Raw genomic sequence first — 114,736 nt, 5'->3', positions numbered from 1 at the left:
TATTTGTAATAGCAAAACAAAATGTAATAACAGAATATTTAAAAAGAATTTTTTTTTGGTGGGGGGGGGAGTAGTTTGTTAGAGGGTTGCACCCCCTTTTATATTATTCTGCGGGCGCCCTTGTTGGGCGATATTCTCGTATTTTGTAGGGGAGAAGGACACTAATTATTTCTTTTTTCTCATTTATAAATCATCGCATTAAAAATTAAATAAATAAACTATGAAAACCGTAGCAGTAACTACAGAAAAAAAGATTGACGGCAAAATCATGCAAATCGAACTCTTCGAAAAAGGTTTACGAAATGCATGCTTCTATTTCGAGACCCAGCTGTAGTAATAAATAGTATCATGTAAGAAATATAGGATTTTCAAAGGTATGTGGAAATTAAAAGTAATAACTGCAAAAAAAAAAAAATGGAACAAAACTTTCTGTAGAAGAGAAAACCAAATTTTTTTTTACTTTATTATTCTTTATTTTATTTTTCATCATTCTCAAATGATAATAGAAAAACCACAAGCATTTTATTTTTCCCCACTCAGATGCACGAGAAAGGCATCTTTTGAATATAGTTTTGGTGAAAAGAAAAAAAATTTCAAAAATTTCTTCTCAAAAAGAAAACTAAAATTTTTTAATTCTCAAAGAAAAATCTTTCTGCAGTAGCATCGTTCTGCGACAGTGTTGTCGTGTCGCCACTATTCTGCCACAGAGTTCATCTCTGAAGTGTGACTACCACTGCGAAATTACAATTCCTATTCACTAGTATAAGGGATGAGATTAACCGCTTTTTTCACGTTTGTCTCTCGAATTTCAGCCTTTTTATCCAAAAACTCCGATTCTCTAAAATTTTTGGGTTTTTTTTTTAATAAAAAATGCCGCTTTTTCTGAAAATTCAGTTTTTGAAATAAAATAATTATTTATTTCTGATTTTCAAATATAAACAGAAAATTCAAACTACGTAGCTGCCAACCCTTCGACATTTTTACTTATTTTAGCGGTTTTCTCCGCTTTTACGCGCGGACAACAAGATTTTCTGCTTTTTTTTTTTACCCTTCCGCTTGATAGCTCGTATTTTCTTAATCCAGACGTCGCTGCATTTTAATATCAAACATCGATTTCCGTATTAAGCTGATTTAAAAGTTGCGGGTTGTGATTCTTATTCACGCGATTTCAATATCGTACATAGCAATTCTTATTTACGAGATTTAAAAATCCATTATCGTGATTTGTATTTACGCTTTTTTTAAAATCTATGTAGCTATTCGTATTCACGCGAGTTTAAAATACAATGTCGTGATTCGTTTTTGCGGTTGTTACATCAAACATCGATTTTCGTATTTACACGTGGTTTAAAAATTTGGATTCGTATTCACGCGATTCAGAAATTATGCATCGTGATTCGTATTTACGCGATTTTAAAATCCAAGATCGCTATTTGTATTCTCTTGATTTTAAAATCCTTCATTGCGATTCTTGTAAGAAGTAAGTTTTTTTCTTGAATTAGTTACTATAAAGCAGTTTTTCTATCAACGATTATTGGTATATATATATATGTAATAACAGGGCTACAACCCTGTTATCAGTGTTGTCTTTAGCTTGAAATAATTGCAGTCATAAGCCATCAGACGTTCTAAACAGGTTTATTTAAATGTAGGCTGGTATTGCTAACAGTTCACGTCCCCACTCCTGCAAAGGAGGGGGAGTGGACAAGACTCCGGACAATTCCGGAACAGCTTATTTGGATCACATCATGATGAAAAGGACACGTAAAACTATGCGTTCTTACGTTTTATACCAACACAGATTTAAGGTAAAAAGGCACACTGTCGTACATTCCTTGTAACCTTACGCATTAAGGAAAATCATTTCTGCTTCCTTATATGGAATTGAAAAAGGGAACGATTCTAAAAATAACTCTTCCCTTGAAATATAAATCTATTTATATTTCAATGGTATGTTTTCAGCCTTGAATTCCCAAAATAGAATCTCTCTACGCTTATTCTTTAACAAAGACATTTTATGAAAACGAAAGAGATTTAATTCTTTTATTAATACAAAAGTATTTACTTTTTGTATTACATCTCCCCCCCCCCAAAAAAAAAAAATTTTGGTAAGCCAAAATAAATAAATTTAGAATACTTTAAATTTAAAATTTTTAGGTTGGTACGACTGTTCCTTTTTCCCTACTACAAACAAAATTTTTATTCAATTATGTGAAGAAGAAAAAAAAACAATTATTTACAAACCTGTTTAGAACGTATGATGGCTTTAAGACTGCAATTATTTCAAGCTAAATACAACACTGATAACAGGGTTGTAGCCCTGTTATTACATATATATATAAGCATTACTACATCAGCGAAACTGGATGAGAATATGTTACTGATATTTTTGCTATAAATCACGTAAGATTTACTCGCTTTAAAATTCAGCTTTTTTGCCCTTTGGTTCCCTGGTTGCCCTTTGGTTTTTCATCCCTGTAGTATATAAGACATGTTAACTCGATTCTATGATGGGGTACCTTTTCATAGATGAAGGTTGACATAGTTGAAAGCAACACACGCCACATTGGTGACCTTCGAACATGCCAACCTGGACTAAACCTCCCACTTCAATGTGAACATGCCTATCTTGGCAGTAACGCCCACTTCGATCTGAACACGCTTGCTTCGATGGATGGTCCACATTGAACAGTTGATTTGTGACTGCGACATTTTCTATCTCCTCGCGCTGTAGCTACTCAGTCTCGATCACGCGCAACGTATTCTCTCGACTGCTAAAGGCAGCACAGGAGTGACCTTAATACAGCTTTCACGATCAGCATTCGAAAGTTCAGTGATCTTAATACAGCTCTCCTGGTTTCTCACAAAACAGCAATGAATCAACTAGTGATCAACCGTTCATCGAATTCTATCACAGATATAATTCTGGTGGAGGTGTACTGTAGTGTATCTACCAGTACAAGAATACAATTCCGATTCACTAGTAGTAATATTTTTAGCGGATTCAAACTTCTCACCTCCTAAATATAGGGTGCAGTCGCAATCTAGAAATATGTTGCCAGTAGTTCCGTCAGGAGAGAGCTCCAAAGTTTGGACCCTCAATGCTAATTTTACTTTTTGCGTATTTCGCCGTATCTCGAAAAATTTGCAAGCGAATTAAAAAGCTTATGCGTACAGTTATAAAATTTATTTTGTCGCAGATACTTCTATGTAAAAGCAACTTTTAGTGATTATTTACTAATTCTTATTAATTTTATTACTTTATTTAAATATAATCGAAAAGTTTGAACCGAAAGGTATAAAGTATTTCACATAATTTTAACGAATGTAATTTTATACGGCAAACTACAAAGTTTAAACGAAATTCCTCGAATAGTTCCTGAGAAATTCAATTTTAAAATTACGACTTTTTCCAAATTGAATTTCTCAGAAACGGTTTGATCGATTTCGCTCATATTTTGTTATTTAAGATGATGTAAAAAATTTTATACTTTGTAATTCAAACTTCTTTTGACTATTATTAAATAAAATTGTAAAAAAAAAATCATAAATATATGCATATTTTTGCATGGAATCATCTTTAAATGAATGAATTTTATACGTGTGTGCAAATGTTTTTTTTTAATTTGCTTAAAAATTTCGTGATATATGGCGAAATTTATAAAAAGTAAAATTAACATTAGGGGAACCAAACTTTGGACCGCTCTCCTGACCGAACTAGTATTAGGACCGTTTTTCCCAGATTGCCGCTACCTCTATACTTCGGGGCTCAGAAATACGAATCCATATAAAAAAGGGTCAGTGTGCGGGTGTTTGACCACTTGGATCAGTATGCGTATTTTATTTAATAATTGTCGAAAAAATTCAGAGTTGTAAGTTATACAAATTTTTGCACCATTCTAAAGAACATAAATTTACAAGGCAAAATACAAAATTTGAGCAAAATCGGTCGAATAGTTCCTGGGAAATCGAATTTTTAAAATCTGAATTTTTTGAAATTCTATTTCTCAAGAACTATTTGACCGATTTCGCTCAAAATGTTGTATGTTGCCATTTAAAATTGCAATCTTTAAAATGATGCAAAAATTGCAAACCTTACAATTCAAGTCCTGCAGTGGACTGGTCGTTAAGACACGGTTCCCAGCCGATCACCGAAGTCAAACATCACTGACTGCGGTCAGTGCGCAAGTGGGTGGCCACTTGGATTGGTCTGAGTAGGGAGCGAGGGTGTGCGGTATTGGTCCTCGTTAAACTTTTCTACCATAAAGTGCTCGACTTCGCGTGCAGGTCGTCGGGCTACCGAAGCGGGGGTACCATCCCCTCTGCGGAGGATCAAAATTGTGATGGCATGTCTCAGATGGCATCATCCTCAGAGATGTTTCCCAGACTGTCGCCAATAGCCCATTGTGCAGCTCTAATGCGACGTAAATGAACAACAACAACCATGTAAAAGAGGTATGTTTATTCAGAGAAAGTAGGTTAGGGTCTGATTTCGTACCTTAAAATAACGTCTGCACTAATAAATTAGCATACTCGCCCTTACATGCCCATCGAACCATTAAGATTGAGTGAAGATTCGATCAAAAGTTATTTAGGGTAGTTCGCTTTTTATTTTGCTCACTGTACATATTAGTATAGAAAAAAAATAGCATTGTTACCAATTTTTCTGGTAGTTGCCTAATTGCGATTAAAGTAAAGCATTGCTTTGTTAAAATATTTATTTGGCTATATATTTATGGTACATTTTATTTTATAACCGTCATTGAACAGCTGACCCAATTTTTGGGTTAACGACTACTAATGTTCAACTACGTATCCTTGCAATTTTGAACCCGATCCAGAAGACAAGGGAACTGCGGGATCAAATGTTGAGAGAAATCTGCCTTCGTGGTGGGCTTTTGTGATGGAACTAGCCCGCATTTGAGTTACATGGAGAGGAAGACCACGGGAGCCTCCCATGGTAAGGGGACTCTAAGCCATGATCCGCCTATCACTGAGGATGTCTCACGTCAGCTCTGTGGTAGGTGCAAGCCGTATGCGGAATTTCTATCGACCAGCCATCACTGAGATTCGAACCCGGTTCACCTCATTGGAAGACGAACGCTCTTTCCTCTGAGCCGTCGCGACTCTTATGATTGTGCTCCGGAAAAATTCAGTATTTTTTGCTAACTGCGATCCGGAAATCCATGGTCCAGAAGTGTCAAGAACACATCTATCACATTTATGTGTAAAAATTCTTGTATGTTTTATTTAAAAAATATTAGAACTAGAATTTATCCATGACATCTCTTTCATTTCTAAATGTTTTTTTCTGGTAGAATAATAATTGTGATTAGAGATAAAAAGTGAAACTATACATAATTTATTTAGAATTTCACGTTTTGAAAATATCAATGATTTAAATTTATAAAGAAACAAAAAATTTTTTTTAAATCCCATCATTAATGATTTTACTCAAGAAATTTTCAGAATTTTTGACTCATAATTACTCCTGCTCTTGTGAAGGCACGATAGAATCATCTCATGTTACAACACAAGAGTTACAATGTCGAGCATCGACTGTATAATTTTTTTACCACCCTTAAATATTGACATTCGTCATTTGGATATCCGAAGGACAGTTGTGTTGACCACTCTTTCAGGGTCACTCTATTAAGTGGGCTTACGTTACTCCCCTAATAAAAAGAACTAGTGGGCTGCGCCCCCTGCTCGCTAACGCTCGCCAACCCCCGAAAATTGACTACGCAATCTTATATGGTTTGCTTCGCAAATGCACAAAATTCTAAGAATTCAAATCCATATAACAACTATGTTTTTTTAAAAAAAAATTACATCTTTTTAGTAAATACTAAGTCATTAAAATAAATTTGAATTCAAATAAATGACATGTAATTCGTTAAGCCTATTAGAAATGTGCTATAGTATAAAAAATTTCTAAAACTGATATCTCTTTAAAAAGGTTAAAATTTTGGCTATAATTAAGTCTATTAAAAATTGAAATAAGTGAATCGCAATGGAAAAACCTGCATAGAAAAATAAATTCTAGTAAAACAAATAAATTCGTGATATAAATCAAAAATCGTCAAATAAATTCGTATTATATAAATTCGTGAAAAAAAGCGCTTTCGACAAAATACTAAAATAGAGATCTATCGACAAAGACTACTCACTTCTGCCTAGCTTATGCTCTCTCCGGTTATTTCAGTTTCCGTTTTTAAAAGCGCTATATGTTGAGCCACCTCAGTAGATTTGGCATGTGACATTTTTAGCGGCAATCATGGGTCGATTTTCTAGCGTTGTCATTCGGGGAGTTGTAATGAGGCTTTTTTTTTGTCGCCGTGAGAGAAAAATATATGTATAGATATCCATGCCTCTGCCAGAGATTCAAACCCAGGACTTTTCTGACATGACCACCAACCCTACTGGGCAGTTGGCAAATGTATAAACTTGTTTTGAAACTAATTTTTTCAAAGCGAACTCAAAATTCTACAATAAATAGGCATTTCAATTTCATTATAAATATCACCATTAACACCTTTATTAGACTCACATGATATTCAAACACTTTGCATGCTATAAAATTAGATAATTTGTTTCAAGTTCCAGACATCGAGGAGAACTTTTTTTACTTCCATGTATTTAGACTGCAACATAGCTTCACGTCGAGAGTGTGCTCTGTTCAAACATTCATCCAAGGCTTTCAGTGAATACTGCACCTGAAAATAATCATCAAGAACTTTAGGGGTGTTTCATAATCACTGCCCTTAATATAAAGCCTTAAAATCCTTATGAAAACAACGTTTGCAATTATTTAAATTCGAAAAAAAAATATATCTAAAAATGCAGGATCAATGAAGGCATTAAATTAATTCAAAAGCCAATTTATTTTTCTAGTCATGCTTGAATTCGTTTGCCTTTTGTTCGAAACCAAGGCCATTTTTCGGGGGGGGGGGATATGGTAGGAGGCAAGGACAGTTTCAGACATGCAAAGTAGGGGAAAAACATTGTAACAAATATTGTTTATTCTGTTGTTTGCAAAAGTTAAACTAGTAATTAAAAAATATTACATAATAATTATTTTTCAATTAATATTACATAATAATTATAATCAATTTGTAAACAAAGTTTACAAAGACATGCGACGGGGATTTGAAGAAAATGTTTCGATTGCTTTTTTAGGACAAACCGGAATATCCTGAAATATGCTTCATAAAGTTAGCCTTTCTTCTTTAGTAGCATTTCTTGTTGCTGTTTTTACGCGTTTAAGAGTAGAAAAAGTTCTTTCTGCAGTTGCTGTGGTGATTGGCAACGTAGCCAATATTGATAACAAGCAATAAATGTTTGGGAAAAATATACTGTCACATTCTTCCATTGCTGAAAGTGCCGTATCTGGTCTACTAAGGCAGTGGTCGGCAAAGTGGCTCTTTGGCTCCTGAAGTGCGGCTTTGGCACAAATATCCACGGAAGGGGCAATAATATTTTCATTTAAAAAAAAAAAACTTGGTAAGAAAAAAATCACACCTTATTTTGATAAATTAAAATTCTTCTATAAATCGAGAACATGTATAATTTTTTGTTTAAGTTAAAAGATCGATAGGTAATTAAAATTTTATATTGTTGTAAAAATAAGTAACGGACATCGAGTTTAATTTTATTAGTTTTCGTAAACGTAAACACAAATCATGTACCAACTACCGGCTGAAATTTTTCGTATGTTTTCGGTGTACTCCGGTGTGATTCAAAGGTACCACAAGCATGCGCGCGCATATTTTTTCTAAAGTTAAAGTAGTGGGGGTACATATTGGCATCACAGACAAGCAGTTGCAGTGTGAACAGTTTTGTCTTATCTACCGTTGTCCTGTCTTATTAAAAAGTTTTTGATTTTGAAAGGCAAACATTGTTTCACTTTCCAAGCCTGCTGCGGCATCGCCAAGAAAATAATTCCTCTATTGATAAACACCATTTTAAAACAATGATTTTAAATATGAGGGAAGCATTTCTCAGCAGGTTTCAGGAATTTAAAAACAGCAGAGTAACTTTAGCATTTGTCAAAAATCCTCTTAATGCTGCGATAACCGAGTTGAAATTTTCTCCTTTTGAAATTGACATTGGTAGCTCTGAAATACAATTGCTGGATTTAAAAAACAAGGAGATAGGGCCCTCTAAATTCGAACGTCTTTGCGTTGAATTGGAAATATTGGAGAAGAAAAAATTTGATCTTAGTTCACAACACAAGTGGTCTGCTTTGAATGACCTGGAGAAGGAAGACATGATCATTTTCAACGCTTGGAATAGTATTCCTGACTCTTACGATCAGGTGAAAAAGCTCGCGTTTGCTCTTCTTTCCCTTTTTGATTCTACATAGGTATATATGCGAACAATCTTTTTCAAGCATGAACATTATCAAGAGTGAACTAAGAAGTCGTCTTATTGATGAGAACTTGGAATCATGCCTAAAATAAAAACAAAAACATGCAAACCTGACTTACTCAAACTTTCCAAGGAGATGCAAGCGCATTGCTCGCATTAATAAATGTTTATTAAGTATGAAATTTAGTTTTATTTAGTGCAATGAAAGTTTACTAAACAAGCAAATTTGGCTCCCAATTTTTTTTAAAATTGTTGTAATGTTCATATTTGGCTCTTTGTCTAATAAGTTTGCCGACCACTGCACTAAGGGATTCACGCAGGTTCCACTTTGATGCCCATACTTCCATTTCTCCCATGAGGTTTTCTATGTCAATGAAATCTGCGTAGATTCGGAAATTGCATAAATTAATGTGCTGAAAAACGATTGATTTCGGGGGAGGAGTCTAACCGAAGGAAAGATGAGCCACAAGGTTAAGTGAAGATGATGCAATAGCGAAGGTGGTGCTCTGGGAAAAGGTTTGATTGCACAGTTTTTGATTTTCTTTTTACTAAGAGGCTCAAAGAAAGACTAAAATGTTTGAATCCCAGAATTTGGGGGGGGGGTCGTCCCGAGGGTCCCCACCCCTGGCTACGGGCCTGTTCGAAACCACCTGATGCAAACTTCCACCAATGCGCTACAGCCTGTTGCAAGCATAAGCCGTCTCGTGTAGTTTCCACCATCTGGTTCTACCCATAGTAGGATTTCCTTATGGCTGGTTTTTAAGTCTCTTTTTCGCAACACCTAATTAGTAGTTTCTCAGCTCGAATTGATTGACTTTTCCGCAGAGAGTCGCATCAAAATGAATGTCCATGCTATGTCAGATTATTTGTATCTCACAGTTAAATTGTGATCTTTATTCAATCTAAGTAATATTTTTTCTCAACGATCAGCATTTTGATTCAGCCATATAGCAAAATAATTAGTGTTTTATAGGCATTCATTTTTGTCCAAATGGGAATAGGGTATACTTTGTGTGAAAAGAACAAAAGCAACGTGATGCAGTGCGCAAAGTAAAAAACTAGATCTTGATATTATTTTTGCGCAAAATAATAAAATTCGCTTATCCACACAAAAAATAATCTTTAGTAAATATTAATTATTTTTTATTTTATTTAATAATTGCAGAAAAAAATGTAGAGTTGTAAGCTACAAAAATTTGTGCACCATTGAACATAAATTTACAAGGCAAAATACAAAATTTGAGCAAAATCGGTCGAATAGTTCCTGGGAAATCGAATTTTTAAAATCTGAATTTTTTGAAATTCTATTTCTCAAGAACTATTTGACCTATTTCGCTCAAAATGTTGTATGTTGCCATTTAAAATTGCAATCTTTAAAATGATGCAAAAATTGCAAACCTTACAATTCAAGTCCTGCAGTGGACTGGTTGTTAAGACACGGTTCCCAGCCGATCACTGAAATCAAACATCACTGACTGCGGTCAGTGCGCAAGTGGGTGGCCACTTGGATTAGTCTGAGTAGGGACCGAGGGTGTGCGGTATTGGTCCTCGTTAAACTGTTCTACCATAAAGTGCTCGATTTCGCGTGCAGGTCGTCGGGTTACCGAAGCGGTGGTGCCATCCCCTCTACAGAAGATCAAAATCGTGATAGCATGTCTTCGGATCATCCATAGGCTTGTTTCTCAGACCGTCGCCAATAGCCCATTGCGCAACTCTAGTGCGACGTAAATTAACTACAACAACAACAATTCAGAAATTTTTGACCATTATTTAATAAGCTGATAATAAATAATTACTAAAAGTTTTTTTTTCCTTGCATGGAATTATTTTTCGATAAACGATTTTTATAATTGTGTGCAAAATAGATATAGCAAGATTTATAGCAAAATACATCGAGATAAGCAAAATATGCAAAATGAACAAATTAAAGGGGTCCAAACTTTGGCGCGCTCTCCTGACTAACCCATTGGGACCCTATTTCCCAGATTACGGCTACCCCCCTATATTTTGGGGGGTCAGAAATCGGAATCCGTCGAAAAGAGGAATGTTTATTCAGAGAAAGTACGTTTTTGTGTCTGATTTCGTAACTTAAAGTATCGTCTTCACTTATTATTTAATTAGCATACAGTAGGTCACCCTCTTGAGCCATTAAGATCCACGAACGTGAAGATCCGATCTTTAAATCAAAAGTTATTCATAATGGTTCTTTTTTTTCTTTTGCGCACTGTACATTAATGGAGATACTATAATTTCGGCTATATAAATAAGAACCTTTCTTAGAAAAGAAAGGAAAGTTCTCGTTTCTAGAGCCGAAACTATTTTTGCCTTTTATATTTTTGTAATTAGTTGCCCAGGCCAAATTTACTTCCGTTTAGCGGTACCTTCACAAATTAAACTTTAGGAAAAACGGTAGTTTCACAAAATACTTTTTCTTAAAATTTTATTTTTGTATCACGTAGAAAACGATAAATCCATATTTTTGTGTGAATTTTTTAATGTAATTTTCACGAATTATGTCTAATTTTTCGCAAAATAGGTACCTCTCAGAAAAACCTAGACAGATCCCTGAGAGTAGATACATTTAAACTTCAAAGTCATGGTGTGTAGCATTTTTAAAAAGTGCTTAAAGGTGCTTATTTTCGTTTTTTAAAAACCCTTAAAGGTGCTTTTTTCATTGGGTGGTTTTGAAAAGTGCTTAATTTTCCCTTTTCAAAACCGAGATTTTTTTTTCTTTACCATGTCGATTTTCGCCATCTATTCTACTGTTTGTTCTATTCAACCTTTTTCACAACATATTCAACAATCTACACTCTATAACAAAAAAATCGACGCACCAAGAAGCACTCACGCCTGCACACTGCCGAGCCAGATTACAGTGGTGCATGGCTCGATCAGGATGGAATGATGCCGACTGGGGACGTATAGTCTTTAGTGACGAATTCCGCTTCCAACTGTGTCCTGACGATCATCGAAGACGTGTTTGGAGACGCACAGGGCAGAGGGGGGATCCTGCCTTCACTATTGCACGCCACACCGGCCCTCAACAAGGCATTATGGTCTTTCCTTTGACAGCCGGACCCTTTTGGTCGTCATTAGAGGTACACTTACTGCACTGAGGTACGTCGACGACATCCTAAGACCTGTTTTGCTACCGTTCCTTTTGCAGCGCCCTGGGCTGGTTTTCCAGCAGGACAATGCCAGACCACATACGCACGTGTTGCTATGAACTGTCTGCAAGCTTGTCAAACTCTTCCTTGGCCTGCCAGATCACCAGATCTCTCTCCCATCGAGCATGTCTGGGATATGATGGGAAGTCGCTTGCATCTGGCGCGGAATGTTGAGGACCTCGTTCGATAATTGGATCAAATTTGGCAGGAAATACCACAAGAGACCATCCGGGAGCTTTATCGGTCTATTCCACGCCGTGTGGCAGCTTGTATCCAGGCTAGAGGCGAGTCAACACCTTATTGAACTTGCTACTGTAAATCCGCAATAAATTATTCAATTGTTCTGAAATTGTAATCATTTACTATTCTGTAAATTGTCTTCCTATCCACCAATTTTCGTTTCAATCGGGCAACTCCTTCTTGGTGCGTCGATTTTTTGTTATAAAGTGCATTTCGGAGTACCGTCGTTCAGCAGAGTATGAAAGCGCCAATCATGTTACATGTTTGATAAAACACTTGCAAGTCCGCATGCAGCAGGGTTCGGTGAGATTCTCGCACTCTCTTGTGCAACTCTGCCGCATTTTGCAAAATATTCTCAATTTCCGGCTTCATTTTCCACCCTCTGAAATTGAACCGAAAAATCTATCGATCTTTTAAGGGCGGCTAATATAATCGAGACGCCCGGTGGATGAGCTCTCCCGTGCCACAGGTCCTGGGTTTGATCCTAGGGCCGGGCAAGGTCGACTCAGCCTTTAATCCCTTCAGTAAGTCGATAAATGAGTATTAAGCATGCTTGGGAACTAAACACTGGGTGTTCTGTTTTCGGCTGATCACCTGACCGAAACATCTGCTCCTGCACCCCAGGGTCAAGAAACTGAGATGGACACAGTAGACCCTGGCCCTCTATGGGCTGTCGCGCGCAACTGAGTTTAGCAATACAATCAAGAAATGAGTTCTTTATTAGAAACTAATTATTTTATCATGATCATGTAAAGTTTTTAAAAATTATTTTGCAGTTTGTTAATGTATATAGTGTTTAAAAATATTTTTGAGTGCTTAAAAAGTACTTAAAATGTGCTTACTTTTTGTTGAAAGATTTGGCTACGCACCCTGAAAGTGATTTTAGATGTTTACTTTGCTCTTTCCTACCTCAAAATTGATTGTTCTAAGTTTAAAAAGCATCTTTCTTATTTAAATATTAGCTTATGTGACACTTGGTGTCTTCAATTTTATTTTTTTTAAAACAAATTATAAAAATGGACACTATATATGGATGGTGTTTTCTACACTAGGGAAAGCTGCAAACTCGGTACCGCCTAAATTTACGGGTTACTATTTCCATTGTGTTTTAAAGCCATTTAGCATCATTGTGTTTTGAGATTCTTCCAAACAATGTATTTGATTACTTATTACTTGTGTTTACAATGCTAACAATACTGGTGTTTACAATGCTAAAAGTGTTAACACTAACGTAAGATGGTGCACAGCTTGCAACAAGAACAAACAGTAATAAACTTATGGAAAGAGGCCATATCAAGACTGCCAAAAAAGCGAGTTATTCAAAATCTAGCAACCATGTCACCTTTTTAACAATATCTCTCTAAAAAACTAAAACAAATTTTCACTCCAAACCCCCCAGAATTACATAATAACATTAATATCTTATGAAGTACGGCAGATTTGAGCTCAGAAATTATCTAATTTATTTCTTTTATTGAAAACAAAATTATCCGTTTGAAAACATCGCCTATCAGAATAACATGAAGTAAGCAGCTGCAATTTTTTTAACCGGAACTAGAGTAGGTGCCGAGCTCGAGATTGTTATTGTTTACATTTCTATTGAAAACACCATCCATAAAGGTATGACACATCTTTTTTAAATGAAATTGAAAATCTGAACCTGTTGTTGAACACTCGCTGAGAATTCTGCGAAGAGTGTTTCATCGTTAGCTCTTTTATTGTTCAAATCAGAGACGTTCTTTTCGATCCTGGCTTCTATCATTTGCTTCTGTTGACCTGCTCTCTCCAGGAAATCATCGATTCTTGCCTTTGTATCTCTAAAAGAAGACATTTTGTTTATTAAGCAGAATCAGGATTTATGTATGCTAAAAATATCTAATTTTCAATACATAATAGAACAAAAAAATAAATCTGTAATCACTAATACATTTTTCGCAAAGATTCCAAAAGTGGAGAGCGTCTACTTCTGGTTGCTAACGGCAACCTAACCTCAACGATCGTTCCTAAATCAAAGAATATATAAGTGAGTACACACAAGTGATCTCACATTATATATTCTTTGCCTAAATTACGGTGCGAACTAAGAGAAACTGAAGTCACATGACTAGTTCACTTCAGTATCACCAGTTCAACCAGTGAGAATATTGGAACGCGACCCAAGACGATGTGTGATTTTCTAGGATTTTTGTTATTGTTTAAATTATTAGAGTATCGTTAAGAGTTAGTGGATTGAAATATTTAAAAAAAAAAATAGTGCGTGGAGTCCCTCCGCGCGGAAGAAGTTAAACTTCGTAACCTGCGACGTTAATTGTAGAAGAATCAGCAGTCGTAGAAGGATCACTAGTTCTATTCAACGACCCGTTTTCCTGCTCCGCTCGCTTCCGTGCTCTGTAATAACGGTAATATTGTGCATTTTCTCCTCGTGGTGAACCAGTGGAAGTGCTTGTGGTTGCCTCATCGTCTCGCCATGGAAAATGTATTTGTATTAATAATGTATGTGAATGCGTCATAATATAATTTCAAAAAAGAAAACCTAACAATCAATTGATATTCACAAGAGATGTACCTTGACATGACCTTAAATCCGTCGTATTGTCCGTGGGATTGTTTCCACTCATTTTTTACAATTGTTATCCATTAAATTTGAAAATAAAAAATACTACCCTATTAAATTATATGTGTATCAAATCAAACTAAAATATTTATAGAAAAACAATACTTTTATTATTTTTATGATAGTGAGAACCAAAAATGAGGGAAAACTGGATCCTACCACGTGATTTCCCGGTCAATAAAAATGTAGCGTTAAACGTTTAACGCAACCTTGTTGGAAGTCGCATAAGAAGTATAACTTCAAAAAAAAAAAAAAAAAAAAACGTGTGGTTTGAAAAGAGTTTAAATGATAGCAGGTATGAATACCAATAAATTTTTTTTTACCCAAATTCTATGGAAGTGATAGTGTGTCTTGTCGGTCGGGAAAAGTAGCATTGCTATAAACCAGGGGTTTCCAACTTACATGAGGCCGAGGGCCACAATTCAAAACACAAATCAAATGGTGGGCCGCAACTTTATCAACATTTCATATAGGACTCTTTTATGTTTAAAGGAACATAAAATATTACTGTCAGATTTTTATCAAGTTGTACAAAGAAAAAGTATTGAATTACAAATTAAAATAAGAAGTAGATTTTTAAAATTATTTAATTGTTATAATTTTTTTTAAAAAATATTAAATAAATAATAAAAATTCGGGCTACAATAACTTTCATGTGCACCTATGTATTAAACAATTAATGTGCAACAGATATCTAATTGTTAAGATATAAAACTTTAAAAAGGTTGTTATTAAACTAAGTAGCACACAAAATGTTCAATGAGAAAATTGAGGTTTGTCTGCTGCAACCACCAGAGAATAGATATTTACGTTTTAAATTTACAAATGTGTGTGAAATTATTTTCGTTCAAAAAGAGTGATTTCAAAAAGTAAAATAGAAGAATTTCTTCGAGAAAATTTCTGATACGCACATCCTAAATTATATTCACAAAATACAAAAAGAGCAACAAACACGATTATTTTTGCATTTGAATAAATATTTCCTTGGATGCAGTACATGAGATATAAATTTTTTTGCACCGTTGGTATGTTAAACTTCACAGAAACGAAGAGATTAGGTTTTCATTAACGAGAAAAGTCTTTTAAACCCACATAGATTTTTTACGAAAATTGTCTGCAAAAAAATGACAACTAATATATTCTAGTTCGCGGGCCACAAAAAAAGGCTTCGCTGGCCGGATGCGGCCCCCGGGCCGCCAGTTGGAAACCCCTGTTATAAACAGATTTGCTAAAATTTATTTTCGATTTTAGAATTTTGGAGCACAGGAAGAATAGGAAAATCCTGGAAAATACAGTGAATTTAAAAATCATCTAAAATAACAGGGAATTTTGAGTTTTTCTTACTAACTAGGAAAATACAGGAGATTTCATTTCTTATTTTCATAGATCAGAAAATGGTAATTACTTAGAGGGGATATTTAAGGATGATATTTCAGCTATACTAAGCTATTTCATTTACTTTAGCATTATTTGTTTTAAGTATGTTAAGCTGTTCCTTATTTTTCAGCAATTAAAACTAGTATGGCTAGACTAACATAGGCCACTTAAGAGCACTGTGTTGTGTTTCCTCTCAATACATTGTGTATAATCCCAAACCAAAATTTTTGATGGTTTTCCATGGATGGACAAACATAGTCTTGATGGTAACCATCAGTAATTCCATTGTGAATCATTATATTTTTGATGGTAACCAACATAAGTAACCATCACCCTAAAGTAGGAATTCGGACTGATTTATGATGGTCAATTGTTTTGATGGTTTGTTCATGTTGAACCATTAGAAATTTCGATAATTTCAGAAGTTTCTTAGAAATGAAATGTTGGAACGATCACGAACAAACATCATCCGAATAAAGGAATTCGGATTTTGATACGCCAACATAAGAAAAAAAAATTGTTTTGGTGAAAACCAACAAGAACTCCCATTAAACCATCATGGAAATGTATAGTTGGAACCATCACGGATCCTCATGGATTGTTGTTCCATGAGAATCAAACTTCTCTTGATGGTTAATCATCATAGTATTAAAGTAGCTTTTTCCATCACGGAATGATGCAAGTTTGTTGGTTTATCGAAAACCATGAACACGTAATGGAAAATGTTTGATGATGGCGACCATCAAATGATGTTGGACCATCATAAGAAACCAACATAACCATCAAGAATTCCAGATTTGAATAACAGGGAAATAAGAAAGGGAATAATTACTCGCTTTCTTCCCACTGCTTCATCTCCTGTAGTTCATCCTGTAAATGTTCAATTCTAGTGAGAACTGACGCTATCTCATTCAGTTTTCCGTCCAGTTCCTTAGCGTATCTGGCATGCATGATTTTCATGGAAGCCTTCACGCTGTTTATTCCTCTCTTTGCCTGCAACATTCAATTCATGGTTAAAAGACGGACCTCTATGTCGCTAAATCCTGACCCAGATAGCAAAATAAGATTTTTATTTTCACTCAGAAAAAAACCTTTTAATGTAAACCTGAAAAAGTTTGTTATGCAGTTTACGTGTAAACCTTCTAACCTTAAAACGAGATCTGTGACAATATTCTACGCACATTACCCTAATCAAAAACCTCGGAAAACAACCTTAAATCAAGTTTGACTTAGGGTTTTCAAACGTTAAAAAATTCTTTCATAAAGCCAGTCTCCAGGTGTAAAATAATCTTAAATCTAGGTAAGGTTTCTTTTCGCAAAGTCTTACTACATGCTCAGCCGAAATCCACCTTGTCATGAAATGGGCAATGGGTCCTATCGCTATAGTGTGACCAGTGGCGTACGCAGAATTTTTTCAAGGGGGGTGTTCATAATTTTCTGAAGCAACTAAAAGAAATTCGAGTATGTAATAAAGCACTATTATTTCCCTAATATAGACATCTAGACAGTTTTGTCTTTTTATATAGACAACATTGTTTAGTTAAATTTTGATTTGATTTTTTAAGTTTAAGAACATAATGTAATATCTTCTCGCATGTAATATCTTCTGAAAAAAGTCCAATGTTATATGGGTGGGAAGTAACACTTTGAGGGCCACTTTCACATTCATCAGATTTCGTTATGCTAGAAACGTTTTCTTCAACGGAAGTATCACATTTCTGTACAACAGAAAAACTTACATTGTACTCCGTTCCCCCTTTTATATAATTTTTCACCACATCTCCAAAATTCTCGAATTGTCTCAAAGGCGACAGAACGTCTAAGATTCCAGAATCATCGCGTAAAGACCTCGCGAATGACAGCCAGTCTCGAAAACTATCGCGACTGGCAGAACAGAAAGGAACCAGTCCATAACAGTGGTTTCAAAAGTACAACCCTATTATAGTGATTGTTTTTTTTCTTCAGTATTCTGAGAAATAACGTGAGATGAAAAGGAAGGCATAAGGCAAATAAAAATATATAATCCTAAAAAATAATACCCGCATAATTTCTACTAAAATGTTTATTTTTGCCATTTTGTCTGAGCTCAAGGGGGGTGTTCAAACCCCTAAACCCCTCCCTTGCGTACGCCACTGAGTGTGACGTCATCTAAAACGTGGACGACAATACTTTTTGAAAAAGAATTTTTAATCCTCTTAAGGATGAAAGGTTTGAAACTTTATTGAAAAAGGCTTTTAGTACAAACATTTTCGTGTGAGGAAAATTCCGACGCAATTAGGTTGCCGTATGCTTTCTGGGTGATGTGGAAAATCACCTTTTGAACAACGCGAAACAGGTTTTAAATTCACTAGACATAATTAAGATACACCTTTATCTTGTAAACTACTATTTATTTTAAACATAAAAGATATCTGCATGGAAAGCAATAGAGTAAAACATTATACTGCGTTACACTATCATGCTACATACATTTTCAAATAAAAGCTAAATTTATGAATAAAATTATAGCTGCATTTATTGCAAAAGTACATATTGTTACATGCGTTCTTAAGTTTAACTACTACTGGTAAAATCCGTTCATTTTGTCTTGAGTGTTTCGTTTGAAATGCAAACGAAAAGGACTTTACTGCTGTCTCTAAAAGGCTTCAAAAATCAATTCAAAGTCATTTCTCCCATGAAATGCGTTAACAAGTTTGAAATGTTCAGAAATATTTTGGAAAGTAGGGAAAGTGGATCTTAAAGGAAAGTTCGTTAAATAGAAAATTCACTTCACTATTTGGAAGTTATTTTATGAAGAAATATCCATGGTTCATCGAAAAAAAATCGCAAAAGAGAGAAATTAACAAAATAGAAGTTCGTTAAAAAGAAGTCAGACTGTAACTAAGATCTTAATTAATTGAAAATGAATTTAAATATTTTTGTCGTTTTTATAAACTTTTTACAAATTAAAATTCGATCCCATTTCCAATCTAAAGGACAACATTTAGATTTAAAAAAAAAAGTTTTCGCCTGTAATATATTTTTTCACCCCAAGCATTTCGAAAAACAAAAGAAATTCATCCATTTATAGTGGAAATCGCAAAAGGTCTCAAGGTCACTCTGCTGAACCTTGCACACAGTCATGCTTTTGAGCCAATTTTATGTCAAAAAAGTAAAAAGACATTAAATTAAGAGGACAAATATTACAGATATATTTACACAAATAACTGATGTTTTTATAACACAAATAACTGATAATAAAATAACTGATGGTGGTAATAAATCCCATATTCTCCAAAAGTCATGTTACCCATTTGTTAATTCAAGTTTTGTTATTATTATTGTTTTTAGCCATGTGAGAAATACAGGGTGGGACATTTAAAAGAAACGCGATTAATTTATCAAAATAGGTGAGTCATTTTTCAAAAAAGAAAAAAATAAGTAATAATAAAGCTTAACTTTTTTTAGTGACTAAATGCACTGTTGTGATTTGACTGCGATTCTAGGACTAGCACAAGTGTAAATTGATTTTTCATTTTGAACCGAACTTATAAAAGAAAAACATTCTGAATGAATGATAAAAAAATACATGAGTGTTAAAAAAATGCCTTGTATAGCCAGCTATGGATGGGTGATCGTGTAAAGCTAAGGGTGGTGGCGCTAGTGGTAAAATTGCTCTTTCAAGACTTCCGGGTTACTGCTTCCGATATATTTTTACGCCGCATATTGAAAAAATGCGCCACCATATTATTGCATCATATCTTTTGCAGTATTTCACATGTACCGAGTTCTTTCTTTCAGCCTTTAAACTTCAGCATTAACATATTAATATTACAATCATTAGAATATTTTCTAATTAGTCTAACTTAAAAAGATATTTTCAAAGATATTTTTGGCGACATTTTATTCAAATGTAGCCAAATCAGGGATAAAATACAAAAGATGGCAAACCTTAAGAGATATTCCCAATGAGATATTAACTTTCCAAAATTTTTTTTGGCCTTACGACCTCTGAGAATCAATACATTTCTGAAAGCTCTTATGAATAGTACAATTATGTTTAGATTTGAGCCCAAATTACAATAACAAAACTGCATAGAATATTTGGCTTGTTCACACATCGCCTCGTAGTCATAACATAAGCGGAGGGATACACCGGAAATTTTCTAAATTTCTTCCGGTTTAAGGCCTTCGCCTTATTACGATCACCACACAAACTGTCTCCATTGGTGTTTGTCGTCGGATTGATTTTCTTATCCTGCCTATGTAACGTGTTTCAAGACGTCACAAAATACTTTTCCTTCTTGAGTATTCATATTTATATTGAAATCACCGTCTAGCCAGTAATTATAAGTTAATAATAAAAAGAAAATACTTTAAATTATTATTATGTAAATACATTAAAAATACCTGCTAGTGAAAATAAAAAGCAGCGGTCGCCATAGCAACACATGAAATGACGACGCATGCGCACTGTTTACTATTACTCTTGAACGCTATCAAATCCAAACCTAGACCCATTTTGCCAATGGGTAAAAATTTTGGTGTGTAAGAAAACTAACCGATTAATAAATAAGTCCAAAGGACTCTTTAAATAAAAAATAAACCGGTTAAAAATTGTTCACCTGCATTGTAAGAGTTTCTTTCATTTCTTTGAGTTGCAGCCTCTCCTTTCTTGAAATTAAGTTCATATTTTCCATGTTTTTTCCAGCAGCGTATAAAAATTCATTCTGAATTTTTTTAAACGGAATATCATCCATTCTGGCGCGTGCCTCACAAAGAGAACTAAACAAACAAACATCATTATAACTTTACAAAACTTTTTATTTTGGAATTAAAGAGCAGTACCCTATAGAAATAATTACAATTTGATTTAAACTGAATCATTTATTTTCTGCACATTTATTTAATGTAATCTTCGCTTTCAATACATTACATACATTATTATATATTTACATTTCACACGATTTTTATTAAAAAATTTGAAGAATAATTTAGATATAAATATAATGCATTATATTGTGTAGAACAAGCAAGAAATTCAAAAACAATATTGGATTTTTACAAAAACATTGTGAGCTAATAAAAAATGGCTATTAAATTTATTTTTGGCCAAAATTACGATCTGTGGATGAATGAATGGGCTCGCCCTATAAACAGGTGTGACTTATGGATGTGGCAGAAGTCGAATTTTTGGCCATAGATGGCACCACTGGAAAACAAGAACAATAGTACCCCATCTTCTTTAATGGCCGACGACAGCAACAACAGAAGAAGATAACCTTTAACCCCCTCGAACATACATTGAAACTTCGCCACTGCTTGTTCGTTATGAATATTTCATTCTTCTCGTTAACAAACTTGATTAAAGTGGATTTCTTTAAAGTTTCCGCTTTTTTCCGTCTTGATATTGCATAAAATTTCAGTCCTGCTGAAGATATATGCATAAAGTACATACCCTAGTCTTTTTCCTTTTGTTTGTTTTCTCTTTCATTATTGTATCAAACACAGTTTATAGCATCGTTTAATTTCTTACCAGGCATACAAGGTAACCTATCTGATTCATGTGTTGTAATTCTTGTTAATTTAAAAAATGCTTTGTATCATATTAAGATGAATGAATATAAACATTTTTCGATATGTAAATATAACTTGATATTGCAAATAAGTATAAATCGCATTGGATGTTGAACTTAACATAAAAACTTAGGTAACTAAATCAATAGATAGCTAATGATAGATATTTTATTTTATAACCGTCGTTGAACAGCCGACCCAATTTCCGGATTTACGACTACTTATATTCAACTACGTAGCCTTGTTATTTTTATACCCAATCCAGAAGACAAGGAAACTCCTGGATCAAGTATTGGGAGAAATTTGCCTTCGTGGTGAACTTTTTGAAGGAGCTAATCTGCATTTGCGAAGTATGGAGAGGAAGACCACGAGAACCTCCCACTGTTAGCCTGACGGCAAGGGGACCCTAACCCATGATTCGTCTACCACTGAGGATACTTCAAGTCAGCATTGTGGTCGGTGCAAACCAGATGCGGAATTCGTATCGACCAACCATCCCCGAGATTCGAACTCGATTCACCTTATTGGAAGGCGAACGTTCTATCCCCTGAGCCATTGCGGCTCAAATAAGAGATATCAAGAAAAAAAAATTTGACTGTAAGAAAAGTATGACTGCCATTGGCCCCCATCCCCCCCAAGCTCTTGGGCGCATTCATCCCCCCCCCAAAAAAAAATTTGCTAACTTCCCCCTTCCATGTTAGCTTGTTCGAAATAGTGCTACTTTGCTTGCTCATAATATGACAATGCCTCTTTTATTTATGTACTTAAAAAAAAAAGAAAATTCTCCTGTCTAAGTTTCCGTCCCAAACTATTCGTTTTATTTAGTGTAAAAATTCCCCCTCAAACCTTAAGTGGGCGCATCGTGCGCCAACCTTCCCCCGTGATGGGGTCCCTGATGACTGCTAATATCAACTTTAACCCTTCCCCAGGTTCACACGTTCCGAAGATAAAGGTACTAAAGAGTACCGAATTGATATCATGAATTGATATTGAATCTTGGGCCGCTAGAGTCAGAAAGACCCGTGTCATTTATGATACCGTGAACAGAGAATCTCACGTACTTCATGAACCTGAAGCTGTTAAACAAAGAAAAGATTAACAATTATGCCACTGAGGAACGATGTTATATTTTCTATAAACGGTTGAATCTTGAATTAGAGATAAATCAGATTATTATTGGGAGAACAAATAAGTTTCCGTCGGCTTTTGTTTGTACGAAAAAACGGTACATTATCTTTTATTCAAAGTATTTTCCATTACTTGTCACTATTTTTTCTTATCTTTATGGGGCATTCGGATGCACATTATCTTTTATTCAAAGTATTTTCCATTTACTTGTCACTATTTTTTCCTATCTTTATGGGGGCATTCGGATGCACATTATCTTTTATTCAAAGTATTTTCCATTACTTGTCACTATTTTTTCCTATCTTTATGGGGACATTCGGATGTCAGCTCGGAAGAATTCTTCCTCTTTCGAGAATATCCATGAATCGACCCATTTCTTGGTTTCTTCAAATGACGCAAGTTTCTGCTCAGACAGACCATGGTGCCATCGACCGTAATAGGTGATAATCTAAAGGAACAAGGTCCGGCGAATACGGCGGATGGGGGAGGATTTCTCATTGAAGTGATTTCACATAGCAAAATCAATCGACGTTCAATGTCTCTTGGTTTCAGTTCTTATGGAACCCACCTATCTTGTTTGTTCCCAACGGTTTTAAACTATGTGAAATTGCTTGTTGAGTCACTTGTAATTTAAAAGGAGGTTCTTTTTGCGTTTGGGGCAAATCTATTTCCAATAATTCTTCAAACTCCACGCGTTCGTACAATTTCTGCCTTCCACTGCGTTCTTTGTCTTCCACGTCAAAATCACCTTTTTTAAATCTCTCATGACAACTTCTCTCACTTATCATACTCTTCTCCAAGCAATCGATGCACCTCAGCTGCAGATTTCTTCTAATTAAAGAAGTCAAAATATTCCCGCAAATGACGCTTATTTGGCACAAAACTTGACATTTCTGCACGAAAACAATTACGTAATGCATGCTAATACGGAATCACTAATGGATGGGTGATCGTGTAAAGCTAAGGGTGGTGGCGCTGGTAGTAAAATTGCTCTTTCAAGACTACCGGGTTACAGCTTCCGATATATTTTTACGCCGCAGATTGAAAAAACGCGCAACCATATTATTGCATCATATCTTTTGCAGTATTTCACATGTACCGGGTTCTTCCTTTCAGCCTTTAAACTTCAGCATTAACATATTAATATTATAATCATTAGAATATTTTCTAATTAGTCTAACTTAAAAAGATATTTTTGGCGACATTTTATTCAAATGTAGCCAAATCAGGGATAAAATACAAAACATGGCAAACCTTAAGAGATATTCCCAATGAGATATTAACTTTCCAAAATTTTTTTTGGCCTTACGACCTCTGAGAATCAATAAATTTCTGAAAGCTCTTATGAATGGTACAATTATGTTTAGATTTGAGCCCAAATTACAATAACAAAACTGCATAGAATATTTGGCTTATTAACACATCGCCTCGTAGTCATAACATAAGCGGAGGGATACACCGGAAATTTTGTAAATTTCTTCCGGTTTAAGGACGCTTGTTATTGTTTACATTAGACCACCCATCCATACTTTAAGGCAGTGTTTCCCAAAGTGTGGTACGCGTACTCCCAGGGGTACGGGAACAGTTTAGTGGGGGTACGCGTTCTTATGCGAAATATCTTGCAACAAACGAAAATTTCGAAGAATTTTATTTTTAAAAAAAAAGCTAGCCATAAAAAATTACGATTACGTATTTTTCTATGGGGTATTTTTTGCAGAGTTAACAGTTAATAATGAGTAGTGTCAACAACCAGTTGTGATTTTCAACTTTTGTGCAATTTTTTTTTACAGTAAAAGTTTGTTATAAATTCTACTTATTTTGATTATTTTCATAAAATATAATTTTTATCCTTGAAAAATAAACATGAGGAGTGTACTTCAACATCATTCTGGCTGCAAATGCAAAATATGTTACCAGTTTCAGCAGAAAAAGTCGTGAATTATATTTTGCCTTTTCCAACTTCATATTTATGTGAGTCGCTTTTTCAACATTCGTGGACATTAATTCGAAAAAAAGAAATAGTTTATTGGACGAGGAAGCGCATGTCAGACTAAAATTGACCACAAGAAAACCGAATTATGACGAACTGTTATCACAGCAAAAACAATATCATCCTTCTCACTGATGCCAATAAACTTATTAGCAAAACTTTATACTAAAAAATAAAAATAACCATATTCTTTAAAAAAAAATGCATTAATTTTTCTATTAGTGGTACACAGCGTTACGAAAAATTTAGAAGGGGTACACAAAAGTCATAAGTAGAGCCCGGATTTTGATGACCTAAAAAGTCTCAACTAATGCCCTTAAAAAGTGCAAAAAATGCCCTTAAAAATCCAAAAATTGCGCAAAAAATGCATTAAATAAAGTAAACATATTGAATTGAAAAGATGTTTTGCTCTTCAAAATTATTATGAGTCATTTAAAAAATATAAAGCAATGCACTACTTGTTCTACGTTCATTAAAGTTTGAAAAATTTGTTTTATATCCAAAAATAACAAAAAAAGGAAAATATATTGACACCAAAATATTTTTATTTTGTATAGAAACTTTAATTGAAGAATTTAATTAGAAACTTTTCAACTTCCATCTCATAATATTACTAAATATCAGAATTACATTGGATTATTAAATGTTTTTTTGATAATTTGAAATGTAAACGAGCGTCTCTTGTCTGAAAGTAAATTTTCATTCCTGCAGAAGCTTCTTTCAACGTCTACTGATGTTTTAAAAAGACGGTCTCACTTACTGACAATTTTTCGTCAATTTGAAAAGATTTTGCTTCACCTGTTAATATTCTATAGATTTTCTTCATTGTTTGGAAGCCAGTGTAATAATGAATATCGAAGAAAAATAATAAAAATTGGAAAAAATTAACAAAAAACTTTAAAAAATGCATTAAAATGCAAAATACGCCCCAAAATTTAAAGAAAAATGCCCTATAAATCTAAAAAAATGCTCTAAAAGACAAAAAATGTCCAAAAATGCAAAAATATGCAAATGTCATCAAAATCCGGGCCTTAGTCATAAGTTTGGGAAACACTGCTTTAAGGTTATGTTGTTACCAAATAAACAAACTTACAATGAGATGTTTAACACCATTCAATTTCTACACATCCTTCTTGTGACGAATGGAGGGAACTTATTTGCACACCCAATAAATATTATAAATGAAAATAATTTAAAAATATTATTAATGAAAGTACAAAAAAAAGTAGGCTCACCCTGTCTGTTCTTCATCCTCACTCTCCTCGTCTTCTACAATGGGTTGGAGCGATTTTAAATCATTGGAACCTAAGGTTAAATTTTTAAAAGAAAGCAATGATGTGATTTTATAGAAGTAATTTATAAACAACTGACAAAAGAAGAGCTGAATATTGTGATCAAGGGAATAATATAAAAGGAGGGTGTAACCCTCTAACAAACTACCCCCCTCCCCCCCAAAAAATATTAAAATATTCTGTTATTACATTTTGTTTTGTTATTACACATACTTTCACCTGTTATTTTTTTTTTCAACATACATTTCTTCATTGTTATCAAGATATTTAAGAAAAAAGTACGAAATTCTTGTATTTGCAAATTTTGCCACGAGAAACTATATTGATGGCGCTGGCATAGCTACTGACTTTGAAACACAAATAACTATTAACAGTAGTTTCGTTGCACGCTTAACATTGTTATTTATTGTGTTTGTTGATGAAGTTTTACGGTTGCGAGAAGTCAGTTTGCGTTATACACCTTTGTTAAACTGAATAGCTAATAGAAAATATAATATTATTTATATTTTATTATTTAAAAATATAGCTCAGATATCTGTCAAGTTTGTGCATGCTCAGTGTGCATAAGAAGAGAATCAAAGATGACTCAGAATTCATTGAAAAAGTTATAAACAGATTTGGCAGCAAACAGGACGATTACAAATCTTGTTCGATTAACAATTTTTTAATTGTTACTTATCAATAATTACACAATTTTTTATTCTTGACTAAAAATATTTTTAACAAAATTGTTTTTCTGTATCCCTTTAATTGTTTAAAAAATAAAAAAAAAACAGGGGGATGCAAGTGCACCCCGCTGCCGACGCCCTTGATTGTGATCATTAACCTATGCGGAGAAGGTCTTTAATTTGTACTTATCTTGTCTCAAAAAATCCTTAAAATAGAAATTGATTCAAAATCATTAAAGTTTAATTTATCCCACATTTTATTCAGAAAAATAAGAGGTCTATTAAGTTTGAAAATATTAAGTGGGAAGATGAGTTTTGCAACACATGGTTGGAAAATATTCCCTAAGAAAGTAGCAACTTAATTAATTTTTTTTTTCTCAGGGAGATTTTTTAAGCGATAGTAGTTAAAATTTTAATAGTGAAGTCAGTTTTGCATACCTTATGAAATTGAATGTAATTCTGTAAACTTTATAGTAAAACGTACTACAGTGTGTTAACCTGATTAAAAGTCCAGACGTATTAATTTGCCTGAATTTAAATACAAGGGATTTCTCAACAAAAATCCAGGAGGGTAAAAAAACTTAAGTGTTAACAAACAATCTAAAAAATCAAAACAATCTAAAAATTTAATTCAGATAAAATGCCATGAAATCTCCCCTCCCCCCCCAAAATCTAGAACAAATATATTGTTTTTGCACGAATTCTCAGCAGTAGTAGTACTTCATTTACGTTGCACTAACAGCTGGGACGGTCTGGGAAACATTCTTGAAGATACGAAAAATATGCCATCACAATTTTGATTCCCTGCGAAGGGCGTGACTTTCTGCTTCGGTTACTTTAACAAACGAAAAATTTTACGCAATTCCTATAAGCAATTCAGTTTTTCTATTCTATGCTGCATGATTAATAAATTAATATTTTTCAATTCATTAGCAAATTGAATGTTAACTAATTTTAAATAAATATATACATTTTAATAGTCTACATTCTAATGAGTTTTTCTTATTTATGTAATTCTAAAATATAATAGAAAAAATATGCATATATAATAGTAACTATATTACAAATATATTAATGTAGGTATTAACACTTCTTTGGTGTTACGAACACGGGTCAATGAACTTGTTAAAAAAAAAGAAAGGATTTATTAATAAATATAAAATATTTACTTTTTCCAGCCATTATCTTTGAATATTACTAAACTTAGTAAAATTTATAATAAGAAGCTCAGGATATTTTTGAAACTTGATATCAAACACTATAGCTCTAATTTAACTAATCAAACGATATATAATTGGAATTGAGTTTTCATTAAAAAGAAATTTGCAAACGATTTCACTTTTTTGATCCAAGAGATAGTTTTTGTATAAAATTATTTATTATTATTATATTTGAATTCTAAATTATATTACTATTAGAGTTCTAAAACTTTATACTTTGCTTCTTTAAAGTATTTATAAATTTTAACCGAATATAAAAATTTATAAACCCGATAACTGATATGATATTTTTTATGTTTGTTAATTCGACTCTGAGAAATTATAAAACTTTTGAAGCAGACGAGAATATTTATGCAACCGCTTTTGTCATTAACTTTTCGGCGTGCTACGCAGATTACGTTTAATTAATTTTGGTGATATTGGCACTATGGTAATTTGTCCAATTTCAATAAGAGTTCTACAACGGATTTTCCGTAGTTTCAAAAAAATATGTTTGCAGTGGTAGCAAAGATAGTGTGTTAATATTTTAGAATTAAAAGAACGTTTTCCATCACAAATTATTTACTACGTTTTTAAACTGTAAATATAGGTGAGATGAATCGTTATGCCCCAAAGTTCTTATCAAAATCTTTAAATAATTTTATTTATTTTAAAATTTCGGCTTACGTTTGCTGCCACTGCGAAATATATTTCGAAGAAAACTCAAATGTTGAAGATTTATGCAATAATCACCAAATGTACTAATATAAAGTATTATATCGATATACCGATTATTAAAACTGCACCAATACTAAGCAGTTTTAATACCGATACTGTGTCTTACGCTCGCTCTTGAAAGGAATATGAACCGGAGAAAATTACATGATGCGATAAATTTTGAGTTGGCCGCGAGCGATATCATCACACCAAGGGATGCTGAATGCAATTAATCTCCAGTCGAATGGGATAAACTACAAAAGTCGTGTTTTGTTATTATTTTGTTGTATTTGTAATTTACATTTATGTTGCTCAGTAAAATATTTATCTATTTTTCACTTTTATTAAAGATCTTCAATTTATTTTAAAATGAACTTTTGGTTATGTGATGTGATAAAAAACCCACCACTTTTTAATTATCTTTATATTTTTTTCGACAAAAAGGAAATATTTAGTTTTTTTTGTTGAAAAGTATCAGTTGGGTATTCTTCAGCTTTAAATTAATTTAAACCTTTTTTTATTTCAATGTGGTAAATTGATAAGTGCATACAATGTTCCGGTTTAGTATTTTTCTAAATTCCACCTTTCCATCGCAATTATGAATTAAAATTAAATATGAATATCCGAATGTAGCATCATTTTTTTGTTTCATATTATAATTTTACTATTCTTCAGTTTTAAATTTGTGCGTTACTAATTCCGCACCCGGCTTTCTCCGACCACCGCGGTAGACGGAACATGGGTCATAGTCCCCTTGCTCTCAGGCTAACCGTGGGAGGTTTTTCTCTTCATGTAACGCAAATGCGGGTTAGTTCCATCTAAAAGTTTCCCACAAAAGCAGTATCCCAATATTTGATGCAAAAGTTCCCTCGTCTTTTGGATTGGGCTCAAAATTACAAGGCTAAGGAGTTGAACATTAGTAGTCGTAAACCCAAAAATTGGGTCAGCTGTTTAACGACAGTTATCAAAAAAAATCTTTTTTCACTTTATTTCGTGTTATGCAGGTTTTATTTCCTGCGGGTAGGTGCTTTGTTTACGTCGTACTAGAGCTGCACAATGGGCTATTGGCAACGGTCTGAGAATCATCCCTGGATGATCCGAAGACTTGGCCATCGCAGTTTTGATCCTCTGCAGAGGCGATGGCTCTCCTGCTTTGGTTGCCCGACGACCAGCAAGCGAAGTCGAGCACTTTACTGTAGAACAGTTTAACGAAGACCGATACCGCGCACCCTCAGTCCCTACGCAGGCTGATTGAAGTGGTCACCTAGCTGCTAACTGACCACAGTCAGTTAGGCTTGACTTTGGTATTTTACTGGGAACCGTGTCTTTAACGATTAGTCCACTGCGGAACTTATTTCCTGCACATAGCTTGTTATATTTAATTTGAGACCTTTTTTTCGCCCTGGAATATCTTGTTTAACCACCTTTTATATAATCTTCATATGTTTTTGGACTCTTATACTTCGTATTTGATGTTTAATTAGCCTATATTTTCATGTAATTTAAAAATAACTAGGAGGCTCCACCCCCTGCTCGCTTACGCTCGCCAACCCCCGAGAATTGCTACGCAATCCTATGTTGTTCACGCCGTGAACCATGGCTCGCTGCGCTCGCTCGCCAATGAACACAATGTTCTAGCACAAAGACATAATATATTATCATCAAAGACATAGTATTTTATCATCGAAGACATAGTATTGTACTTATGTAGAAGAATTCTACCAATGTTCTTATTGGCTTTTAAAAAAGTATATTAGCTATTTAGATTGTACATGGTGAAAAAATCAAAACATTAGCTAAATAAGAAACATATTAGCAAAATAAATGATCAAATATTGCTTCCCTAATATTCTGCATTTTAAAGCGTGAAAATTCAATGCATAAATAAACGCGAAATATAAAAAAATTCAATGCATTCAATACAAACACTTAAACGTTTTTTAGACGTTTAGGTAGCTCCCAGTAGAAAAATATCAATTCAACAGCGGCCTTTTAAAGCATTCTCACTTCAATTAATTAATTAATTCCTAATTGAGTTTAAATTAAATATTGTCATGTTTTTAGTGCATGAATCTGAATTGAACAACCTGATAATGCTCACTCTGGTTATTGTTATCTGGTTGCTCACTACGTGCTCTTGCGCGCCGAATCCAATCAATTAAAAATGAAAACTGTTGCCAGCGCGAGAAAAGAAATATCATCGGTTTTATTGATGCATACATACATACGTACGTATTAGCGTTTTATATAATATAGATGTACAACAATTTTAAAAAAAAATTACTTAGTTTTATGTGATTTAATAGGTTTTAGTGAGTTGGACATTTAAAGCTTCTCCAAAAAATATTTTTTTTCTATTAACTAGAGACACATTTTCCTTATGTAACAATTTCCTTACTGTGCTTCTTGGCGTTATTTGCACATCTATCTTTGAAAATTATGCAGTTTTCATTCTGTAAAATTTTGACTTAGCATATTTATTTAACGTTTTGTCTACTCTATTTTTTTTCCTTATTTCTGATCTAGGTGAACGGGTAGAAGTTGTTGGTATATTTAATTTTTTTATGGTTTGTACTTGCTATGGTTTTTATGGTAAGTATTTGCTAGTTTTTTTTCTTTATATCTTCTTTCTATAGTATCTTTGGTAATTTTCTTTTGAGTTGCATCTTTTTGCTTTAAGTTCCCGCTTACTAAACTCGGAACCTGAATTTACCTGGCCTTTTTAAATATTTTAGATGCTCTCTGACTTGAATTTCTATCCTTGTTATATGATTACTTTTTAGTTTTTCTCTTTTATAATATTTGTCTTTCTTCAACTTTTTTTTTACATAACTACAAAAAAAGTAAAAATAAAATATTGTAGGGTGACCTGGGGTAATTCCTGATCAAAAAATGCAAACATCTATTTTGTAAGAAAACTATTCAAGATAGAAATATAATATTCACTGGAAGTTTGAGGCTATATGAGATGAGTCCTAGGCTACCCTGTTTTGTTTGAAAATCTAATTAGAATTTAAAATATTTTAAATTTTTAGTGATCAGAAATTGCCCCTTCTCTTGATCCTTTAGGGGTAATTCCTGATCACTTCTGGGGTAATTACTGATCACCAGATTTAATCATAAAGGGGCTGTTTAAAAATAATTTTACAGTGGTAATTAATAAATAAGACATCAAGATCAAACAAATAAACTAAAAATATATGTTTGAGCAGCTAATAAAACGATTTATTTAAGAAGCAAAAATAAAGGTTAACACTTGAAATTTTCCAAAAATCTTTGTATCGTGCCATACATTTTAAGCAAGCAGCCAACTCATTCTCATGTTCTGCTGGAATATAAAAAAGAGTTCCCACATAAGTTACTTTTGCTGGATTTTGTAACTTCATTAAGAGAGAGTGTAAAGTTAAGTAAGGTATGTCAACAGCTCTCACACTGAAATTTTCATTTTAAATCATTAAAAGAAATTTACTAATTATGAAATTTTAATAACTAGAACTTATTTTGCTTTCTAGAAGTTTAGTATCCTTTTCAGGCTTATAATTTCTCACCATATTTATATTAGGCTAATTTATAAACTTAAAAATTATTCTAACAATGTACACACATAAAATTAAGATAGAAGTAAGGTAAGACAAATCGAACACATTTGTCTAGCATACGGTTAAAAACAAATTTTGTGATTAAATTGAGTTAAAATGTATTTTATAGTTGTTCCACTTGATAAATATGAACTGTTACTTAAGAAAAGACAATTAGCTATTTATTAGCTCATTTTAATACTATTTATGAAAAGAAATGACAATGATCAGGAATTACCCCAGTGATCAATAATTACCCCATCTGTAGGGGGCAACATTTGATATAGTTTCCTATAATCAATTATAATGTTTACAGTAAATGTGACACAATTAAACAAGAGCTTACACTATTTTCATATCAAAGAAAAAGAAAGTAACTCAAAATATTTATTATTAAGAGAAGGAGGGGGATCTTTGCAGAAATGTGCGCATTATGAAACCCCATCTTTGAAATGGAAAATACAGAAAGCAGTTTAAAAGGTAGTACTTATTTTGTTAGATTAAACAAAAAACTATTATTAAGTAAATGTAGTTACACCTTAGTAAAGTGTACAAGCATTCTTGTTCATGTCTCAAATTTAGAAAAAAATTATTTAAAATAAAACTTAGGTGATCATTATTTACCCCAGAAACAGAGTGATCGTGAATTACCCCGGGTCACCCTAATATTAAAACTATATTATAATAATATTTAGAACAATATTTTAACTTATTAAAATAATTTTTCATCATAATACATAGCTTTGAATGCATAGCAACCATTTTGAAACAAATGCATGATTGAAATTTAAGGACTAGTTCAAATAGAAAATTTAAAGAATACTTTTTTATGGGTTTGTCTAGGTTTTTCTGAGAGATAACTATTTTGTGAAAATGTAGACATAATTTTTGAAAATTAAAAATTTGGACTTATCGTTTCTTACGAGACACAAAAATAAAATTTTAAGAAAAAAGCATTTTGTGGAATTGTTCTACCTTTTTTCCTAAAGTTAAATTTGTGTAGGTACCGGTAAACGGTAGTAAATTTCACTTGGACAGACCCCTGTACTTTAACCATTAGAACAAAGTTTCAATTAGCAAACCATAATTTTAATTTAAAATTTCTTTCTTCTCCGCTTGATTTTTAAAATGACAAAATAAATGTAACAGAATTGAGTTTATAAATGTAGTCATTCATCAAAAAATAAATATTTAATCTATATATTTTTATATTAAAATATTCACTTTTAATTCTATATCAAAATAGATAAGTTAAGCTAAAAATATTTTTTTTTTAAATCTATGAACTCATAGGAATTTTTTTTCACAAAATTTCTTTATAGAAAATCAGATGTCAAAGATACTGTAAACATATTATGAGAAAAAATACCAGTTAATAACCCTATTGTTTCCAATAGACTTTGAAAGAGTTTGAAAGGGAAGAATGACACTATATCAGGGGATCTGAATTTGAATCTGAATTTATTGGCCTTTTTTTTTCTTTCTATTTTTGGCAAATTTGGTATTTTCTTTTCAATATGCTTTCAAAAAAGCTTCAGAAATATACATTTTCCACCAATAAAATATAATGTAGATTTTAGTTCCATGCTTTTTCTTTCAAAGGGTAGACTTTTAATTAACAATATTTACATTATTTTTTGAAATAATTCATGTTTAATAATTACTTTCTACAGCTATGCAAGTCTATATTAAGACAGCATTAAATGTTTACTTTTATTTGTGCTTTCAATCTCAAGAATCAAAAGATTTTTAAAAATGTAATTTTCAATGTGTTGGAATTTAACACACACCAAGAAAGAAAGTAATTCAAAATATATAAAATATATTAATATATAAAAAAAATTAGTTGATTTAAATCAATGATTTTTTTAAAATAATCATTTGATTTAAATCATGATTTAAATCATGATTTAAATCAACAAACCCTGTATGTAATGCTCATATAATAAGGGGCCCTATAAAATAGCCCATATAATATGTGGCTGTGTATTATAGTTTATCTAATATGTAGCCCTTTATTATAGCCCATACAATATGTGGCCCTTTATAATTAACATTTTCCCCCAATCTGCAAGCATTATAAAATGTAAAATTGAAACTTACTTGTTAAATCCATTAATTTCAATCTTCTCAATTTTTTAAATGGATAATCTTAAAAAACTTGAAGTAATAAACGCAGATTGAACATTTTTTTTACTAGCATTTCTAGAAGTGAATACGATTTACTCCACTGGGGGAGAGAGAATACTTCTTATCTATTTTAAAAAATATATTTCAATTCAGTTTTGATTTTCCAGGGTTGCTATAATCTTAACAATGCAATTTCACATTTGCAATGTTCCAATCTAAAGTCGCCAAATTATAATCCCCGATAAATAAAACTGGAATTTATTATTACTTACAATTTTTACATTTTGGTTTTCCTAAAGAATATTAAAATGTGTTGAAAATGCTTTGTTATTTTAAAAACTGTTGACAAAGATCACACATAGAAACGAAGCATTTTATTTCTAATTTCAATTTTATGGTCGAAAACATAATAATGTCTCTCATGGGCTGATAAAGCGTCACAACTCAAAAAATCATGTTTTGAGATAAGTGGATTTATAGTTTTGTAGCTAACATAAGAAATGCTTTAGTTTGCTTAACCAAAGATTATCTTCAAGTTGAATAATAAGTTGTGCTAGTATTGCTGCTGAAAAGAATGTGTATTTTCATATTTACACCTGTTCTTAGTCAAAACTAATATTTTTTGAGTTGTGCCACTATTATAGTCCATGAGATATGTATTTTATTTAAACAAAAGATTTTGTATAGGTTTACGATTTTCGAAATCGCTCTTTTTTATCTCGAATTTTTAAACTGTTGTTTCGAATAAAACAATACCTATCTAAATTTCTTTTCAAATCTATATAAATTTCTTTTTGATCTAAAATTCTAAATTTTGTTGAAGTTTTTTTTTTACAAAATCAAATTTTTACTACCTATTAGTTAACTAGTTTCCGTGCCTGTGAGGATGGAAAGTCGTCAACTTTCCGATTGACTAGAGCGCTTAAATTTAATTTCGAGCACCTTACTTCATCCTAGTTTGATTCGTTTCCGGTCTACATTGTCGTTACCGGACTAAAATGAGTTTATTGTCAATAAAATTTCTTTTAACTAATCAAAAACTTTTCTAAGAACTTTTTAAGCGAATCGAACCTTTTTTAAATACAATACTAAAATTATTTTAACCAAATATAGTTAAAAACAACAAATAATTTTTCACACGTATTTCTTATTAATTACTATTTTATTTAAAAATAGTAAAAATAAACTTTGAATTGTAAAGTTTACAAATAGCAAAATACAAAAATTGAACAAAATCGGTCGAAAAGTTTTCAATCTGCGACACTCAAATAGAGTTTCGCAGACCCCTATGGGTACCGTGGAAAGATCACAGGAGTTTGGACATTTGTACATACATTTTAGTTAATATGCAAGCAATAAAACTGACAGATAAACTATTAAGAAAACAGCGCTTTTTTTTATAAAAAAAAATTCTAGTTTTTATAGATTAATAATTCCTTTCTCAAAACATTTCTGTAGTAATTTTTTCAAAATAAAAATCTTAGTAAGGAAAAGGTGAGGAATGAAAATTTAATCTTACTTAAAAAAATGAAGTTATTTTCAAAGTCATTGTAGGTATTTACTCTTAAAAGATTTGCAACAAACATATTTAAGGATTTTTCAAAAGTAACAATATTCAAGTTAAATAGTTTTGTCAAATCAAAATAAATATAATCCGCGTAATCCTGGATAAGAAAAAATGTTAAATTACTATAGAAGAAAAATAAAATCCACCGATAAGGGGCTAGATAGTGAAATTTATCGGGTGACCATTGACCACTAGAGGTAGATTTATTGGTGGCCACTTTTTCCTTCCCACCTTTTTTTGCGTTATAAGCATATTGATAATGATATTTCTTCTAAATTTTTATAAAAATATTATTCTTAGTTTAAAAAGGATGTTATTTAAATTTTAAGATAATATTATTTTAAAAAATATATTATATTTATCATTATAACGTCATGTTTTAAGAAAAAACAATTTCAAAAAAAAAAAAAAAAAAAAAAAAGGAAATATAATAGGTTTGATTTTGGAATGGTTTTTCTTATAATCAATTTTAAACTTCTTTAATAGAATTAATTATATACAAAAACATTTTGGAAAATTGAGTCTCCTAGTTAAACATAAAATATTAAGGTTAGGATACCCAGAATAAAATTCGATCAGGAGTCTACAAAAATAGGCGAACAATATTTTATTTAAAACTTGCATTTGAACCGGTTACCACTCAATAAAAAAACACCGTCGTATTAATTACTTAATAGCCAAATTCAACTTCACGTACTAGGGATTATAAATTTCGTTTTTAAATCACCAAATTCATTTTACCGTGAAACCTTTGTATCATTAAATTAAAAGGAATTATTCTTGTATTTGTTTCCATAATTTTTATTATTTGCTTTGCATTTTTTAAAATTTTTATTCCTAAGTTATAAAAAAAAAGATAAAACGGTATTTTATGAAGAAAATTTCATTCAATTATACTTATATTATTGCATATAATTGCACGAAGTTACTTGATCAGTGATTAATTAAATCTTTGGATGTTTCAAATGATTTTAAATTGTTCCAAAATAATAACTTTTGTTCAGGAATCAAATTTCCAAGGTTTTTTATTGAGTGTCTTTTTTATCATCTGTGTAAGGAGTGTCTCGTGTAGAAAGTTTAATTTTTTCTTTGCAACAGACGATTTTAAGAACATCTGTCTAGTTGTCATCTTTGAAAGAATTCTTCAATTATCAATTCAAAAATTTTAATCCTTCTTTGGAATATCATCTTCACCATCTTATTCAAGTATGATAAAATGTGGTTAAAATGAATAATCTATCAGAATTTATCACATTTGCTAGCTGTTATTATTAACCCCTTCCTTCTCGCTCCCGTGAAAATGACGGGGTGAGATTTCACCTGCTATTTCTCGCTCCCGTGATATTGACGGGCTGGAGTGTTCAGTAGTAACGCGCCAATAAGAATAAAACTAATTCATTTCTTTTGCCTGGAAAACATTTCATTTCTCATTTTACACACCTGATGGCAGTACCAGGATATTTTTAAGGTAATTGTAGATAGTTTATTTTAAACTAGTTGCAGCACTAATCAAATACGTAATACAATTACAAAAAGCCAAACAAATAGGTACTTTTATGACCGTTTTCTTGAAAATTAACCGATCGTTAAGGGGTTAATACAAATCTGAATACCGCGTTCTCTTATGGTTCTCAGAGGATGACGTCACAAATCTACTGAGAGATCTTGACTCTCGGTGGCTATGAATTAACTTGCTCTTCTCTTTAGCCTTGGTTGCGCATTTAAAAGTAAATTGTTTCTTTCCATTAAATACATATTCTAATGATTCTTCAGTACTTAACATAGTTAATGTTCATATTTTTCGTCAGGTTTCAGAACATAATGATATCAAAACAAAAAGTCTTTGCAAATAGAATAGTATTTTCAAAGAAAAGTTTGCAATGTTAGACATTTTAACATGATCTGGGATATTCCACCTGCCAGAAAAAAAAAATTAATTTTTAACTTAAGAAAACTCAAAAATAACAGTAAAATAATAGACAAAACCTTTTTGATTTGGTTCTAGAAATAATTTATTTTTACAATTCTAGGAGAGAAAGATTAAAAAAGAAGGCAGCATGAGAGTGGGTTTCAAAACAAAGCTCCTTCCAAATATTTACCAAACTTTTTCAATATCTCCGGGGGAAAGAAAATAATATTTGTTCGTTAAAAAATACAGATACTTAATGCATGGGCAGTCAACTGCACGCATAAATTAGCTCCAAGAAAGTGGAAAATGTTATGAAAAAATACACAGAGGGCGAAATAAAAAGTGAACATCGTGAATACTTTTGATCTAATGACTGGATTTTCACGTACTAAGAGTCACTTAATACGATTCTAAGGTGTAATCTTAAATATGATAACTGTATGTGTAACCTTAAGGTGTAATCTTAAACACGATAACTTACTTTTTCTAAAAATAAATGCATTTTTTTCTATGTATTCGAACTCGCGATCCTCAAAATATGGGTTTTAGCAGTAATCTATAAAATATGTTCACAATAGTTTCTCTTAAATCTACAGGGAGACATAATGTTTCGGCTGGTGAGGGGTCGAAAGTTTAGACCCCTTAATTTAATAACATCCTTTTCATGAGGGTTTTTCTTGTTTGCATTATTTAATATTTGAATATATATTTTTACTTTTTCTCAAAGCACATGAAAAAGACATTTTGACTTTTAAGGATTAAAACGTCCATATTAAGATTTTCCATTGTTTCACTATACATGTTCCTTCTAATCAATACGCATCAAAATATGTTACGATCCACGAGAGATTTTTTTCTTTAATTATTGCCAGTAAGTTCCAGAGCTATTTCTTAAATACTTAAGATTATTCTTAAATGTTAAGCATTAACATTTTTTTTCAGCGTACCTCTTGCTAAAAAAAAATATCGATAGATAGCATAAAATACATGGCATACATTTAAATAAATAGTCAACGATTGCTAACAAGGAAATGCTCCTAAGTTAAACCCTTAGAATTAACAAAAAAAGAAGAACTGATACAAAATCCATAGCCAGAAAATTAGCTGCAGAATTATCATCATCATCAGCATTGGCACGACAGCCCTTTGTGAGCCTGGGCCTTCCTTAGAAGCTTTTCCCATTCTGTCCTTCTCCCAGCAATTGTTTTCCAGTTGTTGTTGCATAATTACAACGGCAAAATTATAAAAAAATTTATAACAAAATTGAAATTTTCAACTTAACTTTGCATGACGAGAATCCAACGAGAAACATCCGAGAACATAAAGTAATCCAAATTTTCATTTAGGATTTTAAATTTGGAGAGTGAGTTTGCATTCGAAACTATTTGAATTCGGATTTAATCATACATTTTGCGTTTCCGCCACCGGTGGCGCATTTTCTATTCGCTAAGAAATAGCAAGATTTTAAAGGAGTTATAAAACTGATTTTGATTATACAGGGTGCGTAGCCAAATAATTCAACAAAAAATAAGCACATTTTAAGCACTTTTCAAGTACTCAAAAAATATTTTTAAGCATTTAAAAAAATATAATTAGGCAGGGTTGGAAAGATTTTGACAATCGACAGTTTCATATTGTTTTAACCGTCATGTCAAAAAAAAACCTTTTGGCATTGTTTTTGACAATTGTCAAAAATCATTAAATTTTGAATTATGTAAAACGAATGACGTTTTACTACGCTACGGACTGACTATACGCCGAAATAGATCAGGGCTAAAGAGAATAGAAGGGCTGGTTCACTCCTTTGAAGTATCTCTCGCACCGCCGATCCTCCGACGTAACTCTAGTGACGTCACTTTGGCGCAAAGCTCGCACTTTTACTTCAAGAACGGAGCGTTTGGCCGTACTAGCTCTAACTAATATTGGACCATTTCTTTTTGCGAGATATTCTAAGACATTTGTTATTTTCTATAATGACTTTCCACAGTTTTTGCAGTGAATTTACAAGAATTTAAAACTATTATCGAAATGCCAGTTTGCGCGATTGCAACTTGCAAAAATTCTGATATAAAAACAAGAGGAAAAAGTATAATTTTTCACGTGTTCCCTAAAGTAAATGAACAACTATCTAAAGAATGGATTCCGAAATGACACAGTTAATATAAAACAGCAATACGTTTATTCTGTCGTAAAGAACTTTTATAAAAATTCATTATCTAAATAGAAACTGCCTCGTTACTTCATAAAGAAAGTCAGGTGAAAAGAATTAAAAAATAGATAAAGTCAAAGAAAATTAAAATGTAAGTAAAAAGTATAAATAAAATATATAGTATATAGTTGAAATTATCCTAATTTCATAACATATTTTTTAATGTAGTTATTCTAAATATTTATGATTTTTTTTAAAAATTATATTCTCTTCAATTTAAATATCTATAAATTATATCATCGTAAATTTAAATGTCTATAAACAATTGTAAAATTTTTAATGTCATTATGAACCTAAATTATCATTTTGTTTCAGTAATTAGTGTTTAAGTTTGATGTTTCCTAAGGATTAAGTATGAACAAATTGCTGTTAACGACCTATTTTAAAATCAGGGATTTTAAATTTAACTTAACTTATCTTTATAAAAGAATATGTAGATAAAAAAAGTGTCGATATATGCCTTCATTTTTCTTAATAGTTAAAGTTAAAACTGAACTTTTTAAAATAAAGTATTTATCGTGTCATTTTCACCAACTAACAAAATATTTTTATAAGTTTAAAATGGTATTTTTTTAATATAATAACCAAGAAAGTTTTTTTTTGAACTATGTTTATGAACGGAAATAATGTGTTAATTACGTAAAGTTTGAAGGCTAATAACCAGAAAAAGTCTAACTTATTTTTACAAAGAGAAAGATGCAAAGCTATCATATCTTTGCTTGCGATCTCCGAGATCTGTAGACACAGTGACGTTATGAGGAGGGAAATCGTAGCTTCAGCTCTAAGATCGGAGTGAACTAGCCCTTCTATTCTCTTTAGCCCTGGAAATAGATAGGGGTTGAATTATGAAAACGTTGAATAGAAAGAACAATATTAACTGTGTCTTTTTGTATAATTTGAAGTGAAAATCAACATAGTATAGGAAAGATCTAATTTTGAAAAGGGGGAAATTAAGCTCTTTTAAGAAACGCCCAATGAAAACAGCACCTTTAAGGGCTTTTAAAAAACGAAAATCGAAAATAAGCACCTTTAAGCACTTTTTTAAAAACGCTACGTACCCTGTTATATTAAACACTACGCATAAATTTCAGTCCGTGTTAAATCCCTTATAAAACTAATTTTGCTTATATTAAACACTAAACATAAATGTCAGCTCTAATTAAATCCTTTGTACAGGAAACAACCGAGACTAAAATCATTCTTCTTGAAGATTTGGCAAAAATGATAGGTCAACATTTTGAGTCTTTCAGGTTCCATTAATTGTTTCGGTATTTCTTGCTCTATATTCATTAGAATTAGACCAGATTTGAAATGAAAAATAGATTTGAAAACACAGATGTCGCATATTATATGAAGTTATGGACTTTTACAGTTTCGGAAAAAAGGAAGCTTTATTTTTGATGAATTGTAATCATTCCTTAAATATAACAAATACAAGAAAACTTAAATTTAAAAGACAGAAATTTTTATAGCATTTTTTACTCAAAAATAATGTATTCAAAATTAAGAAGAAAAGCATTTTAAAACGAAAGTATGTATTTAAAAATAAATACAAAAAAGACGATTTACTTTGATTTTTAGAAAATTATAACAACTGACATTTAGGCGCATACGAATCAAATTAATCAATAATATGCCATTTACTTAAACAAAAATTATTAAATATGTTCGTTTAAATTACGTAATTATAAACTTTTTTTTATAAAAAAAAATAAGTATAAATTACTGTGTGGTAATGAGTTTCTCTCATAGAGGCTTTAACCTTTAAAAGAGTTTAATTGAAATAAATTATTTTTTAATACGATATTTACTATATTAAAAAGATAAGATTTTATTTCATCCTTCTGCTATTATTATTGTTATTAATTAACTGCTTGGTTTTGAATTAACATCTGAATTTGAATTAACATGTAAATTCAAAACATCTACTAACAAATATTTTATCCAGATAAAATTAGTAAGTATACCGGTGAAAATGACTGGTTACTAAAAAGTACCAAGAATTTCGTAAAATAAAATTATGTTTTATTACGAAAGATTATTATTAATAATACAATTTCAATAAATATATTTTCTTTCATCTTAAAATAAAAAATATTCAATTTATCTTTAAAACATGCAATTAGAGAGAAAAAAAAAGATAAAATTTTTAAAAGGATTAGGGAAGGATTTTAAAGATTAAAATTCAAATTTTTAATGAAACAAACGATCTTGTTTTGAAAGATCAAACTTATGGAAGAGTACATTCCAGAAAATGGATGCATCACCGAATTCTTAATTAGTAATCAACAACCCCTTATACCCTTTCAAAAAAAATAGACTGATATTTACTTCACCTGCTTTTTCAAACAGCTGCTTTTACTAGCACCCACAATATAGAACAAAAAATCGTAAATTGCTTCTTAAAGCAGACGATTATTTAGGAAGATTACGATTATTATTTATAATAGTAGAAAATAAAATCCTTAAACAAATTTAAACATGTATATTTAAACATCTAACCTTCCTAAAATAACTTTAAAACAGTCAATAGTTGTAATGAAAAAAAAAAAACGAATAGAAATACATACAGAAACATCTTTAATAAATGTATTAACAAAAATGAAAACTTACATTATAGATTACGCCAGTCCTATCGAAAATTCAAACTCTTGACAAACGAACAAGAAATTAGTATTTCTTTAAAATTTACTTTCACTCTACTAGACGAGGGCGAAGACTGAAAAGGTTTTCTAGGGTTGTTATAATCTAATAGTGTTTCTGTCTGCTAATTGGAACTTGCCGAACTAAAGTCGCCAATTCGAAATTCGCCAATTCAAAAAGTGTGAACTAAAATGCCACAGACATAGTATTTTTTAACATCTTGATTTTCTTGAAGCGTATTAAAATAAGTTGCGAAATACTTTACCATTTTAAAAAATACTAACATAAATCAGAACTCGATACGAGAACGAAATATTTTGCTACACATTTAAATCGTGTAGTAGAAAACGTAACGCATTTTATTAAAAAAGATGATTTTATGTAGGTCACGATTTTCGAAATAAAGTGTTTTTTCTAATTTTTTTGTTATTGAATAACCTTGTTACTGACTAAAATATAACGTGTTCAAATTTCTCTCGAAGTATTTCCTTTATTTCTACCTTTTAACTTTGCTACCTACTTCATCAGAATCACAAAAAACTCCTTCTCGTTAGTGGAGTTTTTTCTTAAGCATTTTGATTTTTCAATGTTAGAGGGTGTTATCTAAAGATTAGCTTAACTTGAATATGAACAAGAGAAAAACCATTTAAATCAGATTTCCATTTAAGGGATTTATTTCATGCAATACACCGGTAAAGGCCGGGATAGTCTGGTTGGTAGGGCACTGGGCTCATGCCCAAAAGGTCGTGAGTTCGGTCCCCACCGGTGACTCCCCGTGTAGCAAATGGTGACTGATGCACGTTAAATCTGTCGAGTCTCGAAGTCCTCCATGTTCCCATAACAAATCAATACCTCTGGGGATACTGATCCAGAAGTTTCCTTGTCTTCTGGATTGGTTCAAAATGACAAGGCTACGGAGTTGAACATTAGTAGTCGTAAACCCAAAATTGGGTCGGCTGCTCAACGAAGGTTATAAAATACACCAGTAATTGGTGGCTCAGGGAATAGAGCGATTGCCTTCTAATGAGTTGACCCGAGTTCAAATCTCAGCGATGGCTGGTGGATACAATTTCTGCAGCCGCCACACACTGACCGCAGTGCTGGCGTGAAATATCCTCAGCAGTGGACGGATCATCGGATAAAATATTTTCGTCATCATGCTAACCATGAGGGGTTTTCATGTTTTTCCTCTCCATGTAGCGCAAATTGGGGTTAGTTCCATCAAAAAGTTCCTCACTAGACAAATTTCCTTCGTAATTGATCCAGGAGTTACTTTGTCTTCTGACTTGGGTTCAAAATTAAAAAATCTATGAAGGTGAACATTGGTCTTAAACTCAAAAAAAAAAATTCCGACTGTTCGACGTCAGAAAAAAATGAAATGCATCAATAAAGTGAAGCGTAATTGAGTGCTTGAAATAAAAAAGCATTCCTTCTCATTATAAAATACATCAATTAGGAGCCGCAGTGGCTCAGCTCATCGAGAGTTCACTTCCCATTGCGTTGGCCCAGGTTCAAATCCAAGCCGCGGCTAGTTGATACGAATTCTTCTAGGAACGATTGCAGGTATGACGTAAAATATCCTCAGTGGTTGACGGAACATGGGTTATAATCCCCTCGCCGAAGTGCTAACCAGGTTTTCCTGTTCAGGTAGCTCAAATGTGGGTTAGTTCCACCAAAAAATCCTCCACGAGGACCAGTTTCTCCCAGTGCATGATCCAGGAGTTTCCTTGTCTTCTGGGGTGGGATCAAAATTACAAGGCTACGGAATCGAACATGGATTGCTGTTAACTCAGAATTGGGTCAGATGTTCATCGCCGTTTATAATATACAAATGTTCATTTTATTTTATTTTATAATCGTCTTTGAACAGCCGACCCAATTTTTTTGGGTTTACAACTACAGTGTTCAACTCCATAGTCTTGTAATTTTGAACTCAATCCAGAAAACAAGGGAACTCTTGGATCAAGTTTTGGGAGAATTTGCCTTCGTGGAAGACTTTTAAGATGGAACTAACACGCGTTTATGTTACATGGAGAGGAAAAATGCGAAAACCTCCCACGGTAAGCTTCACGACAAGGAACTCTATACCATGACCCGTCTACCACTGAGAATATTAATCGCCAGCACTGTATTTGGTGCAAGTCGTGTGCTGAATTCGTATGGAACAGCCATCGCAGGGATTCGAACCCAGTCCACCTCATTGGAAGGCGAGCTCTCTATCCCCTGAGTCATCCCGTCTCTCATAATATACATTAACAAGGTTTTCCTTAGTCTTATCAAGAAAGAGTTTATTAAAACAAATTTTCACTGAGAAGGATTCTTTTTTTTTATACACATCACACTCATTTCTTCACATTTTTTATGTGCATTTCCTTTTTATATACATTCACGCTGCATGAAGAAAGTTTTTCCTAGTATCAAAAGTTGTTGAGCATTTTATAATGTACAAAAACCTCTTTTCTGCATGAAAGTACTGTTTTTATAAATAGAACATCTTATTCACGCTAAATAAACGAAAATATTGAAAAAGAAGTTAAAAAAAAACAATACAAAATAAAATTAATTATCCGGAATTTTTCCTTTTTTTACCCTTTATACGCTATTTCCTGAAGGAAAAAAAACTTTTTTATATATAAGACCCTTTAAAATATCAGAAAACACATTAAAAATATAATATAATAAAAAAACAAAAAACAATAAATTTAGAGGAGTTGCATGGTTTTAACATGATTTGACATTAATTAAATATGATTTGCTTTGATTGATCTTTATGTTTTAAAAAAGTAAGGTTTCAAATTTTGTCTCTTCTGTACATTTTATTAGCATAAATTATATTATTTTTAATCTTCTTTCATTAGCACAAAGGCACCACCAACTTCAATGCTTTTAATCAAGAAGAAGACTTTGGAAAAAATATTGTTATAACCAGTGCCGAACCTATTGATAAAAATATTTATTCTGCCGAAATTACCAGAATTCCAGAAGGTTATAAACAGTTTTTTCACACTTGAAAAGTACTAGTTTCAAGAACAGCTTACAAACAAGGAATGTGCATAGTTTCAAGTTTTGAGAATGAAGAACCTGTGTTTGGAAAAACAATTATTATTTTGTGAATAGGCTCCAAAGTTTTATTTGTGTGTAATTTTTTAAATCTTGTGTTTTTTACAATCAACTGAAAAATGTGATATAGTTAAAGTAATAGCACCAGAAAATGTATAATAATGAATATGTAATAAAAATATTGTTTTTTCTCTAATACTCACCATCATTTACTAATTTTTTAAAAAAAATTACAGTATTTTTTTCCAAACTGTATAAAATTTTAATCTTTTTATCAAGTAGTAAATTATGTTTGTAAAGAAGTAATTTAGTTAAATTGTAAATTTTAATTCAGATGAGGCAGAGTATATCAAGAAATTTAGTATCTAGTATCTTGTTAAAATATTGAAAATTATTTTCAGATGAACCAAAATTTCAAAACTGTAAACATTGAGGCATAACATAATTTTTATTCTAAATTACTGTAAATAAAAAATAAGTTTGCGTTCAATGCACTCTCTTAGTAACAAAAACATACTATCTATCATATTTTTGAGTGAATATTTTGTATTTTTTTAATAAATGCTGTGATATGTAAAAAAGTATAATATATTTAAATTTTGGAACTTTGCATAAAAATTATTACATTCTGTCTATGTATACAAACATTAAAGTTATTGTAAATGAATAAATTTTGTTTGAATATTGATCTGGATCTGTATATTTTTCGTAAATATTTCCAATTTATGTTATTATTTTTACACTTTTTATTGTTACACATTATTGTTACGTTATTGTTACAACGTTATTGTTACAACGTACAACAAACGTTATTGTTACACATAGTTGTTTAAAAATAAAATAGGAAACAAAATCTATAAAATAATGCTTTATATTTTGAGAGCTACAAATATATTTTTATGTAGTAAGTGACAAGACGAGGTAGGGGTGAGTGTGACATTTGGATATGGTGAGTGTGACATTTTGTGATAAAAGGGTGGATGAAAAATACTTGGGGAAAAAACGTGTGAGACATCATTTATGAATGATCTCCTAACCTAAATATTAATTTGTGACCCACAATAGGCATATTTTTTTACATCATATTTAACAAAAATTCTAAAATTGAGCACATATTTTAGAATTATAGAGGAAAAAAATTGAGTTATAGGAAAGGATTATTCTAGGATTATAGGAAGAAAAAAATTCATTGAAAAGGCCATTTTTTTCCCCACACTATCTAATTTATTTACTGCATTAACAAAGTCTGAAACTTCATCTAAGAATGAAATTATTTAAACTTTGTAGCTTTTAATTCACGATTAAATTTTTCTAATATTGAAGGTTATTCAGAACAGAAAACCACAATTTTTAAATGGCAGCTTTCTTAACTTGTTAAGCGTATTTGAAATTCTTATGGGCTGCGTTTTTAAAAAGAAAAAAACAGAATTATTCATATTTTGTTACAGTTATATCTTGAAAATATAAATATATTTGAAAAACTCTTCTTTACAAAGTCGCTATTTTGTTAAACTCGTTGAAAGATTAAAAATTCCAACACATGCTATTTAAAATTTATGAGCTTAGAATTACAAAATACACCCAAAAGATTAAATTTATAATGTGGCAATATTAAAAATCTATCAATTTTAACTCAGTTTTAAATTTCACTCAATATCACTAAATTTTAAACTGAAGGTTAAACAGAGGAGAAGAATCAAACGATGAACCAAACTTTTTGGCAATCTGAAGTTTGGCAATCTGCCAGGTGTTGCATAAGGGGGGAAAAAACTGAAATTATTTTGTCCTTTAGGGAATTAATTCTATTGTCATTTTAATTTAACTGTCAAAATACTCAAGGGTGAAAAAAAAAAGATTGCTGAATTTCTATTAAAATCATTTTGCCAAATATATATAAAAAAAAACTTTAAAATGCAATAAACATAAAAAGTACGCTACGTTAGAAACATTCATAAGTTAAACATTCAGTTAATTTTTTATGAATTTATCTGTAAATCAAACCACGTTTAATCTTTTCGAAAGCTTATTTCATTTAAAGCGTGACGTCAATAAACTACTATGAAAATATGTATATAGTAAGGTTCTTTATAGTTACATAGTTTCCCCCCCCCCCGATTTTAAAATGGTAATTGTGTTCTCCCTAATAACCTGTAATGTTACGTAATTTATCCTCATAGGTAGATGGATCATGGGTTGGAGTCAGGCTAACCATGGGACGTTTTCGTGGTTTTCCTCCCCATGTAACGCAGATGCGGAGTAGTTCTATCAAAAAATTCTACACGAAAGCAAATTTCTCCCATTACTGTATTCAGAAGTTTCCTTGTCTTCTGGATTGAGTTCTAAATTACAAGGCTAAGGAGTTGAACATTGGTAGCCGTAAACTCAAATTTGGGTCTACTGTTCAACGACGGCTATGAAGTATAAAATAACCTGCAATGAGCTTCGGGGGCTCAAGGGATAGAGTATTCGCCTTCCAATGAGGGTGAACTGGGTGAGAATCCCAGAGATGGCCGGTGGATACGAATACCGCAACCGGTTCGCACCAATCACAATGCTAATGTAAAGTATCCTTAGTGGTAGACGCATCATAGGTTTGAATTCACTTGCTGTCAGGCAAACCGTGGTCAGACACCACTTGTGCAATACATCTGAGCAGTCTTAAGAATCTCTATAAGTTGGTGTTGCTAAGTCTTGAATGTTGGAGCTCCAGTCATTATGTCATCCATGCATAGGTCATTACACAAAACTGATGCGGCCAATGGAAAATTTTTACCTCGTGGATGGAAATTAGTTTATAATTCGTGGATGGAAGTTCGTGGACTCGGTGGGCAGGGGTTCGGTCCTAGTCACGGATTATATTTTAATTTTTCTTTCTACTTACTTTATTTTTTTTTAAATCTATTTTTCGATATATCAACGTGAATAAAGTGTTATATATATATAAAAACAATTATTTTTTTGGGGAAAGAGGGAATATTAGCTGAAAAACTTATAAATATCGACTCCAGAGCTACGCATACGACTCACTCCGTAACTCTCTTTAATATTAACTTATAATTTTCAAACTCTGCCAGTAATTAGAGTTTTATAGAGCAAACAATCGTACCGAAGATAATTTTTATAGACTAATTAGGGAACACTTAATGGACCAAAATAGATTTTGTTAATTAACCGGAAGGAAGTACTTTAAGCTATATATTCGAGGAAGCAACGTGTGAGACGTGGAATGGTTGTTAGCGCCATAATAATTTAGTATGCAGACTCGGCGGTTAGGAGTTCGGTCATGGTCACGGATCACTTTTTAATTTTTTTTTTCTAGCTACATTATTTTATTTTTTAAAATATATTTTACGATATTTCAACGTGAATAAAGCGTTATATATAAAAAAATAATTATTTTTCTTTTGGAAAGGGGGAATATTAGCTAAAAAACGAATTAATATCGACTCCAGAGCTACGCACACAACTCACTCCGTAACTCCCTTTAATATTAACTTATAATTTTTTAAAATCTGCCAGTAATTAGAGTTTTATATACCAAACAAGCGTACCAAAGATAATTTTTATAGACTAATCAGGGAACACATAAGGGACCAAAATAGATTTCGTTAATTAGCCGGAAGGAAGTACTTTAAGCTATATGTTCGAGGAAGCAACGTGCGAGTCGTGGAATGGTTGTTAGCGCCATGATAAAGAACTTTATAGACTCGGAGGTTGGGGGCTCGGTTCTGGTCACGGATTAATTTTTAATTTTTTTTTCTAGCTACTTTATTTTATTTTTTAAAATTTATTTTTTAAAATTTCAACGTGAATAAAGTGTTATATATATAAAAATAATTATTTTTCTTTGGGAAAGAGGGAATATTAGCTAAAAAACGAATAAATATCGACTCCAGAGCTACGCATACGACTCACTCCGTAACTGAATTTAATATTAACTTATAATTTTCAAACTCTACCAGTAATTAGAGTTTTATGTACCAAACAATCGTACCGAGGATAATTTTTATAGACTAATTAGGGAACACATAAGGGACCAAAATAGATTTTGTTAATTAACCGGAAGGAAGTACTTTAAGCTATATGTTCGAGGAAGCAACGTGTGAGTCGTGTAATGGTTGTTAGCGCCATGATAAAGAAGTTTGTAGATTCGGGGGTTGGGGGTTCGGACCTAGTCACGGATTAATTTTAAATTTTTTTTTCTAGCTACTTTATTTTATTTTTTAAAATTTATTTTTCGACATTTCAACGTGAATAAAGTGTTATATATATAAAAATAATTATTTTTCTTTGGGAAAGAGGGAATATTAGCTAAAAAACGAATAAATATCGACTCCAGAGCTATGCATACGACTCACTCCGTAACTGAATTTAATATTAACTTATAATTTTCAAACTCTACCAGTAATTAGAGTTTTATATACCAAACAATCGTACCGAGGATAATTTTTATAGACTAATTAGGGAACACATAAAGGACCAAAATAGATTTTTTTAATTAACCGGAAGGAAGTACTTTAAGCTATATATTCGAGGAAGCAACGTGCGAGTCGTGGAATGGTTGTTAGCGTCGTGATAAAGAAGTTTGTTGACTCGGTGGTTGGGGGTTCGGTCCTGGTCACGGATTATATTTTAATTTTTTTTTCAAGCTACATTATTTTATTTTTTAAAATTTATTTTTCGACATTTCAACGTGAATAAAGTGTTATATATATATAAATAATTATTTTTCTTTGGGAAAGAGGGAATATTAGCTAAAAAACGAATAAATATTGACTCCAGAGCTACGCATACGACTCATTCCGTAACTCCCTTTAATATTAACTTATAATTTTCAAACTCTGCCAGTAATTAGAGTTTTATATACCAAACAATCGTACCGAGGATAATTTTTATAGACTAATTAGGGAACACATAAAGGACCAAAATAGATTTTTTTAATTAACCGGAAGGAAGTACTTTAAGCTATATATTCGAGGAAGCAACGTGCGAGTCGTGGAATGGTTGTTAGCGTCGTGATAAAGAAGTTTGTTGACTCGGTGGTTGGGGGTTCGGTCCTGGTCACGGATTATATTTTAATTTTTTTTTCAAGCTACATTATTTTATTTTTTAAAATTTATTTTTCGACATTTCAACGTGAATAAAGTGTTATATATATATAAATAATTATTTTTCTTTGGGAAAGAGGGAATATTAGCTAAAAAACGAATAAATATTGACTCCAGAGCTACGCATACGACTCATTCCGTAACTCCCTTTAATATTAACTTATAATTTTCAAACTCTGCCAGTAATTAGAGTTTTATATACCAAACAATCGTACCGAGGATAATTTTTATAGACTAATTAGGGAACACATAAAGGACCAAAATAGATTTTTTTAATTAACCGGAAGGAAGTACTTTAAGCTATATATTCGAGGAAGCAACGTGCGAGTCGTGGAATGGTTGTTAGCGTCGTGATAAAGAAGTTTGTTGACTCGGTGGTTGGGGGTTCGGTCCCGGTCACGGATTATTTTTTAATTTTTTTTTCTAGCTACATTATTTTATTTTTTAAAATTTATTTTTCGACATTTCAACGTGAATAAAGTGTTATATATATATAAATAATTATTTTTCTTTGGGAAAGAGGGAATATTAGCTAAAAAACGAATAAATATTGACTCCAGAGCTACGCATACGACTCACTCCGTAACTCCCTTTAATATTAACTTATAATTTTCAAACTCTGCCAGTAATTAGAGTTTTATATACCAAACAATCGTACCGAGGATAATTTTTATAGACTAATTAGGGAACACATAAAGGACCAAAATAGATTTTGTTAATTAACCGGAAGGAAGTACTTTAAGCTATATGTTCGAGGAAGCAATGTGTGAGTCGTGTAATGGTTGTTAGCGCCATGATAAAGAAGTTTGTAGATTCGGGGGTTGGGGGTTCGGACCTAGTCACGGATTAATTTTTAATTTTTTTTTCTAGCTACTTTATTTTATTTTTTAAAATTTATTTTTCGACATTTCAACGTGAATAAAGTGTTATATATATAAAAATAATTATTTTTCTTTGGGAAAGAGGGAATATTAGCTAAAAAACGAATAAATATCGACTCCAGAGCTATGCATACGACTCACTCCGTAACTGAATTTAATATTAACTTATAATTTTCAAACTCTACCAGTAATTAGAGTTTTATGTACCAAACAATCGTACCGAGGATAATTTTTATAGACTAATTAGGGAACACATAAGGGACCAAAATAGATTTTGTTAATTAACCGGAAGGAAGTACTTTAAGCTATATATTCGAGGAAGCAACGTGCGAGTCGTGGAATGGTTGTTAGCGTCGTGATAAAGAAGTTTGTTGACTCGGTGGTTGGGGGTTCGGTCCTGGTCACGGATTATATTTTAATTTTTTTTTCAAGCTACATTATTTTATTTTTTAAAATTTATTTTTCGACATTTCAACGTGAATAAAGTGTTATATATATATAAATAATTATTTTTCTTTGGGAAAGAGGGAATATTAGCTAAAAAACGAATAAATATTGACTCCAGAGCTACGCATACGACTCATTCCGTAACTCCCTTTAATATTAACTTATAATTTTCAAACTCTGCCAGTAATTAGAGTTTTATATACCAAACAATCGTACCGAGGATAATTTTTATAGACTAATTAGGGAACACATAAGGGACCAAAATAGATTTTGTTAATTAACCGGAAGGAAGTACTTTAAGCTATATGTTCGAGGAAGCAACGTGTGAGTCGTGTAATGGTTGTTAGCGCCATGATAAAGAAGTTTGTAGATTCGGGGGTTGGGGGTTAGGAATAGTCAAGGATTAATTTTTAATTTTTTTTTCTAGCTACTTTATTTTATTTTTTAAAATTTATTTTTCGACATTTCAACGTGAATAAAGTGTTATATATATAAAAATAATTATTTTTCTTTAGGAAAGAGGGAATATTAGATAAAAAACGAATAAATATCGACTCCAGAGCTATGCATACGACTCACTCCGTAACTGAATTTAATATTAACTTATAATTTTCAAACTCTACCAGTAATTAGAGTTTTATATACCAAACAATCGTACCGAGGATAATTTTTATAGACTAATTAGGGAACACATAAAGGACCAAAATAGATTTTGTTAATTAACCGGAAGGAAGTACTTTAAGCTATATATTCGAGGAAGCAACGTGCGAGTCGTGGAATGGTTGTTAGCGCCATGATAAAGAAGTTTGTAGGTTCGGTAGTTAGGGGTTCGGTCCTGGTCACGGATTAATTTCTAATTTTTTTTTCTAGCTACATTGTTTTATTTTTTAAAATTTATTTTTCGACATTTCAACGTGAATAAAGTGTTATATATATAAAAACAATTATTTTTTGGGGAAAAGAGGGAATATTAGCTGAAAAACTTATAAATATCGACTCCTGAGCTACGCATACGACTCACTCCGTAACTCTCTTTAATATTAACTTATAATTTTCAAGCTCTGCCAGTAATTAGAGTTTTATAGAACAAACAATCGTACCGAAGATAATTTTTATAGACTAATTAGGGAACACTTAATGGACCAAAATAGATTTTGTTAATTAACCGGAAGGAAGTACTTTAAGCTATATATTCGAGGAAGCAACGTGTGAGACGTGGAATGGTTGTTAGCGCCATGATAATTTAGTATGCAGACTCGGCGGTTAGGAGTTCGGTCATGGTCACGGATAACTTTTTAATTTTTTTTTCTAGCTACATTATTTTATTTTTTAAAATTTATTTCTCGACATTTCAACGTGAATAAAGTGTTATATATATAAAAATAATTATTTTTCTTTTGGGAAAGAGGGAATATTAGCTAAAAAACGAATAAATATCGACTCCAGAGTTACGCATACGACTCACTCCGTAACTGAATTTAATATTAACTTATAATTTTCAAACTCTACCAGTAATTAGAGTTTTATATACCAAACAATCGTACCGAGGATAATTTTTATAGACTAATTAGGGAACACATAAAGGACCAAAATAGATTTTTTTAATTAACCGGAAGGAAGTACTTCAAGCTATATATTCGAGGAAGCAACGTGCGAGTCGTGGAATGGTTGTTAGCGTCGTGATAAAGAAGTTTGTTGACTCGGTGGTTGGGGGTTCGGTCCTGGTCACGGATTATTTTTTAATTTTTTTTTCTAGCTACTTTATTTTATTTTTTAAAATTTATTTTTTGACATTTCAACGTGAATAAAGTGTTATATATATAAAAATAATTATTTTTCTTTTGGAAAGAGGGAATATTAGCTAAAAAACGAATAAATATCGACTCCAGAGCTACGCATACGACTCACTCCGTAACTGAATTTAATATTAACTTATAATTTTCAAACTCTACCAGTAATTAGAGTTTTATATACCAAACAATCGTACCGAGGATAATTTTTATAGACTAATTAGGGAACACATAAAGGACCAAAATAGATTTTGTTAATTAACCGGAAGGAAGTACTTTAAGCTATATATTCGAGGAAGCAACGTGCGAGTCGTGGAATGGTTGTTAGCGCCATGATAAAGAAGTTTGTAGATTCGGTAGTTAGGGGTTCGGTCCTGGTCACGGATTAATTTTTAATTTTTTTTTCTAGCTGCATTGTTTTATTTTTTAAAATTTATTTTTCGACATTTCAACGTGAATAAAGTGTTATATATATAAAAATAATTATTTTTCTTTTTGAAACAGGGAATATTAGCTAAAAAACGAATAAATATCGACTCCAGAGCTACGCATACGACTCATTCCGTAACTCCCTTTAATATTAACTTATAATTTTCAAACTCTGCCAGTAATTAGAGTTTTATAAACCAAACAATCGTACCGAGGATAATTTTTATAGACTAATTAGGGAACACATAAGGGACCAAAATAGATTTTGTTAATTAACTGGAAGGAAGTACATTAAGCTATATGTTCAAGGAAGCAACGTGTGAGTCGTGGAATGGTTGTTAGCGCAATGATAAAGGAGTTTGTAGATTCGGGGGTTGGGGGTTCGGTCCTGGTCACGGATTTATTTTGAAATTTTATTTCTAGCTACTTTATTTTTTCTTTTAAAATTTATTTTTCGACATTTCAACGTGAATAAAGTGTTATATATATAAAAATAATTATTTTTCTTTGGGAAAGAGTGAATATTAGTTAAAAAACGAATAAATATCGACTCCAGAGCAACGCATACGACTCACTTCGTAGCTCTCTTTAATATTAACTTATAATTTTCAATCTCTGCCAGTAATTAGAGTTTTATATACCAAACAATCGTACCGAAGATAATTTTTATAGACTAATTAGGGAACACATAAAGGACGAAAATAGATTTTGTTAATTAACCGGTGGAAGTACTTTGTGCTATATATTCGAGGAAGCAACGTGCGAGTCGTGGAATGGTTGTTAGCGTCGTGATAAAGAAGTTTGTTGACTCGGTGGTTGGGGGTTCTGTCCTGGTCACGTATTAGTTTTTAATTTTTTTTCTAGCTACTTTATTTAATTTTTTAAAATTTATTTTTCGACATTTCAACGTGAATAAAGTGTTATATATATAAAAATAATTATTTTTCTTTGGGAAAGAGGGAATATTAGCTAAAAAACGAATAAATATCGACTCCAGAGCTATGCATACGACTCACTCCGTAACTGAATTTAATATTAACTTATAATTTTCAAACTCTACCAGTAATTAGAGTTTTATATACCAAACAATCGTACCGAGGATAATTTTTATAGACTAATTAGGGAACACATAAAGGACCAAAATAGATTTTGTTAATTAACCGGAAGGAAGTACTTTAAGCTATATATTCGAGGAAGCAACGTGCGAGTCGTGGAATGGTTGTTAGCGCCATGATAAAGAAGTTTGTAGATTCGGTAGTTAGGGGTTCGGTCCTGGTCACGGATTAATTTTTAAATTTTTTTTCTAGCTACATTGTTTTATTTTTTAAAATTTATTTTTCGACATTTCAACGTGAATAAAGTGTTATATATATAAAAATAATTATTTTTCTTTGGGAAACAGGGAATATTAGCTAAAAAACGAATAAATATCGACTCCAGAGCTACGCATACGACTCATTCCGTAACTCCCTTTAATATTAACTTATAATTTTCAAACTCTGCCAGTAATTAGAGTTTTATATACCAAACAATCGTACCGAGGATAATTTTTATAGACTAATTAGGGAACACATAAGGGACCAAAATAGATTTTGTTAATTAACCGGAAGGAAGTACATTAAGCTATATGTTCAAGGAAGCAACGTGTAAGTCGTGGAATGGTTGTTAGCGTCATGATAAAGAAGTTTTTAGATTCGATGGTTGGGGGTTCGGTCCTGGTCACGGATTAATTTTTAATTTTTATTTCTAGCTACTTTATTTTATGTTTTAAAATTTATTTCTCGACATTTTAACGTGAATATAAGTGTTATATATAACCAAAGTGTTATATATATAAAGCACTTTGTTAAAAGTGTTATATATATAAAAATAATTATTTTTCTTTTGGGAAATAGGGAATATTAGCTAAAAAACGAATAAATATCGACTCCAGAGTTACGCATACGACTCACTCCGTAACTGAATTTAATATTAACTTATAATTTTCAAACTCTACCAGTAATTAGAGTTTTATATACCAAACAATCGTACCGAGGATAATTTTTATAGACTAATTAGGGAACACATAAAGGACCAAAATAGATTTTGTTAATTAACCGGAAGGAAGTACTTTAAGCTATATATTCGAGGAAGCAACGTGTGAGTCGTGGAATGGCTGTTAGCGCCATGATAATTTAATATGCAGACTCGGCGGTTAGGAGTTCGGTTATGGTCACGGATCAATTTTTAATTTTTTTTTCTAGCTACATTATTTTATTTTTTAAAATATATTTTACGATATTTCAACGTGAATAAAGTGTTATATATATAAAAATAATCATTTTTCTTTTGGAAAGGGGGAATATTAGCTAAAAAACGAATTAATATCGACTCCAGAGCTACGCATACGACTCACTCCGTAACTGAATTTAATATTAACTTATAACTTTCAAACTCTACCAGTAATTAGAGTTTTATATACCAAAACAATCGTACCGAAGATAATTTTTATAGACTAATTAGGGAACACATAAAGGACCAAAATAGATTTTGTTAATTAACCGGAAGGAAGTACTTTAAGCTATATATTCGAGGAAGCAACGAGTGAGTCGTGGAATGGTTGTTAGCGTCATGATAAAGAAGTTTATAGATTCGGTGGATGGGGGTTCGGTCCTGGTCACGGATTAATTTTTAATTTTTTTTTCTAGCTACATTATTTTATTTTTTAAAATTTATTTTTCGACATTTCAACGTGAATAAAGAGTTATATATATATAAATAATTATTTTTCTTTGGGAAAGAGGGAATATTAGCTAAAAAACGAATAAATATCGACTCCAGAGCTACGCATACGACTCACTCCGTAACTGAATTTAATATTAACTTATAATTTTCAAACTCTACCAGTAATTAGAGTTTTATATACCAAACAATCGTACCGAGGATAATTTTTATAGACTAATTAGGGAACAATTAATGGACCAAAATAGATTTTGATAATTAACCGGAAGGAAGTACTTTAAGCTATATGTTCGAGGAAGCAACGTGCGAGTCGTGGAATGGTTGTTAGCGCCATGATAAAGAACTTTGTAGACTCGGAGGTTGCTGGCTCGGTTCTGGTCACGGATTAATTTTTAATTTTTTTTTCTTGCTACTTTATTTTATTTTTTAAAATTTATTTTTTAAAATTTCAACGTGAATAAAGTGTTATATATATATAAAAATAATAATTTTTCTTTGGGAAAGAGGGAATATTAGCTAAAAAACGAATAAATATCGACTCCAGAGCTACGCATACGACTCACTCCGTAACTGAATTTAAGATTAACTTATAATTTTCAAACTCTACCAGTAATTAGAGTTTTATATACCAAAACAATCGTACCGAAGATAATTTTTATAGACTAATTAGGGAACACATAAAGGAGCAAAATAGATTTTGTTAATTAACCGGAAGGAAGTACTTTAAGCTATATATTCGAGGAAGCAACGAGTGAGTCGTGGAATGGTTGTTAGCGTCATGATAAAGAAGTTTATAGATTCGGTGGATGGGGGTTCGGTCCTGGTCACGGATTAATTTTTAATTTTTATTTCTAGCTACTTTATATTATTTTTTAAAATTTATTTCTCGACATTTCAACGTGAATAAAGTGTTATATATATAAAAATAATTATTTTTCTTTGGTAAAGAGGGAATATTAACTAAAAAACGAATAAATATCGACTCCAGAGCTACGCATACGACTCACTCCGTAACTGAATTTAATATTAACTAATAATTTTCAAACTCTACCAGTAATTAAAGTTTTATATACCAAACAATCGTACCGAGGATAATTTTTACAGATTAATTAGGGGACACATAAAGGACCAAAATAGATTTTGTTAATTAACCGGAAGGAAGTACTTTAAGCTATATATTCGAGGAAGCAACGTGCGAGTCGTGGAATGGTTGTTAGCGTCGTGATAAAGAAGTTTGTTGACTCGGTGGTTGGGGGTTCGGTCCTGGTCACGGATTATTTTTTAATTTTTTTTTCTAGCTACTTTATTTTATTTTTTAAAATTTATTTTTCGACATTTCAGTGTGAATAAAGTGTTATATATATAAAAATAATTATTTTTCTTTTGGAAAGAGGGAATATTAGGTAAAAAACGAATAAATATCGACACCAGAGCTACGCATACGACTCACTCCGAAACTGAATTTAATATTAACTTATAATTTTCAAACTCTACCAGTAATTAGAGTTTTATATACCAAACAATCGTACCGAGGATAATTTTTATAGACTAATTAGGGATCACATAAAGGACCAAAATAGATTTTGTTAATTAACCGGAAGGAAGTACTTTAAGCTATATATTCGAGGAAGCAACGTGTGAGTCGTGGAATGGTTGTTAGCGCCATGGTAAAGAAGTTTGGAGATTCGGTGGTTAGGGGTTCGGTACTGGTCACAGATTAATTTTTAATTTTTTTTTCTAGCTACATTATTTTATTTTTTAAAATTTATTTTTCGACATTTCAACGTGAATAAAGTGTTATATATATATATATAAATAATTATTTTTCTTTGGGAAAGAGGGAATATTAGCTAAAAAACGAATAAATATCGACTCCAGAGCTACGCACACAACTCACTCCGAAACTCCCTTTAATATTAACTTATAATTTTCAAACTCTGCCAGTAATTAGAGTTTTATATACCAAAACAATCGTACCGAAGATAATTTTTATAGACTAATTAGGGAACACTTAATGGACCAAAATAGATTTTGATAATTAACCGGAAGGAAGTACTTTAAGCTATATGTTCGAGGAAGCAACGAGTGAGTCGTGGAATGGTTGTTAGCGTCATGATAAAGAAGTTTATAGATTCGGTGGATGGGGGTTCGGTCCTGGTCACGGATTAATTTTTAATTTTTATTTCTAGCTACTTTATATTATTTTTTAAAATTTATTTCTCGACATTTCAACGTGAATAAAGTGTTATATATATAAAAATAATTATTTTTCTTTGGTAAAGAGGGAATATTAACTAAAAAACGAATAAATATCGACTCCAGAGCTACGCATACGACTCACTCCGTAACTGAATTTAATATTAACTAATAATTTTCAAACTCTACCAGTAATTAAAGTTTTATATACCAAACAATCGTACCGAGGATAATTTTTACAGATTAATTAGGGGACACATAAAGGACCAAAATAGATTTTGTTAATTAACCGGAAGGAAGTACTTTAAGCTATATATTCGAGGAAGCAACGTGCGAGTCGTGGAATGGTTGTTAGCGTCGTGATAAAAAAGTTTGTTGACTCGGTGGTTGGGGGTTCGGTCCTGGTCACGGATTATTTTTTAATTTTTTTTTCTAGCTACTTTATTTTATTTTTTAAAATTTATTTTTCGACATTTCAGCGTGAATAAAGTGTTATATATATAAAAATAATTATTTTTCTTTTGGAAAGAGGGAATATTAGCTAAAAAACGAATAAATATCGACTCCAGAGCTACGCATACGACTCACTCCGAAACTGAATTTAATATTAACTTATAATTTTCAAACTCTACCAGTAATTAGAGTTTTATATACCAAACAATCGTACCGAGGATAATTTTTATAGACTAATTAGGGATCACATAAAGGACCAAAATAGATTTTGTTAATTAACCGGAAGGAAGTACTTTAAGCTATATATTCGAGGAAGCAACGTGTGTGTCGTGGAATGGTTGTTAGCGCCATGGTAAAGAAGTTTGTAGATTCGGTGGTTAGGGGTTCGGTCCTGGTCACAGATTAATTTTTAATTTTTTTTTCTAGCTACATTATTTTATTTTTTAAAATTTATTTTTCGACATTTCAACGTGAATAAAGTGTTATATATATATATATAAATAATTATTTTTCTTTGGGAAAGAGGGAATATTAGCTAAAAAACGAATAAATATCGACTCCAGAGCTACGCATACGACTCACTCCGTAACTGAATTTAATATTAACTTATAATTTTCAAACTCTTCCAGTAATTAGAGTTTTATATACCAAACAATCGTACCGAGGATAATTTTTATAGACTAATTAGGGAACACATAAAGGACCAAAATAGATTTTGTTAATTAACCGGAAGGAAGTACTTTAAGCTATATATTCGAGGATGCAACGTGCGAGTCGTGGAATGGTTGTTAGCGCCATGATAATTTAGTATGCAGACTCGGCGGTTTGGAGTTCGGTCATGGTCAAGGACCACTTTTTAATTTTTTTTTCTAGCTACATTATTTTATTTTTTAAAATATATTTTACGATATTTCAACGTGAATAAAGTGTTATATATATAAAAATAATTATTTTTCTTTTGGAAAGGGGGAATATTAGCTATAAAACGAATTAATATCGACTCCAGAGCTACGCACACAACTCACTCCGAAACTCCCTTTAATATTAACTTATAATTTTCAAACTCTGCCAGTAATTAGAGTTTTATATACCAAACAATCGTACCAAAGATAATTTTTATAGACTATTTAGGGAACACATAAGGGACCAAAATAGATTTCGTTAATTATCCGGAAGGAAGTACTTTAAGCTATATGTTCGAGGAAGCAACGTGCGAGTCGTGGAATGGTTGTTAGCGCCATGATAAAGAACTTTGTAGACTCGGAGGTTTGATGGCTCGGTTCTGGTCACGGATTAATTTTAAATTTTTTTTTCTAGCTACTTTATTTTATTTTTTAAAATTTATTTTTTAAAATTTCAACGTGAATAAAGTGTTATATATATAAAAATAATTATTTTTCTTTGGTAAAGAGGGAATATTAACTAAAAAACGAATAAATATCGACTCCAGAGCTACGCATACGACTCACTCCGTAACTGAATTTAATATTAACTTATAATTTTCAAACTCTACCAGTAATTAGAGTTTTATATACCAAAACAATCGTACCGAAGATAATTTTTATAGACTAATTAGGGAACACATAAAGGACCAAAATAGATTTTGTTAATTAACCGGAAGAAAGTACTTTAAGCTATATATTCGAGGAAGCAATTTGTGAGTCGTGGAATGGTTGTTAGCGTCATGATAAAGAAGTTTATAGATTCGGTGGATGGGGGTTCGGTCCTGGTCACGGATTAATTTTTAATTTTTATTTCTAGCTACTTTATTTTATTTTTTAGAATTTATTTCTCGACATTTCAACGTGAATAAAGTGTTATATATATAAAAATAATTATTTTTCTTTTGGAAAGAGGGAATATTAGCTAAAAAACGAATAAATATCGACTCCAGAGCTACGCATACGACTCACTCCGTAACTGAATTTAATATTAACTTATAACATTCAAACTCCACCAGTAATTAGAGTTTTATATACCAAACAATCGTACCGAGGAAAATTTTTATAGACTAATTAGGGAACACATAAAGGACCAAAATAGATTTTGTTAATTAACCGGAAGGAAGTACTTTAAGCTATATATTCGAGGAAGCAACGTGCGAGTCGTGGAATGGTTGTTAGCGCCATGATAAAGAAGTTTGTAGATTCGGTAGTTAGGGGTTCGGTCCTGGTCACGGATTAATTTTTAATTTTTTTTTCTAGCTACATTGTTTTATTTTTTAAAATTTATTTTTCGACATTTCAACGTGAATAAAGTGTTATATATATAAAAATAGTTATTTTTCTTTGGGAAACAGGGAATATTAGCTAAAAAACGAATAAATATCGACTCCAGAGCTACGCATACGACTCATTCCGTAACTCCCTTTAATATTAACTTATAAGTTTCAAACTCTGCCAGTAATTAGAGTTTTATAGAGCAAACAATCGTACCGAAGATAATTTTTATAGACTAATTAGGGAACACTTAATGAACCAAAATAGATTTTGATAATTAACCGGAAGGAAGTACTTTAAGCTATATGTTCGAGGAAGCAACGTGCGAGTCGTGGAATGGTTGTTAGCGCCATGATAAAGAACTTTGTAGACTCGGAGGTTGCTGGCTCGGTTCTGGTCACGGATTAATTTTTAATTTTTTTTTCTAGCTACTTTATTTTATTTTTTAAAATTTATTTTTTAAAATTTCAACGTGAATAAAGTGTTATATATATATATAAAAATAATTATTTTTCTTTGGGAAAGAGGGAATATTAGCTAAAAAACGAATAAATATCGACTCCAGAGCTACGCATACGACTCACTCCGTAACTGAATTTAATATTAACTTATAATTTTCAAACTCTACCAGTAATTAGAGTTTTATATACCAAAACAATCGTACCGAAGATAATTTTTATAGACTAATTAGGGAACACATAAAGGACCAAAATAGATTTTGTTAATTAACCGGAAGGAAGTACTTTAAGCTATATATTCGAGGAAGCAACGAGTGAGTCGTGGAATGGTTGTTAGCGTCATGATAAAGAAGTTTATAGATTCGGTGGATGGGGGTTCGGTCCTGGTCACGGATTAATTTTTAATTTTTATTTCTAGCTACTTTATATTATTTTTTAAAATTTATTTCTCGACATTTCAACGTGAATAAAGTGTTATATATATAAAAATAATTATTTTTCTTTGGTAAAGAGGGAATATTAACTAAAAAACGAATAAATATCGACTCCAGAGCTACGCATACGACTCACTCCGTAACTGAATTTAATATTAACTTATAATTTTCAAACTCTACCAGTAATTAAAGTTTTATATACCAAACAATCGTACCGAGGATAATTTTTATAGATTAATTAGGGGACACATAAAGGACCAAAATAGATTTTTTTAATTAACCGGAAGGAAGTACTTTAAGCTATATATTCGAGGAAGCAACGTGCGAGTCGTGGAATGGTTGTTAGCGTCGTGATAAAGAAGTTTGTTGACTCGGTGGTTGGGGGTTCGGTCCTGGTCACGGATTATTTTTAAATTTTTTTTTCTAGCTACTTTATTTTATTTTTTAAAATTTATTTTTCGACATTTCAGCGTGAATAAAGTGTTATATATATAAAAATATTTATTTTTCTTTTGGAAAGAGGGAATATTAGCTAAAAAACGAATAAATATCGACTCCAGAGCTACGCATACGACTCACTCCGAAACTGAATTTAATATTAACTTATAATTTTCAAACTCTACCAGTAATTAGAGTTTTATATACCAAACAATCGTACCGAGGATAATTTTTATAGACTAATTAGGGATCACATAAAGGACCAAAATAGATTTTGTTAATTAACCGGAAGGAAGTACTTTAAGCTATATATTCGAGGAAGCAACGTGTGAGTCGTGGAATGGTTGTTAGCGCCATGGTAAAGAAGTTTGTAGATTCGGTAGTTAGGGGTTCGGTCCTGGTCACGGATTAATTTTTAATTTTTTTTTTCTAGCTACATTGTTTTATTTTTTAAAATTTATTTTTCGACATTTCAACGTGAATAAAGTGTTATATATATAAAAATAATTATTTTTCTTTGGGAAACAGGGAATATTAGCTAAAAAACGAATAAATATCGACTCCAGAGCTACGCATACGACTCATTCCGTAACTCCCTTTAATATTAACTTATAAGTTTCAAACTCTGCCAGTAATTAGAGTTTTATAGAGCAAACAATCGTACCGAAGATAATTTTTATAGACTAATTAGGGAACACTTAATGGACCAAAATAGATTTTTATAATTAACCGGAAGGAAGTACTTTAAGCTATATGTTCAAGGAAGCAACGTGTGAGTCTTGGAATGATTGTTAGCGCCATGATAAAGAAGTTTGTAGATTCGGGGGTTGGGGGTTCGGTCCTGGTCACGGATTAATTTGTAATTTTTTTTTTCTAGCTACTTTATTTTATTTTTTAAAATTTATTTTTTAAAATTTCAACGTGAATAAAGTGTTATATATATATATAAAAATAATTATTTTTCTTTGGGAAAGAGGGAATATTAGCTAAAAAACGAATAAATATCGACTCCAGAGCTACGCATACGACTCACTCCGTAACTGAATTTAATATTAACTTATAATTTTCAAACTCTACCAGTAATTAGAGTTTTATATACCAAAACAATCGTACCGAAGATAATTTTTATAGACTAATTAGGGAACACATAAAGGACCAAAATAGATTTTGTTAATTAACCGGAAGGAAGTACTTTAAGCTATATATTCGAGGAAGCAACGTGTGAGTCGTGGAATGGTTGTTAGCGTCGTGATAAAGAAGTTTATATACCAAACAATCGTACCGAAGATAATTTTTATAGACTAATTAGGGAACACATAAAGGACCGAAATAGATTTTGTTAATTATCTGGAAGGAAGTACTTTAAGCTATATATTCGAGGAAGCAACGTGTGAGTCGTGGAATGGTTGTTAGCGTCATGATAAAGAAGTTTATAGATTCGATGGTTGGGGGTTCGGTCCTGGTCACGGATTAATTTTTAATTTTTATTTCTAGCTACTTTATTTTATTTTTTAAAATTTATTTTTCGACATTTCAACGTGAATAAAGTGTTATATATATAAAAATAATTATTTTTCTTTGGGAAAGAGGGAATATTAGTTAAAAAGCGAATAAATATAGACTCCAGAGCAACGCATACGACTCACTCCGTAGCTCTCTTTAATATTACCTTATAATTTTCAATCTCTGCCAGTAATTAGAGTTTTATATACCAAACAATCGTACCGAAGATAATTTTTATAGACTAATTAGGGAACACATAAGGACCGAAATAGATTTTGTTAATTAACTGGAAGGAAGTACTTTAAGCTATATATTCGAGGAAGCAACGTGTGAGTCGTGGAATGGTTGTTAGCGTCATGATAAAGAAGTTTATATACCAAACAATCGTACCGAAGATAATTTTTATAGACTAATTAGGGAACACATAAAGGACCGAAATAGATTTTGTTAATTATCTGGAAGGAAGAACTTTAAGCTATATATTCGAGGAAGCAACGTGTGAGTCGTGGAAAGGTTGTTAGCGTCATGATAAAGAAGTTTATAGATTCGATGGTTGGGGGTTCGGTCCTGGTCACGGATTAATTTTTAATTTTTATTTCTAGCTACTTTATTTTATTTTTTAAAATTTATTTCTCGACATTTTAACGTGAATAAAGTGTTATATATATAAAAATAATTATTTTTCTTTTGGGAAAGAGGGAATATTAGCTAAAAAACGAATAAATAACGACTCCAGAGTTACGCATACGACTCACTCCGTAACTGAATTTAATATTAACTTATAATTTTCAAACTCTACCAGTAATTAGAGTTTTATATACCAAACAATCGTAATGAGGATAATTTTTATAGACTAATTAGGGAACACATAAAGGACCAAAATAGATTTTGTTAATTAACCGGAAGGAAGTACTTTAAGCTATATATTCGAGGAAGCAACGTGTGAGTCGTGGAATGGTTGTTAGCGTAATGATAAAGAAGTTTATAGATTCGGTGGATGGGGGTTCGGTCCTGGTCACGGATTAATTTTTAATTTTTATTTCTAGCTACTTTATATTATTTTTTAAAATTTATTTTTCGACATTTCAACGTGAATAAAGTGTTATATATATAAAAATAATAATTTTTCTTTGGGAAAGAGGGAATATTAGCTAAAAAACGAATAAATATCGGCTCCAGAGCAACGCATACGACTCACTCCGTAACTCTCTTTAATATTAACTTATAATTTTCAATCTCTGCCAGTAATTAGAGTTTTATATACCAAACAATCGTACCGAAGATAATTTTTATAGACTAATTAGGGAACACATAAAGGACGAAAATAGATTTTGTTAATTAACCGGTGGAAGTACTTTGTGCTATATATTCGAGGAAGCAACGTGCGAGTCGTGGAATGGTTGTTAGCGTAGTGATAAAGAAGTTTGTTGACTCGGTGGTTGGGGGTTCAGTCCTGGTCACGGTTAGTTTTTAATTTTTTTTCTAGCTACTTTATTTTATTTTTTAAAATTTATTTTTCGACATTTCAACGTGAATAAAGTGTTATATTTATAAAAATAATTATTTTTCTTTGGGAAAGAGGGAATATTAGCTAAAAAACGAATAAATATCGACTCCAGAGCTATGCATACGACTCACTCCGTAACTGAATTTAATATTAACTTATAATTTTCAAACTCTACATGTAATTAGAGTTTTATATACCAAACAATCGTACCGAAGATAATTTTTATAGACTAATCAGGGAACACATAAAGGACCAAAATAGATTTTGTTAATTAACCTGAAGGAAGTACTTTAAGCTATATATTCGAGGAAGCAACGTGTGAGTCGTGGAATGGTTGTTAGCGTCATGATAAAGAAGTTTATAGATTCGGTGGTAGGGGGTTCGGTCCTGGTCACGGATGAATTTTTAATTTTTATTTCTAGCTACTTTATTTTATTTTTTAAAATTTATTTCTCGACATTTCAACGTGAATAAAGTGTTATATATATAAAAATAATTATTTTTCTTTGGGAAAGAGGGAATATTAGCTAAAAAACGAATAAATATCGATTCCAGAGCTACGCATACGACTCACTCCGTAACTGAATTTAATATTAACTTATAATTTTCAAACTCTACCAGTAATTAGTGTTTTATATACCAAACAATCGTACCGAGGATAATTTTTATAGACTAATTAGGGAACACATAAAGGACGAAAATAGATTTTGTTAATTAACCGGTGGAAGTACTTTGTGCTATATATTCGAGGAAGCAACGTGCGAGTCGTGGAATGGTTGTTAGCGTCATGATAAAGAAGTTTATAGATTCGGTGGATGGGGGTTCGGTCCTGGTCACGGATTAATTTTTAATTTTTATTTCTAGCTACTTTATATTATTTTTTAAAATTTATTTTTCGACATTTCAACGTGAATAAAGTGTTATATATATAAAAATAATAATTTTTCTTTGGGAAAGAGGGAATATTAGCTAAAAAACGAATAAATATCGACTCCAGAGCAACGCATACGACTCACTCCGCAACTCTCTTTAATATTAACTTATAATTTTCAAACTCTACCAGTAATTAGAGTTTTATATACCAAACAATCGTACCGAGGATAATTTTTATAGACTAATTAGAGAACACATAAAGGACCAAAATAGATTTTGTTAATTAACCGGAAGGAAGTACTTTAAGCTATATATTCGAGGAAGCAACGTGCGAGTCGTGGAATGGTTGTTAGCGCCATGATAAAGAAGTTTGTAGATTCGGAAGTTAGGGGTTCGGTCCTGGTCACGGATTAATTTTTAATTTTTTTTTCTAGCTACATTGTTTTATTTTTTAAAATTTATTTTTCGACATTTCAACGTGAATAAAGTGTTATATATATGAAAATAATTATTTTTCTTTGGGAAACAGGGAATATTAGCTAAAAAACGAATAAATATCGACTCCAGAGCTACGCATACGACTCATTCCGTAACTCCCTTTAATATTAACTTATAATTTTCAAACTCTGCCAGTAATTAGAGTTTTATATACCAAACAATCGTACCGAGGATAATTTTTATAGACTAATTAGGGAACACATAAGGGACCAAAACAGATTTTGTTAATTAACCGGAAGGAAGTACTTTAAGCTATATGTTCAAGGAAGCAACGTGTGAGTCGTGGAATGGTTGTTAGCGCCATGATAAAGAAGTTTGTAGATTCGGGGGTTGGGGGTTCGGTCCTGGTCTCGGATTAATTTTTAATTTTTTTTTCTAGCTACTTTATTTTATTTTTTAAAATTTATTTTTCGACCTTTCAACGTGAATAAAGTGTTATATATATAAAAATAATTATTTTTCTTTTGGGAAAGAGGGAATATTAGCTAAAAAACGAATAAATATCGACTCCAGAGCAACGCATACGACTCACTCCGTAACTCTCTTTAATATTAACTTATAATTTTCAATCTCTGCCAGTAATTAGAGTTTTATATACCAAACAATCGTACCGAAGATAATTTTTATAGACTAATTAGGGAACACATAAAGGACGAAAATAGATTTTGTTAATTAACCGGTGGAAGTACTTTGTGCTATATATTCGAGGAAGCAACGTGCGAGTCGTTGAATAGTTGTTAGCGTCGTGATAAAGAAGTTTGTTGACTCGGTGGTTGGGGGTTCGGTCCTGGTCACGTATTAGTTTTTAATTTTTTTTCTAGCTACTTTATTTTATTTTTTAAAATATATTTTACGATATTTCAACGTGATTAAAGTGTTATATATATAAAAATAATTATTTTTCTTTTGGAAAGGGGGAATATTAGCTAAAAAACGAATTAATATCGACTCCAGAGCTACGCATACGACTCATTCCGTAACTCCCTTTAATATTAACTTATAATTTTCAAACTCTGCCAGTAATTAGAGTTTTATATACCAAACAATCGTACCGAGGATAATTTTTATAGACTAATTAGGGAACACATAAGGGACCAAAATAGATTTTGTTAAATAACCGGAAGGAAGTACTTTAAGCTATATGTTCAAGGAAGCAACGTGTGAGTCTTGGAATGATTGTTAGCGCCATGATAAAGAAGTTTGTAGATTCGGGGGTTGGGGGTTCGGTCCTGGTAACGGATTAATTTTTAATTTTTTTTTCTAGCTACTTTATTTTATTTTTTAAAATTTATTTTTCGACATTTCAACGTGAATAAAGTGTTATATATATAAAAATAATTATTTTTCTTTGGGAAAGAGGGAATATTAGTTAAAAAGCGAATAAATATCGACTCCAGACCAACGCATACGACTCACTCCATAGCTCTCTTTAATATTACCTTATAATTTTCAAACTCTACCAGTAATTAGAGTTTTATATACCAAACAATCGTAATGAGGATAATTTTTATAGACTAATTAGGGAACACATAAAAGACCAAAATAGATTTTGTTAATTAACCGGAAGGAAGTACTTTAAGCTATATATTCGAGGAAGCAACGTGTGAGTCGTGGAATGGTTGTTAGCGTCATGATAAAGAAGTTTATAGATTCGGTGGATGGGGGTTCGGTCCTGGTCACGGATTAATTTTTAATTTTTATTTCTAGCTACTTTATATTATTTTTTAAAATTTATTTTTCGACATTTCAACGTGAATAAAGTGTTATATATATAAAAATAATTATTTTTCTTTGGGAAAGAGGGAATATTAGCTAAAAAACGAATAAATATCGACTCCAGAGCAACGCATACGACTCACTCCGTAGCTCTCTTTAATATTAACTTATAATTTTCAATCTCTGCCAGTAATTAGAGTTTTATATACCAAACAATCGTACCGAAGATAATTTTTATAGACTAATTAGGGAACACATAAAGGACGAAAATAGATTTTGTTAATTAACCGGTGGAAGTACTTTGTGCTATATATTCGAGGAAGCAACGTGCGAGTCGTGGAATGGTTGTTAGCGTAGTGATAAAGAAGTTTGTTGACTCGGTGGTTGGGGGTTCGGTCCTGGTCACGTGTTAGTTTTTAATTTTTTTTCTAGCTACTTTATTTTATTTTTTAAAATTTATTTTTCGACATTTCAACGTGAATAAAGTGCTATATATATAAAAATAATTATTTTTCTTTGGGAAAGAGGGAATATTAGCTAAAAAACGAATAAATATCGACTCCAGAGCTATGCATACGACTCACTCCGTAACTGAATTTAATATTAACTTATAATTTTCAAGCTCTACCAGTAATTAGAGTTTTATATACCAAACAATCGTACCGAGGATAATTTTTATAGACTAATTAGGGAACACATAAAGGACCAAAATAGATTTTGTTAATTAACCGGAAGGAAGTACTTTAAGCTATATATTCGAGGAAGCAACGTGCGAGTCGTGGAATGGTTGTTAGCGCCATGATAATTTAGTATGCAGACTCGGCGGTTAGGAGTTCGGTCATGGTCACGGATCACTTTTTAATTTTTTTTTTCTAGCTACATTATTTTATTTTTTAAAATATATTTTACGATATTTCAACGTGAATAAAGTGTTATATATATAAAAATAATTATTTTTCCTTTGGAAAGGGTGAATATTAGCTAAAAAACGAATTAATATCGACTCCAGAGCTACGCATACGTCTCATTCCGTAACTCCCTTTAATATTAACTTATAATTTTCAAACTCTGCCAGTAATTAGAGTTTTATATACCAAACAATCGTACCGAGGATAATTTTTATAGACTAATTAGGGAACACATAAGGGACCAAAATAGATTTTGTTAATTAAGCGGAAGGAAGTACTTTAAGCTATATATTCGAGGAAGCAACGTGTGAGTCTTGGAATGATTGTTAGCGCCATGATAAAGAAGTTTGTAGATTCGGGGGTTGGGGGTTCGGTCCTGGTCACGGATTAATTTGTAATTTTTTTTTTCTAGCTACTTTATTTTATTTTTTAAAATTTATTTTTCGACATTTCAACGTGAATAAAGTGTTATATATATAAAAATAATTATTTTTCTTTGGGAAAGAGGGAATATTAGTTAAAAAGCGAATAAATATCGACTCCAGAGCAACGCATACGACTCACTCCGTAGCTCTCTTTAATATTACCTTATAATTTTCAATCTCTGTCAGTAATTAGAGTTTTATATACCAAACAATCGTACCGAAGATAATTTTTATAGACTAATTAGGGAACACACAAAGGACCGAAATAGATTTTGTTAATTAACTGGAAGGAAGTACTTTAAGCTATATATTCGAGGAAGCAACGTGTGAGTCGTGGAATGGTTGTTAGCGTCATGATAAAGAAGTTTATAGATTCGATGGTTGGGGGTTCGGTCCTGGTCACGGATTAATTTTTAATTTTTATTTCTAGCTACTTTATTTTATTTTTTAAAATTTATTTCTCGACATTTTAACGTGAATAAAGTGTTATATATATAAAAATAATTATTTTTCTTTGGGAAAGAGGGAATATTAGCTAAAAAACGAATAAATATCGACTCCAGAGCAACGCATACGACTCACTCCGTAACTCTCTTTAATATTAACTTATAATTTTCAATCTCTGCCAGTAATTAGAGTTTTATATACCAAACAATCGCACCGAAGATAATTTTTATAGACTAATTAGGGAACACATAAAGGACGAAAATAGATTTTGTTAATTAACCGGTGGAAGTACTTTGTGCTATATATTCGAGGAAGCAACGTGCGAGTCGTGGAATGGTTGTTAGCGTAGTGATAAAGAAGTTTGTTGACTCGGTGGTTGGGGGTTCGGTCCTGGTCACGTATTAGTTTTTAATTTTTTTTCTAGCTACTTTATTTTATTTTTTAAAATTTATTTTTCGACATTTCAACGTGAATAAAGTTTTATATTTATAAAAATAATTATTTTTCTTTGGGAAAGAGGGAATATTAGCTAAAAAACGAATAAATATCGACTCCAGAGCTATGCATACGACTCACTCCGTAACTGAATTTAATATTAACTTATAATTTTCAAACTCTACCAGTAATTAGAGTTTTATATACCAAACAATCGTACCGAGGATAATTTTTATAGACTAATTAGGGAACACATAAAGGACCAAAATAGATTTTGTTAATTAACCGGAAGGAAGTACTTTAAGCTATATATTCGAGGAAGCAACGTGCGAGTCGTGGAATGGTTGTTAGCGTCATGATAAAGAAGTTTATAGATTCGGTGGTTGGGGGTTCGGTACTGGTCACGGATGAATTTTTAATTTTTATTTCTAGCTACTTTATTTTATTTTTTAAAATTTATTTCTCGACATTTCAACGTGAATAAAGTGTTATATATATAAAAATAATTATTTTTCTTTGGGAAAGAGGGAATATTAGCTAAAAAACGAATAAATATCGATTCCAGAGCTACGCATACGACTCACTCCGTAACTGAATTTAATATTAACTTATAATTTTCAAACTCTAGCAGTAATTAGAGTTTTATATACCAAACAATCGTACCGAGGATAATTTTTATAGACTAATTAGGGAACACATAAAGGACCAAAATAAATTTTGTTAATTAACCGGAAGGAAGTACTTTAAGCTATATATTCGAGGAAACAACGTGTGAGTCGTGGAATGGTTGTTAGCGCCATGATAAAGAAGTTTGTAGATTCGGTGGTTGGGGGTTCGGTCCTGGTCACGGATTAAATTTTAATTTTTTTTTCTAGCTACTTTATTTTATTTTTTAAAATTTATTTTTCGACATTTCAACGTGAATAAAGTGTTATATATATAAAAATAATTATTTTTCTCACGGAAAGAGGGAATATTAGCTAAAAAACGAATAAATATCGACTCCAGAGCAACGCATACGACTCACTCCGCATCTCTCTTTAATATTAACTTATAATTTTCAATCTCCGCCAGTAATTATAGTTTTATATACCAAACAATCGTACTGAAGATAATTTTTATAGACTAATTAGGGACGAAAATAGATTTTGTTAACGACGATAACGATAAAGGACGAAAATAGATTTTGTTAATTAACCGGTGGAAGTACTTTGTGCTATATATTCAGCGGGACTGATCTTGCGTTCGCAGTGCGTTTTATTTCGACTTGATATAACATTTCAAATAAATTATTTTCAGTGAGACTTTTGCTACTTAGCGATCGTTGCGCATTATTTCGTCACTTACTTTTCTGTTTGGATTTAACATTGTCAATTATTTTCAGCAGATCCACTGTTACTTGGCGATCGTTGCTCAATCGCTGTTATCTTAAATTTTCGTTCTGAACTTAATATATTACTGAAACGAAATCATGAATTAAAAAAAAAAGATTCTTTATTAATTTTTTTAAAAGTGATACAATTTAATATTTTATATATTTTGTATTTAAGTAATTTATATTTTATCATAGAAAGTAAATTTTTTTAAAAATTTATTTTATTCACGTTGCACCTCAGAGCCCAAGGTTAAGAAAACTGAGATTGGCATAGTAGGCCTTGGCCCTCTATGGGCTGTCGCGCCATTGAGTTTAGTTTTTTAAATATAATAATTTGATTAGTTTTTAAACCAATAAATTTTCAGTCCCTTTTAGTTTAAAAAAATTAGAACAAAGCCTACATTTAATTAATTTGCTTTTATTTTTGAGGAAATTGAAACAGAATTTGCGTTCATTTTTTTTTTTTTTTTTTAATTTGGTTGTTAGTTAAAATGACTAAATTTTTTTAAATTAAGTAAAAAGTTAAGCAATGTTTTAACGCTTTTCAATAATTTAACAATAGTGCTTTTAAATATAGAATATATATATATATTTTTTTAAAAATCCCTTCAATACATGTTCGTTTAATAATTTGTTAGATAGTGAGTATTATTTTTGAACATTTAAATCTTTAGTCTATTTCATTTTCAGAAAGGAAAATGATAATAAATAAATAAAAGAACTTACATTAAGACCATTTGACCATTAGTCAATACAACTTTATTATTTTAAATAAGTAATTAACAAAAGCCTAACAATGTTTCAAAAGCACATTTTTTTTTCAGCAAAAAATTTAAAAAATGTTTTATTTAATTGAACATTTTCTTTTTTTTTTAATTTGTAATGTAATTATAATATTTTGTAACAGTTTTATTATTATTTTTAAAAAATCTAAGTCGTTTTTAATTAAAATTAAAATAAAGCTTGTGTTTGTTTTTACTTTAAAACAAGTCAATCCTTAAGACAGTCTTAAGTCAATCCATCTTTATTTTAATTGAAAAAATTAAGCAATGCTATTGATGTTATAGAATCAATTTTTTTTTAGAATTAACATTTTCTTTTGTTATAAATTTATTATTATTTATAACAAAATTATTATTATTTTTGATTGATTTAAAGATATCTGATTGATAAATTTTAAACATATGTTAAATTGCGATACATCGCGATGTCTGACTGGCGATCTATCATGATATAAAATTTCTTACAATGACCAGGCCTATTTTTACATAAACAATAAAAATTCTTGAGGATTTTCTTTTTTTAAATGTTGTTTGATCACTGGGTAGGCGGCCGTTTTATTTGGCCAGATATTTGACTATTCGACCAAATCACTATTCATTATTCCCTATTTTATAATAAGTAATATATATATATATAATTCATCTTTGCATCCAATTTTCATTACCTTTGATTTATTTGAAAAATTATTGTTTTATAATTTCAGACAATACTTTATTCCGAACAATTTTTTTTTTTATCATCGATTATTTTAGTTCCTTTAATATCTATACAAGACACAATACTTTTTAATTGAATAAATTCTAATTCCTCAGAGGTGCAGTATTCCTTATCAGTGTAAGCATACAATTTTTTATAACTAAACGCAGACTATTTTATACAGATTTTTTTATCTTTTTTTATAAATGATGTTTCTGATTCCACTATGTTTTGTTGTTTTTTCCCCTTCATTCACAATAAATTTCGTACTTAATGAATTATTTCATTTCATTTTCAATTTTTAGTTACGGAATTTTTTCATTTTTATTTCAATTGATCATTACATCCTGCCTTGTCCTGTGTTTCAATATTTATGTTAGCACTTATTTTAACTATCATTTCTGTTTCTGAGTTCTTAATTTTAATTAATAAGTTTTCCTTGTAGTTTATTTATTTCTGTTTTCCTGATTGTTAGGTACCGTCATTCGGGGCTACTTTGTGCAGGATTTCGCAGTTTTTGAACTTTGACATGTAAAAAACTATGTTAATTCAAACTTTAGTAAAATTTATCGATATTATATTCATAGCTGGACTCAGACGAGTGAATTTGATCAGTATTGGCATTATTTGTATATAATATTTACGAATAATAAGTCAAAACATACCTTGCACAAAGTAGCCCCCAAATGGGGCTACTTTGTGCAGCGATAGGAATTCAGTTTAATAATCATGTGTTTAGTAAATTATTGATATAAAATTGTTAAAAAAGTTAATTGTTGACATTTTTAAGGACAAAAACATCAAGATATGTAAAGATATTAGTTTGCAAATAATTTTCATCGTTAAAAAACCATTTTTTTTTGAAGAATTTTTTCTTAAAAAGAATGCTTATTTCAAAACATTTGAGTTTAAACAAAAGGAAACCATATACATTTTTAAGCATTGAAATGGATGAAATTTTAAAAATAATAATTGTTACATATTCATTAACATTTATAATATTGTTAATTTTGAACATAACATCCTTGAATGAACATGACAGAACTTGCTATTCAGTTTCTGTCAAAATCTCCTGATGTCCTATAAAATATATTTTTATGTGTTAAATCGTTTGATTAATTCATTAGAAAAATCTTTGTAGAAGAAAAATAATAGTTTACCAGGAAGTTTCGCGTGTTTCTTGTGAATTTTATTAGAGATAGTATTTCCGTGGATTTTGTACTTCCAAGAAGCTTCTGCAATCGACATACCACCAGCAACTGCTTGCAAACATTGTTGCAGCTTTTCTAAAGTGTAGTCACGGTAGTTTCTCGTTCCAGATATTTTTTTATAACGTCTGACCATTTTTCTGTCGAAAAAAAAGACTAATGAAATTTTGCACAAAGTAGCCCCAAAGTGCATTTTTTTTCATTTTCCGTTTATTTGTTATTAATTTTCAAATTTTTTAACGCCAATATGATATAATTGTTTATTAATATATAAATAAGAAGTTTTGCACTTACGACAATTGTTTTATCAACGTCTTTGCATTTCACAGCTAAAGTTTCCACGCACACTTTTCGACATCCGACGTCCTCGGAAAGTTGTTGACATTGGATGAACGAAACACACTCTGAGATAGTTTTAAAATTTGAAAAAATGCTTGTAGTAATAGAAGAGACTTCTATCTTCAAATTCCACACATTTTTAACGTGAAATAAGCATAATACTGAATAGCAGCACTTGAAAATGCCAAATTCGAATTCGCACAAAGTAGACGGTACTAAATATATTCTGATTTTAATCATTAAATTTTTTATATTTTGTGATTTTAATAAATCTTGAGCTTATTATAATTAGGTTTTACTTAGTTTAAAATAATTGTCTTAACCTCAATAAACTTATATTTGTTAGTTTCTTTTTGCCTTGGTTTAGTATTAGTCACTCAAAATAATATTTTTATTAATTTAATGAATTTACCATTAATGAATCATAATTTATATATTTCTATCTGTTTACACAATTTCTTGCTATTTTCAAAATAGAAAATTTTAATGTTTAATCTGAATTCTTTGAGTTTTTCTTTATATTCTTAAAGGCTTATGTGAGGTGATTAAATGCAATTTAATTTTAATTAAATACAGATTATTTGTATTAAACATTTCTTTATTTAGTTTTTTTTTTAAATTTTTTAAAGGATGACTGAGTTGAAGAAAAGCTATTCCATTTTTTTATCAATTATTATTAATCTATGATGCTTTATTTGATGATAAATAATAATTTTTAAGGTCCTTAATTTCTACAAAAAAGTCCTTAATTTTCTTGATAAAAAAAGTCCTTAAAAGTGCTTAATTTTTGCTTTGATAAAAGAGTGGGAACCCTGTTGACTGTTCAATGCGGTTGTAAAATGAAATATAAAGTTGCGCTAAAGATAAACATATTGAGATAATACTATCTTTAGTTAGAGAAGAAGACTGTTCCATTCTTTTTCTTCTCAGAATCGTAACTCTTAACACTAAATTTTTCAACAACAGATTATTTGGAGATCATGGCTTTTCTTTCATCTTCATATTGAAATTGAATGTCTGCTTATTTATGAAAATATTTACACAATTTGCTCACACCTACTCCTTCTGAATTTACCATCAACTGGCATCAAAACAAATGTTGAAAATAGCATCACACTCATATTCCTGTGCTGTTTTCATAGGTGCTAATAATTACAATTTCTCCAAAATTAAAAACTATTTTAAGATTTCTTCAAGAAAATAAGGTCTTATGATTGAGAAATAAAAATTATAGCTTTTAAATTTTTGCAGCTATTTAACTAATCTTTATTTTTTACTCCTTGGAACCATTTTTTAAACAATACAAGCATAAGAAAGTAACCGTACAAATATAAAAATAAACCGTATAGGTGAACAAAAGAGCTTAATCTCAAAACAGAAGCGCTGTGAGAAAATATTTTTAAGGATTTAAATGCAGTTGTCTATAAAGGCAATATGGATTAGCTCTAATTTAACCAAAAATTAGAACTTTGATTTCAAATAATAGATACAATTTTATATATTTTACAATAAAAGTATAAAATTTTAGTGTCATATATTTTTTAATTTAGTATATTTGCCAAGGTATTTTTTATTTTATAAATATATACCTAAATGTATTAATTATTCTTTAAATATATAGAATTAAGTAATAAATACATCTTAGAATTGCGCGATTTTGGAACGCTAACTTGCATTGAATTCTGTGTTGTTGTAGGGTTATACTGTATTGTTTTTATGGATATTAAATAAATACTGAGCTCAAGGGTCTGTCCAGGGTAAATTTCCTACCGTTTAGCGGTACCTTCACAAATTCAACTTTAGGAAAAAACGGCAGTTTCACAAATAAAAAAAGCATGTTCTCATGCAGACCTGTGTTATTTTTGCAATCTATGGAAAAGAAGAGCTTACCTGCCAGCTGTCTTATATAAAACGGTAGCATGTGTTCAGTCAATGTGGGGAACCTAATCTGTTGTTTACGGCATATCAAAGCGATTTTTTTTCACGCTGAGTTTTTTTTAAAATTAAACGCAAGGCTCTCCCTCTGTAAGCTTTACAAGAAGTCGAAATTCGAACATTATCATAAACACTATTGTAAATTTCTTTTAACTGACATTTCTAATATTTTTTTCTCTGTGAAACTTTTTTTCTGTATGACCCAGAGGAAAATGTTCTCATAATTAGAATAACTTTTAGTATTAGTACTGTTAAATGCATGTTTTTATTAAATTCAAGTTGAAATCTTACTATGGACAATGATTTTTTACAGATTTATGCTTATTGTAATTTAAATAAAATTTTTAGTCCAAAATTTTACAATACCAAAATTGTTTTTGAATACATAGGGAAAAATATATAGAAATAAGTCATAAATGATTTTTATTTGTAGTGACAATTTTTGAAAATATTTTCTTCCTTTGCCATATTTTTGGTTTGATTTTTTAAATATAATTTTTTATTTGCACTAATTATGTCTAAATTTTCACAAAATAGGTACATCTTAAAAAAACCCAGACAGATCAATGATTTTGCTCGTTCATAAACGACACACCTTTCCAAGAAAACAAATATTATTATCATTTCAACATACTCCTCTACTCAAAAATAGACTTTCTGATATTTTTCACTAGAGTTACATTATTTTCAATTTAACTTAGTGATAATTTCATTCACCGCATGTTAGCTAGTTTAGAAAGTTACATTTTTTTTAAGAACCATTTTAAATCAATTTTAAGTACTTTCTTGCAAACTGTTTTATGAAATCTGTTTTATGCAATGTACTCCTTCATTCGTTATTACTTTTGTATTTTTGATTATGGCATTGCAGTGCAACTTATATGCCTTACAGCAGAATTTAGTGAGTCAATCTGCAGCACAATCTTCATGTTCTTATATTCAAAATTTCTATATCTTCATTTTCCCAAAATTAGGCACATGTATCAAGCAAAAAATGTATATTAGATAAAAAAAAGTCATATTTTTTGTAGATTTCAGAAATTCCGTAAATAAATAAATAAAAAATTCTTAATTTTTAAATTTCATTTAATTTAATATCTTTAAATGAATTAAAGAAAAGTAATTAAAATTTTCATCATAGTTTTGTGTTTGCTGATTTTAATATTAGAAAAAAAAAATCTGTTAACTAACATATATGCTCAGGAAATAACCCCTACTCTTACTGCAAATAATTTTGTAATATAAAATTGAAGCAATGCGAAAGTGCAAGGTATATAGAATTATCTGAAAATTTTATTTTACTAATGACTACTTCTTTATACTTAGTAGTATTCTGTCAATTCAGTTTTCTAAATTTAATGAGAAACAAACATAAGTTTAAGGATGTTTTTTTTTAAATTGAAAATAATTCTATATCTTTCAAAAAGAAAAAAAAAATCATTTTTCTATCTTTCAATCTTTATTTTCACCATTATTGATAATCATTTTCATTACTATTGATTTAATGATTACTTACTTTTATTGTTGTAAAATTTCATATATTAATAGCCAAGTGGGAAAGACGTTAGATGAAAAAGACCACTTTTGTTTTGGAGAGGAAGAGAGCGACCCAATTGATGATGCTAACATGTCAGATGAAAATGTCAAGATATTGCCTGATGAAGAGATTGTTATAGAAGAATACGACTTTTGAACACAGAGATTATTTGTTGTGAAATATTTATATAATGAAGATCTTTATTAAATTCTTGATTTCTTTTTTACTTGAATTAAAGTCACTTTCTATTAATGACTTGGTCTCAATTTAGTTGCAAACAAGATATTGTTTTTTTTAATTGACTCTAATTGAAGTTTGCTTGTATGAGTGTTATGCAGTGTTCATTTTAATTGATTTTTCGAGTAAAAAAATACAGTATTTTCATTCCTTTTATTGTAAAAAAAATATACAAAAGCGATAATTTGTGTCTGGGTTTTAAAAAAAGGTTTTTATACCTTGGAGGTTGAGTTTTTTGGATTTCTTAAACTGGTTTTTGACAGTAATACTTGAAATTTTCTTCCAAAACTGTCTTAAAGCTCATAATACTATGAATAATCAAAATACTTCTAACATGAAATATTTTCTGTTAATAAAACAATAAATATTGTTTCATATTAGCTTTAAATATTTGTTTATCAAGTAAAACAACGTTGAATTTTTAGGAATACATTTATAAATTACAAATGTACGTTAATACAGATAAATATTTCTATAAACACTGATAATCTAAACTTGACTAATACTAAACTTGAGAGCTTATAATAGTTTTACCAATCTATTATATGCTCTAACTAAACTATTATAAGGGAATATTACTAAAACTTGAAAGCTTGTAATAGTATTGTATAATAAAAAAATAGCAGTTGCTTTTTACTGTGCCTCAAAGGAAAAAAATCTCTCCTCCACGCTCCTGGAATGTCATGAAAAATCATAGAAAGTCATAGATTTCGGTATTAGACAAACTTTGTCATGATTTTAACTATTTCTTTTTAAAAAAACATGATACGTCATGGATTTAAGCTGCCGAAAAATCTAATTTTTAAAATGGAATTTTCACAGTGTAAATATCTGAATTTGTAACAAAATCCGCTCTCCCAGTCATATTTTATTAAAATATGGTTTCTTTCTAAAAATGAAAGAAAGATCATAATTTCTAGAGCAAATTAGCTTTTAAACTTTCGTGATTTAAAAATTTATTTTTTTATCAATTTAAAATTCTAGTTTAACCTTTTTATATTACACTTTTAAGACGAAATAAAACAGCTTTAAATAACATATATCTGACTGTATTTAGTTATTTGCTTAAATATTTTTTTTAGCCATTTCATTGCTGCAACTCTTTCTTTACTTTGTTTTCTAAGTTTAAAATCAATTAATATGAAGATGCAGAGTATAACAGTTTCGGTTATATCTATCATTTAAACTATTGTTATTACAATGCTTTTTTAATTTATGGTTGTGTTTTTGTCGGAGAAAATTGTAACTTCAATTGTAAGTGTTTGTGATGTATCGCTCTATTAACCAGTGGACTGTAACACACATAATAATTTATTTACAAGTATAAAGATATAAAATTGATAAGGTCATTGTGAAGTGGCAGGGAGATGCACCCTGTTCCAGAGTTGAATGGCAACTGAATAATATTGATTTGAGCACCGCCTCGTGACATAATTTCACAATTCTTAACCATAAGTAACTAAAATTGTAAGTAATGAAAAATTCTTAGAATTATTCATGGAAAGTCATGGATTTGAAAATCTAAAATGTAGCAGGTACCCTGTATTTAAAAAATCAATCTCTATTTAATTTTTCTGCCTGTTATACAATTTGCCTTTGCTTTAACTGGAGAGAGTCCCGGCGGTGCAATCTCGTGCACAGATCCAGAGCTTCGGACCAGGCAAAGTTGACACATCCATTCAGTGAATCTATAAAATGAGAACACAGAAAACCTAAAATTTTCAGGGAATTTTATTTTGACTCTAAAAATCAGGTAATTGTCAAGAAAAGTTTAATTGTCTGGAAAAATCCTTCAACAAACCTGGTAAATGACTCAACTCACAAATGACTAAAACTCAGTCTTCGAATTGTCAGTAACAGTTATCGAGATTCGAGTTAATTCTAGCATCTAGTAGAATTATTTTATAAAGTATATCTATATTAAAAGTTGAATATATATCTACCTTAGAAGTGGAATTCTTTTTCTAGTGAAACTTTTCTATGTTTCCATTCTCATTATATTATATGTTTTTTTGCTCACATTACAAGAAATTTGACAGGAATTCAAAGTTTTCTGATGAAAAATTTCATGGTATGATAAAATATGGTTTGGATTTCTATTGAAATTTACCTGATATACATGGAAAAGTTAGGACATTTTTTTTCAGAAATTGAGTGGGAAACCTGCTGCAAGATAGGATTAATTATGTTCAAAAAATAGAAGGAAAAAAAAATCAAAAGATAGGAATATGTTATCAAAATAATAAGTTTTTACTCATATCTTTTTTTTTTTCTCTTAAAAAGTTTTCAACTGTAGCAGATTTGTTTCTGGTAAACCACATTTTTTATGTAATCTTTTGCGACAAATAATTCTGATATCTATAATCTATTACTGTTATTTGTTGCAAAAATTTCACATTTTAGCCAAACTTGCATTTTTTATTCCTCTTTCAATGATATTTTTTTGTTCACAAAATCTAGTATTTGACACTACAAATAAAAAGTAAAATCATTTCTGATTAAAAATTGCATGGTATAGATAAAGTATGATCTGGATTTTCACTGAACTTTTTTCTAGCTAAGTCATGGAATTTTTTTCCGTTCTGAAATTGAGTGGGAACCCTGAATAAGTGCCAAACATTGGGGATTTCCACACTTGGTTGACCACTCAACATTTGCTTTGGCACTCCAAAGCCTAGAGTCACAAAAACTTGGATGTGCACAGTAGGTTTTTACCCTTCATAGGTTGCTGCACCACATAGTGTAGAATTTAAATAAAAAAAAAAAAAAAAAAAAAACATTTTTGCGTACATGTTAAAATGAACTCTTTTTAATTTAAATATTTTGTAGTAAATATGATTTACATGCATGTATCAACATTTGCTATTAGTTTAAATAAAATAGTTTTTAGTTTGGCTTTACATTACAAGTTACTGCTATCTTTTTTACCTTTTCCGAATATTACTCTAAAATTGAAGGTAAGAAAGAAAATAAATAAAGATTAAAACTAAATAAATAATGCAAAGAGATTTATTGGAAAAGTAGTATCAAGCATTGTTTTTCACTGCATTGTAGCTCAAGCAATAAAACAAAGCATTCTTTCAACAGCCCATTGTATGCCAAGGGGGTGATAAGGGTTAGGGCTCCACAATTTCATGACAATCACAGATTTTTCGGACATTTTTCTTAAATATTTAAACTTCTGTTTTAACATTTGATTTCAAAAGATTTTGACCAACACTTTATGTGAATGGTTGCAATATATATGTTATAAAAAAAGAGATTGTTTTCCTAAAGACTGGTAGTTTTCAATAAGCCAAATTGAGTGGTGCAGAAAAAGACTTACATGATGATTAGAGAATGATTGTCTTTTTTTTATTTTTACGACCACTTTTTGGGAGGCACTGGCTTTTTTTCATAGATTTTGTGATGAAAAAAAACCTTCTAGGAGAGACCATTAAAACCTCAACCAGTGACCTGACAAACATCTGCATCAAATGTGAGAAAGATCAAACAAGGAAACGCGAAAAAATATAAAAACAAAAAATTTAACAAAGCAAATTAAGTATATTAAAGTGTATTCAAAATATTTGTTCGAAGTTCTAACTTAAAGAGGTCTTTTTGACGATACAACCTCATGTCAGAGTGCACTAAAAACGGTGCTGCCAATGATCTGATTCTAGAGTAGAAAGTTAAATTAGAAAAAAAAAGTTATTTTAGAAAAAAACAAGCATCTCAAATAAACCAACCTTTTCTTTCCTTTTAAAGCTAACTAATTTTTATGATATAAAATTGAATGCACATTAAACATAAAAGATAATTGCTTATTTATTTAAAATTAGTAAAATTGTCATTGAAAATTAGTAAATTTGTTTTTACACATAATTATATCAGTTAGGATTCTTTTTATAAACGCTAAATTGCACAATTTAAAATAAAATTAAATATTTTTACCAGACACAAATTATCTGTATTACAACAAATAAAAAAACATTTAATAAAAACACAAAAAATAATGTTAAGCCTGAAAAATTTAAAAGTCTAAAAATAGGTTATTATATATATATATATATAAAACAGAAAGTGCAATGGGGCTATGTACGAGCTGCGGTTCTGTGAAAATCATAATGTAGTTATTGTAAGAATGAATTTCATTACACAATTATTTTGCCTAATCATGTATTTGAGGAGTGCAAAACAGTAGAAACTTCTCACGTGCTGAAGGAATGGAGTAAATTGTGTGGTGTCAACGATGGGATTCGAACCCCTGTTTAGCTGGATTGACAGCTCACAGCTAAAGTATATACGCAGCTTCAAGAAGCTAAGTGGCTTTATAAAACATTTTCCAAACATTTACCTAGAGCCGCGATGGCTCGGGGGATAGAGAGTTTGCCTTCCTATGAGAAGAACCGGGTTCGAATTTCAACGATGACAGGTTAATAAAAATTCCGCATCCGTCTTTCACCGACCACAGTGCTGTGTAAAATATCCTCAGTGATATATAACCGTTATTGAACGGCCGACCCAAGTTTTGGGTTTACGGCTACTAATGTTCAACTTCTTAGCCTTGTAATTTTGAACCCAATCCAGAAGACAAGGGAACTCTTGGATCAAATATTGGGAGAAATTTGCTTTTGTGGAGGATTTGCAAATTTCTCTCAATACTAGATACAAGAGTTCCCTTGTCTTCTGGATTGGGTTCAAAATCACAAGGCTAAGAAGTTGAACATTAGTAGTCGTAAACCTAAAAATTGGGTTGACTGTTCAACGAAGGTTATGAAATAAAATGAAATATTTTACGTGAAACTAAGTTCTTCCGTCATTAATAGCGAAATTCTTTCATTTAACTGCTATCTATGCAAAAGAATGTTTTTGCTTTAACATCTGACGGAACTTCTTATGCTTACAACATTGACAGTGTGCATTGATGTTTCTTTCAAGATGGTGAACATAAGCTTTGTCGGATCCAATGGTATGTTACGGTGGAAATTTATGTGTTTGATCTAGCATGTTTGCATACAGAGATTGTTCAAGATGGATTTGAAAAAAAAAAATTATAAAACGATTTTACAATATATGACAAGTAATTGGGTATAATATAGCCTACGTCACAGGTTGTGTTGTTCCTACTAAATTTAACCCATGAACGACATTTTCTGCGAGCCTAACTCCAAGCCACAAATAAACAAACGAAGTGTTCGATCGTTTAAATAGCTGCTCGCCAGATTTTATTGCATTATAAAGAAAAGTTATTGAAACTAAGTACAACTAAATAAACAACAACAACTAAAACAAATAACAACAACTACTAATAACAATAACTAAATAAACAACAACTAAATTCCATTCGTTTAGCATTGCGTCATATGTTGTTCCTACTAAATCGAAGTAGTTGTGTTTTTTTCATATTATACCCAATTATAAATTTTTGATAACATGAAACTGTTAACTATTCAATTCAAAGCTGTAATTAAGTTGTGCTTACTTAAAAAAATTTAATAGAGATGAAAATTTATTTATGATCTTATTATTTAGTTTTCTTATAAAATGCAAAAAATGTTTTTTTTTTTTTTTTTTTTTTTTTTTTTAAAAAAACAAGAAAAAAACAATGTATTGAACAGTGACACTTAAGCAAGAAAGAGTAAGAAGAACTTATTTTACTTTTCAGAATCACAAATAATTTATTTTAAATAAGAAAATTAAATAACGACGTTAAAAATAAAAATATTATTTTTCCTTTTTGTTACATAATATTTAAGAAAAAGTTGTGGAAAGAAAGATTTAAATCAGCAACTTAGAAACACAATAGAACGTCATGGATATCATTAAGTATTGAGTATAGTTAAGTGCGGCGAGCTCTCTGCTTATCGCTGTTTGCTGTTGACTTGTTTCAAATTTGTTAAGTATCTAACTTTAAAGGAAAAGCGATCACAAACAGTCCCTGGCCAAATTATTAGACGAACTATAGGATTCTATGTAAAATCTTAATTATCACGTGATACTATACGACTTTATTGTTTTTCAGCGTCTGAAACCGGTTTGCACACTAGTTTACGTTTGTGTATCGATTGGTTAACATTGTAATGCAATACGTTAAAATTAATATAAGTAGGAAGTATATAAAAAATCTCCTGAATAAAACCCCATTGCATGTACATTTAAATATAAAAGTATTGCGTATAAACTCGTGCAAATCATGTAATTATTAAAAAACTACAGCGCGTCTCATAATTTGGTCTAATTATTATAATATACTAAGATAATAAATATTCTATATTTATGTAATATATCGTCTAATTTATCTAATTGTCAAATTTATATTATATATTGTCTAATTTAACCCATTGAAACACGAACATAAGCAAGTGTAAACCGCGTGAAAACAATAAAGGAGAATAGTTATCACCCGATAAATACAATTTTGCACAGAATCTTATAGCGTGTCTAATAATTTGGGTCAGGGACTGTGAGTTGCGCAATAAACAATGTATTAGATAACAGTTTTCTTCGGCAGCCATGTTTGGACCATAGACAATTACTTAGGGTCCGAGTTTGAAAATTATACCTTGATATTAAAGGGAGCTAGGGGGTTTCGAAATTTGAACCTTACTCGAGCCATTTTATTTTCTTCTTCTTTTTTTATTATTCCATTACGCTTTCTTTGCTGGATTTTACACACGGAAAAAACCCCATTCCTGTCAGAATATCCAAAACGCTACAAAAGGAGTCGAAAAAGAGCAAATAAACTGATTTTCATGATTCTTTTCATTTTTTTTCCATTTTCACAATAAAAAAAGTTATTTCCAACATGCAGGACCCTCCAGAATATCGAAAAACACATTAAAAAATAATATAATGTAAAATAAACAAAAGAAAATTTTTTGAAAAGTACGTCCCTGGGAAAGGACGTACGAAGTGTACGTATCTGGGATTCGAACCCAGCACCCCTCCCTCCAGCAGCGAACTTGCTTGTCTGGTGTTCAACCACCCAGTCCACAGTGATACGTGAAGCCTACTTCAGTTTCGCTTCAAAAGCTCTCTCCTCTCATTTTCGCAATATGCCTTTAGGGGCCAACTGAGACCCCCTAATTAGCCTATAAAAATTATCTTCGGCAACCATGTTTGGACCCTGAACCCCTACTTAGGGTCCTAGTTTGAAAATTATTGCCTGCTATTAAAAGAAGCTAGGGGGTCTTGAAATTTGAAACTTACTCGAGTCATTTTATTTTATTCTTCTTTTTATTTATTCCATTGCGCTTTTTCTGCTGGATTTCACTCACGGAAAACACCCCATGCATGCTAGAGTATCCAAAATGCAACAAAAGGAGTCGAAAAAGAGCAAATAAACTGATTTTCCTGAATTTTTCCATTTACGCAATAAAAAAAATTATTTCCTACATGCAGGACCCTCCAGAATATCGAAAAGCACATTAAAAAATAATATAATACAAAAAAAAAAAAAGGAAAATTTTTTGAAAAAGTGTTCTTCCCTGGGATTCGATCCCAGGACCCCTCCCTCCACCAGCGAACTTGCTTGACAGGTGTTCAACCAACCAGTCTACGGTTACACATGAAGCTTACCTCTATTTCGCTTCAAAAGCTCTCTCCTCTCATCTTCGCCAAAGAACTTTAGGGGTCCACTGAGACCTCCCTAATTGGCCTATAAAAATTATCTTCGGCAACCATGTTTGGACCATGGACTCCTACTCAGGGTCCGAGTTTGAAAATTATATCTTGATATTTAAGGGAGCTAGGGGGTCTCGAAATTTGAACCTTACTCGAGTCATTTTATTTCCTTCTTCTTTTTTTATTATTCCATTACGTTTTCTATGCTGGATTTCACACACGGAAAACACCCCAGGCATGCTAGAGTAACCAAAATGTTACAAAAGAAGTCGAAAAAGAGCAAATAAACTGATTTTCCTGGATTTTTCCATTTTTTTTCCATTTTCGCAATAAAAAAAAAATTATTTCCTACATGCAGGACCCTCCAGAATATCGAAAAACACATTAAAAAATAATATAATACAAAATAAACAAAAAAAAAGGAAAATTTTTTGAAAAAGTGTGCGTCCCTGGGAATCGAACCCAGGACGCCTCCCTCCAGCAGCGATCTTGCTTGTCTGGTGTTCCACCAACCAGTCCACGGTTACACATGAAGCCTACCTCTATTTCGCTTCAATAGCTCTCTCCTCTCCTCTTCGCAAAATACCTTTAGGGGACTACTGAGACCCCCTAATTGGTCTATAAAAAATATCTTCTGCAACCATGTTTGGACCATGGACCCCTACTTAGGGTCCTAGTTTGAAAATTATAGCTTGATATTAAAAGGAGCTTAGGGGTCTTGAAATTTGAACCTTACTCGGGCCATTTCATTTTATTATTTCATTACGCTTTCTATGCTGGATTTCACACTCAGAAAACCCCCCAGGCATGCTAGAATAACCAAAATGTTACAAAAGGAGTCAATGAAGAGCAAATAAACTGATTTTCTTGGATTTTTCCATTTTTTTCCATTTTCGCAATAAAAAAATTATTTCCTACATGCGGGACCCTCCAGAATATCGAAAAACCAATTAAAAATAATATAATGTAACATAAACAAATGAAAATTTTTTGAAAACGTGTACGTCCCTGGGATTCGAACCCAGCACCCCTCCCTCCAACAGCGAACATGCTTGTCTGGTGTTCAACCACCCAGTCCACGGTGATACATGTAGCCTACCACAGTTTCGCGTCAAAAGCTCTCTCCTCTCATCTTCGCAATATGCCTTTAGGGGCCCACTTTGACCCCCCTAATTGGCCTATAAAAATTATCTTCGGCAACCATGTTTGAACCATGGACCCCTACATAGGGTCCAAGTTTGAAAATTATAGCCTGATATTAAAAGCAGCTAGGGGATCTTGAAATTTGAATCTTACTCGAGCCATTTTATTTTCTTCTTCTTTTTTTTATTATTCCATTACGCTTTCTTTGTTGGATTTCACATACGGAAAATACCCCATGCATGGTAGAATATCCAAAATGCTACAAAAGGAGTCGAAAAAAAAGAATTAAACTGATTTTCCTGGATTTTTCCACGTTTTTTTCCATTTTCGCAATGAAAAAAATTATTTCCTACATGCAGGACCCTCCAGAATATCGAAAGACACATTAAAAAAATAATATAATGTAAAATAAGCAAAAGAAAAAAATGGAAAATTTTTTGAAAAAGTGTACGTCCCGGGGAATCGAGCCCAGCACCCCTCCCTCCAACAGCGAACATGCTTGTCTGGTGTTCAACCACCCAGTCCACGGTGATACATGTAGCCTACCACAGTTTCGCGTCAAAAGCTCTCTCCTCTCATCTTCGCAATATGCCTTTAGGGGCCCACTTTGACCCCCCTAATTGGCCTATAAAAATTATCTTCGGCAACCATGTTTGGAACATAGACCCCTACTTAGGGTCCGAGTTCGAAAATTATACCTTGATTTTAAAGGGAGCTAGGGGATCTCGAAATTTGATCCTTACTCGCGCCATTTTATTTTATTCTTTTTTTAATTATTCCATTACACTTTCTTTGCTGGATTTCACATACGGAAAACACCCCATGCATGCTAGCACATCCAAAACGCTACCAAAGGAGTCGAAAAAGAGCAAAAAAACTGATTTTCCTGGATTTTATCAGTTTTTTCCCATTTTTCCAATAAAAAAAAATTATTTCCTTCATGCAGGACCACGTATTATATTACCGGGTAATAGCGTACCCTACCAGAGGAAATAATTATATACGTCATAGAGGGTACACAATGGGGCTCTTTAATTTCCTACGTATTTAAAATAGTGCCTTCAATCGCTTTAAAATGAGGAAATTCGTCTTCTGAAAACCTTTAAAACGAGGCGACTCGAAGTGATTTTTCAATATTAACGAAAGACCCGACATCAGACCTTAATATTGACCCATAATATTTTAATTGAATCACGTATTCTATTACCAGGTAATAGTGTACCCTTCCAGAGGAAATATTTATATACCTCATAGGGGGTACACAAAGTGGTCCTGTAGTTAATTATGTACGCATATCTAAAATAGTGCGTTCAATCGCTTTTTATAGAGGAAATTCGTCTTTTAAAAACCTTTAAATAAATAATATAAAGTAAAATAAACAAAATAAAAAAAATTAAAAAATTTACCACTGCTGAGGTTCGAACCCGTCCCCACTCGCTCCAATCGTAAGTCACATGTTCTTAGCCGTTGGATCACGCTTATACGAGTATCGTGCTACTACATAGCTTTAATTACCCTCTCCCGGTTAGCTAAACAAAAGATGTAAAGAGCCACGGCCCCCCCCCTAATTTCCGTTGTTAAGGTGGTTCGATTCATAGAGGCATACTTTCGGTCCGAGTTTGAAAATTATAGCTGAATATTAAAGGGAGTTAGTCGATCTTGAAATTTCAACCTTTTCCCCGCCATTTTACATTATTTTTTTTTCCATTATGCGTTCTTCTTTAAAGAAAGACATTTGATTTTATACATAGAACGCCTTTGATATGCCAAACTATCGTGAAAGTATTGTAAAACAAATTTAAAAAAATAATATTATAGAAATAAACTATGTTGCCATATGTATGCATTATATAAATCAACTCTTTGAATTATTTAATACATAAAGAATTTTATCGATCGTATTTTTTTTTCTATTATTTTATTGATAATATGATATATAGGAAGGGGAAACAGTAGTGATAACTCAGGAAAATATTATTCGGGTTAATCTGATTTTGTTACAAAAATCATTAACTGAGCTGTTGAGTTTAAAAACCAGTCATCTCCTCTTTTTTTTTTCAAAATTGATATTCTCATTCACGCATTAAGTTTAGCTAACTTAAATATATAGCTAGGATAAAAAGAAAAATTCAATTTTATCTTCTTGGTTTAGTAAATTTTATGAAGTATAAAAGCTCAATATATCAGGATTATACTGAAGTTTTTTGTCTTTCCGGTAAAGTTATGTTTGTTGGAGATGACGGGGTTTCGTACTCAATGATTCAATTGTTGCATGAAAATGAAATATAATTTTTATCCGTTGTATGAAAAATGAAGGATGAATGCAAATAATTCAGATCAAATACTGTATCACTTTTTTTGTGGGCATCTTAATTTTGTTGAGAGTGACAAGTAAACACTTGGGGACAACATTTTTCCGGTGAACACAGAAGAAATATTTTCAGGCTTCGTTCTGTCCTATAATATTTTGAATAGAAGTAACGAAAGTAATTAAATAAGATGCATTTACACCACAATAAAGATTAAAATAGAAACATACATAACTGCGAAATCTGCACTTTTTAAATTTAAATTTCAGAATTAAAGATAATGAAAACAAAATGTATAAGTTTTTTATTAATTCCTTAACACCATTTTTTAAATTTTCTAAGGACAATACAATCCATGTATATTTACAAATTCAATTCAAGTTGTTAGTGATAATATTTATGATGTAATAAATTTATTGCCTTTGGAATGTGCAATTCAAATGCATTGAAAGTTTTATTTCAAAATTGGAAGAAATAATCGTAAATAAATAAAATAAAGAAAGGCAACGAGAAACTTATTACATAATAATTCTCCAGTGGAAAAAGTCTGCAGCTGGTCTCGAACCCACGACCACAGGCACAGCAGACGCCAATCTTTGCCTTAAGCCACTGAGACATCACATTGGATGCTTTCTTTGAAATTTTATATCGCATGCAGTAATACATATATATTTTTTATGCCAATAGCGCCAACATGTGGCGACATTTTACCATATTTAGTGTGGTAACCCTTTAGTATAAATACTTGACTTTGTTTTGAAAACAATGCCAATTCTTTTGATATTGTGCTTTGAGTTTTGAAGTTATAAGCGACGATTAGTTTATTGTGAGTGTTACGTAGTATCGATTGTGAAGTGTTATAGAAGATAAGTGTTATAGAAGATAAGTGTTAAGTTGGTGTGAATATATATCATTTAGGATTTGTATTTTGAATATCTGGTGAGTAATTGAAAATTTTGCTTTACTATAGATTGCCCAAGGATGTCATTTTGAATGTTTTTTATTAGCAAACACGGTTTGTTTTTTATTAGCAAAATGTTTTTTATTAGCAAACTTTTTTATTAGCAAAAAAATGTACAAATAATAATGCATAATTTTTTTTTTGAACCTTTCTCCCGCCATTTTAACAAGTGAAGTAAATTTTTTTAATTGCTTATATTTACTTTTAACTTGTTATATAACTGTTAATAATATAAATACGTAGCTAATAATTTCTGTTAATAATATAATAATACGTAATAAATTTCTCAGCATGTTATATATCGTCTTGATTTTAAAATAAATTTTTAATTACCTGTCCGAGCGTGTATGTTATTTTTCATTAACATATTAATAAATTCTTTTAGTACTTTAAGCAACGTTTTCCTTTAAATTAAAATTTCTTTTTTACTGTCAAGTTTTTATTAAAAGAAAACTTTGAATTATTTTCAACCAACTTGGTGTTTAAAATTATTCGTTTCAAAACAGCTCACTCTTTACTGAGCATACTATTTTTTCGAAAAATAATGATACATTGTCTTTTTTTTTATTGTGATTCAACTTTCATTATATTGTTTGCTTTGTTTTTATAATCAACAAATTCAAACCTCAATTTTATTTTGACGTTTAAACTTAAATACTAGAATGTAAACTTCAAGAAAGTTCTTTCTTAAAAATAATATTGAAAGAAGTTTACTTTTAAGAAAATTATTTTCTCAACTTTAGATTGAAGTACGCCTAAAGTATACCCTCAAGTAAATGTGAAATAAACTCTGGAATCTATAAATAAAATACATTTTCAAGCAACTTAGAGTAGAACTCAAAGGCTAACTTGTTTGAAATAGCTGTCCTTGTAAAAATTTAATTTTGATTCTTGGTGATAGGGGATATTCTATTTTCACATTCAATTTTTTATATTTCAATTGTAAAAATGATTTTTATGTGTTTTAAAAAAATTTTTTTAGGCTAGCTGTAAAAAAAATTGTCTGAAAACCTATGCCATTTTTCTTGCGTAAAACTTGTTTTAATATCCGCCTGATGTAATCTAATATACCTTGTTATTAAATGAATAAGCCCAAGAAACTAAATATTTAAAAAAAAAAAACTTCATTGATTTAAAATATAATAGATGATGATAATTTTAGACATGTTTTGAGCATTCAATAATTAATGTCACTAGTCATTCCCGCCTGTCAAGTCTTGAGAATGGGAGCTTATATTTGAACGCTCGAAACATATCGACTTTTATAAACCCCTTAATTTTTTTAAGCCAGTAAAGTTTTTATTATCAATTAAACTGTTTCATATTTGGGTCTTGATCATTATATTGATAAGACTTTTATGTTCTTAAAAGAAAAAATATGCATTTTAATATTTCAACAGGATTCACGTGGTCCTTAAAAAGTAAGAGAACCGTGGCCTCAATGTGGCATTTATGAAGTTATCTCTAACTTTAAAACTAAAGTTTTGAGACCAGATATTTTGAGTAAATGAGATTTAATATATTAACTGAAGTTTTTGGGCCACAATTTCAGTACCTTAAGGAACTTACGAACTTTGTTAATTATCGCAAAATATATAAAAACTGTAAAATATATGAAAATGTGCATTAGAATAACTATAAAATCTTTTTCTTGCACTTTCACGAAACTTTGTATGGAAGACTCGATCGAAGCTATAAAAATGTTTTTCTCTAAAATTTTGATTTTATTTATAATAAGTTGTGTAAATTTGATTTTAGTATGAAATGCTCGTAAAAATGAATTAAAAACAACATAATAAACTAAAATAATGTCAGATAAACATATATTCAAGTTTTAAAAGCTCAAATTCCAAATTTCTATCATTTGAATAAAGTTATTCAGTTTGTAAAAGTAAAGGTTTTTTGTATGCAAATTTATGTACACAAAAAAACTGATCTACTTGAGTAACGTTTGATTTAAATGAGTTACTTAAAATAATCTAATTAGTGCATACATTTTTTTTAATTCAGACTCAAAAACGTACTTTCTTCGAAAACATATAGGGGAGAGTCGGGTAACCCCGCCCAGCTGGTACCCCCGCCCACTGTCAATTTCATATGTATAGAATTTTTTTTTAAGTCAATGGGCCATCGGACATTAATTGTTATATTAAAAAAAGATTATTTTCAAAGTATTTATGCAGCTGGTAACATGGTAAAAAATAGTTTTGAAAATATGTTGAATACAGTAGTCATGAAATTAAGAGAAATTGGTTGAATGTTTCTATTAAACTTCATTTTAATACTAAAAAAATAATTTTTTCTATACATACAGCATTAAAGTATGTAGTCTTAGGTTTAATTTGCACAAAGAAAGAAGTTTGTATGTAAAAAATTGTTCGAGTAATTACAAATTTACAAAAAAATTGGATTTCGGGTAGCCCCGCTCACATGAATGTCGGGTATCAACGCCCAATTTTATTTCGTCGATAAATGTACGGTTGCAAAGATTATTATTTTATTGCTTCAAATTTGAATGTTATATGCATTTTTAACAACAAATATATATGTTGTATATGTTTTAATATTATATGAAGCATAAATTTATATATTTAAAAATTAAAAATTAAATATTTTTAAAATTTAATTGATATATCCAAATTAAATTTAATATCAAGAAATCATAAATATTATGATAAGCTATTTGAGAAATTATTTATTTTCACTTATTTGTGAACGAATCAATCTACAGAAGCATTTGAATGCAATCAAAATACAAAGTGAACTTGTAATTTTATAAGAAGTATTTTATATTAAGTTTAGAAGAAGAGATCAACCTAATAAGTTTATATTGAGAAACAACTATTGTTATTAATTACTGTTACTTAAATTTAATTATTTTCGTTAAATATTTAATATAAATATATATTAATATTATAATATATTAATATACATTAATAATGATAAAAAGTATGACATTTGTTGTCATTAAATTATAGAATTCACTAAAAGTATATAAATATGTAATAAATAAAATAATTTTGTGATAAAAATGATAAATGAGGTTTATCCATTGTCAATATATTGGTCATTCTCATTTACACCTGAAAAAATAGCCGAAAAAACGCAATTTTTGTGACTGGACGGGGCTACCCGACACATTTTGAAAAGAGCTGAAAAACATGTTTTTTTTAAATTTCTATTTTTTTAAGTTTAACTATTCTTTTTTTGGTTTATTCTTCTTGCATTATTTAATAAGATGATAAAACAATAGAAACAAACAAAAATGTTGATTATTACTCAGTATTATACAGAAATATAAGCAATACTCCTTAAGTGAGCGGGGCTACCCGACTCTCCCCTAACTTTTTTTTCAATGGCTTTGGATTTCTGGTCCCAAATATATAGGGTCCAAATTTTCTAATAAAATGTGAATTTCCGATGATTAATTTTATTCATGCATGCTTATTTTCAAAATTCAACGTGAATCAAATTTTATTAAAAATACTCATGTTTTGTTAGTAACTGTTATCTTATACTTTTATAAAATGTTAAACCTACAAATCCAAAAAATAAAAACATATCGAAATTATTAATTAGCAGAAAGCATGTTCAGTATGAGATTTAAACATAATGTATTTTATTTTATAACTGTTGTTGGTCAGCAGACCCAATATTTTGAGTTTGACTACCATTGTTTAATTCCGTAGCCTTGTTATTTTGAACCCAATCCTGAATACAAGGGAACTCCTGGATCAAGTATTGGAAGAAATTTGCCTTACGTGAAGCACTTTTTGATGGAACTAGCCTCCTTTTTATTTACATGGAGAGGAAAACCCCGAAAAACTATCACGGTTAGCCTCATGGCAAGGGGACTCTAGCCCATGTTCCTTCTACCACTGAGGATAATTTACATCAGCACTGTGGTCGGTGCAAGCTGAATGCGGAATTCATATCGACCAGCCATCGCTGGGATTCGAACCCGGTTCACCTCATTGGAAGGCGAATTATGCGTTTTTTTAACACGCATATATAATTTATTTTCAATAGTTCATTTTCTTAAACACGCATTTCGACCGTTTTCGAGATTGTGAATTTCGAAGTGTGTCAAGATTTAAGAAACATCTTATTTTAAACACTATTAAAATGTCATTCGGAAAATAATAGTCGGTCCATCCTCCGGTCAACCTTCACATTAAAGAACCTTTATAATCACTTACAGCTAGTATGGACATACTATACACAAAACTATATGGTTTTTTCTAACCATTTACTACTAGCATGCTTTCGAAACCGGAAGAAAACGAAATTTAATTTGATACTTTTCGTTAGATGATGGACATTGGAGTTGGGAATAGGTGCGTTTTATCGAGAAGAAATATTGTAGTGTGAATACTGGAACCTTCTGTCTGTTGGCAGTGAGATTGACAGATTAGCCCTCCTACTAAAAGACATCAGTTGGTTTGATAAAATTCTGGTCGCTTAATTGTGTTAGATGAAAGCCGTTTATAAAAGGGTTTCTCTCACTGTTAACATTTTAAATACCAACTTATTTATGGTTATTTGACTATTATGTTTGAATATGGCCAAATAACACTTGGTTTTTAACTATTTTTTTTTCGAGAAATTTCTAACAGTGAAGTTAAATTTCACTGCCTGTGAAAATAGCTTGTGGTGAACAATATTGAATGCAATCTTTGCAGGGAAAACATTCGAAAATACTCGCTCCGAAGTTTCTACTGAACTCTCAGATTAAGAAAAATGCTTCGACGCCTACACATTATGTTATAGGGGGAGTGGGGCAAAATGTTCATTTCTACAATGGAAATCATTTGTGCGCACTATTAAAGTACCGTTACCATGGATTCTCGTTTTCTATCTTTGAACGCCAAGTCACAATTCCGGCACAGGATTTTATTATATCCATTACAGCAGTGTTTCCCAAACTTATGACTTTTGCGTATTCTTTCTAAATTTTTTTAACGCTGTGTTACCACTAATAAAAGATGAATTTTAAAAAATATGTTTCATTTTCGGTACAAAGTTTTGTTAGTAAGTTTTTTGCTTCAGTGAGAAGGATGCATCAGTTTATATAAGTAATTTGCATCAGTATAAAGTAATTTGTATCAGTGAGAAGGATGGTATTGCTTTTGCAGTGATAACAGTTCATGATAATTCGGTTATCTTGCGGTCAATTTTAGTCTGAGATGCGAGTCCACGTTCAATAACCTATTTCTTTTTTTCTACTTTATGTCCACGAATGCTGAAAAAGGACTTCACATAAATATGAAGCTGTAAAGGGGCAGAATATATTTCGCAACTTTTTCTTCCTCTCCATGTAACGCAAATGCGGGTTAGCTCCATCAAAAAGTCCTCCAGGAAGCCAAATTTCTCCCAACACTCGATCCAGGAGTTCCCTTGTCTTCTGGATTGGGTTCAAAATAACAAGGATATGGAGTTGAGCATTAGTAGTCGTAAACCCACAAAAGTTGGGCCGACTGTTCAACCACTGTTATGAAATTTTAAAAAAAAGTCCTTCATTAAATTCGACCCTATTTTTTGCTATATTTGTGCTTATTTCCTACACATCGATTCCAAGCAATTTTGTTTTCCTGCATCAATTTATTGATAACATTGAAGATATTTTCTCCTGTTGCATGACCTAATAACGGCTGACAAAATAAAGTCCTCAGGAATTTCTGAATTTTTTTTCGTATCTAACAAACGCTATAAGATTTGCAAAATTCACAATATAGTGGATTCATTGAGTTGTAATGCATAATAACGACTTTGAGAAATATCAGATAATATATGCTTCAAATTATTAGACATATCAATGATTCGTCGCTGAAATTCGAGAGACAAACGTGATCAAAAGCTTGTTCCGCTTTTTGGCCTATCATTATTTCGGCCATTATTTTGGCTGCAGGCTTGATTAAAATTTCCCCTATGGTTTCCATTACATTTCGCCATTAATAGCGACATACGATAAGAAGCTTCTAATATTTTTTTTATTCTCATCACCTGTCAAAACCCGCATTATTCAAATCCATAAGTTTATTTTCAAAAAAAAAAAAAAAAAACTATCGATTTATATTTGTATTTCTTATGGTTTGTTTCAAAATGGCGATTTAAATTGAACGGTTTCATGTTTTCGTTTGTGAGTTTTTCAGAAAAAAATGAGGCAAAGTGGAAAAGACTCATTTTCATCTCCAGTCCATGAGAATCCAAACTGAAGATATTCTTGGTCATAATTGCGGGTTTTCTTGACTTTTTCTTCACAGGTTCTCTCAGTTGTTTGCTACTATCATCATTGAGTGTCGTAGATATTGACCAGCGATCTATATTCTATGTTAGGCACAAAAATTAAATTTTTTTAAAAATAATCAAAATAAGTGGAGTTTATTACAAACCTTTACAATAAAAAAAAATATTGAGCAAAAATTAAAAATCACAACTAGCCGTTGACATCCCTAATAACTGTTAACTCTGCAAAAAATAGGCAAAAGAAAAATATGTAATCGTTAATTTTTATGGATAGCATTGTTTTCAAATAAAATGTTTTGAAATTTTCGTTTTTGAGATGTTTCGCGTAAGAACGCACACCCCCACTAAACCGTGCCCCGAGGGGTACACGTACCACACTTTGGGAGAAACTGCATTACAGGGTACAGTCACCTTGAATAACTTTTGTTCTAATAATCAGATTTTCGCGTACTAAGTGTGAATTCCAATAGTTCTCAGGGATTGGCCACAAATACGCTAATTAATTAGTGTTATCTATTAAATTGCGATTTCAGATAGAACTCATTTATATATTCTCGAAGAATATGGAGGGAGTCTCAGTTTGGAATTAGTTCATTTCTTACGATACATTCAAGCAACCAATATTTGGAACAATTTTAACATTTACAGATATTTTCATATAAATATATAATATGAATTTAATATAAAAGTGTATATTCAAATGCAAGAAAATTACCGAAACATTGGTTTCGTGGTAAAGGGGAAAAAAAGAAGACAATTATAAGTTTAATAACTAATATAGATATACTTGTCTTTCATTGGTTTAAAAAATATGTCAAGTCTGCGTTTATATTTTACGAAGGTAATGATTTTTTTTAAAAATTCCACAATCCAGTCTATTTTACCACTTTATCTTTTTATGAATATTTATTTAACCGATATGCATTTCTTTTCAAATCAGTTTTATTTAATTTGTAGTAGAAAAGAAACTGTTTTAGTAAGTTCATGGTTTCATTTTTCATAAAAATGAGAAAAACTTTATTTTAGACAGCTTAAAAAGGTCGAATAAAAGCTATGATGAGTAGTTCCATTTATAAAGTGACATTAGATACTGTTGCAATATAAACGTGTTATTTGGAGATTTTATTAAGAAGAATAATCTCAATGTCTTACTTTTAGATATTATGGATCAGAAGAACATCAAAAAGTCACCCATCAAAGATGTGAATGATAGGAGAGAGGAACGCCGTTCGGAAAGGCTAGTGGAATTTTTATTATTCATTTTGAAGAAACAATTTTATTTAGGAGACCATTATTAATAGTATATTAACTTTAAAGTTAATACATTTACATAGAACAGAGAGTGAATCTCTTAAATATATTATTTCCTTGTAATTCTTCATTTATCGATTTGATTTGTCTGATCTGTCATTTACTTTTATATAAAATGTTCACAAAATAAGTTTAACAATTTTTGAAGTTAAAAACAAGAAAACCAACAAAAAGAAAAGAATTGATAGATACATATTCGATTAATAATTAAATTCTAATTTGTTAATTTGATAATTTTTAAATGATTAATAATTTTGTTATTATCATTTTCAATTAATTATTTTTAATAAATAATTTAGTTACCGATAAATATTTCATTGAAAAAAAATTAATAGTTTATTAATAAGTAATTAAATAATGTTTGATTATTAATAATTAAATAATTACTAAATAATTAACTACTAAATAAAAAGTTAATTAATGATCGATAATTATTCTTTTAAATGTTTATTCTTGATCAATTATTTAACATGTTAAGTTATTAATTCATTTACTTCTCATCATATTTAATTCTGACGTCAGTCCTCTATCTATACGACTGTTTTTCTTTTTTTTCGAATAAGAATTTGGTTTCAAGTTAAATTCAGCAAAGAACACATTCTATAATTTATCTAATGCGATAATCAAATTATTTATATTTCGGGGCTGTATTTCTTACAGAAATAATGAAAGAAGGGATGAACGATCGGCATCGTTTTCCAACAGGAGAAATAATGACAGCGCTGATGCCAACCCAGCTGCTAACCAGGCTGATCCAGTTGATCTCAATCAAGCTATATTGCTAGTAAGTGTATTTTAAAATGTCTGTTTATATTCCTTATCCTTCCCTTACCCTCAGCCCCTGAAAAAATGTAGTTGTAATGTAGTTTTTCATGTAGGCTTACTCATTTCACAGTTAGAGATTACCCAGTCTTGCCCTGAGAGCAGAGGTTATCCTTATTGTACTTAAACGTAATCTTATTGTAACTTAAAGTAAATGAATAATAATCTAAACTAAAAACACTTCGTATAGCTCTATTGACCAATAAATTAACTTAGAAATAACTTATTTATACAGACGCCATTAATTAAAGAACAACAGGAAGCCCGTATGATACGTTTTCTTGACTATTAAAGTGAAATCCAGTCTGTGTTCCAAAAAAAAAATTTTTTCCCACGCAGTCGAAGTACCCGGCCTTACCCTATTCTCCCTTACCTTTATTTAAGCATTTCTTTAAAAAAAAGGATTACCGAGAAAGATCAAGTTATTCAGTCCAGAAAAACTGAATCAGAAAATTGTAATGGCTTAGGAGATAGAGCGTTCGCCTCCCAGCGAGGTGAACCTGGTTCGAATCCCATCGAGGTGAACCTGGTTCGAATCCCAGCGAGGTGAACCTGGTTCGAATCCCAGCGAGGTGAACCTGGTTCGAATCCCAGCGAGGGCTGGGAGATACGAATTTCGTATCCAGTTCACTCCGACCACAGTGCTGACGTAAAATATCAGTGGTAGACGGGTAATGGGTTAATCCTTTTGTCATTGGGCTAACCGGGTCAGGTTGAGGTTTTCATTTCCATGTGACGCATATACTGATTAGTTCCATAAAAAAGTTTTCCACAAATACAAAATTTTCAAAATGTTTGATCCAGGAGTTCCTTGTCTAAAAGTTTTTAACCTTACAATTCGAAATTTGTTCGAATATTCATAAATAAACTAATAAATATTTACTAAAACTTATTTTTTGCATGGATTTTTCTTAGGAAAAATAAATTTTATACTTGTATGCAAGGCCGTTTCAATTAACTCAACAAAAAAAAAAGACTTCTATGCAAGACGCAGAAAGTGAAATTACGATTAAGGAGACCAGACTCCTGACCAAACTATTGAGTTTATATTTTTCATATGGTTTCAGCTCCTAAATTTTGAGGATCAAAAATCCAAATCAGCCAAAAGAAAGACATGTTTATTCAGAGAAAGTTCGATTTTTGTGTCTGATTTCATATTTTAAAATAGTATTTACAATAATTAATAAACATATTTGAAATCATCCCCTCTTACCATTAAGATTGAGTCCTAAAACTTGAAAATCTGATAATTGGGGAAAGAAAGTTATTCTCTTCACTTAGTGCTTGTGCTCACTTCATATAAGCAATGAAATATTTAAGATTATTAAAAAGCTAGCGTGAACTCTCAGCGAAACTAATTTTTGATTAAACTGAATTATCTGCTAGCAGAACTACGCTATTGTTGAAATAATTCAAAAGTAGTTTAAGAGATAAATTAGATAAAATCTTGTTTTTCGCTCTCAAAGGTATTCGAATATTGAAATTACAGATCATTTTTTTTCCAATCTTATTAACTTTTATAGGCATACAGCAAATACTAATTCGATGCAAATTTTTCAGAATATTTCAGATCTCAAATAATTTTTTTTTAAACAAATAGAACGGAATGTAATGCACTTTCTGTCACCTTAAGGAAGTTTTTCTTAATTTAAAAACACTTCTCGGATTCCTTTCAACAATTGTAAACTATGAGAATGCGTTCTCTAACATTTGATATTTATTGTAATATTTAATTATTTACATTGTTATATTATGATACTTTTATTTTTTAAAATTTTCTTTATTAAATATTGAACAAGGAAAAGATTTTTTATTTAATTTTTTTCCCTATAGCAGCTTTTATCGAAATGCGGGGATTAAGTTTTGCAATTAAATTTTAAAGTTTGTAAATTAGCTAAGTTGTGTAGTATTTAAAAGTTAAATGAAGATAAATCAAATCCTCATATGAATATAATCTTATTGAGCTTAGATTATTGGTTTGATAGGTCATTTTTCTACACGATAATTATCTTACACTATTTTGTCAGGGCCTGAATGTAGCATGATGTGAGAAGCATTTGCCCAGGACCCCTAAATATTAGTTTTTAAAATAGACTTCAACTTAAGGTTTAAATTTTACACTTTATTCAAATTTGTGATTTGCGATTCATTCAATTTTTACAATATTCTAGTTTTTACGCATTCTGGTAACTTGTGGAATTTTCGGTTAAATTTAAATTAATGTAAATTTCAATGTTATGTAAAATCTTGTTGTCCCTTTATAGGAAGATCTAAGCACTGATGATGCTGATGAAGAAATGCAAGATCTAAGCTTGAATAAGTAAGTTTATGCTAGACTAAATTCACAAATTAAAGCAGCAGTTCATTCCTTCTTTTACACTAATTAATCTTTGTACAGCTTTTATAAATAATATTCTTTATTTCATCAAGAGTTCTTAAGGAAAAAAACAGATTCATCGTTTGATTTATGCATCTTTCAGCTCTATTCCGTTTTACGCAAATTAAGTAATTTTAGAGTATTTATATTAGTTTATAAAAGTTTAACATCTCCTCCACATGAAGATTTAAGCTCCAGTATTTCGTGATTTAGGGCATCATTCTAGCAATGTGGTCAGTCAGCATTGCGCTCAGGTAATCATTACTCCCAAGTCAAGTTGAAACCCAGCACTGCTCTACATAAGGTGTCTATTTCCATAACACTAATAGTACTTATTATCACAATTAACTAAGCACAATAATACTTTTTTCAATTTTATGCTCTCCCTTCACACCCAGTACATACATTTATTTTGAAACTTTTTAAAAATCAAAAAGAAAAGTTCGAAAATGGAGGAAAAAAAGCATTAAATCAGAATTTTTGAACTTCATTGAGATTTTAATAATTGAGTGACGTCATTTGATATAAGTAGAATAAGAAATTGAGAATTCCAAAAATTCACTTAAATAATGTAGACATTAAATCAAATAATGAATTAAAGAATTCCAGCATTGAAAGAAGCAGATTGTGATTGAAAAATCATGAATATAGATTTCTTTTGATAGTGAGAAATAAAAATATGGGCATTATTATTTTAATTTCGTATGAAAAATCAACGGTTTAAAATGAATTAGTAACTTTGCCATTTATAAGTAACTTGCAAATTTACCCTGAAATTAAACTAATATATCATTCTTTATTTTTCAGTGTTCCAATCATCAATGTGAACGACGAATCAATGGAGGCTGCTAGTGGAACATCAGCACAGGTGTCTGAAGATTCACAGGTGAAGACCTTTTTACCTAACGGGTCATTTCGTCTAGGCGAACATGTTTCCAAATTTCAAGCCTAGTTTTCATGGCGAACAATAAAGTATCAAGATTCCCTTAATTTCTAATTTATTAAATAAGACTTTTTTAATCAAAGAGTTTTAAGAAGCCACTTAAACACTTCAAGCTTTGTTTGGATAAAATTTGCTTGCCATATAGGCAAAGTTTTGAAGGGGAAAAATTATTCCCATTATCGTGCTGTCTCAACCAAATTTGGTGGTCTTTCTATTATTAGACTCTAGTTTAAGAGTATAAACACCCTGTTCATTTACACAAAATAGTTTTATTTGTAAAAAATATTGTAACTAATTAAAGGTTGGTAATACTAATTTCACTATTTTAGTTTTTATAGCATCCTTTAAAAAAATATTATAGTTGGAATTTTCTGTTTTAGTTTTATATCTGCACATTTAACAACTAAAGTTTTTATTTTTTAATTTTTTAATATTGATGGATCAATTCGATTAGCAAAGAATGAAAGCTTTTTTTCCTTATCTTTTTAAGACTAATATGAAGAAGCGTTGAGCTTTTCAATTACATGAGATTGTAATAATATAATTAATTTACATTGTTATTATTATTATTTACATTATTTTTAATTATATAATAATGATAAGGTAAAATGTAATAATACTTTAAACATAATCTATGTAAAATATAATAATAGAGTAAAAATAATGTGTTATGATCATTAAAAAGTGTTTCCATATTCTAATGTTCCTTTGACTTAAAAAAAGTTTAAAAAAGATGTTCAAGATTTTAAAAGATATTCGAGTTTGTTACAAATACACGCAAAAGTAGATACAAGTTTCTGACGAAAAACTAAATTTAACTTTTTGCTAGTCCAACTGCATCTGGCCCTACATATTGCTGAATTTGTTATAAATTTTTATTTTATAACCGTCGTTGAACAGCCTATCCAATTTTGAGTTTACGGCTACCAATGTTCAACTCCATAGTCTTGTAATTTTGATCCAATCCAGAAGACAAGGAAACTTCTGGATCAGTACCCCCTGAGACATGATTTGTTATGGGAACATGGAGGAATTTATGACATGACGGATTTAACGTGCACCAGTCATCATTTACTACGCGGGGAGTCTTCGGCCCGTGGAGATCAAACCCAAGACCTCTTGGATAAGGGCCTAGTTATTTTTGTTTCAGTTAAAGTTATCCTTTTTTATTTCAAAATAGTTTGACCAGAAGAAGAAAAAATCATTGTAAAATTCGTACTCTCTAAAATATGCTTGGTAAAACAGGTTTAAAAGTATGAAATTTTAGAAGTTTGGTAGAGTTACTGCACGCAATTATTTGCACTACGTTCAGTAGGTGAGGATACACATAACTGTTTCATAACCGTCGTTGACCCAATTTTATGGATTTACGATTATTAATGTTCAACTCAGTAGCCTTGTAATTTTGAACCCTATCCAGAAGACAAGGCAACTCCAGGATCGAGTATTGGGAGAAATTTGCCTTCGTGGAGAATTTTTTGAATGAGCTAACCCGCATTTGCGTTACATGGAGAGGAAGACCACGAGAACCTAAGTTTAGCCAGACGGCAAGGGGAATCTCACCCATGCTCCGTCTACCACTGAGGATATTTCACGTCAGGACTGCGGTCAGTGCAAGCCGGATGCGGAATTCGTATCGACTGGGATTCGAACCTGGTTCGCCTCATTGGAAGGCGAAAGCTGTATCCCCTGAGCCATCGTGGCTTTGAAGGATCCTGATTTTTTGTACCATATTGAGAGTGGGAAGGTTATTTACAGTACCTTCAGAAGTATAAACACTTTTTTTTCCTATCGCCTTTTTGACCAGTAAGTAATCGTCATCTCTAACGTAATCGATAGAAGAGAAAAAAAGCGCAAATTTTCATTATAATTTTTTTGTTTATGAAATGTTGTCATCAAAGAGTTAAATACATGAACAAATAACTTGCATGCAACTTTCAAAGACGGTTTTAAATAAAGTGGATTTTCTATGTATCAATATTTATTAAAATTAAGAGAATGGTTTCATTCTTTCCATGTTTGTAAAATAAGGGTTAACATTCGGGAAGCATGACAAAGGAAAGAAAACGCGCGAAGCAAACTTAAACATTGCTACCTTGACAAGTGAGGTATTATTTCTGAATTATTCTTTTTCGCAAATTCAAATGAAATCAATCGTTTGAAATAAAAGTTCAGAAGCTATTTAGGTTTTAATTATTAAAAAAAACTATTCACAAGTCTAACATAGTTATCTAGACAAGTGAGATTTTGTTTCTTATTTATTTTCTATTACTGAATCAAATACTATACTTTTCTTATTCTGAATAAAAAATTAAAGCGAAACACTGGAAATTTTATCATTTTCTTAATGGTTTCAAGTGTACAAAGAACAATTTTTTATTATTAATGCGCCTGATACTAGATCAGTAAAATTTTCAGATACAACGCTAAAACCAAATCAAAATTTGGTCAATTGAACAAATAGTCTATGAAAGTATAATGTTCTTATAGTATGTGTTAATTTAGAAAAAATCATCTATAGAAAATTTAATTTTATTCATTATACACTTTTTGCATCGTGTTTTTTTTCTCATTTCAAGAATTCAATGAATGAGAGGAATATATCTCAACATTTTCATTTTTAAAGGCTTTTAAAAAATATTTACTTTTTTAAAGCTCTAAAAACTAGAAACATTGTATGTAATTTCAAGTTAATACAGAATCGAACGTTACTTTAAAGGGTATAGTTAAATTTAAAATCTTATAATTGTTCACTGCTCACACCAAGCTCAGATGCCTTTACTCCATTCATGAGTTATATGTGCTAATTTTGGTGTATGTTTGGAAACAGTTGGACAGCATTATTTACAATTGGGCAGGGAAGGTACACGTTTATTTTCGTCTCACACGATGCTGAACATTTCACGGAAGTTAACTGTTTTAAAAAGGCATGTATTTAGCTTAAGAAAGATAATTACGTTCTTAAAAAAATTTTATCAATATAAATGTACAAAGTAGTTTTAATTTATTTCATTTCTTCGTTTCAGTTAAACCTTGTTCGAATTTGTATTTTCTTTGCGTTGTGAGTACGCTTGATTAACTGACTAATTTTATTTTAAGAAATATTGTATGCACGCATCTCGAATGAATGAATTTTTCTGCAAGGTAAAAAATAGTTTTACTCTCTTATGTGGATCATATCTTACTGTAATTACAAATTTTAGTGTTACTGAATAACAGAAAAGGATACTTTATTGTATAAAAAAAACATTCTCCTGGTATCATGAGGCACCGAGAGTGACCTATTGTGTTAAAGTATACTGTTAAGAAAAAGTAGTTGTGCCACTATTTTTGATGTTGAGACAAACTAAAGGGGAGGCAGTCACACTTTTTTTTCTACTTTTGATGTTATAGAGTAGTTATAGTTACCTTTATAATGTTACAGTTTTATTTATTTCTTTCATCTTTTTTTTAGCTTTATTGACAGCACATGTTTTCATGCGCATTAAAATCAATTTAATAACTTTATTGCAAAAAATTATCGTTTAAAAAAACAAGCACGTTTTTAGTGATGCATTTGCACTAGTTTAGTCATGTAATTTTCTGATGTAGTTAGTCATGTAATTTTCTGAACGATAACTAAAGTTTGGGGCTTCTAAATATATTAGCAACTAAAATTTAAAGCTGTTAAAAATATCTTCTCAATTATAAAATTGTTACGAAATAGCTTGTTCGTGTTGAGATACTTAATTTTTTGCAATATTCGAGCGGAAGTTAGAGCATATTTTGTTAATTTGCTTCAATAAGTATCTAAAACCCTTACGTTTTAAAAATGACATAATTAACTTCGTGAGATATTATGAAAAAGTTTACTCTTTTTTTTTAGTTAATTTATAAACATGTAATTAGTTGTGAATCTGGTGAAAAAAAAAGAGAGAACTAAATGCGTTTTTACAACTTTCGCCTTTCTCTTGCAGGCGGAACCTGGTACCAGTGGATCAACCCAACAACAGTAAGTATTTTTTTTTCAATTTTTGTGTTACACTTTATTATCAATTTCTTTTATATATTATAATTTTCAATACCCTTTTTCATAGTCAATGTCGCTTTTTGTTTAGAAACTTGCCACACGATTACAGTTAAAGCAAACTAAGTAAAAAAAATGCTAATTTCAAATTGAAATTTTAGTTTCTCTAGTTGGTAATTGTTTTTGAAAATTGAAGCGTTTTTTTTTTCATTTCACTGCTTTTTAAAAGACTGAGAAAAATAAGACAATTGGTACGATCGCATTTTCATAATTTTTTTTATTTAGATGAGAGAATAGTTATTTGAATATTTACCAATGCTTTTAAGTTATACATGACAACTAAATTACCCCGTGTGAAATATGAACATTATCTTTTGGAAAATCATTGAATTTATTTTAGAATTTATGAGTCATTTGTGTTTAAGAATTCCAAGTAATTTGGAGTAACAGTTACCAATATCTTTTTTTTTTATCCTCTGTAAGCATTTTTTTACAGTTAGCGTAATAGAGTATTAATTCTCTGTTCCAATTATGAGACATTGAGTTTTAGAATGGATTCCTATTAATTGGTAGCGAACAACATTTTTATTTAAAAATTTTGATCGAGGATTTTTACGAAATGTTAATGACATTGAATTGTTAAATAATGAGTAAATATTAAAATGCCCTATTTGACTTTTTTTAAGGGAAATAAAGATTCTTGTCGCTATAAAATGAATTTAATTGGTAAAAAATATATACTTTTTTCAATTTTACAGCTTTGGTTAATTTGTAAAAGTGATAATTTTTCTCTCTTTTAAACATAAGAATTACTCTATCATCCAGTAATTGATAACTGTATTTGGAAGTCGCTCAAGCTTTTATGGTGGAGGTAAAATCATTGCAGTTTTTTTGTTAAAAACAATTTTTAAATTTATTAATATTTAACTATAGGATTCATCCCAGAATTCAACTCTTAAATCATTTTCCCCTGCAGTTTCAGCAAACTTTTATTGGGTAAAGCAACAGAAAAATTATCACAATCTGAAATTAATCATTGACTGAAGGAATCAAAAATTTCCCCTATCATGAATGGCCATTGTAGTAATTTCTGGAACAGTTGAGCTTCTTACGATTCGAGGAAATTGAGATTTTTTTCTTCTTTTAAATTGATGCTTAATTTAGGAAATATTATTAGAAAATAGCCATGATGATAAAACACGAGGATGTTTCTTTTGTAAGGACGAAGAGATTCCTTTAAGATGAAGAATTTTTTAAAGATTATTCTTGGGGTTGAATCCCCTCTTTTTCCAACACCCACAGATTAAGTGATTGCATTGTTCCCAACGGACAGTTAGGGGCGTGAGAAGACATCCAATGCATTGCTGGAAATTTATCGAAAGATAAAATAACCAACTAAGTCAATCCCACGTTATTCATATTAAAGTTTAAATAATTTCATTCAATCACCATAAAGATCGTGAGAATTAAAATAACTGTGGCAAGAGAAATTTCAAAGAGTTAAAAATAGATGCTTGATAGCGAGTTATGCATTGGGTATTGAATCAAAAAGTTAGCAGTTACATGGATTGATAAGAAGAAAATAAAATATTGATATTAATTTTTTTAAATGTAATAAAAATTAAATAATCTGTTTCAATTTAAAATTGGATTAAGAACTGTTAAAAATTAATGAAATGAAAGAAATTTTAAATGCCTTCACAATAATGATTCATTTAATTTAATGTAAAATTATCTTTGCAGTAGGTTGACAGTGGAGGAATGTGTAGACATTGCTGACGTTTTCAGAGATTATAGGCGCAGGAGTAATAGTGAGCCTGTTGTAAGTAAAGTAATATTTTCTATTTGAAATGTTAAAAGAACCTTTTTTGTTATAAATTTTTTAGCTAAATTCTATTTTATGCATTTTGCAAATTCCTTAAAGCTAAGAATAACTAAATTCATTCAATTTTACCCCGATAGATGAAATTGATGTTCAGTAATGCATTAATATATATTGAGCTTTGTAATAGTACGAAGAAGAGATTATTTGTTAACAAATAAATGAAAACATTGTTTTCTTTCTGAAAGCAATAGCGAAGTTAGCTGTACTATATAAATGGAATGGCTAAATAAATGCTTCATTTGTTTTTAGTAAGTTATGAAAATTTGAAAAAGGAAGTTACAAATTATTATAAATTAATTTCATAGGTTTGTTGACCCATTTGAAATTTTTTCATGCAGTTTTTAAAACATTCCTTCATGATTACTCTATTACAATTTACCACTAAGGTGTTATTATTTGAATGCTGCAACGGATTTTTCCCTAGAATTTCAGTTCCGTTATGGAAAGGAAAAATGAATCTTTCCTGTTATAGAGAGGTTATGTTACTAATCAGACTTTTCATGTCAGTGCTTTTTGAATCATATTAAAATTTATATCATTCTAAGTTCAGTTTTCCGTTTAAAAAAGTAGCACAAAGGACTGACCGTAAGACTATTCTGGGAGATCAAGGATTTGCGGCAGTGATCAATGAGTGGCTGGGTGACCACTTTGATCATTCCGTGAAGTGGCCGAGAGTGCGCGGTATCGGTCTTCGTTAAACTGTTCTAATAACAAGCGGGACCAAGAGTTGTTCAAAAGACTTGAGGACCAAGAGATGTCCAAAAAAGAGAGGTCCATCCCTTCTTCGGAAGATGAAATTTATGATGGCAAGTCTTCAGGTCAGCTCCCGACCCTTGCAAATATCCCTTTGTGCAGTTGTAATGTGACGTAAAAAATTATTACTATAATATAAAAAAGAATTTTTTTTCCTCTGGCGAGTTTTGAAAAGGAAATATTTCTTTGGCTATATCCAATTTCGTGGTATTTCTACTCTTACATAGCTCTATCAATAAGTTTTCAACATTCTTTTTGTATTTTGTAGCGCCCAGAACATCGCAGGTCCTCAATTATAGTAAAGAGATATCCTGATGAGAAGTCACCAGGGAGAGAACCTTCCCCAAAGTAAATATATGACATTTGTTTAATTTTCTTGGGATCAATATTTTCAAGGTCTAAATTTTTTTTACAGTATTTGCTAAATCAGTAAAAATTATTTTTATATAGTGTTTCTTTTTAAATTTATTACAGAACATTGTTTTACGTAAGGTTTACTTTCAAAACATAACGTAAAACGTTTTTCTTTTATGTTTTAAACAACTATTTCATTTTATTGATGATCGTACTGTAGTGTGATTAGAATATTGATATTGTTGTGAGATGAGAATCTTAATAGAGGTTTTCTCGAATTAAATGTTGGAAGCAAAGTAGAGTTAAAAAAGTTTTTCGTAACCGCTCCAATTATTCAACAGATTCTTTTGTTTCCTATATTTTTTAAAGGGGGGAGGCAACTACAAATTGTTCTGCGGAAAAAAATTAGACTTAGGAAAATACATTCTCCGTCAAGCTTGAGAATTGATGCTCTCTCTGGTAACAAGAAAAGCCGCTGGAAAAAAAAGCAGCTTAAAACAAAAAAGAAATTTAAAAAAAAAAGCAGGTAAAATCATTGCTATACGAAATTGAGCCTGTGTGAAAATTTAGGAATTATTTAATTATCGATTAATTACTTTTTAAAATGAATTAATATGCAAGAATAAATTTGAGTTTTGTAGTAAGAAACCTAGCACATTTCATACTTAATACTTTCATTTCATATATCGAATTTCTAAAAATTTTCTGTTTCCAATAATTGCCCTAATCATATGTAATATGATAATCACTAAAAGCTTTTTTTAAAAGGAAAATTGCATAATATAATGACGTATTTAATCATTTTTGTAAATATTTTGAAATCATATGAATTACATACTAAGAGATTATTGCTAATTGATATATAATATACTATCATACGAGGTAATTAAAAAAAAACTCAAGTTCTTTTAACCTCTTTCCGCACACTTCAGATTAATCCTGTAATCCTGTACACCTCAGATTAATCCAATTCAGATTAATCCATATATAAATTGATTTCTTAAAAAGTATCTTATTTAACGTAATTAAACATTTATTTAAATGTAACTTTGGAACTTTGGGTCGTTCTATTGATATAGTTTTTAAAGAGAATCTTGATTTAGTGAGTCAGTTTTGCATTATGATTCTTGTGTTCTTAAAATATAACGTTTTATGAAATATTTCTATCCGTGAATTCAATTGAGATCGTTCGGATATGGATAATAAGAATTAGCTAAAAAAATTGTTAATAAAAATTTTATATGCATTTTTGTTTGTGGAGAATCACATATTTGAACTCTTATTGGTTCAATGGAAACTACTCTTAGTTTTACTTTAAGCTTTTTTACAAAACTTTATCAAACTGATTTTGTCCTTAAGATCAACTCATCATTTATATATCTTTCAGTATTATTCATAATACAGTCAAACTCCGCTATAAATACTATTTATAGTGAACTCTAGGATATACCGATTTTTAAAAACATCTATACCATGGAATGTGGCAGTATGCATTTTTTCTTGTTTGTTTCATTATTGAATTGGTTCAGCATTTAAGAAAGCCGCATTCTTCCAGGAATAAATGCTTCAGGCCAAAGCAGATGCATTTTTCTGAGCGATTTGGTGAGACTACTTTTATGCTGATAGGTTTAAAAAGCTGAATAATTAGCAGATTAAAAATTCTAGAAAAATTATCTGAGAGTCGGGAAATGATCTGATGTGGAGGATTGCTCATCAGCTGAAGATCTTTTTTTCTTCCTTTTTTTGTACTCAAGACGAAGAGTAATAAAAAATAAAAGTTAACACATTTTTGTTGCTACGAATAATTTTTGTCATTTTTGTATTGCATTCTTTAGTTATTTACATAAATAATGTATAATAAAAAGGGGAAGTTTGAAACCATTACTTAAAATTGGTTGCGGATTGGATATAGTGACGTCCCGGTAATAGTGAACCGAAATTTCGGTCTCTTAAAGTTTCACTATAGTGGGGTTTGACTGTATAAGAAAATTTATTTTTAAATTCTTCTCTTTTTCTATTTTAGGAAAGTTCAGATTGTAAAGCATAATTGCTCCATCATTGAGGAGGAGAATTCTGTAAGAAAACAATATTCTGTATATCTTTTTTTTATGCATTATAATATAAATTTATTTAAATAACATTTCTCATATATTTTATTGATACAATGGATGATGATGGTATACAGCAAAGTACAGTGTCCTAAGAATAATAAATCAGCCTAAATTACTTTTGATTTAGTAATTAGCTTTTTTAGTACTTTAACATAATCTTAATTCCTTAAAAAATAACTTAAAAAAAGTCAGATATTTTACAAATTTTGTATTTTGCGATATAAGTACATTCTTTAAAATTTTGTGTATATTTTGATATTTAAAAGTTCTTTGAAATATAAAATAAAAATCAAATCAAAGTAATAAAATATATAACAAATATATTTAGCATATATTTCCGAATCGTGTTGATGCCGACGGAATTTCCCCTGAAATTAAAGACTAATATAAATAAGGTATGATGTTGGAAATGAATGCTCTCGCAGTGGGTAAGAGAAGCGAATATTTAATTAGTTCTTTTAAAAGATCAATATGAATAGAAGTGGTGATCACTATGAAGACTCAAGTAAAGATGATAACATCGGAATATCCAGAATTTATCGGATGTTATTTAATTCCTTTTGTTTGTATATTATCATTCCCCAAAACAAAGCTGAGCTGAAAAACATACCTTGCAATTTTCCTTCTTCTAATTTTAAACTTTTTAGGAATTCCGTTTTCAAAGATCTAGTTTTGTAAGTATTTTTCGTAATATTCACTGATTATCGCTAAACAGAATATTTCTGTTTAAGATGTCCGTTTATAAGAGGAGATTTCTTTCGGTTTATGTTCGGAAATATGCAGCATTAAAAGTGACTTTTTGCACTCTTTTGGTTTAAAAAAAAAATTTTCTATTCATTCAAAAAGCTCTATATGAGGGGAAATTCGAAATAACTAACATTAAGTGGTTCAAACTTAGAAGCACTCTCCTGACTAAACTATCTCTCAGATTGCGCTTACCAGCTATATTTTGCTAGTCAAAAATCCTCTGTAAAAAGGTGTTTTTGTTCAGAGAAAGTACGTTTCAGTGTCTGATTTTGTAATTTAAAATATCGTCGGTACTAATTAATTAGCATACTTGAAACCACCACCCCCTTGAACCATTAAGATTGAGTACGTGAAAATCCGATCAAAAATTATTCACGGCGTTCCGTATTTTTTTCCGCACTACGAATTTGAAAATTTTTCAAAACTTAATTCGAAGTTTAGAGTTGGTAAAAATGTTTTTCGAAAAGAGTTATAAAAATTATTTATATGCAGCTCAGAGGGAGAATATTTTCTTTAGAGGTCTCAACATCATATCGTGAACATTCTTGTTCGAATATATGAAACCGCTGTTTTTCAAAGGTTCTGTTATAGCAAAAAATTATACTTTTTTTGCGAATAATAGGCTAGTTTGCAACCCCTGAATGTTTGTCCGATTTTTAGCCAGAGCTTTTATGCTAATTCTGAAAATAGGCCTCGAATTCTCAGTAGGGGGAAAAGACGAAGTTTTGAGAAAATGAAAAACATTTGTGATCTAATTTTGTAACATTTGAAAACTTACTCAAATTCTGCATTATCTGGGCCCATAATAGTTTGTAAAAAATAAAAATAAGACATTGTTTTCGATAATTTTGATCTTTGTGGAAAAATTTGACCAAAGTGGCGATTTTTCAAAAAGAGTTTCATACTTTTTAAGATATTTAAGCTATTTTTCTGTTCTAAAGTCCAGATAATTCTTCACAGCAAAGATGGAATATATATTTAAAAATTTTAGCTTTACTTCAAGTGTAAGGAACTTAAACTCTGGATTTTTTTTACTTCCATTGGTGCTTTGAAAAACCATGTTAAAGGATAATATTAAGTCTTAATTACAAGCAATACTTTTTTAAGCAATGGATTCAAAACTGTAACTTATTTCCAAGAATCCCAATTAATGCTATCTGCTGCTTATAAAGCGAAATGTTTCAATAAAAAAGTTTCAGAACGTGTTAGGCTCAAAACCAGACTCTGGCATTTCAATTCGAGTAGATAAAGGGAGTCGAATAAAGAATCCCAGTAGAAACTCAAACAATGGATTTCTTTTTTGAAAAAAAAAAGAAAAAGAAAAACTAATTAAAAATATTAAGTATGAGGGAATCATAGATGCGGTTATTTTGTTTAGGTTCAACGATTTTTCCGGAATAATATCGAGACATGATAATTATGTATTTAAGCTAGGTAAAATGCTGGTAAAACTTTAGTTTTATTTTTTAATTAGATAACAATCGTTGTAGCAAAGCTTTAGTAAACTCTTCTCATTGTTACAACATACTTAATAGATACGTAACAGATATTTTTTTTATTAACTTTAAATATTGTCTGTCTTTTGAAAAAAAACACAAAAAAAAACATACAATAAAAAAATATATAAACTTAAATTTAGACGGAAAAAAATTTAGAGCATTTCTTAAATTCAAGAAAGCTATGTATAAAGATTTTTTAAAACTTACATAGATTAGGAAAGTTTGTTTCGAGGCAACAGAAAAAGGCAACTTCG

General features: G+C 30.8%; 1 protein-coding gene and 1 long non-coding RNA gene across 5 annotated transcripts; one reads left to right on the top strand and one right to left on the bottom strand.

Moving 5' to 3' along the window:
- Positions 1-6,508: 6,508 nt before the first annotated feature.
- Positions 6,509-42,589, bottom strand: LOC107453514 (uncharacterized). 4 transcript variants are annotated; one of them, XM_087149256.1, is made up of 6 exons: positions 34,000-34,172; positions 25,678-25,747; positions 20,373-20,532; positions 16,601-16,761; positions 13,438-13,594; positions 6,509-6,716 (listed from the first exon to the last, which is right to left on the bottom strand). In XM_087149256.1, the coding sequence occupies exons 1-6, from the start codon at positions 34,010-34,012 to the stop codon at positions 6,582-6,584; spliced, it is 696 nt and encodes a 231-aa protein (XP_087005382.1). In that variant the 5' UTR covers positions 34,013-34,172; the 3' UTR covers positions 6,509-6,581. The 4 variants fall into 4 exon arrangements, with proteins under 4 accessions (XP_087005382.1, XP_087005384.1, XP_087005383.1 ...); XM_087149258.1 differs by lacking the exon at positions 34,000-34,172 and adding an exon at positions 42,325-42,589 and having other exon boundaries at positions 6,529-6,716; XM_087149257.1 differs by lacking the exon at positions 34,000-34,172 and adding an exon at positions 27,572-27,690 and having other exon boundaries at positions 6,529-6,716.
- LOC147806673 (uncharacterized) lies at positions 30,841-45,601 on the top strand. Its single transcript, XR_015428476.1, has 2 exons — positions 30,841-30,910; positions 45,213-45,601. It is a non-coding gene; the product is annotated as an uncharacterized LOC147806673 (long non-coding RNA).
- Positions 45,602-114,736: the final 69,135 nt, after the last annotated feature.

This window comes from Parasteatoda tepidariorum, chromosome 8, assembly GCF_982258835.1.
Source record: "Parasteatoda tepidariorum strain Cologne lab strain chromosome 8, Ptep-v5.0, whole genome shotgun sequence".
NCBI lineage: Eukaryota > Metazoa > Arthropoda > Arachnida > Araneae > Theridiidae > Parasteatoda > Parasteatoda tepidariorum.
The sequence above is the reverse complement of the archived record's forward strand: the minus strand, read 5'-3'. Positions and strand labels throughout refer to the sequence as shown.

What these genes read in the sequence shown, in the direction of transcription:
- LOC107453514 (XM_087149256.1), bottom strand. An exon ending in AAGAAACTCTTACAATGCAG is followed by an intron (nt 16,762 to 20,372) that starts GTGAACAATTTT and finishes TGAATGTTGCAG; the next exon opens with GCAAAGAGAGGAATAAACAG. An exon ending in AAGCAGTGGGAAGAAAGCGA is followed by an intron (nt 13,595 to 16,600) that starts GTAATTATTCCC and finishes GTCTTCTTTTAG; the next exon opens with AGATACAAAGGCAAGAATCG.